Below are 144,179 nucleotides of genomic sequence, written 5' to 3'. Positions count from 1 at the left end.
TATGTCAATCCCACATGCAACCTTGCCTGCAAAGTATTTACCCATGATTGACAGGTGCAGGTGTATGAAAGTCCAGCTCCTTGACTTGAGGGGTGCCTTTGTGGTGAATTAGCTTTGGGAAAAGGGAATCCAGAGGCCAACTTTGTAAAAATCCAGATAGGTAAATGGAAAGAAATCTTTGCCTTGGAAGTCCAATTGAGAAAGATAGTGATTTACTTCGGACTGTGAAAAGAGAGACTAAAATCTTTACTTTCTCATGGGAAAGAAGCCTATGGTGAAAGAGAAACAAAGAAAATGGTGGTAAATAGGGTGGGTCTACTCAGCGGCTTTAAACCATTCTGTCATATTATAAAGCCTGGTGAGGTTTTAACTAACACAAGTGCCTGGACTCTACACATAGAGATTCTGATTTAAATGCTTCCAGGTGGGTGGAAGACACTAGTAGTCTTAAAAAGCTCCCAAGTAATTTTAACATGTGGCTAAAGATGAAAAGGACCATCTATCTACTAGAATGTCAAGTCGCCAGCATAGAAGTGTCCCAAATGTGCAGCTACCTCATAGAAAAGGCTTAACCCCACCCACTGATGGAATTTGCCTTCCTCTCTCCATGGTCTTGGTTGCATAGCATGGAAAAAAAGAGAAGAGAAAAAGAGGCAGATGGATAGATTGAACCAATAATTTGCCTATGTGGAGCAGTTTCTCAAACTTTTCTGACCCCAAGATGCAGTGAGAAATACACAATTCTTTGTGATCAGTTTTTAAAAAATCTTTTATGATGTGTAATCCACCCTTCCTAGTATTTAAATAAAGCCTGTAGTAGTAAGCAGTCCACTATATTGATTTCACAACCCATAAGTTGTTCAGAATTGCAATTAAAAAATTTTTACTTTTGGCCAGGCGTGGTGGCTCGCACCTGTAATCCCAGCACTTTGGGAGGATCACCTGAGGTCAGGAGTTTGAGACCAGCCAGACCAACATGGAGGAACCCTGTCTCTACTAAAAATAAAAAAATTTTTTTTTTTTTAAATTAGCTGGGCGTGGTGGTGCCTGCCTGTAATCACAGCTACTTGGGAGGCTGAGGCAGGAGAATTGCTTGAACCCTGGGGGTGGAGGTTGTGGTGAGCCAAGATTGTACCATTGCACTCCAGCCTGGGCAACAAGAGCAAAACTGTCTCAAAAAAAGAAAGAAAGAAAGAAAAAGACAAAGAAAGAAAGAAAGAAAAAGACAAAGAAAGAAAGAAAATTTTTTTCACTTTTGCTCAGCCTTTTTATCAAGCAAAATCCCAAAAGAACATTTACTGTAAAAGAATATTGACTATAAACATCTTTCTGTGAATCCTTATTTCTGTCCCAGCCACCATGACCCAATAATCTCTAAAGCCTGTTAGTGTTCTCCAGATTGAAGCCTTCCTTCTAACTGCTCCTAAACTCTGTGATGTACTGGAAAAGGTTTGAGGCCTTGATTCTCATCCCAGGTTTTTCACCTACAGATCATATGGCCTTAGACTCTTGACACCATTTTCTCCTTATGGCCAAAGATGGAACTGTACTTGGGTGGTATCTGAGCACCCTGTTGGCTTTGACATTCTAGGGCTCTTCCCCTGGCACCACTCTCTTATTTAAAAGGAATAGGATGTGGACTTAGGAGGGTTATTTCTCTGCACACTATCCTCTCTTTCTTATGACAAGCTATTCTGAATGTGCACATTTGAGGCTAAGCAAATCCCTTCCTGGGAGGTGTGAAAGACCTTTATTTCTCTCCAGAGGAGTATTATGGAGGTGGTAGAGACCTAGCTAACTCATCTGCAGCGGATTTGAGCAAGGCTTTTAGAATCATAAGGTGGCTGGGGTCCTGTGTCCTACACCACTGGTCAGCTAGTTCATTTCAGGAGACTTTCTTTTCAATCTATTATTACTATCTTCTTTTAGACTGTAGTTCACTACCAGAGATTATCCACTTAGCTGCACCCAGTTTGCACCTGGCCTGTATCACCACTTAGCTCTCACTCTAGCCTCAGTTAGGTATCAGCAAGACCTCACCAAAGATTATTGTTTCATTGTATGCGTGTGTGTGTGTTTTTGTTTGTTTCAGGTAACAACTAATGTTGGAACTACGGAAAGTTCTTCTCTACTTTTAACAAAGCTTAGTCACAAACAGTTCCCCAGTTGATGAGAAAAACTAAAACAACAGAACAATTGAAAGTCCAAATCTGAAAGCTCCATCTCTGAGAAGCAAATTTTATAGCCACTCCAGATTTGTATTCCAAATGGATAGTTTGATTGTAGAAATCACATCCCTTCAGTCTGAAAATGTGATAACTGCCCAAGAGACAGTGATGCCTAGATCCGTAAATAATCCCCTTTCCCCCAACCTATATATAACTGGAGTCAACAGCAGCTAGAGGAAAATGGCAAGGACTTGGAATCAAGATTAAGTTAGAATAACACTGCTGTAGACTGTTTATCAGCTCTTCAGCATATGTCCATTTTCCTTGAAGGATGAGCCTTTAGAAACCTCTGACAATAAAGTTTATTTTACACACATTCTCTTGCTTATGATTTTTTTGTACAAATCACAATTATAAAACTTTCTTGCTCCAGCTAAAAGCAGGAAACTCAGTCACACATGTGTTCACTACATGTATACCACAGAATGATAGCAGCCAGTCTGACTGCATCACTTGATTCCAAAATTAAATGTTAGCACTCAGTAGTGAAACTACATGTATCTCCAACTCTGGAAGCCCCAGGCAAGATACTCCTGTTTCCTGCAGGGAAACAGATCTATAAGCAGGGCAGCAGTCTCACACATGTACATTCCTGGGAAACCCAAGGAAACAATGATAGTGATGCAGGGCAGGCGAGCCCCAAAACTGGTTTGTAGCCTGGGAAATTTCTCCCAGACTGTAGTTTCCTTGGCTTTGCCAAGGAAAGAATTCAAGGGCAAGCCGCTGGTGAGAGAAAGCAACTTTTATTGAACTGGTGCTGCTTTTTGCAGAGCAGGGCTAACCCATAGGCAGTGTGCCCAGAGTTGGTGCCTGTGGGCTGCTAGCTAGTTGTATTTAGACCCACTTTTAATTACATGCCAATTAAGAGGTAGGTTATTCAGAACTTTCTGGAAAAGGGGCAGGGAGTTTCCAGAACCATATAAAGTAACTTCCAGGCCATTGCCAAGGTGTGTTGCCATGACATTTGTAAACTGGCCATGGTCCCAGTGGTAGTGTCTTTATGCTCATAAGCAGTGAGAGCAACTAGAGGTCACTTTCATCATCATCTGCTGGTTTCAGCAGGCTTCTTCACTGCACCCTGTTTTGACCAGATCCTGCTCTGTTCAATGGGGTTGTGACTGGAAAATAAGTCCTTCTGGTCTCCTACCTCATTTCCCCATCAGAGATTATATACTCCTCCTTAATCTTAAGGGGCTTGCAGAAGGGTGGAGGTTCATCTTCTGTAACTGCTTCCTGCTGATGTTATGGGCATAGACTCTGCCTAGCATTGGAGAAGTAAAATCTCTGGATACCTGTTCTAAATGACCCAAAGGCAGGATGTCTTTATTTTCTGGGTCAGAAGAGGGGATGGGTTGAAAGCCTTGTGCCAGCATCATCTTTACATGGAATTATTGTAATCTAGAAGACACAAACTTTACAAGGAGGTTAAACAAGCAAGGACCAAAGATTAGTAATAGCAAGATATATGTTAAAGGTCCTAGGAAGGGTAAAAACCAAGTGTCTGCTGGTAGAGATTCCTTTATTGAATTCCATCAGCAGGGCAAAGCGGTAAGGGAGAAAACATTATAATTAGGAGTAAGAGAAAAACTTTCATGCTCATCCACAGCATCATGTTATTAATATTTATCTGTTCATTTGCAAAACAATAGCTTTTTTCTGGGAGTTTGCAAGTATAGGTCATGGCATCTTCCTCTGACATCTGTGAGGACTCTTAAGAATCTTTGAGGCTGGGCACGGTGGCTCATGCCTGTAATCCCAGCACTTTGGGAGGCTGAGGCAGGCATTTCACAAGGTCAGGAGTTCAAGACCAGCCTGGCCAACATGGTGAAACCTCATCTTTACTAAAAATACACACACACACACACACACAAAAATTAGCCAAGTATGGTGGCACGTGCCTGTAATCCCAGCTACTCAGGAGGCTGAGACAGGAGGATTGCTTGAACCCAGAAGGTGGAGGTTGCAGTGAGCCGAGATCGAGCCATTGTACTCCAGCCTGGGCAACAGAGCAAGACTTCATCAAAAAGAAAAAAAAAATTAACTTTGGAGTTTAACAGCAGTGGGAGTGCTTAATAATGCCTGATAGGGGCCCTTTCCATTTTGGTTGTAATTGATTCTTGGGGGATCCTTCTTTCTAAGTTTTTAGTAAGACTAAGTCTCCTGGTTGAATGGGGGAGTTAATCCTTTTCCTTGTGGGAGGTTACGTTTCATTTCCATGTGATTGGAGGGCCTTTTGAACCTGGCCTAAATTGATAATCTATGTGTCTCTTCATCAAACAGAAGGTCTAAAGTTAAAAAGGGCCTTCCGAGCTGCTCAGGCGACCCAGTGCTCTGTTGGCCCGGGCCGCGCTTAACTGTCGGGAGCCCAGGTCATGGGGCAGCCCGGGCCTTCTGCAGTGTGAGGCGCCGGGCTGCGGGCGGGCAGGCGGAAGGCTTAGTGTGGGTCGCGGTCGCGGACCCCGCCGCCGGCCCTGGCGGCGGCATCATGAACATAGACGTGGAGTTCCACATCCGGCACAACTACCCCTGGAAAAAGTTGCCGGCCAACGTGAGGCAGTCATTAAGTGGAGCTAGCTCATCATGGAGGTCTTCATCTTTGTCTTCGCATCAAGTAGGCTGAGGAGGAGGAAATACAGGAAGTATTGGTCTTGCTGTTCAGAGTGGCAGAGGAGAAAGAAAATCCCAGCCGTCTTGGAAATTCACAGAGAGAATATGAAAATCAGGTTGTCCTGTACAGTATCTGCAATCAGTTACGATACAGAAATAACTTAAACATGTCAAGAAAAATGAACGCAGATACTATGAGGAACTGCTAAAGTACAGCCGAGATCATCTCATGCTGTACCCTTACCATCTATCGGATATTATGGTGAAGGGCTTGAGGATAAATCACCATTTTCATATTACACTAGGATTATGGAGAATATTATGAACAGTGGGCACAATTTTACTGCTGCTTACTGTCTAAGGCTTCTTGGCATAGGAAGAAACCAGTATACTGATCTTATGAATCAGTGTAAATCATCAAAAAAATTCTTCAGAAGGAAAACAGCCCGTGATCTTCTACCAATAAAGCCAGTGGAAATTGCCACAGAGGCGTGGTGGGTGGTGCAGGCTGGATGTATCACAGAAGATGACATCAAGATATGCACTTGGCCTGAGAAATGTGCTATTGATAAGATCGTTGATTCAGGCCCTCAACTCTCTGGATCACTAGATTACAATGTAGTACATAGTTTGTATAAAAAAGGATTTATTTATCTGGATGTACCAATGTCTGATGACAGTTGTATAGCAGTTGCACCTCTTGAAGGTTTTGTAGTGAATCGAGTGCTCATTTTGATTATTTTGAAACTCTACTCTATAAGATATTTGTTTCAGTAGATGAGCACACAAATGTGGCAGAGCTTGCAAATGTCCTTGAGATTGACTTATCCCTGGTTAAGAATGCTGTTTCAATGTATTGCTGACTGGGCTTTGCCCATAAGAAGGGACAAGTAATAAATTTGGATCAACTTCATTCATCATGGAAGAGTGTTCCATCCATAAACAGATTAAAGAGTACCTTAGATCCATAGAAGATGCTCTTGTCATGGGGTGGAGGGGAAAGTAGGAGGCCTGTACAAGAAGCTTCATCGGCAACTGACACTGATACAAATAGTCAAGAAGATCCAGCTGACACAGCCAGTGTAAGCAGCCTGAGTCTGTCTGCAGGACACACGAAGCACATCGCATTCCTGTTTGACTCCACTCTTACTGCCTTCTTAATGATGGGAAATCTTTCACCAGTTCAGAGCACTGGTGAAGGAGAAGCACAGAAATATTTTGATCATGCACTTACTCTGAGAAACACAATACTGTTTCTGCGTCATAAGATCTAGTTACGCAAACTGCACAGCCGGACCAACCCAATTATGGTTTTCCTCTGGATCTCTTATGCTGTGAAAGCCTTCTTGGTCTGGACCCTGCAACTTGCAGCAGAGTTCTAAACAAAAATTACACACTGCTTGTTTCCATGGCTCCCCTCACCAATGAAATCCGGCCTGTCAGCAGCTGCACCCCTCAGCATATTGGACCAGCTATCCCAGAAGTCAGCTCTGTCTAGTTTAAACTGTACATTTACATTTATCATATCACTGGACAAGGACCACCATCCCTTTTATTGTCCAAAGGTACGAGACCTCGAAAACTGCCAGATATATTTCAGAGTTATGATCGATTGCTAATAACATCTTGGGGTCATGATCCTGGAGTAGTTCCTACCTCAAATGTGCTCACGATGTTGAATGATGCTTTAACACATTCTGCAGTTTTAATTCAGGGGCATGGTCTGCATGGGATAGGAGAAACTGTCCATGTCCCATTTCCATTTGATGAAACAGAACTACAAGGAGAGTTCACTCATGTCAATATGGGTGTTCATAAAGCATTGCAGATACTAAGGAACAGAGTGGACTTACAACATCTCTGCGGATATGTCACCACGTTGAATGCTTCCAGCCAACTTGCAAATAGAGAACTCAGTGATGCTTCTGATGAGAGAGAAGAACCTGATTTAGCTTCTGGCTCAGATGTAAATGGGAGAACAGAGTCATTTGAAATGGTCATTGAGGAAGCAACTATAGATTCAGCAACAAAGCAAACCTCTGGTGCCGCAACAGAAGCAGATTGGGTTCCTCTCGAGCTGTGCTTTGGAATTCCACTGTTCAGTTCCGAATTAAACCGGAAAGTTTATAGGAAAATTGCTACACATGGCCTTTGCAGAAAAGAGAGCCTTCAAAACCTCTTACATTCCAGTAGAAAACTCTCTCTGCAAGTCCTTAACTTTGTTCACTCATTCCAGGAAGGTGCTTCAACATTGGATATTCACACAGAGCCCAGTTTTTCAAGTTTGCTTTCACAGTCATCGTATGCTGACATGGGTGTTCCACTTCCTGTAAAAAATTTAATATTTAAAGATGGTGTCTTATCAGAACGGAGTGGACGGTCACCTTCCTCACTTATTGCTAATCTCCATTTGCAATAATTTGGTTACACCATTTGCTGCTCACACTTTCTGCCTTTTTTCTTTCTTAACATTAGCTTTATAGTGTCAGCCACTAAAAAGCATCCTGCTGCTGTGGAGCAATTCTTGCTTTACTAATATTAAAAGTTTGGGGAACATATTCATGTTTTCTGAAGTTTTGCTCATTATTGCACATCTTATTGCAACAAAGTGCTTTTTAGCAGCCAGCACTGTATTTTTTACCTTGAGACAATCTGCATTTCTTTTATAAAACTAAGTATATACTTTATAGGCTTTATGATGACTGTTATGTTTAAAAGCAGTCACTATGAAAATTGCAATGATAATTTTATATGTTAGTTTATCAAACATCAATCTTGTTTAACTTTATATTTTGTTACCTATACTTTGGGGGATCAAGGGAAGAGATGGAACTCTTCCTCTGAAAAGGCTTCTTGGTACTTAAAGTAGTAAAACTATAAAACAGTAAACATCCAGTATTGAGAGATGATATGATAGGGCATTATGAATTCCTATGGGTATCTAAATTATGTATGTCAGTTGGACATTGTAGAAGGTATGTAAATCATCATGGTTATGTATAACTTAACCTTGATTTATAAGGTCTTAATTCAGATTATGACTATTCATTGACATTTCATGAGAAGCTTTAGAAAACTTTCTATTTTTAAACACCATTTATATGTGGACTTCTGTTGTCACTGACTTTGGGCTTTATATTTTCACAGAGTCTTTATGGAAAAAATAGAAGTTATTTTCCACTCTTGTAGCTATAGCTGCTGTACATTTTCACCCTGATTTATTTTTTTGTTTCTTACCTTTGATGTTTTCAAACCAAGGATTGTGATTTTAGGTTAGAATTACATATTAGAAGCATTAAGACTATGTCTTTGGATCAGAATGCTTTAGTGATTAACCTACTTTGAAGACATACTCTTAAGCAATCTGGATCTTAAATTTATGTGAATACATTTTTAGAAAATGATAAAGAAAAATGGAATTACTTCAAAGTGTTTCTTGAGTCATTGATTCTTTTAGCATCTCAAATGTTAATTAGAATAATTGGAATCACTTTTTAGACTTTTCAAGTTACCTTCCTTGGGAAGTTTGTGTAGTATTACAGTTCAGTTTAGCTCCTCTTACAGGGTAATGGTTTGCTAGTTTAAAACTGTAACCAAATGAACTGGTCAGACAATTCATATCTAAAACACTTAAAATGTTAGAAAGTTTGGGAATGTTATAACCTAAGTGTTTTTGCTGATAACTTTTTGTTATTTATAGACATTTGTGTATTTAATATACTTACTTCTGGAAATATATGCCTTTCCTAAAACTTAACCACACATCCACTACCATGGCCTATCTATAGAATTGAATATTTTGGACCATGTTATCTGTGGCACAGTCAGTGCTGTGTTTGAGGTAAATGCAGTAACGGTTAGTTTTCTACTTTGCCTTATAAAAGGTAGAAACTATGTGTATGTTATGTTTGTCTATAAAAGAAAAATACTAATATTAAAAAATTTCTTATGACTGTGAGTCACTCACTTATTTTTCCAATAATTGATATTGTACATTCCTAGTGCCATTAGGTATGTATGTATGTAACTTTTACAGTTTTTCAGCTGAAAGTTGTATTTTTTTTTAATCAGGGCTCTTTAATCTCATTTTAATTTCCTTTGTTTGAATGAACTGTAGTTATTTTCTTTATTCCTATATTAACCATCTAAACCAACTGTAATGACACGTACACTAATAAAGAATTGAACATTTGTAGCTGTTGGCAGTGAGCCCAGTTGTTGGTGAATTTAAAGCTTAAAATATGGGAGTGATTTGCTGCTATATTTCTTTTGAGAGATAAAGGAGGAAGAAATGGAACCTAATAGTGATCATGAATTTTAGGGAAAGTACTGAAAAACCATGGGGTCCCCTCTGGTTTCTTGTGTTGAATGAGGCAAGAGTAACCATCTGATTCTGAGCTGAAGACCTCTCGTACTCTCAAGGAGGGAGAGTGCATTTTTAGAGCTTTTAGCAAAATGTGAAAAGTTCATGTTTGCACTTTGCTTTGTGAATTTGGCTTCATTTTACTTATACATTAACTCATATAATGTCTTAAATCTTACAAGTATTGATCCATTTCAACAAAAAGGTAAATTTAAAATGCAGACTTTGTTACTTGCCAAAGAAGATTCATGAAAAATTTATATCCAATTATTTTCCAAATAGTTAATTTAATTTGGCTTTTTACCACATTCCTTCCTTTCTTTCCCGACTTCTTTAATGTAATTTAAACCCTGGAAAACATTCTTTAGAAACCAAGAGTAAAAGAACACATATCAAAAAAGACATATAACTTAAAATGGTACATTTCACATCTAAAATGGGTTTGAAGAAACGCAACTTTATATCATTAAAAAATAAGATCATCTGATTTCCTTTATTTCTTTTTTAAATTATGTAATCAGATGATTTTATATTTTTTGGTGGGGGTGGAATATTGGTTTCTTTTACTTGATGTTTTCAGTTTTCTCTGGCATTCAAGTTTCTTTTTTGTGTTCAGTGTTTCAAATACAATTTGTATTTAAGGATTTTAAAATACCAAACTGTAAATGAGTACAGTGGATCTTTTTCTGTTAGGATGTTAATATTATACAATGAAATCTATAAAGTGTTGTCCATTTGATTATTGACACATATGACACATTTACAAATAAACTGTGGTGTTGATCAAGTTAAAAAAAGCAGGGGGGGCCTTCCATAAGTCATTTCAAATGGACTAAGCTTTAAAGTTCTCTTTGGAGCCATCCTCACATGCAAAAGGGCTATGAGTAGGAGAAAAACTCAGGCCTCTGAGGTCCCCTGAAAGAGTTTTGCTAATGTCACAACTGGCTTTCTATGTTATCTGAAGATTGAGATCTCCATGAAGAGTGAAGATAGGTAATGCTTAAGGCTGAGGCATTACCTCACTGGGTCACCTTAGCTGGGAAGGGAGGTCAGTTATCCCCTTGCAAACCTTTTGGTAATCCAAATCTTGGGATGATTTCTTTAAGTAAGAATTTAGACACTTCCAATACTTTTCTTGTCCTTGTGGGGAAAGCTTCTATCCACCTGGTGAAAGTGTTTATAAATACTAGCAAATATTGTAGTCCCCTGTAAGGTGGCATCTGGGTTAAATCTGTCTGCCAGTCTTCACCATGGTATGTTCCGTGTTGTTGTACAAGCTTAAGCAGGGAGCGGGGTGTGGGGTGGCTTCCTGATTGGTAAATCTTTTTATAGTTTGGAACAGTCCCTTCCCCAAGAATATTTAGGAAACTAATTTGAATGGAAAATCCTGTCCCAAATGTGAGGAATCATGAAAATGTTTAATTATTTCCCATTTGTCAGCCTCAGGAATAGAGTTTTTTATTTTCCAGCAAGCATCTAGAGGGGTCTTACTGGAAGCCTTTTACTCAGTCCCTTTAATTTCCTTGGGTGTATAGTATGGTTCCACTGACATGGATGACCTGGTAGTAGCGCAGCAGCCTGAAATACCAGGGTTTCCTTAGCTGTGGCCTTAGCTGCTCTTTCCAAAAGGGAATTTCCTCTAATAAGAACAGTGTCTCCCTTCTGGTGTCCCCTGCAGTGAATACTTGTTATTTCTTTGGGAATTGGACGGCATCTAAAAGTTCCAAGATCTGAGTAAAGTTGTATGGGGGATCCCTTGGCTCTTGATAGTCCCCTTTCCTTCCCTGTGGTTGCATGAGCCTGAAGCACCCGGAACCCATGCTTAGAGTCAGTAAACATATTGACTCTTGAGGGTTTTTTTTTTCTTTTTTGAAACGGAGTCTTTCTCTGTCACCCAGGCTGGAGTGCAGTGGCATGATCTTGGCTCACTGCAAACTCTGCCTCTCAGTTTCAAGTGATTCTCGTGCCCCACCCTCCCGTGTAGCTAGGATTACAGGTGCCCACCACCACACCCGGATAATTTTTGTATTTTTAGTAGAGACAGGGTTTCGCCATGTTGGCGAGGCTGGTCTCGAACTCCCAACCTCAGGTGATCCACCCACCTCGGCCTGCCAAAGTGCTGGGATTACAGGCGTGAGCCACCACACCCAGCCTTAAGTCTTTTCACAGTTGGAAGGCCCTGATTAGAGCAGCTAATTCTGCTTTTTGAGCAGAAGTCTGAGAAGGTAAACCCTTGGCCTCAATGACTTCTTGTTAGCTAAACTTCCTTTCTTACTCCCTCATGAATAAAGCTATTTCCATCTCTAAACCACTCAACACTGGGGTTAGACAAGGGCTTGTCTCCAAGGTTGGACCTTCTAGAGTAGATCTCTTCCATGGTTTCCACCCAGGAGTCAATGAGTTGGGGATCTGTTTCTTGGGATGTGAGGTCCAGCAACAGAGTAGCAGGGTTTAAAAATCAGCATACTTTAAGAGTAACATCTGGGGTGTCAAGCAGAAGAGCCTGATATTTAAGTAACTGGCCCCCTATTAGCCATTGGTATACTTTTGCCTCTAGGACCCTCTGTACTGTACTTCATGGGGTGGTGGGGGGCGGGGGTGGTATGGCATCTACTTGTTGTCCCAAGGTAAACTTACTGCCTTCTTCTACCAATAGAGTGATGGTAGCCACAGATCTCAAGCTTCCTGGTCACTCAGCTGCCACTTGGTCTAGCTGTTTAGAGAAATAAGCCACTGGTCTGAGGCAATTCCTGACCCTTCGAGTTAGAACATCCAAAGCTGTCCCTTGTTATTCATCCACATAGAGGATGAAAGGTTTTTCTAAGTTCGAGAGTCTTGAAGCAGGGGCTGTCCCTGGCTTTTCTTTTAAGGCTAAGAATGCCTTTTGACAGGCTCCACTGCAATTCAAAGGCTTATGACCACTCACTTTTGGAGGTTCATAGAGTGGTTTTGCCATGAGCCCAAACCTGGGAATCCAAACCCAGCAGAATCCAGCTATTCTCAAAAAGGCTTCTTAATTTGAGGGACCTGGAGTGCTAGGATAGTCTCTTTTCATCCCTGGTTCAAGATCCTGGTCCCAGGAGTGAGCATGTGTCCCAAATACGTGACCCTTTGGACAGAAATTTGGGCCTTTGGGGGGATACCAGATACCCTTGTTTTGTTTCAAAATTAAGGACTTGAAGTTGTATGTTTCTCAGAGTCTTCCCCTAGTAGGGCTGGAAATTAATAGGTGATACACATATGGTAAGAGGGATCCATTAATTAACTGTAGTTCCCTTACCTCTTTTGCCAATGCATTGCCAAACACATGGGGATTGTCCTAAATTGGGGACAGGACATTCCAGGTAAGCTGAGATGCAGCATGAGTGTCTGGATTAGTCCATTCAAATGCAAAAATGTATTGGGTGTCCAGGTGTAAAGGTGTGTAAAAGAAAACATCTTTTAAATTTAATACTATGAACCAATAAGCATCTTCAGGGACTTGAATTATTATTGTATAAAGATTAGGAACTATTGGGTGACTGGAACTACTGCCTCATTAACTGCCCTAAGATCCTGAACAAATCTATATTCCCCGTTTGGCTTATTAACAGGAAGAATGGGGGTGTTACATTGGGACTGATAGGATTGCAATAATCCATACTTCATTATCAGGGGATGGATGCCCCTTGGAGCCAAATGTCTAAAAGGATACTGGATTTTTTTTTCTTTTTTTTTTTTTGAGTCAGAGTCTTGCTCTGTTATCCAGGCTGGAGTGCGGCGGCGCAAGGCTCATTGCTACCTCTGCCTTCCGGGTTCAAGCAATTCTCCTGCCACAGCCTTCTGAGTAGTTGGGATTACAGATGTGTGCCACCATACCTAGCTAATTTTTGTGTTTTTAGTAGAGATGGGGTTTTGCCTTGTTGGCCAGGCTGGTCTCAAACTCCTAGCTTCCAGTGATATGCCCACCTTGGCCTCCAAAAGTGCTGAGATTACAGGCATGAGCCACCACACTTAAAAGGATATTTTTTTCCCCATAGATAATTAACACTGGGTTTCAAAATAACCTGGACTGGGAGAACATTTGCAGTTCTTCCAGGAACTACCATGTCACAAGCAGACGGGTCTACTTGAGAAGTAATACGTGGTGGAAGGAACGTCTTTTCTTTATCTGTGTTAAGACATGAACTTAGAGCTAGGAGAAGTGTCCCTTCCCAGCCTGTGGCCTTCTCTTGAGGTGCTCCAAATTGAACTGCAGCCTGTTATTGGGAAAGTAAGTCTCTTCCCAGTAAAGGAATAAGGCACTCAAGACTAAGCAAAAATCTGTGGGAAAACATATGGTTCCCCACAGTGCAACTAAAGGAATGGGTGAATCTCCTAGCTTTTAGCTGGTCATCAATCCTCATTACAGTACAGGAGTGGGAAGACAGCGGCCCCAAGGACTAGATCAGAACTGAGAAGGCGGCTCGCATATCCAATAACTCAATTTTTTTACCCGCCATGTCAAGAATTACCTGAGGCTCTTCTGTAGAGATGGCAAGGTGTCTGGTGGAAGCTGTAGGGAATCTTGGGCCCTGTCAGTCCTCTGTTCTCTTAGCCATTAGGGGTCCGGGAAGCTCAGACTCCCTTTGGAGACTGAGGCAGTCTTTCCTCCAGTGGCCCTCTTGCTTACAGAAGGCACACTGATTCCAGCCTAGGGGATCATGAGCTGGCTTTTGTCTGGGCATCCCAAAGCCACTCTTGCAACACTTTCTCAGGATGGGCAGCTCAAAAGCAGTAGGAGGCTGAAAGCAGCTGCAAACAATTGCATTTTTTGGCTATTTCTTTTGGTTTTATCCTCTTCCTCTGCCTTGTCCCTATTGTTGTAAACTCCAAAGGCCATGTTTAAGAGTTGGCTCATGGAGTTTGGGGTCCCTCCTAATGTCAAGGGTAGATTGAGTAATAAAATGCATGCCCAGAAGAGCCCGCCCTTCCAGGTTGTCGGGGTCTACATTAGTATATTTCCTGAGTGCCTCAACCAAGCAGCCCTAAAACAGAATGGGATTTTCATCCTTCCGCTGAGTTACTTCTCTGTCCTTGTCATAATTAACTGGCTTAATCACACACCTTTTCATACTTTCTATTAAACAATTTAGCATGTGATTTCTATGTTCAAGTTCTTGGGAACCCTTCTGGTAATCCCACTGAGGGTCTCTATGTGGAACTGCATCTCCCCCTACATAAATGGCGTGGCCTTGGATAAGAGCAGCTACTCTAACTGCATATTCACAGGCCAGTACCCAGAATCCCTCTCTTCTCCTCTATAATACAGCAAGTGGACAATAATATTTGCAAGTTGTGCCAAGTTAAATCAAAGGACACCATCAACCTGACAAACTCCTCTATAAACTTCCCTGGATCCTTCAAAAACCAGCCATATTTCTCCTTGAAGAAAGCCAATTTGGACACAGGAAATGGCACATATACTCTGATTGTTCCCCTATCTCTGCCAGCTAACTCCTGCAATGGACACAGATTCAATTTCAGGGGCTGATAGAGAGCTCCACTCCTGGTGGTACTGTTTGGGCTTACTTCCTTGGGCAGTGGGGGATACAGGCTGGAGCTAGCTAAATAAAAGGGAGGGTTTTCTGATGACATTGGGGTGGAATCCCGCACTGGAGAACTGGCAGGACCCCTCTCAGAATTGGGGGACTGAGAAGACCCTGGGGAGGACATGGGCCCTCCAGGGGGTGCCGCTAGGAAGGGAGCATTGAGGATATCCCACGCAGTTTCTTGGTGCCTGGAAGTAACATGAGCCAGACACATCCTGCAGTTGACTCTTAAGTCAGAATCCTGGTAGGGGGCCATAGAAGCCTGTACGTAAGGAACTTCTCCCCATTCTCCTTCCTCTTTACTAAATAAGTCCAATTGTAAAATAGTATGATAATGTAAAGAACCAGTTTCAGGCCAAATTTCTTGTTCTCCCAAGAAAATTGTTTCTTTTTCTTTGAGCTATCTCATTTGAATTTGCTCCAATTGCCTTAAAGACACCCTAGTGGGGAGTCCTTCGGGATGCTCGCCTTTGTCCCCATGTCTAACAAGGATCTCTACTACACCCAGAAGTTTTTCTAAGTCTAGCAAAAGCTCAGTTACTTTCCCTTTCAAATTCCCACCTCCTGCAGAGAAGATGTAAGTGCAGTTAGCGAAGTGTTATGAAAGTAGATTATGAAATATGAATCCGAAATAAAATGATGGGTCTGAATTCCACAGAGTGAAGAAAGCATTTTAGTTTGGGCAAAGAGGGGTTAAAAGAAACAAGGAGATCATGGAAGGGAGGAAGGGAAAGCATGAACAGCGTTGTCCAGACTGAGGTGCCAGAAAATCTACCCAGCAGCCACAGAGACTGAGGAAAAATATTTGGGCAAAATGTTTGGGTGGCTGCTGCTTGCCTGCCACTATGGGTAGTTGTCACTTGGGCCAGGGGTCCAGGAACCCCTGGTCCCTGTGACCAAGAGTTCAATATGGGCTTGAGCAAAGTCACGTAGGAGGGGGCCCACAACTGGCTGTTATGGAAAATCGTAATCTTTTAATTTAAGGGCAGAGAAGATGACATCAACACTCCTCCGGGGAAGGGGCTCTAATCCACAATCCTATAGGGAATGTCAATGCTGAAAACCCCAGAGCATCCAGGGAGAGTCCAACAGTGACAGTGGAACTCTCACCACAACGAAATGCCAAAAACCCAGAGTACCCAAGTATCAGCCAGTGAGGGTCCCCACACTGAATGCTGAAACTGCAGGGGAAGCAATGGTGAACCCCAAAGGCCAAGTTGGGGGCCACTGAACAATGTGACTTTGGCATCTCGGGGTCAACACAGTAAGGGACTTTTCACGACCAAGTGTCCTGCCTTAAACAGTTCTTGACTCGTCCTGTCCTGTCCTGTGTCACGTCATGTCCTGTCCCATCTTGTCTTGTCTTTTCTTTGTGGTCACCAGATGATGCAAGGAAGGACAACCCCAAAATTGGGGCTTAGCCCAGGAGAGTTCTTGGCTTTGCCCAGGTGAGAATTCAAGGGCAACCCAGCGGTGAAAGAAAGCAACTTTTGTTAAACTGGTACTGCTTCTCGTGGAGGAGGGCTAACCCATGGGCAGTGTGTGGGTTGCTAGCTAGCTGTATTTATACCCACTTTTAATTAGATGCTAATTAGGAAGTGGGTTATTCAGAACTTTCTGGAAAAGGGATGAGGAGTTTCCAGAACCATATAAGGTAACTTCCTGGCCATTGCCATGGCATGTTGACATAGCATTTATAAACTGTCATGGCACTGGTAGGAATGTCTTTATGCTAATGAGCAGTGAGGGCAACTAGAGGTAGCTTTTGTCTCCATCTGCTGGTTTTGGTCAGCTTCTTTACTGCACCCTGTTTGGGCCAGATCCCACTCTGATCAACCAGGCCACAACCGCAAAATAAGTCCTGCCACTTTCCTACCTCAGTAGAATCTCTGCCAAAGAATGATCTTGAAAGTTTGCTGTTTACTCATCGTCTGGAAAAAGCTTCCTGTATAGGCCAAATTCCCACCCTTGAGATTTCTGAATGATCAACAAGTAAAAACAATATACCCCAATGGGACTCTTAGGTTTCAAATAACTTACTCTCCTTTGGATTTCTTTTTCTGAAAATAAATTCTTCACACACACTGACTTGTCTTTTGCAATCCAATGTAAAATGGGACATCTTCTTCAGAAGCTATGAAACATACAAATTGGCCTCAAACTTACCTACCAGACTTCCGGGCTAGAAGCCTGATTCATGCAAGAAGGACTAAGACACTTCACCCATATCCTGGGTAACAGGAGGGGATCCTTTAGATAGGCTTGTACACCAGGCTGGTAATCTACACTTTCTTCTAGCAGTGAGAGGTACTGAGATCCGTCACCCCTTCCTGCAAGGCCGAGACCCAGAGAGAGCCAAATTTTAGCCTAGAACTCAGCCAGCTCTTCACAGTCTCCCATGTTTCACATTTTCCTCCACAATCATTTACTTTGAAAGACTTCAAACCTATAGAAAAATTGAAAAAAAAAGAACTCCTCTACACCATTCACCCAAGTTCAACAGTTAACTTTCCTTTACCTTTTTTCTCTGTCTACACACACCTACACACACATTCATATTTCATAGTAAATGCAGACCAAAAAAACTCCACTTCATCCCTAAATAGTTCAGCATGTATTTCATGAGATTAAGGACATTATCCTATATAATTATAATACAATTCAATTATCAAACCTAAGGATATTAACATTTATTCAATAATATTATCTAATATATAGTCCAGATAAAAATTTTCTGTTTAGAAAATGTCACATCTATACACATATATGTGCATGTATACAGATATTTATGCATACATAGTGTGTGCATGTGTGTATGCATGTGTATATATAACACACATGCACATTACATATGCATAAATGTTTTAATTTAATAATATTTATATGCATCAATATCTTAAAGATATATACATATTGTTAGCTGGAAGCTGCCTCTATCCATATATTAAAGGTTTCTCCATATGTAGTGAACTGTAACCTAACTGGATGTGTAAACAACCTGTAACCTACTCTTGTGCCAATGACTGAGTTTTAGCCAATCAAAGGTGGCCAACTGTTCAAACTGGGTTCAAATAAGACAAACTCAGAGCTGTAGCCAATCCGATTATTTTTGTACCTCACTTCTGTTTTCTGTAAGTCACTTTCCCTTTTCCATCCATAAATCTTCTTCTACCACATGGTAGCACTGGAGCCTCTATGAAACTATTCTGATTCTGGAACTCTCTGATTCAGGAATTCTTCTTTGCTTAACTAAACTCTGTGTGTGTGTGTGTGTGTGTGTGTGTGTGTGTGTGTGTGTGTGTGTGTGTATTATATATTATATACACATGTAATATATATATGTATGTGTATATATAATATTTATTTAAGAGAGAGAGAGAAGTGACTTGTGGTACTGATGTTGCTTCCCCAGGTTCCAAGTAAAGTTCCTCAATTGCACTTTACTTACCTAGAGCTGTCCCTCCATTTCTTTGTCCTTGTTGGTAAGTTTTTGAAGTGGATAGGCTAGTTATCTTGTTCAACATCCTGCATTCTGATCAAACTAAACATTTTTGGAAAGAACAGAATATAGGAATTTGTGCTTCTTACCACTCAACCTGTCAGAAAGCAAGTGATGCAAGAACAAAATATTGTGAATATTTTTACATCGAAAGTATTAAAGAAAACTCAGCATCTACCAGCAAGTTTATGGTGTGCCACGGTGGTATAGTGATTGGCACTTTGTGTTGTGAATGCAGAACCTCGATTCCAATCTAAAATGGCAGTGTGTGGCATCTTTTTGGGGAGAAACTGAGCTGTCTTTTGGTTTGTTTTCAATCCGTGCACTGACTAAGTCCTTTAGCAGGGTTTACCACTGACTCCTGCAATGCAGTGCAGTCAGGCAAAAAGGAGACACCACATTGCACATACCTAGGGCCCAGGACATGCCCTATGTCTCACCATTGAGCAGAAAATATCCCAAAGGGTAAAATGTCACCTTTCAATCCGCCATGTTGGTAGCTTCCACTAATGCAGTGGTGTGGTCATAACTGGTTTTTACTTTTCCTTACAATGGCTGCAACCCTTATTTGTGACTAGAGAACAAGGCTTACCACTGACTTGCCAGCATGATACAGCCAGGGCCATCAAAAACACACCTGCACTAGGTCATTGGGAACTTTGGAGGTGCCTTACATCTGAGCATGCATTGAACCACCACACAAGGTGAAATGCCTCTTCTCAAAGAGACTTGTCTGCAGTTTCCACTAATGAAATTGTGAGTCATAGCTGTTCTTCTGTTTGAGATATTAGGAGGGATTTTGTGGAGGGTGGGGGGGAATGAAAATGAGCTTTTACTGAGTTTAAAATAAAATCCAAACTCCTTGCCATGGTCTACACTGGCTTGTCTCCATCTTCCATCCCCCCCATGTTTATGCTAAAGAGCAGACTATTGAAATGTAATTCACACAGTGTAAAATTCAAATATATTAACTAGGACAGTTTACTAAATATTGACAAATGAAATCATCACCCAGATCAAGTTACAGAAAATTTCCATCATCCCAAAAAGGTCTGTGGATGCCAGGCACGGTAGCTCATGCTTGTAATCCCAGCACTTGGGAGGCTGAGATGGAAAGATTGACTGAGCCCAGCAATTTGAGACCAGCCTGGGCAACATGGCAAGACACCCATCTCTATAAAAATTTTTTTCAAATTCAAAAAATAAAAAATATTTTAAAAGATCCAAGAGTCCCTTTCCAGGCAATCCCACCCTTCTCCCCTTAGTTTATCACTATTCTGATGTTTATCACCATAGATTATGTTGCTCTCTTCTTGAAATTCATATAAATTCACTTTTTCTGTTATGCGTTTTTTTCACATCTTTGAAATGTATCCATATTATTATATGTATCTAGTTTATTTGGGTGTTACTGGTGAGTGTTATTCCAATATGTGAATACACCACTGTTGATGGACAATTTGGTTATTTCTAGTTTGGACTATTATGAAGAAGCCTGCTGTGCATGAGTGTTATTGTACAAATCTATTTATCAACAAATATTCTCTGTTTTCTTAGATTTTGTATTTGTCTCTATTTGGCATCACAGCAGAACAATTATAATAACTATATTTTCTTATTTTCTTTATTTTTTTCTTAAAACAATTTATTGATGTATGCCTGGTATACTAAAAGCTGTACATATGTAATGAACACAACTTGCTGAGTTTGGAAATAAGTATGGACACATTAAATCATCACCACAGGCCGGGTGCGGTGGCTCACGCCTGTAATCCCAGCACTTTTGGAGGCCGAGGTGGGTGGATCACGAGGTCAGGAGATTGAGACCATCCTGGCTAACACAGTGAAACCCTGTCTCTACTAAAAACATACAAAAAAAAGATTAGCCAGGCGTGGTGGTAGGCGCCTGTAGTCCCAGCTACTTGGGAGGCTGAGGCAGGAGAATGGCGTGAACCCGGGAGGCAGAGCTTGCAGTGAGTGGAGATCGCAGCACTGCACTCCAGCTTGGGCAACAGAGCAAGACTCCGTCTCAAAAAAAAAAAAAATCATCACCACAATGTATACAATAAAACTATTCAGCTGGGCACAGTGGCTCACACCAATAATCCCAGCACTTTGGGAGGCCCAGGCTGGTGGATCACTTGAGGTCAGGAGTTTGATACCAGCCTGCCCAACATAGTGAAACTCCATCTCTACCAAAAATACAAAAATTGGTACAAAATAATTATACATGTTTATAGGAGTACATATGATATTTTGATACATGCCTACAATGTGTAATGATCAAATCAGGATGTTTAGGATATCCATCATCTCAAACATTTTATCATTTCTTTGTGTTGGGAACATTTCAAATTCTTTCTTCTTAGCTCCTTTGAAATGTACAATATACTGCTGGTAGCTGTAGTCACCTTACCGTGCTGTTTCTTTTCTGAGATTCCACCTAACCCCTTGATGTTCCAGCTGCTGTGGTTGTCTAAAACTTTGTCCTCTGTTCCTTTTATCTAGGAAGACAGTTTGGTTTTGTATTGTAATTTAGCTAATCCAAGTAAGGGGGAGCAAAGTTTGTTCTATAAACTAAAAATAAAATCCTAAGTCCCCCAACTGACTAAATGGACCCCCCTTTGGCCAACAGGACCCTAGGCAAACCTTATAAACTGAGTCCCAGGCCAAGAAGGAACAGGAGGCCAGACAAGCCTCATTATATTCCCACCCTTTTGCAATTTAGACAAAACTGACCAACATTAATGTTATCACAGAGATCATAAGACTGACGGAACAGACTCTTTATGGCAATAAGACACCAAATTATAAATAGGACTTAGGACCATTCCAGGCAAGGATTAACTCACACACCCCATATATGCAAAGAATAAACTATGTTCTAACTGCCACAAGGATTTTCTCTAGCAGCTAAACAAGCACTGGCCTTGAGAATAGGGAGTGTTGAAGCACTTGCTGCTCACCCCTCACCAGATACTGAACCCCGCTGTTCCACAAGCCATAACTACAGCCTTGACTGACAAGAGACTGATTTCAGTAACTTTCTTCTGATGAGAAGACCAGCGACCATGGACTGGTTCTGTCAGTTTCACAGTATCTGTGCATTTGAGTGCCTTTGTGTCCTGAAAAGACCTTTGTGTATAGGGCCTAATTGTAATGCACTTAAATGCTAAGTATCCATAACAAGGTGAACAAGGTTGTATATTACGTGAATGTTTGTTCAATAAGCATGCATCAGGACCCCTTCATAAATGTTCATGAATCCTCCTATAACTTGTTGAATATGTATTTTAGGCCAACCCATTCAACTTAAATTCCTGTCTTGCCCCTCCCTCCCTCAAAGTGCCTGCTTCTGGGCTTCCTGCGTTTCCCAGCCTGTCAGGATGACCACCTTACATGCTGTAACCCTTTAGAAGAAATAAATTCTCCTCTGTAACCTCACAAATTGTATGGTTTTTCAGTTAACAGCTCTCTGCTGAAAGTTTGCAAAATGGGAAACTCACTACATGCCATTCTTCCACATGTCTGCCTGCTTTTGTTCAGTCTTCCAGCACCTTCAAATTATATATAATATATATATATGAAATAAATTTTTCTAGTTTATAGTCGTTATCTGTGGGAGAGTTACTCTGAAAGCAGCAAGAAGCCATTACCAGATGCAGATCTCATTCTGTCAGTAATGGCAACCCAGCAAATAGGGCAGGAGCCCCACCCAGGTGTGGATCAATGCATGGCTGTATAACCTTGAGCAAGCTGCTTAGTCGACCTCTGAAGTCAGTACTACTGTATGAGAAATGGAGATATGAAAAGAACAGGAGTGCTAGGGTGCCCAAGGGAGAAAAGAGTAGGTAACAAGATTTTCGGTCAGGAGCATGAGAAACAGGCAGAGGGTCGCCATTAACTCCCCTTCTTCACCAGAGTTTTCTGGCACCCAAGACTGCAGAAACTCTCCTGCAGTGGGCTTTGGGGCACATCGCAAGTTCCAGTAACAAGGGCTAAGATCGCCCGCTTTTGGAGACCTTGCAAAACATGCATTCCCTGACCAGGAATCGAAGCCGGGCTGCGGCGGTGAAAGCGCCGAATCCTAGCCAATAGACCACCAGGGAAACACCAGCAAGTACTTTTCATTCCTCTTGCCTTCCAAAGGTTTCTCCAAAAGGTGAACCTGTCTGCAGTGCCCACGAAGCCTGCCAGATGCACAAGTCAAAACTGATCTCGAGGCTCTGAAGTCTGCTGTGCTCCCTGAGAAGTGCAGAGCCACTGGAACCACAACCAGCTTCAGACAGGAGCCAATGAGGCCATCAAAACCCTCATCAGAGGCATCTGTGAGTTCATTGTGGTGGCTGCAGACACCACGCTGCAAGAGAGCATTCTGCACTCCCACTGCTGTGTGAAGACAAGAATGTGCTGGGCCTGCCTGGAATGTTTGCGCACTCCAGGCGGGCCCTGGGGCGGGCCTGTGGGGTCTCCAGTCCTGTCATCACCTGTTCTGTCACCGTCAAAGAAGGCTCACAGCTGATCCAGTCCATTCAGCAGTCCGTTGAAAGGCTCCTAGTCTAAACCTGTGGCGTCTAAACCCGTGGCCTCTGCTGCACAATCTCTGCTGACTCCTCCCCCTGAGGTTATTCTCAGCTACTTTCTATTGCTATAAAATATTATAGTACTAAATCTGGTTTCTGGGGTTTTATATAGTTTTTGTTCTGTTTTACGGGGTTGTTTCCCCCCTTCTCCCTGCCCACCCTTTCTCTGCCATCCTTCATCCTCTTAACCTCTCTATTGAAAAATGAACAAATGTTCACAACAGAGGAAGTAGAGTGGTGGCACCATCAAAGGCAGGAAGGGCCAGGAGAACCTGATGGGAGCGGGGATACAGACCTGGTTCTAGCTTCCAGTCTTCCAGTCACTAACTTTCTGCTGTGTGCAGGGTACAATGGAAGTAAACACTACCCACTATATATCCCCTGTGCCTGGCATACAGAATCATTCATACATGTTGACCGAGGGGTTTCCTTTGCTTCTAGGGGATTATGTATCATTTTGGGAGGAAGCATGTATTCTGTGAGGTTGTTTAGTTTATGTCCAAGTGCCATTTACTAATGTATCCCTGCTGTTTGCTTTTGGTATGTATGTTCTTCCTCCACCTGACAATTGTGCCCCCAATGGCGGCCAGGCAGCAGCATACCAAAGAGATGTGCTGCAAGATTTCAGAGGTGGGTGAGTGAGACATGGGAAAGTAGACTCAGGTCTTGAAAGAGTCAGGAGTGGCCAGGGCAAATAACATGAACTGGTGCTGGAATGAAGGATTCTGGGAAGGTTGTGGAGACCTGGCTGGTAGCTAGAGCAGAGATGATGGAATCCAAGGAAACAACTTCTCTCTGGTGAATCAAGATTTCTTCAGTGGACACTTAGTCCCAGCTCTGATAGCCCTTACCCCTGTTTCCTGCCACAGTGTGGGTCATATGTATTCTTTATCATATGAGGAGAGTGCTAATTAATGTGTCAAGTATTTTGTGAGCATGCTAATAAATATATTCATATTCCAAATTAATGAAAAAAAACTGATCCAGAGATGCCCCTTTTCGAGGTGATAGCATGGCTCTGGAGAGATGGCCACAGGAGCCATGGCAGTGGACCAGGTTGCTGGGAGAAGGCAAAAGGGGAGGCACCCAAGCTGAGAAGGGGCTAAGCACTCAGCCCCTGGGACCACCAACAGCAGGCCTGAGACACATGCAGGAAACCAGACAGCCTGGATGAAATTTCTTTCAAGCAAGGCCCGTGGTCCCTGACAGAACACCAGAGGTTTCCCCCTAAAACCTTTCGCATCTGCACCGTTTCCATCTTAGTTGGAGCTCTTTGTTCTCATCCTTGCAATACACAGAGGGAAAAAATCACAGGTTTTTGATTGTTTGAAGATAGGGTATTGCTCTGTCACTCAGGCTGGAGTGCAGTAGCATGATCACGGCTCACTGCAGCCTCGAACACCCGGGCTCAAGTGATTCTCCCACGTCAACCTCTGGTGTAGCTGGGACCAAAGGTGTGCCACCACAGAGACAGGGTTTTGCCATTTTGCCCAGAATGGTCTCAAACTCCTGAGCTCAAGGGATCAGCCTGCCTAGGCTTCCCAAAGTGCTGGGACTACAGGCATGAGACACCTTGCCCAGCCAACCAGAGTTCTTTTTGATGCCGATATTTTACTCGGACTCCACATCTAGGTAGGAATTCATGTTTTCAAGTAGGGAGGTTCCTCTACACAATCCTCTCCTTTCCTGATCACTAAATTAGAGTAAATCACTGTCCTGAAGAAGGTACCCTTGGGAGAGTGGGTTGGCCTGTCTTTCCACCCTTTCTTGACTCTGCCCTCACCTTCAAGCCTCTTTCTGGCCTGTGTTCAAGGTCCAGAGACATGCTTAAGACCTCTCTGTGTGGCTCCTCTTGAAGAGTCGGGAACCCCATACTTCCTGTTCAGCGGGCAGAGAAGCTTCAAGCTGCACATTTTTAGGTATGCTAGGATCCCACAAGGCACGGATGTGCAGTGGCCCACGAAGTGAGTTTGTGGGTCTCCAGATACTTGCAGCCCTTTCTGCTCCTGTAGGTTAAAGGGCAATTGCCTTTTTTTTTTCCTGTCCAGGAAGGACCCCAGAATGTTCTGAGTCAGAAAGACAGTGAATCCTCTCCTCTGGGTCAGTGGGGAGGGAGAGAGAGAGATTTCAGAGGGAAGAAAGCAGAAAAAGATGTCACAAAATTGCCTAATCAAAAGTTACCATGATGCCTGCCTCATCTGGAACTGGGCTCCCAGTCTCTAGTGAGGTAGACATAGTCCAGTCCAGTCCCAGTCTCCAGTCTGAGCCAAAGCAGAACAAAGCTGGACACTGCAGCCTGGCATCCAGCGAACATTTTGTCACTTTCCCCAGGGTGGGAGCATTTGAACTTTGGATGTGGAGGAAACATGGTAACCACTGCAGTAAGAAAAGCAACAGCTGGAGAAAATGGCACTTTCTTCCCCAAATTTGTTTTTACACTCGTGTCTAAGGAACACCTTAGAAACAACATCAACATCTTTCAGCAAAAGGAAATTCTGCCTGTTGATCTTTTGCTGTGAGACAAACTTGAAAAGTTCACAGACACTGCCTTTCTCTGAAAACTGCCCTTACCTCTTTGTTATAATTCACTTCAAGATCTGTTGAGTAGGAACATTAAAAACGCAAATAAAAAGTTTCAAGTATTATGAAAGAATGCAATAAAACTGCGTTTAAAAAAAACTCAAGATGGAGGTGGAGATCCTGTGATCATGAAATCTGAATAGGCTGCTCTTGTGTCCTTCAGTGGTGATCGCTCTGAAACCCTTGTGTTTTATGAACTTCATGCCCTGGTCTTCAAACTAATTCAATGCAGGCCAAGAAGCACAGTTTGGCCTGGGTTGGATGCTTTATATTTTCAAACAGTGAAATGCCTTGAGACACAGCCTTTGCTATAGTACCTGCTAAAACTTCAACGTGTGGATAAATATAGCTTACATTGAATCGAATAGACTCAGCGAGAGTGGCAGTGAAGGATGCCCTCTGGAAGATTCGAGGTACTGAGGCCAAAGGGCTAGCAAGGAAAGAGCGTGTGGGTCAGGCCCTTCAGCCTGGTGGAAGGGCAGGCAGGGAGGGTCCTATGGTTCCTGGGAGGACCCGAAGCATGATCGCCTGTCAAGAGCCAAGAGCCCTAATGGCCAGCGCCGGGGAAAGGGCCCCCGAGGGGCAGTCAGCAGCCCTGCAGGGGCGGCGTCCACACTCCTGTGTGGCACAGGACACTCATGGCTCCACCAGCTCCTGAAGCTTCTGGGAGCCAGAGAGTCAGCAGGGAGAATCCCACACACGGGCACTCAGTTCCTGGAAACCCTGCATGAGATGTGGGATCCCGAAGCCAGATTGGGGGTCCCTAGGGTCTTGGCTTCGGGGCTAGGCGTGGAACCGTTAAATGAGGGTTCAGCCTGTCTGCCTGAGGGATTGTGTTTCCTGGCGTATTTATCACTCAAATTTTGAAAAGCAGTCGAATTTGTTATATTGGAAACCCTAGTAGTTAAAAACAGCAGATGGTAACATTTCAGGAATATGTCTTGTGCCAGGAACTGTGAGGGGTTTCTGTACTGTAGTGATTACACGTTCGCTTCACATGTGTAAGGTCCCAGTTTTGGGACCTTTCATCATCAACATGGTGAAACCCCGTCTCCAGTAAAAATATAAAAATTTGCCAGGTGTGGTGGTGCATGCCTGTAATCCCAGGTCCTCGGGAGGCTGAGGCAGGAGAATTGCTTAAACCCAAGAGGTAGATGTTGCGGTGAGCTGAGATTGTGCCATTGCACTCCAGCCTAGGCAACAAGAGTGAGACTATGTCTTAAAAAAAAAAAAGAAGAAGAAAAGAAAACAGAGGACTTTAAAACCGCTATTATGACAATATTCTATGGGTCCAAAGAATTAAGCAGAAGTATCAAACATATAAAAATGGTCAGAATCAAACTTTGGAGATTAAAAACTACAACATCTGAGATAATAAATTCACTGGATGCAATTAACAGCAGATGAGACACTGCAGAAAAAAAGATTATGAAACACAAAGCCGCCAGGCGCCGTGGCTCAAGCCTGTAATCCCAGCACTTTGGGAGGCCGAGGCGGGTGGATCACGAGGTCAGGAGATCGAGACCATCTTGGCTAACACAGTGAAACCCCGTCCCTACTAAAAAATAGAAAAAATTAGCCGGGCGTCGTGGCGGGCGCCTGTAGTCCCAGCTACTCCGGAGGCTGAGACAGGACAATGGCATGAACCCGGGAGGCGGAGCTTGCAGTGAGCCCAGATCGTGCCACTGCACTCCAGCCTGGGCGACAGAGCGAGACTCTGTCTCAAAAAAAAAAAAAAAAGAAAAAAAAGAAACACAAAGCCGCGAATGATTGAAATATCTAAAATACAACCCATGGTAACAATTTTTTTTTTTAATGAACAGAGCATCAGTGAATAATAGTGCAAGTTTAAGACACCTAATAGACAAGTAATTGTAGTCCCCAAAAAGACTGGGGAAGAAGAAAAATATATTTAAGAAACAATGACATTTTTCAATCATAGTGAAAATTGTTAACCTACTGAGCCAAGGAACTGAATAAACCCCAAGCACAAGAAACCTGAAGAAAACCATATCTAGTAGGCACTTCATAAATGAATTGCTCAAAGTTATTGAAAAATCTCAAAATCAGAAGAAAAAAATCATCGTACATAAAAAAAACAAAAAGATTATATCATTGGAAGCCATTCAAGTGAGAAGGCAGTGGAGCAACATCTTAAAAGCACTGAGGGGAGGCCAGGCGCGGTGGCTCATGCCTGTAATCCCAGCACTTTGGGAGGCGGAGGCGGGTGGATCACGAGGTCCAGAGATCGAGCCCATCCTGGCTAAAACAGTGAGATCCCCCGTCTTTACAAAAAAAAAAAAAAAAGTATATATATATATATATATATAAATTAGCTGGACATGGTGGCGGGCGCCTGTAGTCCCAGCTAATCGGGAACCTGAGGCAGGAGAATGGCATGAACCCGGGAGGCGGAGCTTGCAGTGAGCCGAGATGGTGCCACTGCACCCCAGCCTGGGCGACAGAGCAAGACTCCCTCTAAAACAAAACAAAACAAAACAAAAAACCGCACTGAGGGGAAAAGTCAATGTGAAATTCTACGAAAGCTGAAAATTCACTACCACCAGCCATTACCACAAAAAAAAAAAAGTTAAAGGAGTCCTCCAGGCAGAACGAAACTGACATCGGATGAAAATCTGGTTGTACAAAAACAAAACAAAACAAAAAAAACAAAAAAAAAACTAGACATGACATCTACATAGACGAATATATAATTTTAACATCTGACTGTTTAGCTAGGCGTGGTGGCTCACGCCTGTAATCCCAGCACTTTGGGAAGCTGAGGCAGGCAGATCACTTGAGGTCAGGTGTTTGAGACCAGCTTGGCCAATATGGTGAACCCCTCTCTCTACTAAAAATACAAAAATTAGTCTGGTGCAGTGGCCCACGCCTGTAATCTCTGCTACTCAGGAGTCTGAGTCAGGAGAATCGCTTGAACCCGGGAAGCAGAGGTTGCAGTGAGCCAAGATTGTGCCACTGCACTCCAGCCTATCTGGAACCTAGTTTGTTCTGGAGGGATCTTATTTTATAGGAGGCTTGGAGGGGTACCTTTTGCTTTGTGTACTCATAGGATGCACAAGACACAAGGGAACAGTCTCTCACTTTTTAAATACAGTGATAGGCCTGAGGAGAAACAACTGCAATTTTTTTTTTTAATGAGATAGGATTCTCACTGGTCTTGAACTGAGCTCAGGCGAGGCTTCCCCTACGTCGGCCTCTCAAAGTGTTGGGATTAATAGGCGTGAGCCACCGCGCCTGACCACAACTACCAACATTTAAAAGCACGTCCCTGGGTAGGCTCGAACCACCAACTTTCCAGTTAACAGCCGAACGCGCTAACCAATTGCTCCACGGAGATAACCTCAGTTGGTCGCTTTCATCTCAACATAGATTAAGCAATCACTAAAACTCTAGGGGTTGCCATTCGCTTTCTGCAGGACAACTGCGCAGACTACAAAGCTTCGGAAAACCGGAGAAGCTGAGTCGACTAATCGTGTTGTTGCACGTTAGAAACGCTTGCATTGCCTGACTCTGAAACCAGAAGGGCGGCCGAATGGCCTTCACCCTCCGTTAACCCTCGCCTGCTTCAGAAGCCGGTGCCTCTGGAAATGCCTGGATCTGCGACCCCAGCCTGAGCCTAGTAGGGCCCAAGGGAAGCTGAACGCCCTGACGGCTCTCACGGTAGCTCTTTCTGTTTTTTTGCGCCGCCTTCAGGCAGTCATCTACTCCGCTTGCTGTCCCCTCACTCAACTCGGCTTCAGTAGATGGGGTTGGTGGGGCGGGAGCGGGAAAGAGGCAGCGGAGTCAAAAGAGAAAACCTGAAAAGAAGGAGGGAGAAGAAGCAGGGGAGACCAGGACGAGACAATGGGACAGCCCAGGATGCCGGTGCAGAGGGCACCGGCTGGATGCAGAGAAGATGGGACACGTATCAGAATGGACTGGAGAAGACGTGAGGGAAAATCACAAGAACCTGTAGCTGCCCAAGAATAAACACGTAAAAGTCGCATAAATGTTTTTACATTAAAAAAAAATCGGGGGACCGGGCGCAGTGGCTCACGCCTGTAATCCCAGCACTTTGGGAGGCCGAGGTGGGTGGATCACTCACTTGAAGTCAGGAGTTCGAGACCAGCCGCGCCAACATGGTGAAAGCCCGTCCCTACTAAAAATACAAAAATTAGCTGGGTGTGGTGGCGCACGCTTGTAGTCCCAGCTACTCGGGAGACTGAGGCAGGAGAATCGCTTGAACCTGAGAGGCAGAGGTGGCAGTGAGCCGAGATCGCCCCACTGCCCTCCAGCCTGGGCGACAAAGCGAAATTCTGTCTCTCAAAAAAAATGCATAAATAAATAAAAGAGGGGTGGGGAAGCAAAACGACGGGCAGTAGGTGTGGGGCGCATTGGGATTCTATAGTGGTTAGTACCCTGCCTTGTGCCTGCAGCAACCTCTGTTCTAATCTGAATCCTGGTACAGTCAGACTCTATCTTGGACTCACTGGGGCGAACCCACGTGTCTTTTGGTTTGCCTTTAATTCCTGCACCAGCTGCGGCCTTTATCTGCAGCCAGAAAGCAGGGTTTACCGCTGGCCCCACAGCGCCATACGGTCTGGGGAAAAGAAGGAAACCCAATAGTACACAAACAAAGGCCCAAAGAGAAACCTTCCAAGTGCTCTATGCCTCACCGTTTAGCAGAAAATATCAAGCGACTCTCAACCTAGCTGGTCTGTAGCTTCCACAAATGAAATACTGTATTCATTGCAGTCTTTCTGGTTGAGATATTTCAAATATTTGGTGGAGCTTTTAATGAGACGGAGAGACACTCTCGAGTGTGGAAGAAAAAAATGAGGGGGTGTGAGGATAAGGCGACTTTAGGACAGAAAAAACAAAGAGACAAGGAAGCCACGTAAACGTTTTCGGGTAGGCGTAAGGCGATGTCAGTTTTGAACCCCGTTATGTTAAGTAGAGAGGGCAGCCCTCTTCTAGCACAAACACCGTTTCCCACATTGAAGAAATCACAGAGATCAGCAACTCTAGAGTGCGATGAAGAAGCTTCACTCTGGGAGAACCCCCTTCGTGACCACGGTCTCTTTCCTGCCAGGTAAGTGGGAATGAGCGCATGCCCTGCAGGGACAGCACAGCGTCCTCGCCCTGGCCGGACGCTCAGGGTCACCACCCTACCCACTGCCCCCCTAGCCATTCTTCCAAACCACTCTCTGCCAAAGATTCCACCGACAGTCACCCCGCACGACAACCCAGGCCGCCTTTCAGCAGCGGCTCCCGCCCCGCAACCACGCGCCCTCTCACCCCCGCGGTTCTGCCCGCCGCCTCTGTCCAGTCTGTGCACTTCACCTCCCTGGCTCCCGCTGTCCCCTGAGCTTACAGTGGACACGGGGTTCTTCCGATCCCCTCTTGGGAATACTGAACGGAAAAGGGGGAGCGTGCGCAAGTGCTTGGTAGAGTGTAGACATTGTGGGATTTGACTGGGGTACCATCGCTTTGACGTCCTATTGCTGATTTTTACACCTGCATTCTGCTTAGGGCACCGGCAACAGTTTTCCGTTTGTGCCTACTCCACCTGCTGTCTTTGTTGGGTCAGCGAACGTCGCCTCCCTCTACCGCTCAATCAGCAAAAGGGGCCGCCCTTGAGGACCTCACCCGCCGCTCACTCCCCTCCCAACTTCGCGGGCATCGCCTCCGGTCGCCTCTTCGGAAGGCCTAACGAGCATGTTAGCTGCGAACGGAGGTGAGGAGGCTCCGCTGACTGACCGGTGCCCATGTCCAGGGCACGCACAAACGCCATGACTTGGCTTGGCCTCTCTCTTAGTTATTCACAGCTCAGCCCGATAGGCACCTCCGGGGCGGCGACGGCAAAGAGGGTGCGCTTATTAAGTGCAGCTCCACGGGGACTGGCCTCTCTGCACGGCTGTGTACACCTGAGCGAGACGCTCAGTCGCTCTCTAAAGCCGCTTCTGCGGATGACAGACACCGAGATAAACGTGAGAGGTGGCCCACCACGACTTGCCCTCCTTTGCCCGGGTTTGCCCCTCGCTGCGGAGGCTGTTCTACATCTGGCCCTTGGAGCAGGCCGGCTGACAGCGTAGTAAAGGAAGATTTCTGCGGGAGGGCGGCCAGTGCAAAACAATTCCCTGATGGGGAATCGAACCCGGGCCGCGGCGCTTTAAGCACCGAATCCTAGTCACTAGACCACCAGGCGGAAGGGTGCTTTCTCTCCCTTCTTCAACCTGAAGTGACACTTTCCTGTGCTCTAGGAGGACTTGGGTATTGTGAGAGTCGCTCTTTGCTCCTGGAGTCGTCTCACGAGGCCGTTCACTCCCTGCTTTCTTCAAAAAAAGAACCTGCAGGCGACACACCAAGGGCTCCGCGAGGGAGTCCTGAGTACTGGAGCGAGTTGCAGCCACCCGGCCGCAGCTCACCACTGGCCTAGAGATGCCCTTTGCGAGGCGGCAGCAACTGACAAGATGGTCGCGGGTCGCCAGGTCCGGAGCCGCGCACCAGGTTGCCAGGAGGCGGCGGGAGCGGGGAGGCGCCCGGGGTGAAACGGAGGCACCCTCTGCATCATAAAGGACCCAGACCCCGGCACCCTCAACATCATAAGGAATCAGACGGATGCGGAAACCGAGACGGGCTGGATGGGAAACTCTTTCCAGGAAGGCTCCAGGGCACTCAACTGGTCTCCAACCTTCCCCTGCAACCTGTGACGCCTGCCATTTTCCCATTTTAGGCGATGGCAACGCAACCCCTCCGTTTGCTCTGGGCAAAACTTCGAGAGTTCCCTCTGAAGCTGGAGTTTTTTCCTCAGATCCAAGATCCAATTGGTCACCAATTCGTGATTTCCGTCGGCCAAGTGCGTGGGCTTTGATCTACACGCGAGTTTCTCCACCTCTGCGGAATGGCTACTTCGGGGTGGGGGAGGGGCCCTCCCGCGGTGGATTGCAAGGTGTTTAGCAGCATCTGTCTCCTCCGCTGACTAGGCACATGCCAGGGGGATAACATTCTCCCTCCCGCTTCCCCCAGCCGCGGCCTAGTGTCCCAGCGGGGTTGGGAGAGGCATGTGAGGGCGAAGTTGCCCCCTGTTGAGAACCATTCCTGCGCGTAGTCCTTCTCTCTGAACTTGTGCAGAGGACTCTCCAGGTGAAGGCTCAAGGGTGGATCCAGCTCGAGACACCCTCGCTCCCCCTCACAGTCGGACCTTAGGATTTAGGCTTTAACATCTCCACATCATGAGATTCGAAACCTTTAGGTCTTTTCTTCCGTTCTGTCCTCCAAATCGGCCTCTTCCGAGCCTGTTGACCAGGGCCAGCCGGGCAGAGGGCTGGGCTCGCTCAACGAGGCTCCTCTCGCACCTCCTGGAGCTTCAGGCTTCTTTCGGTTGCAGAGAAGCTTTATGGGCCAATTCGTTCGGCATCCCCGGGAGCAGGTGCGCGGTGCGCGGGGAAGAAGAGGATTTGACTGCGGTTCTCGACCCCCGGCGCCCAACCTCCACCCCGGTGCACGCGCTCTTCCAGGCTCCTGCTGGTCCCACTTGCCAGGAGTTAGGTCTCAGGTCAGCCTGACTTCCCGAGACGCCCAGACCCGGAAGGACACGTAGGGGAAACCATCTGCTCACTTCTGTACTGTCCGGAAGGGATCCCTTTCTGACGGGAAAGAAAGGCGGTGAGTCCTGTCCTGTTGAGTAGGCGGAAGAGAGATCAAAGGGAAGACAAGAAAAATCCTGTGAGTTTTCAGGATCTAAAGTTACCATGAAGTCGACCTAACCTCCTCTGGAGGTCCTCCCGGTCCTCCTGTGGCTGGCGAAGGTGAATCTAGCTTCCGTCTCCAGTTCGCCAAGGCGGACAAAGCCGACGACAATGGGCCTGTCCACTATCTTCTTTCATATGCACAAAATGTCAGCTCTTCTTGTTTCTAACTTGCAACATCCTACCTGATGACCAGCTCAGCAAATTAGAGACCCTCCATGGGATTCCATCTCTGTCTTAGTTCGGGCTTCCATAACTATGTACCGTAAACTGGGTGGCTAATTCACAACAGAAATTTATTTCTCACAGTTCTGGAGGTTGGAAGTCCGAGATCAAGGTGCCAACATGGTAGGGTTATGATGAGGGACTTTTTTCTGGTTGTAGACTGCCGCCTTCTCATTGTATCCTCAGGGGGCAGAGAGAGCTCCCTGGGGTCCCTTTCATAGGGGCATTAGTCCCACTCAGACTAACGGGACTAAATCCAGACTCTGTGCTGAGTGTTGTGGATTTTTTGCATGTTCATCCTCTCCGCAGACAACTGGAGATGTATTGTCCCCAGAGGGTACAATAGAGAATCTTCGTCACAAGTCAGCAACCAGCATAGTGAGTGAGAGCATGTGTCCCACTCTGAAATGAGAGTGTATTAGTCCGTTTTCACGCTGCTGACAAAAACATACCAGACTCTGGGAAGAAAAAGAGGTTTAATTGGACTTACATTTCCACGTGGCTGGGGAGGCCTCAGAATCATGGCGGGAGGCAAAAGGCACTTCTTACATGGCAGGGGCAAGACAAAATCAGGAAGAAGCAAAAGCAGAAACCCCTGATAAACCCATCAGATAGTGAGACTTATTCACTATCAGGAGAATAGCACGGGAAAGACCCACCCCCATGATTCAATTACCTCCTCCTAGGTCCCTCCCACAACACATGGGAATTCTGGGAGATACAATTCAAGTTGAGATTTGGGTGAGGGCACAGCCAAACCATATCAGAAAGGGATGAAGTGACAGCATATCCTGATGTGTGTGATGGTTTTATGAGTTATTACCTATTTCAAAATTTATTGCAATGTGTGCAAAAGAACAAGGACTTGTACTATCTGACTTCAAGGCTTACTATAAGCTATTATAGACAAGGCATCAGGAGGGACAAATAGATAAACAGACTGAGCTAAGAGACCTGAAACTGATCCACAGCCATACAGTCAATAAATGAGCTTTCAATGAAAGCAGTTCAATAGAAGAAAATAAATCATTTCAATTAATGGACTTTCATATAGAGGTGGGGGAGACCAACAATGTTATTCTCCCTCACACTACATACAAAAGTAATTTGAGGTGCATTATACACCAAAACTTAAAAGTTAAAGATATAAAGCATTTCAAGGATACTCTGTAGGCAAAGATTAGCCTACCAACAAGTAGGACACTGAAAAAATATATATAAAAGAAAGACATGATAAATTAGACTTCATCAACATTAGCCATACCTTCTCATCAAAAGATACCACTAAGAAAGTGAAAAGGCAAGCAAGCCACAGACAGAGAGAAAATAGTCACAAAACGTATCTGACCTCCACATCCTGTAATTAGAATTATTGTGGTCTGGTACACTGCACCCAGTTTCTGCAGGAGTATTTTCTGGGTGTCTCTAATGAGTAAGAGAGGGCCCCATGGGATATTCCTACAGTTCCCAGATGAACAGTGGGAAAGACTCTACATTGACAAACCCCGGGGACCTGAAAACTCAGGTCCTCAAGGAGGGTAGAGGATACCTGGACCCTGACCCAGACCCCTGGATGGGCTGTGCCAAGAGACCCAGCAAGGGAAGGGATTCCCTCCTGCCTCAGGTTCTCTGTTCTTCTGTGGTTAGAAGACCTGAACCCAACTCCCTCCCCAAGCACTGGAGATGGGGCTTTTCCAAGGGCTGGGGATCTTGCTGTCCTAAGGACCGCTGAGCAAGGGGGTCAAGGAGGAGCTTGGGTGGTGGAGGAGAGGAAACCGGGTAAGATGTGTGAAGCAGTCGGCTATACCAGGCACAGAGAGGACCCACTGGGACACAAGAGCCTGCATGTGAAGCCAGGCCTTGGGCCACCTTGTTCCTCAAAGGGGTGCCTACTTCCATGGGATCTTCAAAGGGACTATGGAAAGAGAGGCCTTCAGCCCACACCTCTGAATGCTTTTCCACCACAGCATGCCCTGTGGCCTGTATCCTGCTGGTGTGGAACAGTCAGACCCCTGCAGGGCTGCAGAGCCTCTGTATTGGGCGGCATCCCAGCCTGAGTGCCAGAGCTCAGTGGGCAGGCCCCTGAGCAAGTAGAGAGGAGGGCACCTTTTGGACAGAACCTGTGGGACAAGAGTGACGTCTCATCCATTCAGGTTCCTCACAAAATGAGAGTCAGGAAGATCAGGGTGCAGACCTGATTTCCCACAAAGGGCTGAAAGCAGACAACTGGAGGGAGAGCAGCACCTGGGCCAATGAGGTAGAAGACAGAAGACCACAGTGTACTTCTGCCCTCAACCTCACCCCCTCCCACCTACATCCTCCACACCCCCTGACCACCTTCTTCAGAAACGTAATAGGAATCAAGATCCCCCCTGGCCTGGTTGCTATGGGAGGCACAGTGGCCTGGTGGAGCCTGAGGCAGGTGTGGGAAGATGTGGATTGTCTAACTGGAGGTTGGGAGTCCAGGGTGCAGAAGGAGAAGCTTGGAGTGCAGGATTTGGTGGTATGTGTGTGGCAGTAAGCACTATGTTCTAATTGCCAGTGTTTTTTTCTTCTTCCTTTTTTTCTCTGGCTAAACAAGCACTGGCCTTGAGATAAGCAATGCTGAAGCACTTGCAGCTCACCTATTACCATAAACTGACTGAGCCCTCCCTACACAAGCCATAACTACCGCTTTGATTGGACAAGAGACTGATTTCAGTAATTTTCTCTTGATAAGAGACCGCCGGCCGTGGACTGGTTCTGGACAGTTTACAGAAGCTATGCACTTGATTGCCTTTGTGTCCCTGCTTCACCTTTTGAAGCATAGGGCCTAATTATAATGTATTTAAATGTTGTCTCCACCCCAAAGTGAACATGGGTTGCATGTAACAGGCATGTTTACTCAGCATGCATGCAGCAGGATCCCTTCACAAATATTCAGAGCTCCCCCTATTCCCTGTTGAATATGTATATGTGGCCAACCAGATCAACGTAAATCACTATTCGCCCTCCCCTCCCTGGAAACCTACTTTTCGGGTTTCAGCAGGAAGCTATGCCTCCCAGTCTGTCAGAATGGCCACTTGCAGGCTGTAATCCTTTATAAAAAAATAAAATCTCCTTTCTAAATTTATAAATTGTGTGATTTTTCAGTTGACAGCTTTCAGTTGTCAGTCAAGTCACTGACTGGGAAAAGTCATTTGCAATATATTTGTTTAAAAAATGACTCAATTCCTGAATATATAAGAGAACTTTCATAAATCAGTAATATAGAGCTAAGCCAAATAAAATCAGGCAAAATATTCAAATAGGCCTTTCAAAGGAGAATTTCTTATATGCTGGAAGCCATAAGAAAATATGCTTCATAGTATTGCTCATTAGGCAAGTACAAATAAATTCCACACTGAGATACCACAAACCACTCACCACTGTGTGGCTACTTTTTTTTTTTTTCTGAGACAGGGTCTCTCTCACCCAAGCTGGAGTGCAATGGTGCGATTGGTGCGATCTTGAGTCACTGCAACCTCCCCCTCCTGAGTAGCTGGGACTACAGCTCCATGCCACCATGCCTGGCTAATTTTTGTATTTTTAGTAGAGACGGGGTTTCGCCATGTTGGCCAGTTTGGTCCGAGCGCATAGCTACATTTTAAAAAGTTAGTACACCAAATGCTGACAAGAATTTGGTGCCACTTCAACTGTCATTGCTGGTGAAAAAACATTCTAGAAGACTGGCAATTTATACTAATGTTAAACTTATACTCAGGTCGTGACCCAACAATTGAAGTACTTCCATGAATCTCAAGTGCACAAAAAGACTTGTAGAAGAATATTTATCACAAGAATTCAATAACACCAAAATTGAGAAGTGATCTATGAAACTACATGGATATATCTCATGAGTATAATTAAAATAACTGCAGAAAAAAGGCCAGATACAAAAGATATGTCCATTCACTCATGTGAACTTTAAGAACAGGCAATTGTAACCTATGGGAATAGATATCAGAATAGTGATTAATTAAGAGGACACAGGGCGGGAATTGCCTGGAAAGGGGCTCTAACAGGCCTTTCTCAGACGATGGCAATTTTCTATAACTTGAGCTGGGTGGTGATTACATTTATCAAAAATAAACGAACTTCACGAAAGATTTGTGCACTTTATGTGAACTGTAGTTTATTTACTGTTCTCATTGCTTGAACCCGGGAAACGGGACGTTGCAGTGAGCTGAGATTGAGCCATGGCACTCCAGCCTGGGTGACAGAACAAGACTACATCTCAAAAATAATAGTAATAGTAATAATTTACTGTTCTCATAAAAATTAGCAGATGGGGAATGGAGGCAAGCCGGTGTAGACCATGACAACTAGTTTAGATTTTATTGTAAACTCATTAAAAGCTCGTTCTCGTTTTGTGTTTTTAAAAAATCCCACTGATACAGCCGTTTTCTCTACCAGATGAGACTATAACCGTATTATTTCATCAGTGAAAGCTACAGACAAAGGGCCCTTGAGAGGCGGCATCTTCAGCTATGGGAATTTTTTCTGCTCCATTGTGAGACAAAGAGCATGTCCAAGTTTTCATTTTGGCCAGGCCGCCCCCTAGTTTACGCACTGTGGGCTAAACTCCAGAAGCTGGCGCCCTTCCAGGCCAGTGGTTTATTCTGCTCTCTGGAGGCTGCTAGGATTAAAGGCAAAGCAAACGACAGGTCTTTTAGCTACAATCGCAGGACAGAAAACACTACTGTGACTCAGATTAGAACCCAGGTTGCTGCAACCACAGCTACAAGTATTGACCACTACACGACCAAAAAGCCTGCTGACAACCATTGTACTTCTTATTTTTTTTATGTAAAAACACTCATACTATTTTCTCTGCTTTATTCTTGGATGTCTGCAGATTTTCGTGCTTTTCTCTCTTTCATGCGCTTCTCCGTTACTCTCTCCCCACTCCGCTACATAATTTAAAAAACATCTCATCTCTCAGGACCTGGCCACTGCCTCTACAACAAGCCTCCTGGGAAGTCTCTTTGTCCCATCGACACCTCTCCCTTCTTTCGCTCCTTTTTTTTGTTTTTTTTTTTGTTTTGTTTTTTTGTTTTTTGTTTTTTTGACGGAGTTGCTCTGTCGCCCAGGCTGGAGTGCAGTAGCGCGATCTTGGCTCACTGCAACCTCCGCCTCCCGGGTTCAAGCGATTCTCCTGCCTCAGCCTCTCAAGTAGCTGGAATAGCAGGTGCACGCCACCACATTCGGCAGATTTTTGTATTTTTAGTAGAGACGGGATTTCACCATATTAGCCAGGCTGGTCTTGAACTCTTGACCTCAAGCGATCCATCCGCCTCGGCCTCACAAAGTGCTGGGATTACAGGCGTGAGCCACCGTGCCCGGCCAAATTTCAGGCCAACACCTGTTGACACACATTGCCAGACACACGGAATCCCTCACGGAACACCGATGGGCCCACAAAACACGCGGAGGCCACGGTGGCTGAAGATGTTAGCAAATTCGGTTCGCGGTGTCTGGGATACAGCCCCGAGGGTCCATTGGCTACCTCTGCGCAAGGACCACTCTGCGCAAGGACCAGTCACCGCTGCTCTCCTCATCTCCACTCAGATTCTCCCGCACACACCTCCCCTTTCTTTGGGCCGCTGAGGCCTCTTGAACCTCCGAGGTGATTGCCCCGCCCGCAGCTTCTCTCCTTCCGGGAGCTTCATTTCTTGTTCCTCTCCATAGTGGCTCAGCGGTAAGCCCAAGGTAAGCACACGAATCAGGAAACTGATGGTTCTTGGGTTTGCAGGAATCCAACCAGAGAACAGATGAAAGTAACAGGTACCAATATCAAAACTGCAGTGACTCACCAGAAACACTACGTGCTTGCCACTTTGCTTAGCGGTTTGTTGAGTCCAACAGCTGCCTGGGTCCCGGGTTACTATCCTGAATGTCTTTTGCTGCTATTTTGGTCAGCGTTGTTGTCAGTTTACCTTGTGGTGGCCAAGCCCTTAAATGCACTATTAAGTTATGCAGTGTAATTCTGCAGGGCAGAAGGGTAAAGAACAAAAAACCCCCTTGCATTGGCCGGGAATTGAACCCGGGTCTCCCGCGTGGGAGGCGAGAATTCTACCACTGAACCACCAATGCCTCTCTGTAGCAACGCCGGAAGGATTACTGAAAAGAGTATCCGGAAAGACTTAGAAACTTCCAAGTGGTTTTTTCAAGTGTCGACTCAAAGCTAACAAAGACATCCAAACCAAACGTTTTTATAGGAAACTTTTACTAAACAAAGTTATAAATATCAAAATAGCTCATTTGTCGGATCAAACTCTTAACTCTGAAAAAGGTCTTTCTACCTGCATTACAAACCCCTATAATAAAACGTCACAAATTCATTCATGTTTCTTTTTTCTAATCCTAAATCTTCAATTGTCAACCTCAAAATGCTGCCTTAGTGGTTCTGAGAAGGTAACCTAACTGGTAGTTTAGGTAAGTAAAGTTCTAATCCAGGGAAGTAATAAGAAGCAGAAGCAGAATTAGAATTAGAGGAAAGAGGAAATAAAAGGACAGAATCAAGGTAGAGATAATGAAGAAACAAAGGTTGGTCCACTGAGTTAGTCTTTTGTCGCTGGTTTTTTTGGCAAAAGAGTAATGATCGGTCTTGTAACCATAATACTGTTATTTGTCTGCTTGAAGATGTATAAAGCATTTAAAGGAAATGTGATATAAAAAGATTAATAATGCCTGCAGTCAATATTTCATTGTTAGAGAGAATCCAATTTCCTAAGTTAATATGCTTTGATGTATTAGCTATGTAAGGAGCAGACTAGTTTAAGGAAATATTGATGGTCAAAATATTAACATATTAGTCTTTTGATGAAGTTCAAAATAGTAGAGAGATTTCTTTCCTCAATTTTCCCTGGAGAGATTAAACTGAAGAGAAAAATTCAGAGAGTTTGCCCCACATGTTGGGTATGGGAGTCATTATGACTTTTTCAAAGACAGGAGCTGTGACATGGAATCATGCTTCTTCTCTAGCTGAGAAGCCAAGCTAGGTCCAGGCTGGGTCATAAACTTGAGCCCAACAAGGAAATCACCCTTCACATTGACCTCACAGAGCTTTGACTGTTCTCTGTTCTTTGCCCAACACCCAAGACACACACCAGCTCTGGCCAACAAACCTTAACATATTATCTATATAAACCAGAGCTACATTTATTCCCAAATCTCCTTCTAAAATACAAACCTGTACTTTCTACTCTCAACTTCTAAATTTACAAAGGCCTCATATGCATCTCAGAGTCACAGATGCTAAAACTCAACACACCGGTGAATTCCCTGTCAGCAATATGTACCACCCTCTACCTCAAAACCCAATGATCAGACTCAAGCACAGCATCTCCCAAAGAGTAGTGCACTGCCCTGGGTGTTTCAACGATCACTAAAACCTGTTTCTAGCCCTGCCTAGCACACTTATCCTCACCACCATCTATCCTATTTGCCAAGCCAGATCTTTCTTTGGATAAACTCTCTCATTTTCATAACACAACAATTTCAGTTCAATTCAAAAAAATAGCGTTTAAGTTTATTGGATACTCCACAAGCTTACTGCCACTTTATTACCACACTTTTCCATCTATCAGCTCTTGCATCCATTAACATAAGCAGACAAAAAACTGGACTCCTGGCCAGGTGCGGTGGCTCAAGCCTGTAACCCCAGCACTTTGGGAGGCCAAGGCAGGCGGATCACGAAGTCAGAAGATTGAGACCATCCTGACTAACATGGTGAAACCCCGTCTCTACTAAAACTACAAAAAAAAAAAATTAGCCAGGCGTGGTGGCACCCATCTGCAGTCCCAGCTACTCGGGAGGCTGAAGCAGGAGAATCGCCTGAACCCAGGAGGCAGAGGTTGCAATGAGCCAAGACCACACAACTGCACTCCAGCCTGGGCGAAAAAGCAAGACTCCGCCTCAAAAAAAAAACAAAAAAAACAAACAACAACAAAAAAAACTGGACTCCCTACAGCCAGTGTAGTATGCACCACTCACTTGCCACACTGTATGCTGAGTGACCCTTCCACAGCTTAAATCTGCACATAACTTCAGCCTAGAACCATATAACGTCCCTTTATTTCTTCAGTACAATGATTAATACCATATTCTCTGTACCCTTCTTCCCTCTATGCTCATCATTCTAACAGCTCTTGCCAATACTCAAATCCAGGAGCAGCAAACTACTTCACATGTCACAAACTTTTCACGGCTTCACACCAGTGGATTCCCCAGTGAACCAGCTGTCTTAACTCGGGCTTCCATAACAAAATACCACAGACTGGGTAGCTTAAACACGAGGAATTTCTTTCTCACAGTTTGAGAGGCTAAGTCCAAGTTCAAACTGCCAGCTGATTCAGCTCCTTGGTGAGGGCTCTCTCCCTGGCTTGCAGACTGCTACATTCTCCTTCTGTCCTCGCATGGTGGAGAGAAAGAGAGCACTTTGGTCTTTCTTCTGTTTCTTGTAATGACACTGATCTCATCATGAAGATCCCATGGTCATGACCTCATCTAAACCTGATTACCTCCCAAAGGCCCTACCTCCAAAATACCTTCACACTGGGGGTTAAGGCTTCAATATATAATATGAAGGGAACACAAACATCCATTCCATTACACTAGCACCTGCATTTGCAATCCAGCCTCTGGGCCAGGCTTAGCAGTGTAGAGCCCAAGGCTTCAATTGACAGGATTTTTATGCTCTCATGCTCTGGCTCCTTGGCTCCAGAAGCTTCTAGAACCAGTAAGGTGATACATCCTTTAGCAGCTATACTGTAAAACACATGGTGGGTAAAAGAGTGCCCTATTAAGTATTTTGGTTATGCCCCCATTAGTGTGCTTGGCTCAATGTATTAATAGTAAGTAGTGGTTCGCATCCACCTCAGTACCATCCTCTGCAGTCATCCTGTCATAGTTTCCATTCCATTCTCCTATCCCTGGCTTGCTGGTTCAATACTCTTAAGTGATTTACTGCTGGTGCTCTTCTTTTTCCCTCAGAGATACATTGTGATTTCTTTGGTTCTCTCCACCTCTACAGGTTAATAAGTCTAATATTTTAAAACTCTGTAGAGGGATGTTGGGAAGCTGTGGGGAGAGCCCTTGGGCTTTTCGCCTGGGTAAAGTGCAGATTCCTGAGAATTCTGGGCCTTGGCCTCCAGCTGCACTAGTGCCGGCCACTCAGCTGTTCTCAGCACCGTCACCTGGCGCAATGGTGCTGAAGCGCACTGCCGAGAGGCCAGAAGGCAAAGCGAGAGTCGGTGGCTATGGCCTGGAACCCATTTAGGCAAAACAGAGGGCGCGCGGGGACAAAGCAATAGAGAAGTGTGGGCAATACAGGATCTGTACACCATACATTAGGAATTGTATTTATTAAATTGTTGATTACCTAAGCCTCCGGAGAATAGTTTGGACGCTTACCGGTTTTCTGAGGATTATTTGGGGAAGGGGTATGCATGCAAATGTATGTACATAATTCGTGTGATTTCGGAATATTGACTCCATGAGTTCCAGATGCAGATGTGGAAAGTTTTTAAAAAACATTTTGTTTTTGTTGTCTCGCAAATCAGCCAGATCTGCAACTGTATCAGAGTAAAGCGAAGCCAAGCTGGACCCTTAGGAAATGCGCTAACATGTCATCCACTTTCGGTGTCTGCCTGTGAAAATTCAGGCGATAAAGAGAATGAAGAGAACCTTAAGGAATTGCTGGAACCAAAGTTAATATTAAGCAGGCCTGCTGTGACGTCCTCTTCCTGGCAGACCAGTGGAAATTGTAGCCTGGTCGACAATCTGTATAGATTGATGAGGTCTAAAATGTAGTCACAGGTTCAACTACTTTTCTGTTTTCCAACCTCGAGTAAACTCACTAAATTTAAGGGCTAACAAAAAAAAAAAGACCTATGTTTCCGCCCGGTTTCGAACCGGGGACCTTTCGCGTGTGAGGCGAACGTGATAACCACTACACTACGGAAACCACACGCGAGACCTGCGAGGCAAAATATAATCATGAAAATCTTAGATCAGCCGTTTCTATTATAGTTTCCAAATCTGAGATTGCACCACTGCACTCCAGCCTAGACGACAGAGCGAGAGTCTCAAAAAAAAGTTGGGAGAAGAAGGTGCCATTTTCCCTAGTTGCTTTTCTTACTGCGGTGGTGACCGCATTGCCTTCACACCTGAAGTCCAAGTGCTTCCACCCTGGGGAATATGCAGACCGCTGGGTCACTGGACGGCAGGCCGCAGCGCCGGCCTCGTTCTGCTTTTGGCTCTAAATGCAGTCGGGGGACGCGACTGGACCTCACCGGAGACTGGTGGGCTGTTACCCTTACCAGCGACTGGAGGGCCAAGCTCCCAAAGAGGCCTACTTCATGATCGCCTTAAATCAGGAAATTTCATGAAATCCCACCCCTCTACCGCCCCATTCCCATATTGTATCTCCTCCCCTGCCCACTCTGAGAGGATTCGCCCCCTTTCTGTCTCGTCTGGACCCTTTGGAGTCCCACATAGACAAGACAAAAGGGGCACTGCCTTTTCCTACAGGAGCGGGAAGAGCCGTCACAGCGGAGCCGTCACAAAGAGCCCCGACATGATCTCTTTCCCACCATCCTGTCAGGGCAGGTTTTTCCACTGGACATCAGCCTACCTACCAGCCCTGACTCTTGAGCACCATCTACTGGACTGCATTCTAAACTGGACCACTGAATAAAAAAACCCTGCTACCAAAGGGCTTAGTGCTAGTCCATGAGATAAGCTTCCTGAGAATTCCGTACCCTCAGCCCCCAACAAGGGTTCGTGTGTTAGCTTTTACTTCCAAACTCACAGCGCGCATCCCCACATACTTGCGCCCTGCCGAGTTCCAGCAAACCCAACAAAGCACTCTGAAGCTTCTCTGGAAAAGGAAGGAGTGTGAGGTTTCTGATACGGCAAGAGGAGCCAAAGAGAGGGGGCCCAGTCCTTCCCCTAGCTCGAGAGAACAAACCCAGAAGAAGGGCAGATCCAAAGGAAAAGCGCAAAGGCGGCCCAACCCCACGACCTGAGCGAGCCAAGGGTCGCGCGTTAAATTGCGTTTATCAGAACAGTTGTTTGCTCACTATCCCAAACCCTCCTAGGGACAAAGAAAACACTGGCATGGCACCAATCGCAGAAGGGGGCAGCATTGACACCCAGGAACGGGCGTGGAAAAGCAGGAAAAGCAGGGATCATCTCTCCCCTACACCGTATATGGCTGCAGACATAGCAGTGGTTCTTTTCTCCAGGACCCAGTGAGTGTGCACCAGGAGAGAACATTATGCACGTTATTCATGGTGGCACCACCCAGGCTGAAAGTGAGCCTGTGCTGCTTGGGCTTTCAGGAAGGACGGGCCCAACTCTCCCTCCCTATACAGAGCTGCAGTGCCCTGGCAATGGAGGACAGACCATGGAGTTGCCTGCCCTGGACTCGGGGAAGAGGCTCTGCCCTAAACCCCATTTTAGTGGTAGCTGTCAGAGTGGCATATCCACAGACTTCAGCTGCACCACAGCCAGGAACCAAAGGACAAAGTCTTTATAAAATGAAGGTTGTGAGCTCTGTGACAGGGCATGATAGGAAAGCGGATCACATTCTTGCCTACTCAGGAGGAGGAGCTAGTGCACCTCTGCCCCTTCCCCTGAGACCTCAGCACACCCCGACATGATCTCTTTCCCACCATCCTGTCAGGGCAGGTTTTTCCACTGGACACCAGCCTACCTACCAGCCCTGACTCTTGAGCACCATCTACTGGACTGCATCCTAAACTGGACCACTGAATAAAAAAACCCTGCTACCAAAGGGCTTAGTGCTAGTCCATGAGATAAGCTTCCTGAGAATTCCGTACCCTCAGCCCCCAACAAGGGTTCGTGTGTTAGCTTTTACTTCCAATACATCACCACAACAAGCAGCATCTGAGAAAGCTACTGCTCAGAAGCTATCCACAACCAAGAAACACATACAAAGCTAGGGCTCCCTGAAAGCACCCAGAAATGAAGCCAAACAATCATACACAACATACACCACAGTCATACCATCAAGGGAAAAAAAGAATAAAAAAATTAAAAATCCTCATTCAAATAATACCAAATTCAAAACTAAGAAGCAACAGCTTCCTCGGATGAGAAAGAATCAGTGCAATAACTCCAGTGTACCCAGAGTATTTACACACTTCCAAAGGATCACACTAGTTTCTAGCAATGGATCCTAGCCAGACTGAAATGTCGGAAATGACAGATAAGAATTCCAAATACGGATTGCAAGGGAACTCAATGAGATCCAAGAAAAAGTTGAAGTCCAATGCAAAGAAACCAGAAAAACAATACAGAATATGAAAGACAAGAAAACTATATTAAGAAAAATACAAATAGAACTTCTAAAATTGAAAAATTCACTAAAGGAATTTCAAAATACATTGAAAGCTTTAATAATAGACTAGACAAGCAGAAGAATGAATTTCAGAGCTTGAAGGTTGGTCTTTCAAATTCACCTAGTCAGACAAAAGTAAAGAAAAATTAATTTTTAAAAATGAACAAAGCTTTTGAGAATTATGGGGTTATGTAAAGCGAACAAACCTATGACTTATTGGCATTCCTGAGAGAGAAGAAGAAAAAGTAAGCAACCTGGAAAACATATTTGAAGGAATAATTCAGGAAAGAATTTTCCTAACCTTTCAAGAGAGATTGATATTCAGATACAAGAAATTCGGACAACTTCTGCAAGATACTATACAAGATAACCATTGCAAAGCATACAGTCATCAGACTTCCCAAGAAACTGTGAAAGAAAAAATCTTAAAGGCAGCTGAAGAAAAGGGCCAGATTATCTATAAAGGAAATCCCATCAGACTAACAGCAAACTTTTCAACGGAAATCTTACAAGTCAGAAGAAACTGGGGCCTATTTTTAGCCACCTAAAAGAAAAAAAAAAAAACTGCCTGTCAAAGTTTCATACTTTGCCAATTTAAGCTTCATAAATGAAGGAGAAATAGTTTTTCCCAGACAGAGAAATGCTAAGGGAATTCATTAACACCAGATAGGCTCTATAATAAATGTTCAAAGGAGTTCTAAATATGGATGGTACTTGCTACCATAAAAGCACATGTAATTACAAAGCTCGTACACCTTATAAAGCAATATATAATTGGGTCTACAAAGCAACTAGCTTAACACTATGACAGAAATAACACCTCACACATGAATATTAACCTTGAATGTAAATGGCCTGAAAGTTCCACTTAACGGGCATAGAGTAGTCCAGGTGTGGTGGCTCACACTTGTAATCCCTGCAGTTTGGGAGGCCAAGGTGGGTAGATCACTTGAGGTCAGGAGTTTGAAACCAGCCTGGCCAACAGGGTGAAACTTCATCTCCACTAAAATACAAAAATTAGCTGGGCGTGGTGGTGGGCGCCTGTAATGCCAGCTACTCGGGAAGCTGAGGCAGGAGAATCACTTGAACCCAGGAAGCAGAGGCTGCAGTGAGCCAAGATCGCACCACTGAACTCAGCCTGGGACTCCATCAAAAAAAAAAAAAAAAAAAAAAAGGCATAGGGTGGCAAATTGGGAAAAAAAAAAAATCAAACTTTCCATGGCCTTTAAGAGAGACCTATCTTACATGTTATAGTCCCCAGAGGCTCAAAGTAAAGTGATAGAGATCTGTTATGCAAATGGAAAACAAGAAAGGTCAGGAGTTGCTATTCTTGTATCAAGTAAAACAGACTAAACCAACAAGAGTTAAAAAAAGAAAAAAGACAAAGAAGGGCATTACATAATCAGAAAGCATTCAATTCAACAAGAAGATTTAACTATCCTAAATATATATGCACCTAACATTGAAGCACCCAAATTTATAAAACAAATACAACTACACCTAAGCAAAGAAATAGACAGCCATGCTATACTAGTGGAGGACTTCAACATCCCACTGACAGCACTAGACAGATCACTGAGGCAGAAACCTAACAAGGAAACTTTGGACTTAAATTGGACTCTTGACCAAATGAACCTAATAGATGTCTATAGAATACTCTATCCAACAACCACAGAATATACATTCTTCTCATCTGTGCACAGAACATTCTCTAAGATTGACCACATACTCAGTCATAAAGCAAGTCTCAATAAATTTTTTAAAAAATGAAATTATATCAAGTATCTTCTCAGACAAGAGTAGAATAAAAGCAGAAATCAATGCCAAGAGGAACTCTCAAAACCACACAAATACATGGAAACTAAACAACAGAATCATTTTTGGGTAAACAATAAAATTAAGGCAGAAATAAAAAAAATTGAAACAAATGAAAGCAGAGACACAATGTGCCAAAAACTCTGGAATACAGAAAAGCAGTGTTAAGAGGAAAGTTTATAGTACTCAATACGTACCTTGAAAAGATAGAAAGATCTCAAATTAACAACATAATACCACACCTAAAGAACTAGGAAAAGAAGAAGAAACAAAACCCAAAGCTAGGAGAAGGAAAGAAATAACTAAGATCAGAGCAGAACTAAATGAAACAGAGATTAAAAAAAAAAATACAAAGGATCAATGAAATGAAAAGTTGGTTATTTGAATGATTGATAGACCACTAGCTAGATTAACCAGGAAAAAAAGATCCAAATAAGCACAATCAGAAATTACAAAGGTGACATTACAACTCATACCACAGAAATACAAAAGATCCTCAGAGACTACTATGAGCATCTCTACATGCACAAACTAGAAAAACCTAGAAGAAATAGTTAAATTCCTGGAAGCACACAGCTTCTTAAGATTGAACCAGGAAGAAATTGAAATCCTGAACAGACCAATAATGAGTTATGTAATTGAATCAGTAATAAAAATTCTACTAATCTGAAAGAGCCCTGGACCAGACAGAATTTTACAGCTGAATTCCACCAGACGTGCAAAGAAGAGCTGGTACCAATCTTACTAAAACTATTTCAGAAAATTGGGGATGAGGGATTCCTAACTCATTCTATGAAACCAGTATCATCCTGATACCAAAATCTGGCAGGGACACAATAAAAAAAGAAAACTACAGGCCAATATCCCTGATGAACATAGATGCAAAAATTCTCAACAAAATACTAGCAAACTGAATCCAGCAGCACATCAAAAAGATAATTCATCATGATCAAGTGGGCTTTATTCCTAGGATGCAAGGATGGTTCAACAGATGCAAAAAAAATGCTATTCACTGCATAAACAGAATTAAAAACAAAAACCATACTATTATCCCAATAGATGCAGAAAAAGCATTCAATAAAATGTTACATCCGTTGCATGATACACACCTTCAACAAACCAGACATCAAAGGAACGTATCTCAAAATAATAAGAGCCATCTATGACAAACCCATAGCCAATATCATACTGAATAGGCAAAAGTTGGAAGCATTCCCCCTAATAACTGGAACAAGACAAGGATGTCCACTCTCACCACTCCTATTCAACACAGTACTGGAAATCCTGGCCAGAGTAATCAGTCAGGAGAAATAAAAGCAATCCAAATAGGCAAAAGGGAAGTCAAATTATCTCTGTTCACCAAAGACATGATCCTCTATCTAGAAACCTCTAAAGATTCCTCCAAAATACTCCTAGACTCGAAAAACAAGTTCAGTAAAGTTTCAGGTTACAACATGAGCATACGAAAATCAGTAGCATTTCTATACACTAAAAATGCTCAAGCTGACAACCAAGTCAAGAACTTAATCCCATTTAAAATAGCCACATACACACACACACACAAATAAACAAAGCACCTAGGAATATATTTAACCAAGGAGGTGAAAGATCTCTACTGGGAGAACTACAAAACACTGATGAAAGAAATAATAGACAACACAAACAAATGGGAAAACATTCCATGCTTGTGGACTGGAAGAATCAATATTGTTAAAATGACCATTCTATCCAAAGCAATCTAAAGATTCAACACAATTCCTATCAAGTTACCAATGTCATTTTTTACAGAATTTAAAAAAAAGTTACAAAATTCTTATGGGGCTGGACATTCTGGCTCACACCTGTAATCCCAGCACTTTGGGAGGCTGAGGCAGGAGGATCACTTGAGGTCAGGAGTTCAAGGGCAGCCTGGCCAATACGGTGAAACCCCATCTCTACCAAAACACACAAAAGTTAGCAGGCATGGTGGCACACACCTATAGTCCCAGCTAATTCAAGAGGCTGAGGTGGGAGAATCACTTGAACCCAGAGGCAGAGGTTGAAGTGAGCCGAGATCATGCCACTACACTCTAGCCTGGGTGACAGAGTGAGACCCTGTCTCAAAAAAAAAAAAAAAAATCCCCATGGAACCAAAAAACGGCCCAAATAGTCAAGCAATCCAAAGCAAAAAGAACAAATCCAGAGGCATCACATTACCTAACTTCAAACTATACTACGAGGCTATAGCAACAAAAATAGCAAGGTACTGACACAAAAATAGACACATGAATCAATGGATAAGAATAGAGAACCCAGAAATAAAGTCACACACCTACAACCAACTGATCTTTAACAAAGTTGACAAAAATAAACAATGAGGAAAATGATACCCTATTTAATAAATGGTGCTGGGAAAACTGGCTAGCCAAATGCAGAAGAATGAAACTGGACCCCTACCTCCCACCATATACAAAAATTAATTCAGATGGTTTACAGACTTAAATATATGATGTCAAACTATAAAAATGCTAGAAGAAAACCTAGGAAAACCTCTTCTTGACATTGGCCTATGACTAAGACCTCAAAAGCAAATGCAACAAAAACGAAAATTGACAAATGAGACTTAAACTTAGAAAGCTTCTGCACAGCAAAAGAAATAATCAACAGAGTAAACAGACAACCTACAGAATGGGAGAAAATATTTGAAAACTATGCACCTGACAAAGGACTAATATCCAGACTCTATAAGGAACTTAAATCAACAAGACAAAACCAAATAACCCTGTTTAAAAAATGGGCAAAGGACATGGCTAGACACTTATCAAAAGAACACATACAAGCGGCCAACAAACATATGAAAAAATGCACATCACTAATCATCAGAGAAATGCAAATTAAAACTACAGTGAGATATCATCTCACAGTAGTCAGAATGGCTATATTCCAGGCTCGAGGCAAGCATGCTCTTCACGAGTTCTGTCATTCTCTTGAGTGAAGCTCACCTGGTATGGTAAGTTGTCCTCATTTTAAAACATTCAGATTTTATTCTGCAATCCTTTCACATGTGACAGTTTTTCTGTTCTTCCTAAGCATGTAATGGAAGTCAAGGAATTCTACATCCTCACTATCTATTAATATTTCTTACCTTCCCACAGCAGTGAAATTCCCATTCTAGTCTTCTGAAACAGAGATAGCTAATAAAGAAAACTCATTTCTCCTTTAACCTTTTCCACAAATTTCAGACCATTCTGGTTTTATTCTTTTCTACACAAATTTTACTCTTTATAGGTGTTCAATAAATAAATATAAACACTAATTTTAAAAATAATTTATTAATTTGATCTCTTCATTTAAAGATAATATCCAATGCCTCCAAGTTCCCACCCAAGAATTCTGTTGGATAGGGCTGGAAAAGTTCTGGAGAACATTCTTCCAGACTCTCTAGGCATCATGTCACAGGATGTCCTCACCACAGCCAGAAGAGTGACTCTGAGTATATGAATGAGGGGCTACAGTGGACTGTGCAGTACCTAGGGAGGGAGAGACAGGGCTGCAATGAAGTCTGGAGGGATTTAGGAAATTCATTGATTGTACCAAACAAAAACTTACATTTCTTCTCTCCTATTCCATACCCAGGTGAAAGTGGGAAAGACAGGAAGAGAGACACCAAGCTTTCTAGTTGACAGCTAGTGACTCTCTGATTATCTGCAAAGATTGGGAAAGGAACTTAAACATGACATGTAGATTTTCCAGAGCTATTTACTCCTGGAGCCAGGAGTCTGCGAACATGTAGGTGTTTTAAGAAGCAGCCTTATCTAGATTGGGAATAAGCTATTATAGTTTTAGGCTGTGTGGATCTGGTCAACTTTTGTGCTGCCTACTTCTCTTTGCTTCTACAACTGGGCATTACTGCAGAAAGGAAGAAATATGGAAGTGACTTCAGCTTTGATTTTTTCCTTCTGGAAGCCTGAAAACTCCAGTTTGCTTCCCTGAGCCCTTTTCCTGTTGCAGAACTAGGGTGTGGACTACAGGTCCTACCCATGGAAGATGGAGGTAGACACTTCACAGGGAATAAAAACAACCCAGACAAGTCATACCTTTAGGTAACAGATACTTTCAAAGATGTACTTTCCTGCACCCATTAAAGTTTTAGTCTCAGCTAATCTGAAAACCTGGTGTCCTCATGCACTGGGATAGCAGTGCAATATGGCTCAGGCTCAGGTTTTGCTGGGCACACCAGAGTAGGCCACACACTCTCATGTGCAGTGGCTTCAGGTATGGATCAGGGTCTTTCCCACTAATTGGCTTCAGTTATGATGTTGTAGGTCATCATTCTTCTGGCTTTAATATGAGAGAAGAAGGGATGTGGAAGAACTGGTCTCCAAGTGAGAGCATCCAGGGTGAAGAGTGTGGAAATAAGGGTCATTAGCACAAGAGAAGAGCCAGGTGATATCAAAGGTATGTAGTAATGGCATAAAGGTGGAACGTTGCTCTCATTCTGCTGAAGTGGGCACCATGGAAACCTTGGTGCTACCACTTGCCAGTCAGGCCACAAGCCCAAGAACAGCACCAGGCAGTATAAGGACATATAAGAATGACATCACTTCAGATAGTCCTGAGAATTAGACCTATCCCTGCTTGGGGCAAACCACTCAGTGGGAGCAATAGTACCCTTCTGCTTCCCTATCTGGGTTAATTGTAAGGAACAAGTGAAATCATGCACAGCAATGTGCTTTAAACCGGTAAAACTCTGCCCCAAGAAGCTATGTGCCCTTTTGAGACTCCCTAGACGTGGACAGAAACATAAAATTTCTGCCTTTCTACCTTTTCCTTGGTCACCATTGCTGAGCACATGCTCCAGCCTCTCCCTCAGGCGGTCATTGAGACTGATGGACTCCTCCAGGCGCTGGCGCAGGTTCTGTATCTCAGCAAGATTCTTTTCCAGCAGGTCAGCCCCTACTGCAAACCACCAAGACATAGGAGAGGTAGGAGGTAGGGAAGCCTGATCATCCCTGGGCAGCTGTGGGGCCTGCCTGGCATCTCTCTGCAAGATCCCTACCTATCTCTATCCTTCTGTCAGCTTCTTCCTCTCTCCTGGGCATTCAGGAAGCACCAAGCAACTTTACTTAAAACTCCTGGGCTTTCAATCACAGGGTGGTCCCCTGTAAGGAAACACCACAGGCCTCCTCCCAGACAGAGACCACCAAGTACATCTAAGGGAGATGGACACAGGGTGAGAAACTGCTAAAGGCCTCTAGGCAGAACTGGCCTAGTAATGGGAAAGGCTGTCTACCTCCTTGGTATGGAAAACAATCCAGAGAATCTCCCTCTCTACCTCATCCCTCTCCCCGATGATGATCCTGACTCAACAGCCTTTGAGATTTCACTCACTCACAGAGAGAAAGACCAAGGTAAGTGCATATGAAATTAAACCAGGCTGTGAATAATGAGTGATAGTGAATGTTCTCCTTTAACCAGTTTTGGCAAAGAGGAACATGGAAGAGCTTGGGAAGGTATCAGGATCTGAAGGGGGGGGAACAGGAGAGAAGGGAACAATCTCCAAGGAAGGAAAGAGATGCACAGAGAGAGAAGGCTGAGAATAGGCTTCACCCACTGGGAGATTTTGCGTAGGGTCAGGTTTTTCTCTGAGAATTTAAAATGTCTTATTGTTACACTACCTGGGACACAGAAATGGAGCTGCTTCAAGCCATTCCTCTAAATAGCTGCACTCCTAGCTGCCGGGTGCCAGGATGTTTGGCTCCAAATCCAAAAGCAATGTTTATGGGGGCAGGATTGGCACGTGGTTGTATGCACAGTGTGTGTGAAAGATGTGTGTGAAAGAGTGGAAAGAGTGTGTAGGGGTGGGTGACTCTGTAGAAATAGTTTCCCATCCGACAGTAGCTCCTGACCTAAGGAAGACCTTCCCCATGGAAATCTGAGCTTAGCATTCCAGGACAGTCTTAATCTAGGCCTAAGAAGGTTGTAGCACAGAGAGAAGGCAGCATTTAAGTGTGAGGTAACTTATCCTCCTTGTAGAGCACCTCAGAATGTCCCTGACTTCTCCTACTCTCCTGCCCAGAGTGAGTTCCTAGGTAGGGTGGCTAGGAGAAGGCACTTACAAAGAACAAGCACTGAGCTGGTTCTCACTGTCTGGCTGATCTACATATTGTCCTATCATTTTTTATGAACCAGGTTCTAACAGAGGAACCAAAAAATCCTCTGGCCAGGAAAGGAATGTGTCATTCCTATCAATGGGCTCGATTTCACTAAGTGCTCCTTTGTGTTTTACCAGAGGTTTCGGAGTTGGGCTGGTACAAAGAGGAGAAGGAGGCTAGGTCTCCAGATGCATTCATTTTTTGAGGCCTCATCTCTTCCCATGGGCCACTGCTACCGTGTTCTAGTGTCCTGCTCTGCTGGGCCAGTGCCGCTCGAAGGATGGAAGGGCTGAGCAGACCTGGCTCCTTGGTTGCTGGGCAAAGCAGCTGAATCAGCAGAAATGGCAAGGCTGGCATCTGTCCAGAAAGGAATGTGAGTGAGAAACCAACAGGGAAGTCATAAATGAGTGTTTTAAAGGTAATTATAGTGAGTTGAATAGTGTCCTCCAAAAATTCATTCAGTTCACTTGGAACTTCAGAATGTGATCTTATTTGTAAACAGGGTTTTTGTAGATATAATAAGTTAAGATGAGATGATACTGAATTGGGGGTATGTCTTAAATCCAACATGACTGATGTCCTTATGAGAGGAGAGGAGACACAGAGATAAAGAGACACACAGAGATAAAGAGACACACAGAGAAGGAGACCATGTAACAAGAGAGGCAGAGATTAGGGTGATGTGTCTACAACCCAGAAACCACCAGAAGCTAGGAAGAGGCAAGGAAGGATCCTTCCCTGGAGTCTTCAGAGGGAGCATGGCCCTGCTGACTCCCTGATTTTAGACGTCTTCATCTCCAGAACTGTGAGAGAATACATTTCTGTTTTAAAACGCCCAGTTTGTGTTTCTTTGTTTTGGAAGCCCTCGAAAGCTAATAAAGCAATCCATGGAATGAAGACTAAGGCAGATGTCATCAGACTCATTTCCCAAGGACTCCCCATTTCACCCTAAAGTAACTGGCATTTCTCAGCCTATGACATAAGCAGTAGTGTTAGTTGTAATATCTGAGCATCACAGCGCACACACAGGAAAAATATAGGGCCCCTCTCCTAGCACCCTTTATGATTCCCAATGCTGGAATGATCCTGGGGAGGTACTTCAGAAATGTTTCTCCTAATAGCAGGACTCACAGCCAATCCTAGGAGTTCAGACAGTGAGAGGTGAAGCATTTTGTTGGTCTGTAAACAGGTGACTATTTATTCAACATTCTATGCCCTTGCCAGAAACATACCAGCTACTCCTTCCTGGGATTGTTCTACACTGAGGCTGTTGGAGGAGGAGAAAATGGCCTTCACTTCTGGACAATGTGCAGAGAACCTAGACAGTGTTGCTTCCACTCCTGGTGGTTCTCGCTCTGGCCTCGGCTGACTCTGGACCTGCAGTGAAGCTGAGGGGGTGTCTGTCTAAGGCAAGTGGTGATTTGGATTCCACCTAGAATGGCTTTTGACACTGCAAAAATAATTCTTATGTACAGCTCACATTGTCTGGCTCCTGTCCATAGAATAGCTAGTGTACTCTTGCATAGAGGATTGTAGAATCACAAAATACATGGCATCTTACAGCTCAATGATGCCATGAGAACATGGCCAGATCCTCTGGGCCCTTCATTACTGTCTCCCTTTGAGAGAAAAACCCAGCTGGGGTGGCAGGGCCATAATTCAGAGAAAAGTTTTAGAGTCTTTCCCCTTTCAAGGATTATTATCAAGGGCTAAAGAATAGACAAGTTTCTCCTCTGAGCAGGTGGGAGTGAGGTTTCTGTTTGCCCTCAACAACATCACGTTCTTTTAGGAACTGTATATTTAAATCAGTATCCAGTAGGTCTCTCCTTCTCCAATTTATAAAATATCAGATACTAATTAGAATCACTGTGAGATAAAGAGTAACGACAACTATGTTAAGTCTTTAATAAATGCCTGACTTAAAGTAGGAACTCAATCAAAATGTGATTACCATCCCCTTTCAAACCTCCTTTATCTCAGAAAATCAGTTTACTCTCAACCATGGCCATAGGAAGTTCTAAGTTTTATCAGTAACAGTGATCAGTGTTTTAACGTTCCCTGGCCATACCACACGGGGAACATGCCCTACACTGCAGATGGAAAGCAACAGAGACTAGATTTTGTGAAGGAAATTTGGCCTCACAATGTAGCTGTCATGCCAGTGCACTACAGGTTGACTGTTCTAGAAATTTTGGTTCAAAAACCAAAGAGGAAGTGGTGATAAACAGTTGCCCCTGTGAAAGGACAGTGACTTCACGTGGGAAAGAGAAGGGCTTCGATCTCCCTCAGGAAAGATAGTTGTGGCAAAAAGTAAGGCTGGTGCTCTCCAGAAGCATCATTCCAGAGGCCACACCTCACTGCAGGCAGTGGCAGGGATTGCAGGTAAGGGAAGCATGGGCTTGCCCTTCTGCCATCTCTTGGGGCAGTGCTGAGGTTGAAACAAGTGCCTCTGGGCAACTGAATCAAGGATGCACATAAAAGTCCCATTGGCCCCTTGGAATAGGTGATGTACGTATCAAGGGCAGCTCATCTATTTACAAATTCTTAGATAGAAGTGTAATATATGTAAGGTCTTGTCCCATCTTCAGAGGCCAGAACTCTGCTGGGTGCACAGAGCAGAAAAAGTGGAATGAGAAAAACCCTGGCTCCAGAAGCGTAGCAAAAGAGGTACTGAGAAGGAGTGAGCACCCTTTGTATGCAGCCCCTGACTTCTCAGGCTGCAGAGTGAAATGCTCAGAACCTGAGCTTTGAGTCAGGTAGACTCAAAGTGTATGTTACCCCAAGCTGCTTTGTCTTCCATAAGTTCCTTAACTTTGCTGAGCCTCAGTGTCCTCCACTATAAAAGCAGAACACCACTACCTATTTGAGGGGATGACTGTGTCAATTAAATGAGGAAATATATGTATAGTGGTCAATATTGTGAGCATAATAGGTGCTCAATCAATGAGAAGTTCCTGTCTTTCCTTGGCTGCTATAATCTTAGAGGAAACATTTTGCCGCTTTGCTCCTCATTGTGAAATGAGAAACAGGAATAGTACCAGATCAAAACCCATTATGGGCCGGGCATGGTGGCTCATGCCTGTAAGCCCAGCACTTTGGGAGGCTGAGGCAGTTGGATCACCTGAGATCAGGAGTTCGAGACCAGCCTGGCCAACACGGTCAAACCCCATCTCTACTAAAAATATAAAAATTAGCCTGGCGTGGTGGCAAGCACCTGTAATTCCAGCTACTTGGGAGGCTGAGGTAGGAGAATCACTTGAACCCGGGAGGCAGAGGTTGCAGTAAGCTGAGATTGTGCCACTGCACTCTAGTCTGGGCGACAACAGCAAAACTCCATCTCAAAAACAACAACAACAACTAAAAACCATTATGGCTCACTCATTACTTAAAATTGCCAATTTAGAAAAAAACACCAGATACAGCCAGGGACTAAAAATAATTTCTTGGTATTGTCCACATTAGGATATGATTCATACCGGCCTAAAACTTCAAACACTTTTCTCAAGAGGAAAATTAAAGAGAAAACTGAGCAGGAGAAAAATGAAAGTCTGGTTTAAAACTTAATCTCCTCTTGCCGTCTCTACCAAGGCTATCCCAAGGACCCTCTCAGGGAAATTCTCAGGAGGGACATGCTGGTTGGTGATAGACTCAGCTTGAACCTCACAGCATGGCCCCATTCACTGATGGTTTAGAGGGTGTTACAGCAAACTTATTAGGATGATGGATGGGATCTGTAAATGCATAAATGATAAAGATGATTTAATGATGAACAAAAAATAGGAACTGTGGCTGTTTACCCCAGGGATTCCAGGATTAGGTGCACAATGTTAGCAACACTCATGTCCCTAGTTTGAAAGATGACATAATTGTGTGCAGTGAAGAGGAACTATCTGACCCCTTTCTCCCCTTCCCAACTCATGCCCCCCAAGACCAACACCATGTATGTGCCAGAGGGGATCTAGTGACTGATGACATGTGAGACTGGGAATGGAGAAAAGCTACCTGAAACCCTTGGGGCTTATGCTCAGCACTGAGTCCTGGAGCTGTGCCCGACCAGTTACATCACGGTGGATCTACAGGGCCCGGCTGCAAAGATGCCACCTCTTGGCCTAGACAATGCATGAGCCCCCAAAAACTGGAGCCATGTGGGTACTCACTGACTACAGTCACTGAAGGATGTACTTCCTCCTTGTCAAGCTGTGGAGACGTGGTGCTGCTCAGGGAGTGATGTGGGGTAGACCGGGTGTGGTTGCTGCACCAGATCTGGGGCTGAGTCTGGGACCAGGCATCCCACTTGGTCTCTAGGACTTCTGTCACTTTACTCATATTATGCATCTTCCTCAAGATACTAGTGGGGTAAGAAAGAAGAAAAAATAAAGGTCACCTAATGCCACAGCTGTACTAATCTGGAGGCTCACAGGAGAAGTAAAGGGGAGGTCAAGAGGATCATTCCTTCAGAGGAGAAGCCAAACAAATCATTTCTGTTTCAGGATAGAGTATGGAGGGAAGGCGGGGACAGAGAGAGCAACAGTTGTCCGGTGCATTGGGAAAAACGAAGCCGTAATGGGCCCCTTAAATAACTCTCATGATTCCTTCACAAAACACCCAGAGACCCATAAGAGTTCAACTCCAGGTATGGGCATGGTGGTGCATGCCTGTAATCCCAGCAATTTGGGAGGCCAAGGCAGGAGAATTGCTTGAGTCCAGGAATTCAAGACCAAACTGAGAAACATAGTGAGACCCTCTCTATACAAAAAATAAAAATAAAAAATGAGCTGGGTGTGGTGGTGTGCACCTGTAGTCCCAACTATTTAGGAGGCTGAGGAGGATCACTTGAGCCCAGGAGGTCAAGGATGCAGTGAGCAGTGATCGTGCCACTGCATTCCAGCCTGGGCAACGAGCAAGACCTCATCTCGAAAATAAAATTTTAAAAATGTAAAAAAAAAAAGAATTCAACTCATTCTGTGAACATAATTTTTTAAATAGTATTTGCCATAGGCCATTTAAAACAGATTTCCCAGGCAATGTAGCCTCACTGGTGTCTTGTAGTTTCTAGATCTCCTTCCCTAAGTATAGAGACACAGTATAAACTTTTGTTTGCAAGGAAAATTTGTAGCTGTTTTACATCTTCCAGCACTCCTTGGGTCACCCTTGAAGAAATCAGATATAATCTTACTCTGGTCTTTAAATAAGGGAAACCAGAGGTGATCCCTGGAGGTTCAGAAGACTCCTAAGACCCAGATAGGTTAGAGCATCTCTGTGTTACTAAACTGGTGAATTAATTGGTGAAAATAAAAGAATAATACATTTTTTAAAAAATTTTAAAAATGAGACTGCCTTATCACTAAGGATACATAATGGTTTAATGGATAAATAAGCTATTTGTTTTTTACTGGCCATGTACGCTCCTGTTTCTTTGAGCTTCTGGCTCTTGCTTCTGGATCCTTCACCAGATTACATCTTCGACAGCCCCTGAAAATTTGGAGTTACCTGAGAGTCGAAGACACCTGTCCTACTTGATTCTTCTTACTTGTACAGTCATCTGAGAACAAAATTCAAAAAGGACCAGTCATGCTTTAAGCAGGTCTCATTTCCCAGACTGCAAACAAACATGGAGGTCTATCTGGGACCAGAGACTTGACTACCTGATGCTTGCCTTGATTCCAGGATACTCTGAATTTTCCCAGATCTTGGGTTGAGTCTTTAGAGAGCTTGCCTGGCAGGCTTTCCTGAGCCCACCATGAAGGTCATCATCTCCACTTGCTTTGCCCTGAGTCACAGCAAAAAGCTAAAAATGTCTTTATTCCCACATATCATGGAACACATATCCACTCCAGCCAAAGCCTCCAAGTCCTGGCACAAGGCCAGCACCCAAACCCATGGCCGTGTGTTCCACCATAGCTTTCATGCAGAACTTCCTGCCTTCTCCAAGGAGATGATAGACATCCGTGTCCCACCTACCATCAGGAGACAGCACAGTGAACTCAAGCCTCCTGCTACTATGGGCCCTTGGGTTCTCAAGGGGGAATTTCATGTAAAATGCTCCTGAAACAGCTAATTATCTCACCACCGTGTACTAGTACACACAGTGCCTAAACCATGCCAAAGTCAGCTTGATTCTTTATCATTTTTTTGAAGTGCGCCGATTAATGTTACTTATTTAATCCCTAGAAAAATCATGCAACATTCAAGGGCTGGAATTATTTGACTTAATTTTTTAGGTAGAGAAACAGAAATCAAAATAAATATTAACCTGCCCAGAGCTGGTAAGGAACACATATAAGCTAGAGGTAGGGTTTTTGGATTCCCAGTTCAGGGCCCTTCACAAAAACCAGCTGCCCCTGTTCCTTCTGTCTTTATGCCAATTAGTTTCAGATGAATACCATCATCCCTGGGGATGCCTCCTGCCCTAACAGTCATATTCCATGAGGGATGGAGGTGCTGGTGATCATCATGGCATCCTCAACTCTTCTTCTTGGAGCTCCTCTCCAGCCAGTCCTGACTCTGTCATGGTCTTAAGGTGGTGATTACAAAGCAGGACACCAGGTTGAAAAGTGACGTGTGAATGGGGGTGGGATCCTGTGAACTTGGGACCTTGGGAGAGACTGAAAATCTTCCTAAGCTCTGCGGCCAACTTACCTGTGCTGAATTTTCTGGCAAGGCTCTCTGCCAGCTGGCTTCCTTTGGCCAGCTGCTCGCAGAAGTGCTGCTACATATAGTGGTCAATGTTATTGCTCTGGAGTAGCTCCTCAAAGGTCTTTAGTGTGTTCTTGACATGCTGGATGAGAAGACCAGAGGCCACTCTCCCAAGCTTCATCTTCTGCCGTAGATGGGTTAACTCTCGAGCCCGATCCTGAGTCAAGGAATGATACTTCCTAAAGTAGAAAAAAAGAAGTAAAGGTAGATAGGAATAACTGATAGGTTATAGCAATTTAGGAGAAGGAACTTGAGAGTATCATCAAAGGAGGCCACACACTGAATTCTAGCATATATTTAGTGTCCTGAATATGGTAAAAGGAATGAAGGAAATGAAAACAATCTTTATGTGAAAGATCCCTTCTAAGATTGTCATTTTCCCTGCCACTTGCTAAAGAAGAAAAATCACTTGATCATATTAATAGATGAAGAAAAAGCATTTGACAAAATTCAACACTCATTCATCATAAAAACTCTCAACAAAGTGGGAATAGAGGAGACCTTCCTCAACTTGATAAAGAACATCTATAAAAACTCTACACTAATGTCATACTAGAAACTAGAAGCTTTCTCACTAACATCAACAATAAGGCAAGAATTTCCCCGCTTACCACTCCTTTTCACCATCATACTGGAAATCCTAGCTAATGCAGTAAGATAAGCAAAGGAAATAAATGGTATACAGATTAGAAAAGATGAACTAAAACTGTCTTTGTTCACACATGATGCAGTTATCTAGTATTATAGAAAATCTCCAACATGGTGAAACCCTGTCTTTACAAAAAATACAAAAATTAGCCGGGCGTGGTGGCATGCGCTTGTAATCCAGCTACTTGGGAGGCTGAGGCAGGAGAATTGCTTGAATCCGGGAAGCAAAGGTTGCAGTGAGATGACATCGTGCCACTCTGCACTCCACCCTGAGTGACAAAGTGAGACACTGACTCAAAAAAAAAAAAAAAAAAAAAAAAAGGCCGGGCACGGTGGCTCATGCCCGTAATTCCAGCACTTAGGGAGGTCGAGGTGGGCGGATCACGAGGTCAGGAGATCGAGACCTTCCTGGCTAACACGGCGAAACCCCGTCTCTACTGAAAAAACAAAATAGTAGCCAGGCTACTCAGGAGGCTGAGGCAGGAGAATGGCTTGAACCCAGGAGGTGGAGCTTGCAGTGAGCCGAGATCGAGCCACTACACTCCAACCTGGGCGACACAGTGAGACTCCATCTCAAAAACAAAAAGAAAAGAAAAGAAAATCTGAAAGAATTGACAACAAAAATCTTCTGGAACTAGTAAGTGATTATGTCAAGGTAAAATCTAACAAAACATGTACAAGATCTGTATGAGGAAAACTGCAAAACTCTGTTGAGAGAGATCAAAGAAGCACTAAATACACAGAGAGATATTCTGTGTTCATGGACAGGAAGACTAAATATTGTCAAGATGTCAGTTCTTCCCAACTTGATCTAAAGATTCAATGCAATACCAATCAAAATCTCAGCAAATAAATTTTGTGAATATCAACTAATAGATGCTAAGGTGTACATAGAAAGGCAAAAGACCCAGAATGGCCAACACAATATTGAAAAGGAACAGAGGGCTGATATGACCTGACTTCAAGACTTACTGTAGAGCTACAGTAATCAGGACAGTATAAGATTTGTGAAAGAATAGACAAATAAGTCAGTGGAACAGAATAGAGATTCCAGAAGACTCCAAAATATAGCAGATTGATCTTTGACAAAGGGACAAGGGTAATACAATGGAGAAAAGATAGTATTTTCAAAAAATGGTGCTGGAACAGCAGGACATCCACATGAAAAAAAAGTGAATCTAGACACAGACTTCACATTCTTCATGAAAACTTACTCAAAATGGATCATAGGCCTAAATGTAAAACATAAAATGATTTAAAAAAAAAACCCTAAAAGATAACAACAGCTGAAAATCTAGATGACCTTGGGTTTGGTGATGACTTTTTATTTATTTTATTTATTGATCTAAAGATTCAATGCAATACCAACTTTAATTTAGAGACAGAGTCTCTAAATAAATTAATTATTTTATTTATTTGTTGGAGGGCATGATCATGGCTCACTGAAGCATTCCTTGGGCGTGATCATGGTGTGATTATGGCTCACTGCAGCCAAACTCTTGGGCTCAAATGATCCTCTTGCCTCAGCCTTCCAAAGTGCTGGGATTACAGGTGTGAGCCACCGAGCCCAGCTATATGATTACTTTTCAGATATAACACAAAAGGCATGATCCATAAAAGAAATAATTGATAATCTGGACTTCATTAAAATTAAAAACTTCTGCTCTGCAAAAGGCACATCAAGAGAATGAGAAGACAACACACTGGGAGAAAATATTTGCAAAAGACATATCTGGTAAAGGACTATTAAGCCAAATACACAAAGAACTCTTAAACTCAACAACAAGAAAATGAACCACACAATAAAAAATGGGCAAAAAACCCTGAACAGACACGTCACCAAAGATGATGGCAAATAAGAATATGAAAAGATGCTCAACATCATATGTCATTAGGGAATTGCAAATTAAAACAACAAGATAACACTCTACACCTATTAGAATGGCAAAATCCAGAACACTGATAACACTAAATGCTGGTAAGGATGCGGAACAACAGACATTCTCATTCCTTGCCGGTGGGAATGCAAAATAGTACAGCCACTTTGGAAGACAGTTTGGCATTTTCTTGTGAAACTAAACATACTCTTACCAAATGACCTAACAATCTGCACCTCAGTATTTTCCAAAGTGAGCTGAAAACTTAAGTTCACACAAAAACCTGCACATGATGTTTATAGCAGCTTTATTCATAACTGCAAAAACTTAGAAGCAACCAAGATGTCCTTCAGTAGGTGAATGGATAAATTTTGGTACATGTAGTCAATGGAATATTATTTGGTACTAAAAAGAAATGAGTTATGAAGCCATGAAAAGACATGAAAGAACCTTAAGTGTGTAAGTGAAAGAAGCCAACCTAAAAAAGCTACATACTGTATGACTCTGACTATATGACACTATGGAGTAGGTAAAACAGTGGAGACAGTAAAAAGATCAGTGGTTGCCAGGTGTTAGGAGGGAAAGGAGAATGAATAGGCAGAGCACAGAGGATTTTTAGGGCAGGGAATAGTCATTCTTTATTACAATGGTGGATACATGCCATTATACATTTATACTTGTGTCAAAACCTATAGAATATACACCACCAAGAATGAGCCCCACTGTAAACTGTGGACTTTGGGTGATGATGAGTCAATGTAGGTTCATCAGTTGTACCAAATGTTATCACTCGGGGGCAAGATGTTGATAGTGAGGGAGGCTGTGTCTGTGCAGGGGTAGGGGGCATATGGGAACTCTCTGTTACTTTCCACTCAATTTTGCTGTGAACTTAAAGCTTCTCTTTAAAAGTCCATTAAAAAAAGAATGATCACAGAAGTGTAATTTTTAAAAATATATTTGATGAAGTGGGTGTAGTGTACCTTTGTGAATCGAGAGCACAGGATTCTAATGTTATCTCTGCCAGAGGCTATTATGCAACTTTGATCAAATGACTATCTCTTAGGGCCTAAGTGTTCTCAGTTCTAAAATGAGGTAATGAGACTAACTGACTCTAGAGTTTTTTGGGTGTTTTGTTTTGTTTTGTTTTGTCTGAGATGGAATCTTGCTCTGTCATCCAGGCTGGAGTGCAGTGGCGCTATCTTGGCTCACTGCAATCTCCACCTCCCGGGTTCAAGCAATTCTCCTGCCTCAGCCTCCCAAGTAGCTGGGATTACAGGTGCCCACCACCATGCCCAGCTAATTTTTGTATTTTTAGTAGAGACGGGGTTTCACCATGTTGGCCAGGCTGTCTCCAATTCCTGACCTCAAGTGATCTGCCCACCTCAGCCTCCCAAAGTGCTGAGATTACAGGCATGAGCCACTGCACCTGGCCTAGCGTTATTTTAGCCCTAACTATTATTCTCTGGGTCAGTGAAATTTAAGTGGAATATATTGGGCAGTGACCTAATGGAGCATGAAGCAGGATTTGAATCACTTCCAAAGCTGTGCACCAACCACTTAGGCAAATTAGTGATTTCAGTAACTTAGTATTTCAGTAATTGGCACTCACAGGCAAATGCGTAATGGATTAACCCCATATTATTTAAATGCTTCCAAAAAGCTATAGGAAAATGGCCATTAAAAACAAACTGACAAATTTAGCCAACAGGCCACTATTTGACAATTCTGCAAGCTTATTTTTAAAATTCAGCTTATCAAAACTGCCATTCCAGAAGCCAGGGACCTGAGTTTCCATAGAGGATGGAGTAGAATGGAGGGGCCTCTGTATAAATCTACCTCCTCGGGAACTGGGACAGTTCAGCATTCACCAGAGTAACATATGAAGAAACAGGAGATTCCTACATGCTCCTGGGGATCCAGAAGAGAGACCACTCACATGACTGGAAGATTTCCAGCTCAGGTAACCACAAAGGCCATATATTTGGTGAATACATGCAATGTTAGTTAAAATAAAACCAAATATCTCTGAATAATATAAAGTCATTACTAATAAAACTTTTATAGATTTTTCTCTAAAGAAATTTCCAGGAAAGTGTTAAGAGAAAGCCCTACAATTAAGGTATGGAGGCTGGCTGCAGGCCCTGAAAGCTACTCTGACGAGCAATGACTTAATGCTGATAGTGGGAAGTCTCTTGCCCACTGCAGGATACAGAGAATTCTTCCTCAAGCCAAGGCTTCTGCTCATTCACTCCCTTCTCAGCAGGTCCCTTCTTCTCTGAGGGCTGATGCATCCCAGCCTTCTGCTGGGACATTTTTTCATGAAGAGCTCTCTTACAGCCGTCTTTGAAAGGAAGGACAGAGAAGAAAGATGTCTATGTCTTCACAATGGCCAGGCTTTTCTCCAAAAATACCTAAAGCAATTGAAACAAAATTATGGCTTACAGAGGTTAGATTATTAGTGGAGATCCTGTAGGATGACAGAATCTCAAGAGCAGAGCCTACCAGGAAGTAGAGTGAAGCCTACAACTTCCTCAGCCATGAGGACCCAACAATCCACTGGGTAAAAGAAAGATGCAGCAAGTGCTGGGGTGGGGTCGGGGTGGGTGCTGTTATGAGAAGGAAGGGGAGGTCCCACAGATGTTTAGAAGAAAAAACAGGCAATAAATGAATGAAAACAAATGGGGTTTAAACTAAGCTAAGGGATGAGTATTTTTGTTTCTTATAGCTGAGATAAGGTTCTTATGAAGTTCCCAGGGAATGTCCCTTCAGAGGTCAGGAAGCATTTTGCTTCCACAAGTTTTGAGAGTCATGAAGGCAGGAACACATTTTGAGATGCCAGAGCTCAAATCCCATGTCACTGGGACATCAACAATAGTGCTATGGGGAAGACTCAGGGTGCCAGCTCTTGAGTCACAATCACAGAATTAGAATGTGGAAGTAGCTACAGAACCCAAGGAATCCCTGCCTTCTGATAGCCACACTCAATGCAAGGCTGCGTATTTCACCCTGGAGGTCTCTATAACAGGGGAGGCCACTCCCTCAATAGCCAGCTTTTTTACCCTTTTGCTTATGTTGTCAACCAATTTCTAACCACAGCAAAATAACCTAAGTATACCTCTCCTTGAAAACATCAAAACATTTTCTCAGCAGCTTTTATTTTCTTGAAGACAATTTCAGTAAAAACAATTCTTGTGGCTTTTCCTAAATGAATCTTTTTTTTAACTTCTAGTGATTCTTACTCTTCGTTTTTAGGAACTCTCCAGGTTTTCACTTCCTACATTCTTTCAAGAGTATAGTGACTAAAACTGGAGAATAATCATTTAAGTCTGACTAATAAATTTAGCCTCATGTTGTATTACCTTTTAATACATAATAAATAATATATCCCAATGCGATACTTGCTTCCTTTCCCTTGCAGTAGCAACGTGTAGGGGTTTCATTTAATATGAGGTCGATTTTAACCTTCCAAACTCCCATTCCACCCACCTTTGCTTGCACTCATGGGAAGGCTCAGTCCATATCTGGTTTGCCCACATTCCTAGGCTATAGACCTCTAGGACTCCCAATTTGAGAGGCACGATTTTTTTGGAGGGTAGTGAATTTAGATTTCTGTCTCCTTTGCATCCTTCCCAATGAAAACTGCTTTCAGCCACTCTCTGCTAGCCTCTCACCAGCACAGAGCTGAATTCACAAATGCCTTGAGGGGAAAACCTTTACCAAGTGTTCAGTTCACATCTCAATTCATTCTAGAATCTTGGCTTTTCAAGTCAAAATACCTGGACAGCTCCATGTGTCTACCCACTCCCCACCCCTATGAGGTTACTTAAAGTGCTGCTGTTTTCTCTGGTTTTTAACCACTGCCCTCTCCCCAGCTTCTCAGCCTCTTGTCCCTTGCCAAGAACTAGCAAATACCCCGAGGGGGAAAAATTGTTTCATTCCAATGATCTTCTTTCTCTCTCTCTCTCTCCACCCCCTTTCTGTAGCTGGCCCTGTGGGTCCTAGCTTTTCAAAGACTTCAAACAGAATTCCTTTAAACCAGATTTTATCTACTTCTTTTCGAAGGGAGTGCTGGTTTGCCACAAAACTCCATCGTAACTGAAAGAGGAAATCTTCTACAAATTCCAGGTAAATCAAATTTTCCTACCTTGATTTCTGAAGAAAACAAAAAAAAGAGAAGAGGCCATTGGTAGGTACATACTTGCATTTTTCTTGTAATACTTGGGTAAGTCTGAATGAGTATTAAAGGCTCTTGCTAGAATCATGTGCCAAAGATTGTCTACCATGACCTAAACGATCAGGCCTGTCCAAGGTCCAAGAATCTGATCAGGTTGGATCCAGTCCTCTGGTGCACTAACAGAGATCCTGTTGGAGGATAGAATCCTGCTGTAGGATTCTACGTCTGTACTTTGAGTAGACACTTCAAGTAACCAGTTTTTCAGACACCTGGCCACTAATATGGGGAGAAGAGGTCAAAAAAACCATTGAATATTTCTAATTTATTTTAGGGAATGTTAAAAGTTCTCACTGGTACAGTTAGAAATGAAAACAAAGACATAATAATAATAGTAATAATAATAATAACTGTTTCAAGAGCATTATTATGTGACTGGCATGGTTTCTAAGTGCTTTACTGTGTAGTAACTTATTTAGTCCACATAATGACCCTACAAGATAGTGTTGATTTTTTTGTTTGGTTGTTGTTGTTGTTGTTGTTGTTGTTTGAGATGGAGTCTCTCTCTGTCATCCAGGCTGGAGTGCAGTGGTGTGATCTCAGCTCACTGCAACCTCTGCCTCCCGGGTTCAAGCGATTCTCCTGCCTCAGCCTCCTGAACAGCTGGATCACAGGCCCCACAACCATGCCCAGCTAATTATTGCATTTTTAGTAGAGGCAGGGTGGTTTCACCATGTCAGTCAGGCTGGTCTCAAACTCCCGATCTCAGGTGATCCACCTACCTTGGCCTCCCAAAGTGCTGGAATTCCAGGCTGAGCCACCCCGCGCAGCCGATAGTGTTAATTATTACAACCCCTTGTTGCAGATGAGAACATTGCACTGAAAGGCTGAGCTTACCTTTCCAAGGTCCCATCATCTCTATGAGAGTGAGAGCCAGGACTCAACCAGACCCTTGCTCTGAGCCACTAGGCTTGGTGGTAACTAAGAAGATCTCACTAAGATGCGCATTCCCTCCTTCTTGCTCAATCTCCAAGATTTCGAGGACAAAATGGAAATTAAAAGTAAGGCCTACAAGATGGCTATTATTTTAAAAAGAAGGAAAGAAAATTATCAGTGTTGGTGATGATGTGGAAAAATTGAAACCCCTGTGCACTGTTGTTTGGAATGTATTAGGTTGGTGCAAAAGTAACTGCGGTTTTTGTCATTACTTTTAATGGCAAAAATCGCAATTACTTTTACACCAACCTAATAAAATGGTACAGCCAATGTGGAAACCCATATGGTGGTTCCTCAAAATATTAAAAATAATTATCACATGATCCAACAAATTTACTTCTGGATATATACTCAAAAGAACTGAAAGCAAGGATTCAAAGAGATATTTGTGCACCTACATCAATAGCAGAATTACAATAGCTAAAGAAGGGAAACAACCCAAGTGTCCAACAACAGGTAAATGAATAAACAAAATGTGGCAAATACATGCAATGGAATATTATTCAGCCTTAAAAAAGAAAAGAAATTCTGACACATGCTACAATGCAGATGAACATGAGGACATTATGCAAAGTGAAATAAACCAGTCACAAAAGGAAAAATACTATATAATTCTGCTTATATGAAGTACCTAGAGTAGTCAAATTCATAGAGACAGGAAATAATGGTGGTTGTGCCAGGGGCTAGGGAGGGAAGAATGGGAAATTAACGGGTATAGGGTTTAGGAACTTTAGTCTAAGAAAGTAGAATATTGGATGCCAGAAATTCAGTTTTCTTTCTGTTCCAAGATCCCTTTAGCTAGAGCGACATATTGAAGTCAGAGTTCCTAAGGGAAAATCATTGTGTATGGAGATCATCCTTGTGGATCAAATGTGAATCAATAGTAGATCAAAAGATACTCCACTTTTGCAGATATTGACATTTGTTGGACCCGTAAGATTTTATCTAGTATTAGATAGATAAGATGTGAACCACTTCTCAACGCTGCAGACTCAAATACTAGGAAATACTAAGAACCTCAGGACAAACAAATAGCCAGTCCAAAAAGACTCACAGACTAGATAAGCTGTCATCTACCACCTAACAGATAATGTATCCTTGTTAACCACTATCCCCAGATGTTCATTTCATAAAATCAAAAACAGAATTCCATGTGGATCATGGAAAAATATAGTTGACAATGTACAAATGAGAGAGAGAAAAAATACTTGTCTAAGAATTACATTTAGTGTCTAAAAGCCAAATAGCTCAATTTCTGTTCATGAGATTCAACAGATGAACTGAGGGAATATATGCCAATAGCTCTGAGATTACAGGTCCGCATGGGATGCCCATAAGGTGCAGGATTCTATTAGCTAAGATTATATGTCTCAGGTGGGCAAATCTTTGTGGACATAGCAAGAAAAAAGAAAAACTGTCAAGGAATAATATAGAGACAGTGTGATGGTTAATTTTATGTGTTAACTTGGCTAGACCACAGTGCCCAGGTATGTGGTCAAATATAATTCTGGAGGTTTCTGAGAAAGGGTATTTTGGATGAGAGTAACATTTGCATTAGTAGACTTTGAGTAGAGCAGGTTGCCCCATGTCATGTGGGTGGACCTCATCCAATCAGTTGAAGGCCTGAATGGAATGAGATTGACCTTCCTGGAAGAAGAGGAAATTCTACCAACAAAATATCTTAGGACTCAAATAACAACTCTTCCCTGGGTCTCCAGCCTGCCTGCCTTGAACTTTCACAATCATGTGAGCTAATTCCTTAAAATAAATCAATAAAAATAGATGATAGATGGAAGATTCTGTTTCTCTGGAGAACCTTGACTAATACAGATAGCATACTAATTCACCCTTGCCATTTATAGAGGAAAGAGTGGAGTAATAAATATCAGAAACCAATAACATTTTTCCTCCTTTGTGTAAGCTGCTTGGCACAAAGCTATTAAAGAGGTGACTCTAGCCTGGTCTTCTCCAGACCTGGTCACCACAGAAACAAATTATAGCTATATAAAATATCTTGGAAGTTTAGCTGAAGAGATGAGGAGATACTCTACTGCTCAATGTGCGCCATGTCATCTGTTGTACCTCCCCTTAGTTAAGTCAGGAGGGCAACACTCCCTTTATTTTTTATTTTATTTTGTATGTATGTGTGTGTGAGATGGAGTCTCGCTCTGTGGCCCAGGCTGGAGTACAGTGGCGTGATCTTGGCTCACTGCAACCCTGCTTCCCAGGTCCAAGTGATTCTTGTGCTTCAGCCTCCCGAGTAGCTAAGATTACAGGCACAGGCCACCACCTGTGGTAATTTTTGTGTTTTTAGTAGATATGGGGCTTCGCTATTTTGGCCAGGCTGGTCTCGAACTCCTGACCTCAGGGGATCCGCCCACCTCGGCCTTCCAAAGTGCTGGGATTACAGGTGTGAGCCACAGCTCTCGGCCCCTCTATTTATCAGACAGATGTATAGAAAGTTTATTGTGCTAGCAAGAGTATGAAGAAAAGGATTCTCTGAGTTGAAAAAACAAATTGGAATATAAATTGGTACCACTTCTATGGAAGGCGAATTTACAGGGCTTATTAATTAAAATAAAAAATGTGTACTGTAACCACTGTGATACAGCAGTTGCGCTTCCAGAACTCTACCCTATAGAAATCTGTGTACAAATAGCAAAAGATATTTGTACAAGAATGATGACTGCAGCATTATTTGTAATCGTAAAATCATGGAACAAACTTAATTTAAAAAACAACATGTAAAGGGTTAGATGATGGAATAAACAAAAGAAGAAATGCCTTCATCAAAAATAATGCAGAGGATAATAATAATCTTGAGTCTACTGATAACATTATTGATCGAGCAATTATTAAATCTAGGCACATCCTGCAAATGCGGTATTATTACCATCCTCATATTACAGTTGAAAAAATATTGAGGTACAAATAGCTTGTCAATAGCCCAAAGCCACAAAGAGAAGCAAGATTTCACCCAGAACCCGTGAACAGATCACACAAAGTTTCTCTTGTTCCCTGGTCCAAGGAACTTCTGTACCTTCCAACTACATTTCTTTCCAGCAGAGACCTTCTTGGAGGATGAGAAGCAGCCACTAGTTGACAGGAAGGGAAGTGAGGCATGTAGTCTTCAAGGGAGCAGACCACCGTGGGAGTTATAAAAGATCAGCGACGCCTCTGGGTGGGTTCGAACCACCAACCTTTTGGTTAACAACCAAACGCGCTAGCCGATTGCGCCACAGAGACATGACTGAGATCCTAATTTCGTTCTAAAAGAGAGTAAGCTGTCACTAAACGCTAGCTAGCACCATCCGCCTTTTGCAAAATGACTGGGTAATCTCCAAAGCCTCGGAAAGCCGGAGCAGTCAGAGCGACGAATCTACTTGTTTGTCAAGTTTGAAACCTGTGCATTGAGTGATTCCGAAACGCCCCGCACCCCGCCTTGCCCCGTCACCTGCCACAGAAGCCGGCGCTTCCGGAGATGCCGGGATCGCGACTCCTGTTAGAGCGACTTGGGCCCCAGGGAAGCTGAAACGCCCAGGGCGCTCAATTAGGACTTGTTGAATTAATAATACATTTGAGAGACAGAATATACAATCGAACAATGGCCGGACTATACGTAAAAATATAACTCTGATCCACAACCTGGGGCCACCTGCTCAAGAAATCAACTTCCTTATCTACGAATAAACAACCGGGGAAGCCAGCCTGCTATTATATAAGTCAGACTCACAGGGAGCCAGGCAGTTATCTGTAGTAACAAACAATAACATCCATAACAATCGGCTCCAAATGGCAAGAGCTTGGTTAGTAACTGACACTTTCCCTAATTTATGTTCCCACTTGCAACTTAGGACCAACCAGGGAAAGCCAAATATGCACCCCTAAGCAAGCACACTGGATGTCCCCCTTCTAGTTAGCCCACAGGCAGCTTCCCCACAGCAGCAGTCTCCAATCAGGGCACACCTGAAGCCTTCCCTTTCCTCAGCTATAAAGCTGTCCCACTCCTCTACCTGCCTTCTAAGCTCTGTCAAAATGCAAGTGCCGGTGGCTGATGCCGGTGGCTGACTCCCTTGCGTCAGAATAAATAACCATTGCTTTTTTCATTTGATGGGCCTTCGTTTTCACACTTTGTCATCTTTAAGCTTTTAGCCCTTTGAAGGATTCTGAGACTGGAAAATAAATGAAAGGATTTTTCAAAGGGGGAAGTTCTTTTTTTAAAGGCTTTATTCCGGTCTTACGTCTTTTGGGGTCAGTGGGCAAGATCAGGAAAGGGCAGGGACCAAAGGAGACATGAAGAGGGAAACAGCAGGGACAATGACACCTCCCAGGAGACTTGTGCAGAGGCAAAGGCTGGATCCTGAGAGATGAGAATTGTTTTTGTCATGTATTTGAATGGGAAGAAATAGAAAAAGGACATGAAAGAGAAAAAACGCAAGAACTTGTAGCTATCCAAGAACAAAACAGGAAAATATCGTGGATATTTTTGCATCAAAAATATTAAAAGCAGCCCACTGGCAACCCCAGGTTTATGGTGCACCACGATGATATAATAGTTAGTACTCTTCATTGTGACCGAAGCAACCTTGGCTGGAATTGGAGCCACAGTAGCATCTGGCTTCCTTCTTGGCAAGATTTGGTATGTGTTACAGTTTCACTTTTTAAATCCCCTTACCAACTGCACCCAGTAGCTGTGGTCAGAGAGCAGAGTTTACTGTGTCTCCCTGTGACGCAGTCAGGACAAGAGAAGGAAACCCCCACAGTGCACTAACCTACGGCAGAATCTTTGGGGAAGGTTAGAAGGGACCATGTGTCTGAGCATGTGCAGGAACCATCTCAAAAGGTAAAGCCCTGACTCTTCAGGAGCCTTGTCTGTAGCTTCAACTGACGTAATGGTGTGGTAATAACCATTTTTCTGGCTGAGATATTTCAAAGGTCAGTAAGGCCTTTTTAGATGCAATGACAATGAGCTTTCTATGAGTTCTCATTCAACAGGGTATTTTACAATAAAATCTGATCATATAAAACCCAATAAATGTAATAGAACCTAAACTTGATGCCATCCTCCACCTCCCCCACCTAATTATTTGGCGGGGGAATGGGAGCGCTAATAGTACATTATTGAAGTATAATTCACATAGAGTAACATGCACAAATCTTAAGGGCATAGAAACGTAACCATCGCCTAGATCAAGTTATAGAAAATTTCCATCAGCCCAGAAAGGTCAATAACCTCCTTTAGATTCCCATCCACCTTCCTTTCACTTAGACAAACCATTCTGATTTCTATCTTCACAGACGAATGTTGACTGTTTCTGAAATTCACATAAATGAATATACTTTTTTGTGTCTGACTCCTAATTTCCTGCAGCATAATGTTTTTGAGATGCATCCATGTTTTTAGTATATTATTTTGGTGTTATTGATGACTGTTATTTCTGTGTGGATGACTGGGTTATTTCCAATTCTGGCTCTCATGAACAAAGCTGCTATATTCTAGTACAATTCTTTTTGTAGACATATGCACCCAATTTTCTTCAGTTTATACCTGGAAGTGGAGTTGCTAGGTCATGGAGTAGGTCTAAATTTAACTTTATTATAAACTGCCAAACAGTTGTCCAAAATGGTTGTGCTATTTTACCTCCTCACCAGCAACGAGAGTATAGTTACTCCACATTCTTGTCAGTACTTCTTGTCTTTCAAATTTCTTCTATTCAAGCTGTTAAAATACCTTAAACTGAGTAGCTTACAAACAACAGAAATTTATTTCTCACAGTTCTAGAGGCTGGGAAATCCAGGTTCAAGGTGCCAGCAGACTCTGTGTCTGATGAGGGCTCACTCTCTGGTTCATAGGCTGTGCCTTCTCCATGTGTCCTCACATGGTGGAAGGGCAAACAAGCTCCCTCCAGCCTCTTTTATAAAGATACTAATCCTATGCATGAAGGCAGAGTCCTCATGATCTGATCAGCTTCCAAGGGCCTAAACCTCCTATTACCACCAACTTGGGGATTAGGAGTTCAACAAATAAATTTAGTGGGGGGAGGCAGACACACAAACATTCAGACCATAGCAGTGCATAAAGGTAGCTCATCACTGAAGTTTTAATTTGTGTTTCCCTAACGAGTAATGATTTTGAACATTTTTTCTTATGTCTTTTGGCCATTTAGAAATTTTGTGTGTGTGAAGAAAGCCTATTCATGTATTTTGCTCATTTTTAAATGGCTTGGCTTTTATTATTAATGTCTAAAAGTTCTCTCTAAATATTCAATATTTGAGTTATTTTTCAAATAAGCATACTGCAAATATCTTCTCCCAGTCTTAACAAGGCTTGCCTTCTTTCTTGTGATAATTTTTTGATAAGCAGTTTTTAATTTTGATGAAATCCAATTTTCTTATTTTTTGTGACCTCTAAGACATCTTTCCTACCCTATGATTGTGAATATATTTTCCTACATTTTCTTCCAGAAACGTGTTTTTATTTTTATTTTTAAATCTATAACTCTTCTTAATTTCATCTCCTGATCTCAGCACAATGCTTAACCACTATAAAATCCACAACTTGCAGACCAACAGTTCAATCTCCCAGAAACTTGTATAACTCTTGATGTAACAACATTTACAGTAGTTTCCTGCTGTGCTCTTTGACAACTATAGATCCCTGCGCTTCCACCCCACCGCCCCCTTGCCTTCTCCCTTCTCTCTCCTCTTTTCACCCCTACAAGGTGAGAAAACCATAAAGACCTAAAACTGAGGAGAAGAAAGACCTGGTCTAATCTGTGCTCAAGATATTAGAGCACAAGAAGAAGAAAGACTGGGTCTGATCTGTGCTCAAACCACACCTGTATTCTGGTTTGTAAGTCTAGTTCTGCCCCTGTGTGGCATTGGATAAATAACTTAAACTTTATGTGCCTCAATCTTTCTTCTGTAAAATGGGGCTAATAAGAGTAGTCTTAGGCCAGGCGTGGTGGCTCATGCCTATAATCCCAGCACTTTGGGAGGCCGAAGCAGGCAGATCACTTGAAGTCAGGAGTTCAAGATGAGCCTGACCAACATGGTGAAACCCCATCTCTACTAAAAATACCAAAATTAGCTGGGCGTGGTGGCAGGCACCTGTAATCTCAACTACTCAGGAAGCTGAGGCAGGAGAATTGCTTGAACCTGGGAGGCGGAGGTTGCAGTGAGCTGAGATCACACCACTGCACTCCAGCCTGGGCAACAGAGCAAGACTCCATCTCAAAAAAAAAAGAAAAAAAAAAAAGAAAAGAAAAAGTAGTCTATTTCATTTTGCCATTGTTAGCTGTGTCTAGATATGGTTGACGATTAATTAGTAATCAATCAGAATGATCTTCCTCATTGTCATTTTCCTCTGCATTATTTTTGAAAGCAACTATGCTGATGTTTTGCATCTTAAATTAGTTTTTCTTCTAAGAATTCCAGTAGATGGACTCATGGAGTATGCCCACTGTTATGTCCAGTTCTTTCTTTCTGCATAAAGTCTCTGAGTTTTATTCACATTGTTGAGTATATCAGATGTTCATTCCTTTTTATTGCTGAGTAGTATTCCATTGAATGAATATACCACAGTTTATTTACCAGTGTCCTGATAATAGACACTTAGATTGTTTGTAGTTTTGGGTATGTGAATAAAGCTGCTATGAACGTTCTTGTTATAATTTGTGTGTGTGTGTGTGTGTGTGTGTGTGTGTGTGTACATATGTTTTAAAGTCTCTTGGAAGAATATCTAGGTGAAGAATTGCTAGGAAAAAAATGTTTATGTTTAAATGTATAGAAGACTGTCAAACCAAAGTGATTATAACATTTTACATTCCCTCTAAAAATGTATGAGTTCTGGATGTTCCACATCTTCACCAAGATTTGGTGTTTTCTGACTTTATAATTTTGCCATGCTAAAATGGCGGAGTGGTATCTCAATCTTGTTTAAGTCTATTTCTCTCACAACTAATGATATTGAGCACTCTTTTATGAACTGACTGGCCACTAGTATATTTTCCTCTCTGAAATGTCTGTTTAAGCTTTTGCCCATTTTTAAAAACGGGTGTTTCCATTTCTAATACTGAATTGTAGGAGCTAATTATATACTCTGGATACAGGTTCTTGGTCAAATATGTGTTGTGAATATTTTCTCCTCGTCCGTGGCTTGCCTTTTCAGTTACTTAATGGTGTCTTTGGATGAAAAGACATATTTCATATCAACAAAGCCTAATTTATCATTTTTCTGTTTTACTTATTTCTCTGTGTAATATTTAGAAAATATTTGCTTTCTGCCAAGTCTTAAAGACATTTTCATGCATTTTCTTCTAAAACTTCATAGTTTGTATGGTTTGTTCTGTGATCCAACTCAAATTAGCTTTTGTGTATGTTGTGAGGTAGGGATTGAGATTTTTTTCCTCACTAGTAGATATCTAGTTGGTCCAGCACTACTCTTTGAAATGACACTTCTTCCCCATTGTATTGCTTTAGTGCCTTTTTTGAAAAAAAAAATCAATTGGCCATATAACAAGGATCTGTTTTAGGTGTCTCACTTCAGTTTCATTTATCAATATGTGTATCCTTTTGCCACATTCACACTGTTTTGTTTATAGTAATAAACAGCTTAATAGTAAGTCCTCTAGGTTTGACAGCTCAATAAACCTGAAATGTGTACATCCTATGGTGCCACCATGAAAATCAAGACATGCTGTCACTTAATCTCTCTCATTTCACTAGAGGACACATGCTCTCATAAATAATGGTTGACCCCTTAGCCAAAGATCCTCTATTGTACCCTCTGGAGAAAATAAATCTCTAGTTACCTTAAGAGCTGATCTGGAGGTAAAATGTCTGCAACATTCAGCAATGAATTTAGATTTTCTTTGAAAAAAAGTTCATTTTCAAGGTGGTTTTTTTTTTTTTTTTTTTTTTTTTTGGCCAAAGAATTTCTTTTTTTTCTGTTACTTAGTAGCATGAAGTACAATGTTTGGTTTGCAATTTCTGTTCTTTGTAAGAAGAAAAACTTTAGTGGAAACAACCAGTACTTAAAGACCATTTTATGAGGCTGTCATTTACATATTATCTCTTTTGCTGTTTTTGTTAAAATGATATAAGGTGGGCTTTATATGCTCTCTGTATATCCTTTGGAATGTGTATTTAAATTAAAAACTTAAAATTAAAATATTCATCCTAGACTCAGGTTAAGTTCCACCAACAGTACACTTAAAATAGGATGAGCCCAACCTAAGCGTACAACCTACCTGCTTCAAGTGTGTAGTTGGTGTGTGTGATACATTCTCAACAGTATTTGTGTTCCCTGGTGTAGTGATTTTCGTGTTCCTCCCACCCTTGAAAGTCCTCGACTTAAAACCCATCTAGAACATTTCCTTTGCTAAGACTTTAAAGTATTCTTTCTTCAAGTTAAGGGCAGTTTTTAAATAGTTATCAGTTGCATTCTTGGAATTCACAGAAAGCTTGGGGAGAAACAATCCAACGGCACAAGTTCAAGTGCCCAACGGGGTGGAGAAGGGACTGCATACTCACTGGTTGCCAGGCCGAGGTTGTCCGCCTTGCCTGCTTTGGCTGAGACTGGAGACGGAAACTCCATTCAACAGCGACTGGAGGACTGAAACAGGGCGCAAGAGGGCGGCTGCCCTTCACCTACCGGTCCCTGCCTGCCTTGGCGCCTTCGGAGTTCGGACTGACCCGGGATGTTGCTGGAGCCGGCAAGAACTGCAAACTCACCGCGCGCGTCCCTGCACACCCGCACCTGCGCCTCGAGAACTCCTGGCCAGTTGAATACCCGGTCCCCCGCCGAGCTTCGCTGCAGGTCACAGGAAAGGGGTGCAGGGTTGCGTACCCGGCGGGAGAAGCCGCGCGGAGAGGACCAGGTGCTGCTACTGGCCTCCGAGAAGACAGGCCTAGAGTAGCTGATTTTGACCTGCAGGGCCGAAGTCTAACGGCGGCCTAAAACCCTAACGTCTGGGCGAGCCGCGGGTAGCGATCTCTATGCCTTGCTTGTCGTTTGCCAAAATTCAGACCAAGAAAGAGAATAGTTATGTGGATCAAAGTCTGCAATTAACCAAAAAAGAAACATGATCCTGTGTTAGCTTACTTAGGAAAAAAGGAAGAAGGAAGGAAGGGAGGAAAGGATGGAGGGAGGGAAGAAAGATGAAAAAATCAACCAAAAAAAGAACATGATTTCCTAACTAATCGGATGTGGGTCATGAGAGAAAGACCTGCGTCGAGTTTTTGGCCTGAACGTGTGGAGGGTGGAATTGCCATTAACTAACGTGGGAAAAGGCAGGTGTAGTACGTTGCAGAGAAAATATCCGGAATTCCGTTCAGGGCCCTGGGGTCTTCCTTGAAAGAGTTTTCCATCCAGGCCGTCTCGGTTTCCGCATCCGTCTGAGTCGTTTATGATGTCGGGAATGCAGGAATCTGAGTCCTTTATGATGTTGAGGGTGCCACGGTCTCACCCCGGGCGCCTCCCCGCTCCAGCCTCCTCCCGGAAACCTGGTGCGCTCTGGCCCCGCCGACCAGCGACAGTCTCTCCACGCGCTGCCGCCCAGCAAAGGCGCATCTTGAGGTCGGTGGTGAGGTGCGGCCGGGACGCTGCAACTCGCTCCGGGACTTGTAAACCTGGCAGGTGTTCCAGGAACGCCACTGGCTGGAAGGAAAGGAGAGCTCTGCACGTCGCGTGTGGGCTCGCAACTTGGAGAAAACAGGGAGAGGACAGCCTTTTGGGACTATTCCTTGGATGGGCTGGTGGCACCAGGAAGGGTAGATGGAGCTTTCTAGAGGTCAATGTCAGCGTAATTTCTGCTGAAACAATTGAAGGAGGAAAAAAAAAAGTATGTGCTTTGTGGTTCCCTGGTAGTCTAGTGGCTAAGGTTTGGCGCTTTCACCGCCGGGACTGGTTGATTCCAGATCAGGGGACTGGGTCTCGGCCTCACTGTGAGGTATTGTTCTTTCCTGTGTTTGCCATCTACCACCGCTGTGGCTCAATTATTCCAAGACTGCTGGAGAAATGGAATTAATGTCGATCCTAAAATTTAAGCTATTTATCTAGGATAAATTCCAAATAGTGGAACTGCTAGGTGAAATTTATTGTGAATTTAAGATTCCGATGTATACAGCCCTACAAAGTATAAGCACCAATTACATTCCCCAAAGTGTGTGAGACTGCGTCTTTTCCCCAGAATTTAAAACCAACGCTAGAAATTATCAGTCTTTTAGAGATAATTTTAAGCTTATTTATCATCAAAGGATTTCTTCGTAGTCAATTTCCCCTTAGACTATAAATCCGCAAGAGATGGCAAAGCTGGAAGAACTGCCTAGAATTTCAGCAAACTTGAATTCAATAGTCTCTCTGTTCTTTCCTGTTTTGGCATCTACCCTTTTCTTCCAGTTAAGATTGGACACAATAGAAAAATAATTAATAAATGTAATAAAAATGTAAGCCTGGACGTTTTGCTCACAGTGTTCTCACTGGGTCTAAATTTTGTGAATGTGGTTCCTTGGATAGTCTCATGGGTATGCTTGAGACTTTAGGCCCTTGGGACACCTGGTGCACAGAAGGGTCCCAAAACCCATCTTTGGAAGTGTTGGCAGAGTAAATAGGCACCAGTAATAAAGGCAACGGCGCCTGAAGACCTAAGGCTGGTTTAAACCAAAGCAGATTTTTCAAAACCAGAGAGGGCTTGTGTTCATAATTTAATAATTTAATTTTTATTTTGATGAAATTTAAATTTGATTTAAATTTTCATAATTTAATTTTCATTTTGATGGCCACTTTATTTTGACAAAGACACTAGTGGAGGAAAGTCTCTTTATTGGATCATCAATTTCCCTATAAATCTTTGTCTCAGAAAAATTTAATAATAATTTCATAATAAATTATAATAAATAATGTTTCACATCTTACATTATTCACTTTTGATTTAGTTGGCTTGTGCTGTCAATATGTTGCCCACTGTATAACACTACCTGATGAATTACATTCAACTATGTATTACTATGTATTACTACATATACACACTCACGTATACATGTGTATATACATATACACGTATACGTGTGTGTATATATATATATAACCATATGTAATTTCAAAAGGTAAATTAAATATAATGGGACAGTGTTGGTAACCTCTTAGATAGTGTAGGGCTAAGATAGCTGAATTTATGGCATGGTGTTGTATACTTCAGATATCTATGCTGTAATATTAAAATGGCATTTCCTTGGCCCACTAAATTGTCCATTTCCTGGCCCAATATGATACACGAAAGGAGTGAAAATGGGAAGAAAATAGCCTTTTGAAGGACTTGCCTAATAAACTTCTCCCTTAGCATTGCTTGGAGTGACATCAGAAAATTGGAATGAAGTAATTGTGTAAAAAAGACAAATTCTCTGCTGTCTTTCTCCCCCAATCCTTAATAAACAAAGGAGGAAACCTAGACTCAGGTTAGGTTTTCTCTTCTTATTCTTTACATACCAGAACAAGTACTGAGCTTGTTTGTTACTATATGGGGACTTAGTATATTGTACAAACGGGTGTGGCTATTACTGTCCCTTTTCTACCAGAGCATCAAAACTGGTAACTTGACTGGTGTTAAGGGGAGCTTCTAACCTTGAATTCCCACTCCATGTGACTTCTTTCTGGTTCTCTCTTCTCAGAGAATTTGCAGCCATCAGATTCATTTGGAGAAGTTTGATAAAGGTTACTTTACGCTTAGACAGAAGAAAAAACCCTAAGGTCTTGAACTGAGCCTTATCCTCTGATACAGTTTACTGGAATTCCCTCCACTGTGGCACAAGCCCTGCCGTAAATTGTGATTATCTATACCTTGTCAGTTTTATCTATGTATATATCTTTTACAGTAATCCCCACATCCACCAGAGAACCTAGGTTATTGGCAGAATGAGGTTTGGGAATTCTGGTCCTCTGCCCAGACACTATCAGTTAGTACTCTGATTCCACCATTTTTGAAATTATATACAACAAATTTTAAGTATTGTTTATTTTGGAGAGTTCAGGTTAAAGGAAATGAAGACTATTATTCAGTATTATTTCTGTAATTTTGTAATTTTAACCATAACATAGGTTTCTTATCAAAACGTATGGAAGCCAGAAAGCAGTGAAGCAACAATATTTTCTCCAAAACAAACAGGCCAAACTTTGGCAGGAGTGACAAATCTGGCATGCAATGGTGGCTTCTATATCAGAAATCAAGTCTTTTACTTTGTGAGAGGCAGGAGTTTTTAGTTTTTTGTCTTCTTTTTGGCTGCCAGAGGAATTGAACATTGTGAATTCATTGGCATAGTCCCAAGAAACTTTACTTGGCAAGCAAGCTATTGATTTTGGCGGGGGTGGGATGGTGTTTATCAGTCACCCCTACTAGCAGAGATGTGATAACACTGCAGTCAGAGTAGTTGAGTTTTAAAATTTTGACTTGCCAACCAACAGAACATTATTTATATGGTAAAACTTAGACATCAGAGGCTACAGGCACTCAGGCTAAATTCTGACCCATTCATTGGTGACAAATGTTGAGGGATTTTTGCCCCATTAGCCCTTTTTTTACTCATGATGGTACTCTGAACAGAAGAATCTCCTCTAACAATTTTAAGACCATTCATTGTATAAGCATGTAAATCATCAATCTCAATGACACATTTTCACAACTATACACTGAATTGGCTCAGAGGCTTCACTCATAACTTTAACTTTTTTTTCCCCTTTCACTACAAGTTTTACCCAAACTCTGTCAGTTGAATTCACACTCTACAGGAACACATATCAAGAAGTTTAACACATGCACTTTAGTTACAGCAGCACCTGCCAGGAGAATATCTTACCTCCTTGACTGAGAGTTCAAGGAGTGCAGGGAGATGTGACCAGCCATCAGGAAGCAGTAGAGAGACTTCTTTCCTTAAAGTACCTGAGTCAGGTTGAGGGGAAGAGAAGAATTAGGAGCACAAAGAGAGCAGGCACACAACAGGAAGCACAACTCTGCAATTGCTTTTGGTTTTAAGAGGCTGTCCATTCAGTTTTTTGGGTTTGTTTTTTTTTTCCTTTTTTTGAAACGGAGTTGCCCAGGCTGGAGTGCAGTGGCATGATCTCAGCTCACTAGAACCTCCACCTCCTGGGTTCAAGCAATTCTCCTGCCTCAGCCTCCCGAGTAGCTAAGATTACAGGCCCCTGCCATGATGCCTGGCTAATTTTTCTATTTTTAGTAGAGATGAGGTTTAACCATGTTGGCCAAGCTGGTCTCGAACCCCTGACCTCAGGTTATGCACCTGCCTCGGCCTCCCAAAGTGCTAGGATTACAGGCATGAGCCACCATGCCCAGCCTGTCCATTCAGTTTCAATGAACTTTAAACAACAAATGCCATTTGGGTGGCTGGTTTCAGTCTTCCCTGTCAATGCTCAGCCTCCAAATATTCACTAACACATAGAACAATAGGAGGACTGTTACTCTCCTCTCACACCTACTACGTGGGAGAGAACATCTATTACCAGATCCTGGAGGCCCTTCTCAAGCCGCCTAACCTGGCCCCATGTGGTTCTTTCTGTTTTTTCTCCTAGAAGGCATTGTGACCTTACTGGTCCCATGTTGGGCATCAAATCTGTGAATGGCTCACACTTGGACTTACGCACACAGCATAAGTAATAGGGGATATCTATGCATAAGAAAGATTAGTATGTTGTCAGCTCCCCACATCCATAATTCCACAGCATGACACCAAACTGGAGTTACTAGATGACAACCCAAGTGGTGGGTTGCTCTGTCAAGAAGGGGCCAATTTTATATTGCAGCTAGGCAGTTACAGTCTGTAGCTGTACCACTGAGGGGATCGGGGCAAGATGGAAATTTCCATGGCTTACCAGAAACAGGTGAGAAACTGCCTGCTGGTAGCCTGCTGCAAGACAAGGAGGCCCCCAAAAGAGATGAGTAAGAAATAGTCTTATGATAATGCCTCACAAGACTACTTCCCTTACCATGGTCCAGGAGGGCATTTGGTCAAGGTCTGAGTCATTGTATGGTTGAGCCTTGCCTATGTAAAGTTTAAGCAAAGCCATTCCCTTGTACCTTGTACCTTGAAGAGAGTTTCATTGGATATAATATCCTTAATTTGCACTTTCTTCTTTTTAATGAGTAAATTGCATTTTATTTTATTTTATTTTATTTTATTTTATTTTATTTTATTTTATTTTTTGAGATGGAGTCTCACTCTGTCACCCAGGCTGGAGTGCAGTGGCACTATCTCGGCTCACTGCAAGCTCCACCTCCCAGGTTCATGCCCTTCTCCTGCCTCAGCCTCCGGAGTAGCTGGGACTACAGGCACCCGCCACCATGCCTGGCTAATTTTTTGTATTTTTAGTAGAGACGGGGTTTCACCATGTTAGCCAGGATGGTCTCAAACTCCTGACCTCATAATCCACCCAAGGAGTCTCTCTCCCTCCTTGTGTTCTGGTCTGTGAATGGCTCACACTTGAACTTAGTGTAGGCTCCTAGTGGGAGGAGCAGGGGTGGCGAAAATCCTCATCATATGGATAAACATAACCCAAACCTCTAGAGGTTTCATAATTTTCCTCTTGCTTCTAAAAACATAGTCATGTCTTATGGGGTGTTATGTACTTTATATCTTAACATTTTCCACTTGCTGCTTCTTGGTTTGAGGGGAGAAATGCCAGCATGTGGCAAATGGAGAATAAGACTGATGGAAGCCTCAGGGCAAGGCCTTCACTTCCCAGTGACACTGTTCCCAATTCCCTCTAGCATGAGCTGAGCCTCCTCAGGCTGTGGTTGTGCAGCAGACAGGGTGTGAGGAAACCCTGCTCAGCCCTGGTTACCCAGGATGGCACTGAGTTCTAAAACGCAAAGTTTATGTGGTGAGGGGCCTGGCTGAAGACCTGGTGTGGTACTTTTGTGAGCAGTGGCACCATTTGAGGCTGGGTAGGAGAGAGGTGCAGGGCCTAGCTCCCCAAAAGACCAACAGATAAACTGGGGCAGAGAGAGAGATTCCAGTGTAACCGGGAAGGCTGCAGATCATAACAACTATGGCTGCTGATTTGGCATCAAAGATGTGGCATTGTCAAAGCCACAATTGTTGAGAATGGCACCAACATGCTGCAGCTGGAGAGAGTGGGTGACCAACATTTTGAAGTGGCATAGTTGTCTGGGGTAAATACCCAAGGTTTGTTGCCTCACACCAAGGGAACTGAGGATGTGGACACACAAGAAGTGGGTTTAGGAGTGGAGATTTACTAGGCAAAAGAAAGAGAAAGGAAAATAGCTCTCTCTCCTGAGAGAGAGAGGGTTGCCAGAGTGGAACTTCTGGTTTTGTGGTGAAGTGCACAGGGTTTTATAGGCTGGCTTGAGGAGGCAGTGTCTGATTCACATAGGGCCCAAAGATTGGTTGGACCAGGTGTGACATTTACATAGCGCTGGAAGAAGCTGGCCACCCAACCCTAATCTTCTTCTTATGCAAATGGGTTTTCTACTTTACTCACGCCATGTTGTCTGCTCCTTACTGTACACGTGGTTAGAAAAGAAAAGGGAAGATGGAGCCACCATGTTGAACATGCCTACCCCCCAGGTAGCCTTGTCCTATTGGCACAGCCGCCAGCATTCACCTGTGCAAGCTTCCAGCTTGCTTATCTATGTCTGCAGCTCCATTTTACAGGCTGCTCTTTGTTAGAAAAGAAATTATTTGGGGGCTGCTTTTCATTAAAAGGGAACCTTACCAAGGACTTCCTTACCCTAAAGCCTAAATAATTTCTTTTTAACTCCTATATCAATTTGTTTGAAGAACAGATGACACTTTGAATGGCCCAGCCCACAGCCCAGAATCTCAAGGGAAGACCTTGAATTCAAGGCAGACAATGTCTCCCGTAAAATCACCTAGGCACTTACATAGCATATTTTTCTGTCCACTGTCTTGCTAGTCTGTTGTAGTTCTCTCTGTCGGCCTTGTAGGTGTGGGGTATCTCTAGCACCAGAGGATCATTGAGGTTGGGGATGCAGGGCAGTGAGCAGATGGACAAGAGAACTTTTGACAGTCAGTGCTGGAGACCACTGAGACCATAGGATGTCGAAGCAGATGCTGCCATTGCTATTGATATTGGGGTGATAAATTTTGGTTGTGAAAGCAACCTTTGGGGGCTTGAACAGGCAATCCGTAGGAAAGTGGATGGTCAGGAAGAAAACACCTCCTTGGCAAGGACTGTCATTAATTATCACCCAGAGGCCCCGTGGAGCACTGGGCAGGAGGATTCATCTGCAAGTTGGTTAATTCCTTCTGGATCCACTTTAGTGCCATCCTACCCCACTGCTGGGGGCTGGGGTGGCCCAGCCACACTGCACTTTCTATATATAAGTTTTTTGAAAATGCTGCTTCACTGTTACCTTGCCTTGTATGTTAGTGCCCATCTAATTCAGTTGCTTTTGTAACTTGTTCCACAGTGATGCCTGGAGACCGGAGTATGTTTTATCTTTAAAATCTAATAATTTTACTAGGATATTGTCTTGAAGTTGATCATCCTGGTTTAATTTTTGCTGCCACTTTATGGGCTCTTTCAATGTGCCTCATCACATAAGTAATCTGTCATTTTCATTTTTGTAAATCAAGTCTCCTAGATTGTCCACCTGAAAGCCTGATTCTCCTTTAGAGAAAAAAATGCTAAAAAACAAAACAAAACAACAACAAAAAAACAAAACATTATATATCGCATTACAATTTTATTCAACAAATACAGAGATTCCCAGAATAGTTAAAACAAAGTAGAAAACAACTCTGGTGTTATAAGAGCAGTAGGTTCATATGCCCACTGTGCAGTAATAGACCAATACACTAAGACAGCAGTTTGCAACAAAGAATTTAATGATCACAGGGCAGCCAACGGGAGAGATATGAGTAGACCCTCAAATCCATCTCCTCAAAAACTTCTGCGTTAGGGTTTTTAAGGGGATTGTGGAGGGTGAGGGGTTGGAAAATTAAGGTTGTTGATTGGGCAGGGGAAGGGGGATGAAATCATTAGGATTTGGAAACTGCATACTGAGTCAGTTCCTCAGTGGCGTCCTTCAGACCAGCTGACATCAGTAGTTTCACTGGTACACAGGATCTGAAAGAATATCTCTAACGGGAAACTTAACATTTCATAATGTTCAGGTTGTTATCTATAGAACAGTTCAGGAGAACTATAATCTAGGGCCTGCCTGATTCTAGCACAAAGAGCACCAAACAACTGTGAGGAAGCAGGTCCAAGAGCAGACTGCTCTCAAGAGTAATGCAAAATTGCTGCAAGCTTGTTTATTTTTGTTTCTCCCCTTCCCTTCTTCCCTGATTAATTTTATAAAGTTTATAGGGACAGTTTCAATGGCTTCAACACAGTATTGCCAGGTAAGGACTTGAACCCAAGAGGCGGAAGTTGCAGTGAGTCAAGACCAAGCCACTGCTGCACTGCCCAGTCTCAAAAAATAAAAATAAAAAAAAAATCAGGCCAACACCTGTTGACACACATTGCTAGGAATCCCTTTGGGAAAGCAAATGGGCTCACAGAACACATGGAGGCCATGGTGGGTGACAATGTTAACTAATTCTGTTCATGGTGTCCAGGGTACAGGCCTGAAGGTCCACTCGCCACCTCTGCCCAAAGCAACGTCTCCACTGCTCCCCTCATCTCCACACGGATTCCTCCCCACATGCCTCCCCTTTTCTTGGACTGCCGACACCTGACACCACCAAGGTGACTGCTCCTCCCCACAGCTTCTCTCCTTCAGGGAACTTCACTTCTTGTTCCTTGCTCCATAGTGAGGCATGACCCAGCGGTCAGCCCAAGGTCTAGCATGCGAATCAGGGACGTGATGGTTCTTTGGGATTCTAGGGATCTACCTGGAGAATAGATGAAAGTAACAGAAGTTTTACGTACCAATATTCAAAACTGCGTCAAACTACCAGAAACACTTGCCACTTTCAAAGATAGACCATGCTAAGTAGCTCCAGGTGTGTGCCACCATGCCTGGCAAATTTTTGTATTTTTAGTAGAGACTGGGTTTCACCATGTTGGCCAGGCTGGTCTCAAACTCCTGACCTCAGGTGATCCACCTGCCTTGACCTGCCAAAGTGCTGGGATTACAGGAATGGCTCTTGACTCTAACTGCAAGGTCCCTAGATCATTAGATCATTTCCTGAATATCTTATGCTTCAGGCATTGGCCATCACTTGGGTTACCATTGTCATAAGTCAAAAGCCTCCACAACCAAGGCCCTTAAACATGGGATAGCCTGTGCAGGTCAGAAGTATAAAGAATATAGAGAAGTGAAGCACAAAACTTGTTGCATTGGCCAGGAATTAAACCAGGGTCTCCTATGCAGGCGGTGAGAATTCTACCACTGGACCACCAATCCGGCTCTTATGTGTGGTCCTGGAGAAACAATTGAAATACAATACTGAAAAAGACAGAAATTGTTCCAAAAGAAGTTTTTTGCAGTATTGACTAAAAGCTAACAGTAGACATCCAAAACCAAGGTTTTTATAGAATACTTTTACTAGACAAAACTATAAATATTAAAATAGCTTATTTGATCAAACTTTAATTCCAAAAAAGGCTCCTTCCAACTGCGTAACAGACTCCTATAGAAAAACATCAGAAATTCATCCAGGTTCCTTGTTTCTGATCCTAAATCTTCAATTTAGGACCTCAACCTCAAACTGTTGCTTTAGTGGCTCTGGGAAGGAAGCACTAACTGGCAGCATAGGTAAGTAAAGTTTTAATCTAGGGAAGAAATAAGAAGCAGAATCAGAATTAGAATTAGAAGAAAGAGGAAATATGCTATACCAGAATATCATAGGCAAAAAAAGAAGATGAAGAAAGAGGAAATGAAAGGACAGAAGGTAATGCTAATGGAGTTAGTTATTTGTGGCTGTTTTTTGTAAAAGAGTAATGATCAGTCTTGTAATCATTATAATACTATTATTTGCTTTCTAAAATGTCTAAAATATTTGAAGGAATATATGATATAAAAAGATGAATAATGCTTGCAGTCAGTGTTTCATTGTTTGGGAGAACCCAGTTTCCTCAGTTAATACACTTTCATGTAATAGCTGTTTAAGGAGTAACATGGTTTAAAGACATATTAATGGCTGAAATATTAACATATTGGTCTTTTGATGAAGTTCAAATAGAGAGATTTCTTTCCCCAATTTTCCCTGGAAAGATTAAACTGAAGAGAAAAATCTGGAAAGTTTGCCCCACATGTTGGGTCTGGGAGTCATTATGACTTTTTCAAAGACAGGAGTTGTGTATGACATGGAATCATTCTTCTTCTCTAGTTGAGAAGCCAAGCTAGGTCCAGGCTGAGTCATAAACTTGAACCCAACAAGGAAATCACCCTTCACATTGACCTTGCAGAGCTTTGGCTCTATCTGTTCCCTGCCCAACACCCAAGACACATACTAGTTCTGGCCAACAAACCTTCACATATTGTCTGTGTCAACCAGAGCTACATTTATTCCCAAATCTCTTTCTAAAATACAAACCTGTACTTTCTACTCTCAACCCCAAAATTTACAAGAGGCCTCATATGCATCTCAGAGTCACAGATGCTAAAACTCAACACACCAGTGAGTTCCCTGTCAGCATCACGTACTACCCTCTACCTCAATGATCAGCCTCAAGCCAGCATCTCCCAAAGAGTAGTGTGTTGTCGTGGGTGTTTCAACAGATCACTAAAACCTGCTTCTACCCCTGCCTAGACACCTATCCTCACTGCTATGCATCCTGTTCCTCAAATCAGATCTTGATATCTTCTTTAAACATTCCCAATCTCCCAACATGACAATTCATTTCCAAAGAATTATAGTATTTAAATTTATTGGAGACTCTATACAGACTCATTCCCACTTTGTTACTACGCTGGTCCATCCATCACCTCCATGAACATAAGTAGATCAAAAACTGGCCTCTCTACAGCCAGTCTTGTCTATTCCAACCCATTTGCCACACTGTATCCTGAGTGACCTTTCCACAGTGTAAATCTGGACATACCTGTAGCCTTAAATCATATCTACCAACATAGTAGCCAAGCAACAGCAATCTCTTTTCCTTTGGTCATTAGAGTCCTAGAGACCAAGAGGATGTTGGGAAAAGAATTACCATGGATCAGCTCTCAGAGGCAGTGGGTTCTGGCAGAGGCGTGCTGGCTTTGATACGTGTACATTGGAAAAGCTCAAGTACCTGGCAATACTTGGAGATTAGGAAGAAAGGATGAAAGTAAACCACTGCACTAAATAACATGACAATAATCACTTATACAAAAATTTTAAAGATAAGGAATATTTAAAGATTTATTAGTTTATTATAGCTTTATAGTTGGAGAGTGAAGAAGAAAATACCAAAGCTTTTTGTCTTAACAAAATGGTGCAGACAAATTAACATATATTGTCACCTATGATAACCAGTCAGCATAAAAAGTATTTAGAAAGGAATGGTTATATTCTCTAAGAGGTATATTCTGATGTCATGTTTTTTGCTTTAGAGTCTATTAATATAGCCACCTTTTTGTTAATGTTTTCAGTCAAGCTCCTTTTCTCGCCTTTCATTTCCAACCTTTCTCTCACTTTCTGGTTTAGATACAACTCCTAAATATATCATATAGTTAATTTAAAAATCCAGTGTAGCAGTATTTCGGGGGTTTGTTTTACTGGATAATTTGGTCCACTTACATTTAATGTAATTGTTGATATATATTAATTTTAAATCTACCATCTTTATTTTTTTCTGTTTGTTCTGCTTGTTCTGTTTCTATGTCTTTTTTGTCTGTTTTGGATTGGTTATTTTTAACTATTATAACATTTTTTTTTTTACTTTTTTATATGCTTTGCTTCACTTTCTTTCTTATTGTATTTCCTTTAATTGTATTTCCTTTAATTGTATTTAAGTTGCTTCTATTCTTTTGTGGTTACTTTAAAAATTACAATCTTAATCCTTAATTTTTTTTTTTTTTTTTTTTTTTTTTTTTTTGAGACAGAGTCTCACTCTTTCTCCAGGCTGGAGTACTGTGCCGCGATCTTGGCTCACAGCAACCTCTGCCTCTCGGGTTCAAGTGATTCTCCTGCCTCAGCCTCCCGAGTAGCTGGGACTACAGGTGCAGCTAATTTTTGTATTTTTTTTAGTAGAGACAGGGCTTCACTGTGTTGGCCAGGATGGTCTCCATCTCTTGACCTCATGATCCGCCCACCTTGGCCTCTCAAAGTGTTGGGATTACAGGCGTGAGCCACCGTGCCCAGCTAATCCTTAATTTATTAAACATAGTAGTAATTGATACCGTTATCCTCTTCCTGGACAATATATGGATGTTGGAATACTTTTATTCCATTTAGTCTCATTCTATATATATGCTGTTATCATTTATTAGGTCTAAGTATTAATAGTTTTAAACCCCAGAAGACTAGACATATATTTTATGTAGTTAATGTTAATTTAGATTTATCAACATATGTGCTGCTATCTTGCTCTTTATTTCTGCTATGTCTCTGAATTTCCATATGTAATCATGGTCCTTCTGCCTGAGAAACATCATTTAGAATTTCCTTTTGTGTTGGTCTGCTTGTGAAAAACTGTTTCAGCTATTTTTCTCTGAAAGTGTCTTTATTTTGCTTTAATTATTGGAGATTATTTTTACTAAGTATGTAATTCTGGAGGCAGTTATTTTCTTTCAGCATATTGAAGATATTTGCATTTGATTGTTTCTTTTCAGAAGGCAGCCAATTGTCTCGCTGCTGCTTATTTGAATGTAATGTTCCTTTTTTTCCTGTTTTTTGTCTTTACTATTTTTGTCTTTTTTTTTTTTTTATTGTCTGCAGTTTTACTGTTCTGTCTTTAGGTATGGAGTTCCCTTTATTTATCTTCTTTGATTGGTAGGCCTTCTAGAATCTGTTGACTTTTGAGTTTCATTTTGTCTGGAAAACTCTCAAGTATTATCTCTTCAGTTATTGCCTCTATTTTCTCTCTCTTCTACTTTTGAGCCTCTAACTAAAAATAAAATAGACTTTCTCACCCTATTTGTTATATTTTTGTGTTTGTGTATTAAATATTATTTTTTCTCCTTGTTATATATTCTGAATTTTTTTCTTCTTCCTCATCTCCCACTTTACTAGTTCTCTTTTCAGCTGTGACCGCTCTCCTGTTAAACTCTTCCATTGAGCTCTTAATTTTGTTTTGTTTTTTTTTCCGAATTTCTATTTGCCTCTCTCTAAATCTATTCTGTCATTTTTTTGTTGTTTCCAATTGGTGTGTAAATTGTTAACAAAACCCTTTTCTCCTTCTGCATGATCATTTGACCTTAATTAACTTTCTAGCTCTGTCCACCTAGAGCCTTCTAATGACAAAATGTCAACTATGTTACTAAGCAAACATTTCATATCATAAAAAAGACTCCTAACTGATGGACTACACTTGGACTGGGGAAACTAAGTATCTGGAAGAAGCCAGACTTTGAGCTTCTCTGAATGCAGTGACTCCTATAACTTGCATACACCTGGCATGGGCATTGGAAACTACTCTATTATGTTCTTAACAAGAGATAATGGCTCCAGGATGGTGCCACATGCACCTCAGCTGTCCCCAAGTAGACAATGAGGGATGGAGAGTCAAGAGACTATCTCCTAGGTACTATGTGGACTGCTGCTGCAGGGACTGCTGCTATAGAAATAGCATGCCTGATGCTGCCCTGATAGCAAGCTATAATTCTTGTCCTACGTCTCTCGGATTAATCTGGTGCCAAGTATGGCCTCTGAGATTCTTGTGAGCCTGAATGTTAAGTTGAAGCTAAGAAAACATCCAAGTGGGCAAAATTCTTCCAAATTTTTGTTTCATGAATAATGTAGACATCATTGTTTTGCAGTCTTTCTAATATATCTAATATTTGGGGGCTTGATTTCAACTGCCTGACATGTCTGCTGGTTTTCACACCTGGTTTAGTTTCTTTGGGTTCATTATTATTTTTGAGTATGTGCCATATCTTGTATCTGGAAAAATATTTTTGGAATAATCTGAGATCTACAATGAAAGCTTTCTTGCCCAGCACCTGGGGGTACTTCCAGCCCAGAACCACCTTTAATCAAGTAAAAGGTGTGAAAGATGCTCTGAACTTAAACTGTGTAACATAAGGGATGTTTCTTTTATAGTTCATTTTTATCCCAAGATTATAGAAATTTAAGGTCCTACCTTATTGTAGGATTATTCTCCTGATAAACTCCCCAACTTGGGCAGACTCTGGTCTTCTATTTCTGTCCCATTAGTCACAGAAGGCTGTCAAACCCTAATATGCAGGTCAGGAAATGTCCTTAGCCAAAAAATGGTTTCTCTGCTTGCTTACGGCTCTGGGTTCCAGTTTTTCCTTTACTTCAGGCCTCGTAATTCTTCAGTGTTAATCATCATCCTGATGCTTTTAAAAATATTTGTTTTCTATATATTACCTAAATAGCTTAGTCAGTGTTACCAGAAATGTATCATCAACTTTTAAAATATACTAAATGCTTAAAAAAATAAAGTCATATTTTACTGCTATGGCTCTGACTTGAAACTAAGTTGATGAGGCCATGAGCTGGAGCACAAATCAGTCCCCCCACTGTGAAACTGTCAGGTCACCACAAATACAGATTTTATTAGCAGTGCAGAATTTTTCTTTTCCCTCTTAAGTCATCCAGTGACCAATCGGTTCTAGGCCACAAGATCAAAAACTCCGGTCTCAAAATCTAACAACCCCCAGCTGGTAATCTCACACATGCTCAGATTTTACTTTGTAAAAGAGAATCAAGCCACATCATATAAAATTAAACATTTATTATTTTTCTTAATAGTCTAATAGAGATATACATTTGTGTATATTGGCCGGAAATTGGGCTAAAATTTTCACAAATGGAAATCAAGAATGTTACCGTAGAACTATCAATGCCAACTTTAACTACCTGAATCAGATGGCATAGCCTAGTTTCCTCTACAACTGACAGCACACTCTTTGGTATTTTGGTATTTGTCAGTGTCCTTGAAATTTTTAACTACCCACTAAAGAACAGGTCACATGGAATTAATAAACAAAGGGCTTCAGTTTCCATCAAGCACCTTCAAGTGACAGGAACAGGGATTTAAATAAAAGGATCTAAGTCAGCACAGGAAAGTGACTGTGCTGCCAAAGTGACTCAAACTCAAAAGGACAGGATGAGACTTACTCAGAACTTCGAGGAAGTGTAGAGAAATTATCCACCACTTTTTATCCTAGAGGTGCCTTTGTGGTTGTGACCATACCGTAGAATGATTTGGGGATCCCTTCCAACTGGAAGGACATCTTAGACTGAGGGAACCAAAGAAACCTGACTTCTGTCACCCCTGACCATCATAAATCCCATGCAACAGGTCCATGCATTATCTAATGTTGACTCTGGGAATGGTCATTGTCATTGTTTCCTATTTGAATGGTTGTCACATTTCCTGCTTCAAATGATATCCAGAAATGATGGCTTGGGACCATATTCTAAATTTTTAGGTGGCAAATAGACTCCAGAGACATCACACATAATAAAATACTTGGACTTTGAAAGGAAACAGTCAAGTCTATGACTTACAAGCTTATAAAGATCCCTCAGATGAGTTATGTACATGGATTGAGAATCAGAAAAGAAAGGATGCTCTCTCAGGAGATAGAAAAACCAGATAAAAGGAGCAACTGAAATTATCTGACCCATCCCTTCATCACCTATGTAGAAGGGAAATGCTTACTTTATCTAACCAGTGGATAACAGACAGCCTCTTTCATTTTGGAGCTACCAAAAAGAAAAATAAGCTGTGGTTTGGTTCAGTTCCCTTTTGACCAGTATGTTCTTGAAATTTTGAAAACATTTTACTCTTTTTCCTTTTAGTGTTTCAGTGTGGATAATTTCATTTGATCTATTTTCAAGTTCATTTTTTAGGCCAAAATTTGTCAAATATTGGCAATTTCATATGATTCAACTTAATATATTAACCTAATGTGCAAAATTCAAATTTGTTTCTATACTACTAAATAATATCCCCCTGAAACGCTTTGCCAATTTACTCCTACTGACAGTGTATGAAAATATCCATTTTATTTCATCCTTTACAAGGTGCTATTATCAATAATTTATACTTTTACCAATCTGGGAAGTGAAAAAGACATTTAATTGTCTTGACTTGCATCTCCCTTATTACTGGTTAGTTTAAATTTCTATTCTCCGTTCATTTTTCTGTTTATTTTCTTTTGTAGTACCTACTACTTCTTGATATCTTTATTTAAGCTTTATATATTTACTTTTTACCTGTTAATTGTTGTAATCACCCACTAAAGAGTAAATTCTGGCTGGGCACAGTAGCTCACGCCTATAATCCCAGCACTTTGGAAAGCCCAGGTGAATGAATCACTTGAGGCCAGGAGTTTGAGACCAGCCTGGCCAACATGGTGAAACCCCATCTCTAGTACAAATAAAAAAATTAGCCGGGCATGGTGATGCACACCTGTGATCCCAGCTACGCAGGAGACTGAGACACAATAATCGCTTGAACCAGGGAGGCAGAGGTTGCAATAAGCCAAGATCACACCACTGCACTCCAACCTGGGCGAGGAAAAAGAAAAAGAATCAGTTCCATCAGAGCATGGATTAAGTCTCATTCACCACTCTAGTGCCTAGAACATTTTATGTACTCAACATATAATAGTTAAATGAATGAATGAAAGTTAGACTGTAGGGGTGTCCATGAAAGTAGATATTAGCTAAGTTCCCAGAGATTGACTCCTCTTTTCCTGGTTCTCACACTTCAAGCTCTGTTAAGCCTGGAGGAGAGTGTTTTGTCTTTAAAAAGATACAGCTCCAGGTTACCCCTTTGGACCAGTTCCTGTTCTTAGGTCTCAGACTTCCTCTATTCATGAATGGTGGATATATATGATTTCCTGTGATGTTTCTTTACATTATGACCATAATGAGCGTTGATTTTTAGTTCCTGATCCCCTCATGTAATGACTGTTCAATTAATGACTTTTTGCCATAATGGCTATTATAAAGCTATGTCACTTTTTGGACAACTCCTTTTTTATTATAATGATTTGTCACCCCAAAATAAATAAACATGCTATAAGAAATTATATTTTGACATCATGGTTTCAAGCAGACACTATATAGAAGGATGTGTATGAATGAGCATGTAGGGAAGTGGCCAAAGAGGGGCCCACCCTCTGTAATCTGCTTTTTGATGCTAAGGTGAGGACTCTGCAAACCACATCTTTTTTTTGCTTGCTGGCTTTATTAGTTTCTGTCAGTAAGGGGTGTTAAAAAGAGACTGAAAGGCTGGAGGAGGGATATAGGTCTGGCTGCTTCCTATTTTGTTTCTTGTTTCAATTAGCATCATCCCAGCCATAATTTTTTACTCTGAGAGTGGTCATTGTTTCCAGTTTCATTTCTTTTCTTTTCTTACAATCCCGGAGCCAGCCTCATGGCCCCCTCTCAAAGGCGTGAGCATCAGCCAGTGGACACCTCTTCTTCAGAGGTCTGAGTCCTTGCTACACTAGGTACTTCCTCTGAGTTCCAAGGCCACCAGCAACCTCCTTCTCAGAAGCCATCCTCCCAGTTATGTGTGGCCCTTCATCCAAGTTACCAAGTTCTAACAACCCAACCATTTTACCTTTGTTTCTACAACCTTAGGGTTGATCACTGCTTCGCTTTCTACACTTACTATCTCTGTGTTACATCAGTTCCCCTTTTGCCTTCTTAGACTTCCAATACCTGTTTAATTCCTTGTGTTAAATTCCCTCTGGTATACTGTTCATTTTCTTTTTTTTTTTTTTTTTTTTTTTTGAGACAGGGTCTTGCTCTGTTACCCAGACTCAAGTGCTGTGGTGCAATCATAGCTCACTGAAGCCTTAAACTCCTGGGCTCAATTGAGTGTGCCACCATGCCCAGCTAATTTTTATTTTTTTTAGACACAGTGTCTCACTCTTTTTCCCAGGCTAATCTTAAACTACTAGATTCAAGTGATCCTCCCATTTTGACATCTCAAAGTGTTGAGATTACAGGTGTGAGCCACCATGCCCAGCCCATTTTCCTTTTAGACCCTGAATGACACACAGTACTATTCACCAATTTACCTGACATGACCATTTGTAGTCAGAGAATATTGTGTGAAACAACTTTGAATTGCATGACTGTATTAGTCTGTTCTCACACTGCTAATAAAGATATACCTGAGACTAGGTAATTTAAAAAGAAAAGAGACTTGATTAACTCACAGTTCAGCACGGCTGGGGAGCCCTCAGGAAACTTACAATCATGACAGAAGGAGATGCAAACACATCCCTCTTCACATGGCAGCAGCAAGGAGAAATGCAGAGCAAAAGCTGGGAAAGGTCCCTTATAAAACCATCAGATCTCGTGAGAACTCACTATCATGAGGACAGCATGGGGGAAACCACCCCCACAATTCAATTACCTCCCACTGGGTCCCTCTCATTATGTGGGGATTATGGGAACTACAATTCAAAATGTGATTTGGGTGGGGACACAGCAAAACCATATCATTCTGCCCTGGCCCCTCCCAAATCTCATGTCCTCACATTTTAAAATACAATCATACCTTCCCAACAGTCCCCCAAAATTTTAACTCATCCCGTAATTAGCTCAAAAGTCCAAGTCCAAAATCTCATCCAAAGGCAAGTCCCTTCTGTCTATGAGCCTGTAAAATCAAAAGCAAGTTAGTTACTTCCTTGATACAATGAGAGTACAGGCATTGGATAAATACAGCCACTGCAAATGGGAGAAATTGGCCAAAACAAAGGAGCTACAGGCCCCAGGCAAGTCCAAAATTCAATAGGGCAGCAATTAAATCCTTAAGCTCCAAAATAATATCCTTTGACTCCATGTCTCAAATCCAGATCACACTGATGCAAGAGGTGGGCTCCCATGATGTTGGGCAGCTCTGACCCTGTGACTTTGCAGGGTACAGCCCTCTTCCTGGCAGTTTTCACAGCTGGCATTGAGTGTCTGAGTCTTTTCCAGGTGCATGGTGCAAGCTGTCAGTGGTTTTACTATCCTGGGGTCTAGAGGATGGTGGCCCTCTTCTCACAGCTTTACTAGGAAGTGTCCCAGTGGGGACTCTGTGTCGGGGCTCCAACCCCACATATCCCTTCTGCACTGCCCTAGCAGAGGTTCTCCATGAGGGCTCTGCCCTTGCAGCACACCTCTGCCTGGACATCCAGGCATTTCCACACATCCCCTGAAATCTAGGTTCCCAAACCTCAGTTCTTGTCCTCTGCACACCTGCAGGACCAACACCATGTGAAAGCTGCCAAGGCTTGGGGCTTGCACCCGCTGAAGTCATGACTCAAGGTGTACCTTGGCCCCTTGTAGCCATGGTTGGAGTGGCTGGGACACAGTGCACCAAGTTCCTAGGCTGTACACAGCAGGGAGGTCTCTGACATGCCCTGAAGACCTTTTCCCCACTGTCTTGGCGATTAACATTTGGTTCCTCATTACTTATGCAAATTTCTGCAGCCAGCTTGAATTTCTCCCTAGAAAACAGGTTTTTCTTTTCTACCACATAGGCTGCAAATTTTCAAAATTTTTATGCTCTGTCACCTCTTGAATGCTTTGCTGCTTAGAAATTTCGTCTACCAGATACTCTAAATCATCTCTCTTAAGTTCAGAATTCCACAGATCTCTAGAGCAGGGGGTAAAATGCTGCCAGTCTCTTTGCTAAAGCATAACAAGAGACCTTTCCTCTAGTTCCCAACTAGTTACCATTTCCATCTGAGACCACCTCAGCCTGGACTTTATTGTCCATATCACTGTCAGCATTTTGGTCAAAGCCATTCAACAAGTCTCTAGGAAGTTCCAAACGTTCCCACATCTTCCTGTCTTCTTCTGAGCCCTCCAAACTGTTTCAACCTCTGCCTATTACCCAGTTCCAAAGTTGCTTGTACATTTTCAAGTATCTTTACAGCAGTGCCCCACTACCCAGTACCAATTTACTGTATTAGTCCATTCTCACACTGCTAATAAAGACATACCTGAGACCGGGTAATTTATAAAGGAAAGAGGTTTAATTGACTCACAGTTCTGCATGGCCAGGGATACCCCAGGAAACTTACAATCGCGGTGGAATGGGAAGCAAACGTGTCCTTCTTCACATGGCAGCAGCAAGAAGTACAGAGCGAAGTGGGGGAAAAGCCCCTTATAAAACCATCAGATCTCGTGAGAATCATTCACTATCATGAGAACAGCATGAAGGTAACTGGCCCCATGATTCACCTACCTCCAACTGGGTCCCTCCCATGACATGTGGGGATTATGGGAGCTACAGTTGAAGATGAGATTTGGGTGAGGACACAGCCAAACCAAATCAATGACATATTTAGATGAACCCAAAATACTGTTTTTCATACACATGCCAAGCAAAGTGAATGAGAGGGTTGCATCTTCTATGACTCTTCAATCTGCTGTACATGTTCACCATTTCAATATTCTATAAAGCCTTTCTGTGTTTAGCTTTTATTTGGTCAAAGCCTTAAGGTAAAGGAAATTATTAATCACATTAAATTTGATATTGAATGCTAGTCTGGCACTGAATCTTCACTGACTTTGAAAGAATAATCCCCTCCCAGTCCTCCCCTATTGACCATCACCTATAACCAAGTCTCCTCTTCCTCCTTTGATGAATACAATAAAAATTCATATGTGAAAACTGTATTTATTTTATTTTTACCTATTATTTACATAAATTTAGTTTGTTTAATCTATATGTTTTCTATCTTTTGGGTATCTTGGGTTAATTTTTCTGTTTAGAATAACAAAAACTTTTTATTCACTTCACATATTTTCACTTAGTTGTAAGATTTTCAAACATAAAGTCATTAAGCAAATGTTTGTGTACAAGACACACAGATACAGAAACTGCCAGGAGAGACTCTGATAACTTCCATACTTCTAATTTTGCATATAAGCTGTCTTCAGGACACACAAAGACTGAGGGAAGAGAAGATGCTAAATGTAAATAATATACATGTATTTATGTATTCATTATCAAGCATATGTTATCTGAATGTCTTTGTAAAGCAATATACAAATAGAATAGGAACGTGATATATTTACTTCCCCAATTGTGGTGTAAGCATTTTTAGAGGATGCTTACACCACAACTGGGGAAGTAAATATATCACATATATAACAAATAGACTATAAAAAAGAACACATGGGGCAGGTACGAGGGCTCATACCTGTAATCCAGAACTTTGGGAGGCCAAGGCAGATGGATCACTTGAGATCAGGAGTTTGAGACTAGCCTGGCCAATGTGGTGAAACCCCATCTCTATTAAAAATATAAAAATTAGCCAAGCGTGGTGGCACAGGCCTGTAATCCCAGCTACTTGGGAGGCTGAGGTGGAGGTTCCCCTGAACCTGGGAGGTGCAGGTTGCTGTGAACTGAGATCACACCACTGCCCTCCAGTCTGGGTGACAGAGTGAGACTCCATCTCAAAAAAAAAAGAAATGAAAAAGCAGGAACACATGATAGGGTAGTCTGAGCTCTGTACAAATAGGAACAGTAACATAGACAAGGAGTAATTAGAGTAGGCTGAAAAAAAATCGAAAGATCTTCTTGAAAAAGATCCTGAAGAAATTTATGAAACTGAGTTGACTAAGGGAATAAGGAAGCACATGAGTAAATACAGCAACATTACCTAAATTCCCTTTCCATCATCTCTCTGTCATCTTCTCCCACCTCTCCTAACCAACCCACAGGGATTTAAAAACATCATTGAATTTTTATCTAAATCTGATGGAGGATGGACAGGAAGAGAATTACTGATTACTCTCAGTCAGGATTCATCCTAGCAGCAATTATTTGTAATTTAACTGAAATAAGTCCATTTGACTGAAGAGACAGCTTGGAAATCACTAAAATGAGAAAGGAGATGTTTTATAGAGTATGACTTCTATAAGTGAATGAAAGAGAAATCACCCTTAAACTCACTGGTTTGGGGAAGTGAAGTTCCCACAAATGTGACACACAAGAAATTGCCTTTCCACATGTGAGTTTTCTGAACTGAACCAACTGCCATCGATTTGCACTAGTAAGACAGTATTCCTAACCAAAGCAGGGAAAACAATGATATGATCCCAAGAAGTCCTTGCACTCCCAGACTTCTAGTCTCATCTGTTTAATTTGACATTGTAGGGACCAAGAAAAAGCTTCCCCTTCTATCCTCTGAAAGTTTGCTGAAAATGGACTATAGACAAATTAATAGGAGAAAAAGCCATACAAAATGTATTTAACATGTATAGCTCAGGGGAATTAAAGGAGGATGGTTACCCAACAACCCAGTAAGGTCCAAATGGTTATACACCCTTCCTCATAGAGAAAGGGGAGATGAAGGGTGTAGCAGTAAATGGTTTTCAGGCGGAATGAATGAACCCAAAGAACAGTGATCTGGGACAAAGTTCCTCTGAGCTCTGGGGTCAGTGGCCAGAAGGTGAAGGACAGAACTTTACTGTGAACAAAGGTTGTTTTATTATGCAGATAAAGCCTCTCAGGTACTCTCTCTGAGCTACCCTTGGAGGAATACGTGAAAAGTCTGTCAGGGCAAGGTGAGGACTCCTAGTTTCTTCTCTTGTAGTTAATCTTTCCTGGTTATTTCATGAGATTCCTAGGGAGGGAGTTTTAAGACAATTGCATTTCTATTTTATTTTATTTTATTTTATTTTATTTTATTATTTTATGTTATTTTATTTTATTTTATTTTATTTTATTTTATTTTATTTTATTTTATTTTTTGAGATGGAGTCTTGCTCTGTCACCCAGGCTGGAGTGCAGTGGCACAATCTCAGCTCACTGCAACCTCTGCCTCCCGTGTTTAAGCAATTCTCCTGCCTCAGCCTCCTGAGTAGCTGGGACTACAGGTGCATGCCACCACACTCAGCTAATTTTTTGTATTTCTAATAGAGATGAGGTTTCGTCATGTTGGCCAGGCTGGTCTTGAACTCCTGGCCTCAAGTGATCCTCCTGCCTCAGCCTCCCAAAGTGCTAGGATTACAGGCATTAGCCACCGTGCCCAGCAATTCTTTTGGAAAGAATCTTTCTTAGTCAGCTGAGGAAATTCCATAGAGAGTCCCTGCTAGTGCTTCAGGAAAGTAAGAGGATGGGGGTGAGGTGTAGGTAAGGGTGAGGAGAGGTCAGAGAGAGATACCTTGAGGCTGCTTCTTTAGTTCAGCATGTCAAAGTGCCATATTTTGGGGTATTGTTTTCTGAGCCCCAGCAGCATCAAAGGTCATAGTTCCTGAAACTGCAGAGACAGCACTGAAGACTGCCATGTAGGAAACAGGATGTCTCTAAAGTGAAAAGAGCCAGGACTTGGATCTAGAAGTGAGTAGTAGAATGGGAAAGAATCTAGTAAAATAAAATTTATATTAATGTGTACGGAAAAAAAAAAAAAAGAATCTAGTCGTAACTTAGAAACCACCTCAGTCCTTCCTGGCTTAGCATTTGTCATCGTTTACTTAGGCTGCTGCTGAAGGGATTTGATTCAAGCCTCTGTGACTCAGCAGTGGGCACAAGCATTGCTATCCCCCTTTTTTCTAGGAAAATGTTCAAAAGAAAACCTTGACACAAACTACGCATTAACCCTATATTACAACATCTTCATAGAGTCAGGTGAGAAGAAGGGAGGCCAGAGGATCCAGTCTTGAATGCTAACGGTATCTTAAACAGGGTCTTTATTGAGTTCTACCTTAGTATGGTAAATTATAGTTGTAAGGAGAATGGTCTCCCCTTTGTCCCTTTTGACTACAAGAAGCCGGTGCTCACCCTCTGAAAAGTCAGAAGATGTACAACATCTGCTACTCCTACCAAATGCTAAGCCACTATGAGGATATAATGCTTTATTTTTATTTATTTATTTATCTAGAGACAGAGTCTCACTCTGTCACCCAGGCTGGAATGCAGTGGTGCAATCATGGCTCACTGCAGCCTCAAACTCCTGGGCACAAGTGATCCTCCTGCCTCAGCCTCCCAAGTAGCTGGGATTATAGGCATGAGCCACCAGGCTCAGCAATGCTTATGTTTTTTTGTGCGTGTGTGAGACAGAGTCACCCAGGCTGAAGTGTAGTGGCACAATCTCAGCTCACTGCAACCTCTGCCTCCCGGGTTCAAGCAATTCTCCTGCCTCAGCCTCCCAAGTAGCTGGGACTACAGGCACACAACACCACGCCCGGCTAATTTTTGTATTTTTTTAGTAGAGACAGGATTTCACCATATTGGCTGGTCTTGAACTTCTGACCTCGTGATCCACCCGCCTTGGCCCCCCAAAGTGCTGGGATTACAGGCGTAAGCCACCGTGCCAGCCAACAATGCTTTATTTCTTGACTCTCTTTCTACACCCCTACTGCAAAAGACTAATTTTCCCCAAAGAGGACCTGATTTTGACTGAATTTTAGCCTCTTCCTCTTCCACATGATAAAGCTGCTAATTGCCTGAGAGAAGACTGCTGAGTTACAGTGTAGAGGGAAGCATACTCAGGGACAATTAGCAACAATTCTGTTTCTGTTAAACCTTATAATTCTTATATCACTACTGCACAGAACTAGACATGGAGCTAGTTTGTGTCTCACTGTACCATTTACTAATTTTTTGACGCTGATGAAGTAACTTAACCTCTTGTAGCTTTATCTCATGTACAAAATTGAGACAACAGTAAGATGTTCTCACCTAAGTAAAATGTTGAAATGTTGGAGTGTTCCAGGCTTGTTTAGATAGATGGAAAACACACACACACTCATTTGCTCTCTCTCTCTCTCTGTTACTCTGTCTTTCCAATAAGTCTTGTTTTCACTTCTTAAGAATCAGCCTAGAGGTGACTGGAGGAAGAGAAACTAAGTTGTGGTGACAAAGAACAAGACTATGAGTAAGGATCACTATTACCCTTACAGACTGGATAAAACCCTAAGAAACAAAATCATTGTGTAAAACCTTTCAGGCCAGGCGCAGCTGCTCATACTTGTAATCCCAGCACTTTGGGAGGCCAAGGTGGGAGGAGCACTTGAGCCCAAGAATTCAATGCCAGCCTGGGCAACATAAGAAGACCTTGACTCTACAAAAAATATAAAAATTACCCAAGCCTGGTAGTGCATGCCTGTAGTCCCAGCCACTCAGGAGGTGGGACGATCGCTTCAGCACGGGAGGTCAAGCCTGCAGCGAGCCATGATCATGCCACTGCACTCCAGCCTGAGAGACAAAGCAAGACCTTGTCTCAAAAAAAATTTTTTTCAAGGAATAGAACCACTGCACATGCTCCTCCTGATCCCCCAAAGTGTAAGATTTTCATGCAAATAGCTATCTCCCAGGACTTACATTAGTAAGGTATCTGGATATAAAAATCAGTGCTCCCTAAATCAGCTGTGTTTCCATTATATCAAAAATAAACTTTTAGAAATTACCATTTGAATTAACAAAGATACACACACACACACACACACACACACATGCACACACCTAGAAAGAAATCCCGTAAGATTTGTGCAGGGCATTTATGAAGAAAACTGTGCAATTTGTGGGAAGTTATTAAGAAAGACCACATAATTTAATAGATACATTAAGTTTATGGTTTAGAAGACTCAATGTCATTAAGTACAAATTTTCTTCAAATTTGTTTACATATTCAGTGTAAATCATCTAAATCCCAACAAATACTAAGAAAGCTGACAACTTGATTCAATGTGTACATTAATGAGCAAAAATCCAAGAATAACTATGAAAATCCTGAGATGATTAAGGAGATGTGCATTACCATATATAAGGATGTATTATAAAGCTTTAATATTAAGACAATGTGGTATTGACACAAAGATAAGCAAATTGCTGGTCAAATAGCCTAAGCTCTAAAAACACATATATATGAAACTTTGTGATAGAATTGTCAGTTCATATCAAAAACAGGATGATTAGGTCTTTTAAATGGTACTGACACAACTGCTTATACATAAGGGAAAAAAAAGAAATTAGATACCTGCTTCACATCACCTACAGACATGGATTTAAGACTTAATTGTAAAAGGCAAAACTTTAATACTTTCAGAAGAAAATACTTTGGAATCAGCAAAGATTTCATAAGCAAGACAAAAATACTAATCGTAAAATAAAATACTGACAAACCTCATCAAAATTAAGAACTTTTGTACATGAAAAGACAACATAAAGAAAGTCAGGAGATGAGTTGCCAATCAGAAAATAATAATTTCAACAGAAGTAAGCCATGAGGGTTTGTATCAGACTAAATTTTTAAACCTTTATAAACCAATAAGAAATAGACAAAAATGCACACTATGAACAAAATAAAAGCCACAAACAGATATTTCATGGAAGAAACTGCATAAATGGTAAATTAACATACGAAAAAGGACTCAACCTCATTAGTAATCAGGGAAATCTAAATTAAGACTACCATAGAGTACTATTTTATAACTACAAAAATGGAAATGGGGACTAAGAAGTCTTCTTACATTATATAAACCAAAAATAAAATTGTAAGACCCCGCAAGCATCTTAATGGACCCCTCCTCTTGGCCAAGGGCATTCCAAAGTTAACCTGAAAAACTAGTTCAGGCCATGATGGGAAGGGGGAGCTGAACATGCCTCATCATACCCTCCTCCCTTTTGGAATTACTGATAGAACAGACTCTAAGTCTGATAAAAAAAAAAAAAAATTTACAATCTATTCTCTCTGAAGTCTGCTGCCTGGATACCTGGAGGCTTCATCTGAATGACAAAACCTTGGTTTCCACAACCCCTTATCACAAGCCAGATATTCCTTTCTATTGATAATAATGAATTGCCGATCAGAAAATCTTTGAATCTGCCTATGACTTGGAAGCCACCCCACCCCTGCCTGCTGCTTCCAGTTGTCCTGCCTTTCCAAACTGAACCAATGTACATTTTACATGTATTGATTGATGTCTTATGTCTCTGTAAAATGCATAAAACCAAGCTGCATCCTGACCACCTTGAGTACATGTTCTCAGGATCTCCTGAGGGCTGTGTCACAGGCCATTGGTTACTCATATTTGGCTCAGGATAAATCTCTTCAAATATTTCACAGAGTTTGACTTTTTTGTTGACAAATACTAAGTGTTGACAAGGGATTTAGTGACATGGAAATCCTTATATCCTATTAATGACAGGGCAAAGTAGTATAGCCATGTAGAAATTAACTTGGCATCATCTTATAAAATTAAAAATTTACACATCTATAACACCTTATTTTTCTTTCAGTACCTTTTAAAGATGTTGTTGCTACATTGTCTTCTCACTTGCATTATTTCCAACAAGAAATCTGATGTTTTCTTTGTGCCTCTGTGTGTAGCATGTCTTTTTATCTCCGATCACTTTTGAGATTTTCTCTTCATTAACTTTCAGTAATTTGATTATTACATCCTTATGCTGTTTTCTTCATGGTTTTTGTTGTTTGGGGGGTGTTTTTATTTGTTTTTGTGCTTGGGGTTCATTGAGAATCTTGGATTTATAAATTTATAGTGTAGGGGAGAAAAAATAATTTTTCTTCTACCCTTCTGAGTTCTCAGCTGGGACTTTTATAACAAGACAGATTAACAAGAGAAAAACAGATAATCAGGGAAAAATGAGTAACTCTCAAAGAGGTGGCCTAGAATTTTGGCTTATGTAGCATCTTCAACTAAAAGAAAGAAAGAAGGGTGTTGGGAAAGCAAGCTATGGGAAAGTGTTCAGGAAAATCAAACAAGAGTAAGGTTTATCATGCAGATTTAAATTGGTGCCTTCTCCATTGATAAGAACCTTTTGTGATTTAGTCCTCCTTCTTTTCCCAGCCCAGAGAGGGAGATAGCCTTAGAAATGGAGATTTCTTTTAAAAATGTAAATTTCCCTTACAGACGGGTAACTTCTACTGTGTTTTTAGAATTCTCCTGTGTCTACTGTTTCTCAAAATAATCAGCTCAAAATAATCCTTATGCCAAAAAGTCATATTTTAGGGTGGCACATTCCTGTCTCCTACAAGTTTTCATCAAGTTTGAAAAATTTTTGGTCATTCTTTGTTCAAATATTTTTTCTATCTGTTACCAGGAAGGGGTCCCAATCCAGACTCCAAGAGAGGGTTCTTGGATCTCATGCAAGGAAGAAGTTGGAGTGAGTCCATACAGTAAAGTGAAAGCAAGTTTATTTAAGAAAGTAAAGAAATAAAGAATGACTACTCCATAGGCAGACCAGCCCCAACGGTTACTGGTTGGCTATTTTTGTGGTTGTTTCTTGATTATATGCTAAACAAGGGGTGGATTATTATTCCTTTCCAGGAAAGGGGGGGCAATTCCAGGAACTGACAGTTCCTCCTCTTTTTAGACCATATAGTATAATTTCCTGACGTTGCCATGGCACTTGTAAACTGTCATGGTGCTGGTGGGAGTGTCTTTTAACATGCTAATGGATTATAATTAGCATATAATGAGCAGTGAGGACGATCAAAGGTCACTTTCATCACCATCTTGGTCTTAGTGGGTTTTGGCCAGCTTCTTTACCATATCCTTTTATCAGCAAGGTCTTTGTGACCTGTTCCTTGTGCTGACCTCCTATCTCATCCTGTGACTAAGAATGCCTTAACTTCCTGGGAATGCAGCCCAGTAGGTCTCAGCCTTATTTCACCCAGCCCCTATTCAAGATGGAGTTGCTCTGGTTCAAACGCCTCTGACATATCCACCTTCCTCTTTATTCAAGGACTCCAATTGTAACGCTAAAGATTTTTGCCTTAGCCAGACCAAAGAATTGGTGTGGCGGCTGCCCGTGGCGATGGAAACACGGACCAAGAGAAAAAAAGCTGTAGGCTTTATTGAGCAGAGTGACAAGTACAAAGCTTTTCAGCGTGGTAGGGGTTTCGAGCGGGTAGTCAGAGGTCGATGATGCAGTTGCTTTTGAAACTCTTTAAGGCGGGAAATACGTGTAGAGGGAAGATGTTACCAGAGCGAGAAACAAAGGCAGTAAATTATTTTGTGACATGTCTTAGATTTTGAGGAAAACCAGAATTGTAACTTAGGTTTTATTTATTTTATGACCTTGCAGCAGCATGGCAAAGGAAACAATCTTACAGGACTTTATAAAGTATGTTTACAAGGAATTGGAATTGGGAGCATAGATAAAGTTCGCTGGTCATAGAAAAACAGGCATTTAATATTCCTTTTAGTTTTAGGGGAGGGGGAAGGGAGAGAGGGAGAGAGGACACAGGGAAGCTTACAGCAAAATTTTTGCTGTTTATAGCTTTTTTGGGAAGAAAACACACGAACAAATCCTGGTGTTAGGAATATTTTAAGGATATATCTTTAATATTATTCATTCAGGACCGACGTAAGTTCTGATGCAGAAAATGAGTGAGTTTTACAGCTTTCTGAGCCCCTATTTGACTCAGGAAGCCCAGCTGGCCCCCTCCTTTCAAAATTACACATATATTAGGCCACTTGAAGTTGTCCCACACCTCACTGATGCTCTTTTCATTTTTTTTTTTTTAACCCTCTGTTTCATTTTGGATTGTTTCTATTGCTCTGTCTTTGCATTCATTAATCTTTTTCTGTGGTCTAATGTGCTCTCAATCCCATCCAGCATACTGGTTTTCATCTTTAGAAGTTGGATTTTAGTGTTTTTCTATTTTCCATGTCTTAATTGAGGTAAGACCCTTCTGGGTTCTCTATCACATGCCTTGTGAATTGTGCTCTCCTTTTTTGGGAACTGGCACTATTTCCAGCCCTGTGTGAGTGTTGGGTACTGTTCTAGCTAATGCTTTCAAGTGGTTCTTTCCTGGGGTAGTTTTTTCACACACATGCACCTGTGAAATTAAACAAAAAAGAAGAAGAAACTTTTTATCTGAGGAATGTGAGCCCCTTTAAATTATCAGGCTCGGAGAGGCATTGGAATGAAACTGCAGTCACATCACTCCCCCTTGAGTGATTATCTTGTAAAGCCACTTGCTATACGGGCTCCAGACTAACTGATGCCAAGCAGCCGTAAAATACCATATGCTGGACACCACGACTCATATCCTATAGTTCAACAGTGTATAACCAATAACTAATCAATGTCATCTCTGTAAGCCAATGAAAATTTCTATCAAAGAACTTTGTATCCATCCACTTCTTCTTACCTTTGCCTTTAAAAACCTGCTTGTAACAAAAGCTGATTGAGCACTCCCTGAGTTAACTTGGAAGTGTGTCCTGGGCAGCTGTGCTCACTTTGGCTCAAGTAAACTCTTTAAATTATATCTTGTGCTTCGGCCCCTTCCTTCTAGATCAGCACACTGATTACTACTCTGCTGAATACTTGGTGGGGACCCTCAGCAGATCTCTGGAATTCTCTCTGTGTGCAGCTTTTTCATTTCCATTTCTTGGATCCATGAGCTCTAGCCACCTTGGTCTCTCCAGACTCAGCTCTGTCTCCTCAATTCTGGGACTCCACTGGGACCTGCCGTAGTTCCCCTGTACCACAGCCTGGAGACCCTCTCAATGCAGTAGGTGAGGCAATTGCAGGGCTCATCTTTTTTCTTCCCTATCTCTCAGGGGTGACTGTCTTTTGTTGCCTGATGTCCACAGTTTCAAAAAAACATTGTTTCATGTATTTTGTTCTTTTGTTTAGTTTAATTTTGTTTAGTTTAATTTTGTTTCAGGTGAGAGGATAAATCCAGTCTCTGCTACTCCATCTTGGCTGGAAATCTGGTATATCATTAATAATATTCTAGTTGTTAATTTGGGTTGTGGGTTTATAAATGTTCATTTTCTTATTTTGCATCATTAACCATATACACATATATATTACACATTTTTTCATTTGTGTAAAATATTAGTCAAATTTTTAAGTTCTAAAAGAAAGTGAGGAGCCCTGGGGCGGAACAAGGGCAAAGAACTAGGAAGAGTCTGTGGCCAACCTCTTAACTCACGTACCTTTCTGACCCCTCTACCTCTTCTACCTAGAGCCCTCCATCTCAGCCAGCTCCCCCTGTCCTTGTCACCATGACTCTGAAGGTGCCTTTCTGACACACCAAGATGGTCAAGGAAAAATGGTGCTGGGTTAGGTGACAGGGAAGATCATGAGCTTTCATACTTTATGATCTGACAAGCCACTGTAGCCTCTCACATTTATATACTAAGTGAGGGTCTTTCAGAATAGCGCTTCAGTGTCTGCACCTGACTCACACTATCAGGCAGTTAAAAGCTGGGGAATGAGCTCATGTGAAGAGTTTTTCCATTTCAGATGATAGCTATTTTTAGGAACACAAGCTACATAAATGTTTTAACCCTTTTCCCATCCTTCTCCTCTTGCTGCTGTGATACAGGAAGAAAATCAAAATGGAGTGACCTTGCTATCTGGGGAAAGATGAAAACTGCATATGCAAAAGCAAACAGACTGAGATTTATAACGAGTTGATCCCTTAAAAGCTTAGGAAAGAATCTCAAGGGCACATAGGAAAATAGGCAAAGGGCTTGATAGACATATTCATGACAACACAAGAAGGTGAAGTTGGGAAGAGGAAATGGACAAGGTCATCCCAAATTGAAACAACTTATAAAAGATAAATTATACTATCTCCAGAAATTAACTGTAAACATTCCTATAAAATCATAGATGATAATTTTTTAAAATAAAAGATTGAGTAGTAAGAATAACTAAGAATAAAAAATTAATGAGTTCCTAGTGGAAACTTAAAATTGAACCACTAGGGGACTTTCTATAATGAATGGCAGTTGAAGAAAAAAATCGGGTAAACTTTATATGAATATTTGAGAAACACCTCAAGCATTAGCAACTACATAAAAGTTATACATTTCACCTGTCCAAGAGCTGTTACAACAGTATACAAAACATATTAAGCAAAATTGTACTATAGACAATTACTTATATGCAATTCTTAAAATTTAGCAGATACATTTGAATAGTTTCTAAAACACATGATCATCAAAGAAGGAATTGAGTAGGAAATAAAGCATTACTGTTTTTTACTCATAAAGAGATGAAAATAAAATAAATTATTGGTCAATTCTTTATGAGATTTAAATTATCTTAGCATTTATTTGTTTGTTTTTGAGACAGGGTCTTGCTCTGTCACTCAGGCTACAGTGCAGTGACACAATCACAGCGCACTGCAGCCTTAACCTCCCAGACTCAAGCAATCCTCCTGCCTCAGCCTCCCAAGTAGCTGGGACCACAGGCATGAACTACCATGCCCAGCTAATTCTTTTTATTTTTAGTAGAGACAGGATCTCACTATATTACCCAGGTCAGTTTCAAATTCCTGGGCTCAAGCATTCCACACACCTTGGCCTCCCAAAGTGTTGGGATTACAGGCATGAGCCACTGCACCCAGCCTATCTTATCTTTCAAAAAAACATATCAAATAATTGTTCATAAATCATTTTCTGTAGTAGAGAGCAATTTTTCTTAAAATTGGCAAATAAGATTTTGCATCTACCTTTGAGAAAATTGTATTTGTAAAGTGATTTTAAAAGAATGAAGCCTATGAGTATGATGGCATTATAAAAGTATCAGTGGCCAGGCGCAGTGGCTCATGCCTGTGATCCCAGCACTTTGGGAGGCTGAGGCAGGCGGATCACAAAGTCAAGAGATTGAGACCATCTTGGCCAACATGGTAAAGCCCCGTCTCTACTAGAGATACAAAAATTAACTGGGCATGGTGGTGTGTACCTGTGATCCCAGCTACTGGGCAGGCTGAGGCAGGAGAATTGCTTGAACCTGGGAGGTGGAGGTTGCAGTGAGCCAAGATCGTGCCACTGCACTCCAGCCTGGGTGACAGAGCGAGACTCCATCTCAAAAAAAAAAAAAAAAGTATTAATATATGGAAATACAAATGTCATATATAGATGTAAATTCTCCTAATTGTTCTTCTGAGCATCATGATTTTTTTCCATGAATTTTTATTTTAAGTTCCAGGGTACATGTGCGGGATGTACAGTTTGATTACATAGGTAAATGTGTGCCATAGTGATTTGCTGCACAGATCAACCCATCACCTAGGTATTAAGAAAGTATTTATTAGCTCTTCTACCTGACACTCTCCCTCCCCCAACCCCACCCGACTGGCCGCAGTATGTGTTGTTCCCCCACCATGTGTCCGTGTCTTCTCATCATTCAGCTCCCACTTATAAGTGAGAACAGAGCATCATGATTTTCATTGTCCATCAAATGCTAGAAGACTACTCTGCTTTTGTTACTATGTTTGCCCCATTTTTCTAGCTCTTCTTACATGAATTTAAACCTACATCAATGGCTATTTCCTCAACATTTGGAAACAACAATACTTATTAGAAAGAAAGTATTTTATCCTTCCAGGCTATAGATCTTACATTTCTCTTACACAACAATCCTAATTCCCTCATGTTATCCTGATCAATGAAATGATTTCACTTATTTTTCAAAGAAGTAGCTATTTTACTACAAAGCAAGAATCGCAAGGCATGGGGTGGGCACTGTTATACTCCATCAGTAAGTATGTAAAGGAAATCAAACTCTCTGATTTTAAATCCTGCTTCTATTTTTTACAACCTTGGACAAATTACTGATTTCCTCTTTCACTAGGTTTATCATTTGTAAAATGGAGATACTAGTGTCTACTCATGGATTATTGTGAGGCTTAAATAAGAAAACATGTATCAAGCATATTTGTCTGGCATGTAATAAGCACTCTAAAATTTATGCAATGATGAGGATAATGATCATAGACAATCTGATAGCATCTTATCCAAAGGAAAAAATGCACATTTCCTTTGAGTAAGCATTACTGATTCTAGGAATATGTCCTAAGGAAAAAATAAGTCAAATGTTTAAAGGTAGTCACAAGACTATTTATGGTAGTAAGCAGTCTTTTTTACTGGTCACACAGTAAAAAATTAGAAATAACCTACACGTTCATGAAGAGAAGTTGGTGAAATAAATTATGGTACATGCATACAGTAGAAAACTTTGGAGACAAAATAGTAAAATAGTTACAGATATAGGCTTTGAATATAAATTTTAACAAACTGAGGCTTCTCTCATCTCTTCAGAACACCCTGAGTTCTTCCCGGCCTTTCTTCCTTGCTTTTCATTTGTGTCAGTCAGCTCTTGCTCGTATAGAAATCTTAAAATCTCAGTAGCATATAAAGGTAAGCACTTAGTTCTCACTTACAAGTTTGCAGGGCAGGTGAGGCAGCTCTGCCTCAAGCCACAATGTCTAGGACAGCTCTGTTTCGCACTGTGGCTGACTAGCTAAAAAATGTTCTTGTCTCAGCAATCACAGGAGAACAAGAGGGTGAGAGATAATGTGTGAAGCTTCCTAAGTGCTAAGTTTGAAATTAGCACCATGTCATTTCCATTCACATTTCGCTGGCCAATGAAAGTCTCATGATGAGCCACAGTCAAGAGTCAGAGACGTACCCTCATGAGGCTGTGGAGAGAGTGTAGATTCAGGGAGCGGTGACAAACTGGGGCCAGTATACCAATCTACAGCATGATTTGTCATCATTTTTCATTCTCTGCTAGTAAGATTGCCAAAGTCTCTCTGCACTCATTGAATTCATCCTAGTTTCCATTTAGCTCTCTTTCTCTCTTACCACAATACCTAAAAATCTTTTTATGGGGTTACAACTCTGTCTCAGGAGCCACCTCAGTTTGGTGGCACAGAGCTCCCCACTTGTACTCTGAAACTCTTTTCTTGAAGATATTGCTATCCATGTGCATGAGTTATTTTTCTTCTCCATAGCATCCACATTAAGCAATTAATTACCTTGGATTTAGCCAAAATAAACACTCCAAATTCATGATGTCTTTCAGGAAGAGAGTTTGTTTTCTTTTTCAACCAAAATGGGAGATTGATCCTGTCTGTGTCCCCTAGAGGAGCAGAGGCTGGTTTGTATTAGGGCAGCTCTTGTAGATGAGTAACTTTTCCCATGGCCTCATAGAGGCTGATATAGAAACTTCTGGATTCAAATGATTGTTTGGAGGCATTAGCCAGGCATTGAACCAATTATAAAGAGTGAGGTTTTGCCATATTCTAACCCTAAGAAACAGAAACGGTAGAGGGTAAAAATAGAATAGAATGTCAATACAACTTTAGCCTTTTCCCTGGATTCTGAGAGTTCATAACCTGAAAATCAGAGATTCAAACTGGGAGAGATGGGCTAACAGGTATGAGCATGGGGAAAGCATGTTTCAAGAATTTGAGATGTATTTCCCAGAAAAGGAACATGATGAAAATGGTCAGAAAAGACAATTTCCTTCCTCTTTTCTAATTTGGCTCTGGAGCCGCCAGCAGAACCTCTTCAATATCGTGCATGTTACAGATTTCACTGCTCCCACCAGCTTGGAGACAACATGTGGTTCTTGACAACTCTGCTCCTTTGGGGTAAGTTGGACTCAGAGGGGACAGTTAGAAGGGTACAGGTTGTGGCTGTGGTGAGTCAAGAGTTTTGTCTTCCTGTGGTAACTCTGGGTAGAACTCATGAGTATGAAGCAACTTGTATCTGTGCTTCCATGGTTTATTAGAGTTTATTTTATGAAAAGGATGGGAAGGGCAACCCTGAGGTAGCATTAAGCCTGGACGCACCGCAGTGAAGTTTCCTTGATAACCACCTGTAGCTTGTTCAGTTCTGTTAGTACTGGATTTTGAGAAAGAGAAATAGAAACTCAAGAGATCTGAGTTGATCCCTCAGAGTCTACATTAATTCTGTCTCCCCAATTCTCTCTTCCTCATTATTTTCCCTGGACCAACTGATATCTTTATTCTCTGATCTCTTGCAGTTCCAGTTGATGGGCAAGTGGGTGAGTGATCTCTAACTCAGTTTCTCCTTCTATGCCACTTTCCTGCTTCCAAAGGATGGGTCCTATTAACCTGAAGAAGAGCATATAGGGAAAGCAGAGAAAGAAGAAAGATTTATAAATTATGTAAAATCTCCCATATTCAGAGCATGATTTTCATAAAAACTATGATTTGTAAGCTTTCTTTCTAAAGTTTTCTGAATGAGCTCTTTCCTCTGAACGAAATGCCTGAATGTATATATAACAGCAGGAAAGGGCCAGAATTGCACAAACACTAAAGTAGTCTGCTGACACTGAAGTAGTCTGCTGGGTTTCCCAACATCCCCTAACCCAGTCCCCTTTACAAGAAAGCAGAGTGGGTTTTTTCTCCTCAGAAAGAGCCAGGCAAATACTGAAGGCTTCAAAGAGAGGAGTTTGAACCTCCGTTTCCAATGTACAAGCTGCTGAAGCCCTGCAATGTACTCTCAGAGACAGTATAGCTCAGAGGATAAGGAAAACAGCTCCGCTTGGCTTGCCCAAGTCTAAAACCCTGCTTCATTGCTCCCAACAGAAAAACCTACATCAGTAATTTAATCCTCAGGAGCCCCAGATTCCCAACACCCAGATGAGGATTTAATAACATGAACAGAGGTCTCTGCAGCAGGACCACACTCTTAAAGGCTGGCTTTTGTAGGTTTCCACTTGCCTATTTTTCAAATAAATCTAAATATGTATTTTTCCCTTGTGCTATCCACAAAAGCCTTACCAGTTGCTCAGAGCCCTCCCCTTTACTCCACTTGATCTTTTTCTTTTTCTTCTTGTAATCTCCAAGTAGACACCACAAAGGCAGTGATCACTTTGCAGCCTCCATGGGTCAGCGTGTTCCAAGAGGAAACCGTAACCTTGCACTGTGAGGTGCTCCATCTGCCTGGGAGCAGCTCCACACAGTGGTTTCTCAATGGCACAGCCACTCAGACCTCGACCCCCAGCTACAGAATCACCTCTGCCAGTGTCAATGACAGTGGTGAATACAGGTGCCAGAGAGGTCTCTCAGGGCGAAGTGACCCCATACAGCTGGAAATCCACAGAGGTAATTATGACTTGGACCAGGAGGGCCGGAAACTACAAGGTCTTCCTCTGCGTTCTCTCCTTTCTGGATGCCAGATGTGTGTGTGTCGATTTATCTGGGTGCAGGTCTCAGCACTATGTACCTACCAGGTGAAACTAAATCAGTATACTCAAAACATCACAGCAGGGTCCTTAAACTGTGTACCAACAGTACCTCAGCTGGGCCAGCTGCAAGTAGGATGTCTAGAGTAAGACTTAGGCCCTAACATTGTATCATTATTCCAAATGTATGCCTGCACATAGTAAATAATAATAATTCAAACAAATGAGCAATAATGAACAATGAAATATCTTCCTCCCACCCAAAACCCTAGATCTGTAGTCACCTTCCACAGAAACAAAACTGCTAATATATATATACATATTATGCATATATATGTATATATTAGCATTATTATATATAAACTATATATATATACACACATATATATGGTTTTAAAGCTGTGGGTGGTAGAACACTTTCTAAGTATTGTCCTATATCTTACTTTTATCACTTAAAATACCTTGAAGTTCTGTTTATATTAATAGAAATCTACTTTAAAATGTCTGCTGCACAGCTGTACCAGAATTAATTTAACCATTCTGCCTATTAGCAAATTTATAAGATGTTTCCACTCTTTTGATTTTACAAGCATTGCTGCAATAATTATCTTTATACATACATTCCGGGGGCACATTTCATAGGGTATCTGTAAGATAATATTCTGGACATGGAATTATTGTCATATTTTAATAAATGGAAGCAGAAAAGCCCACCACCCACTTAAACCTGTAAGGAGTTTCTATTCATCAAGAGATGGAGACTGCAATATTCTTCAGGGAAAAATGCTTCATTCAATATGCAAGACAAAATAACCAAATGTATTATTTAGTTATTCAGAAGTGATGAGTTTAAACTTCTTTAAAAATGATAATGCAAAAGTTAATCCACACTGGAGGCAAAATTACCTTTATGCAGACATGGTTGCTGTTAGAGGAAATGTGTTTTAGCCAAGGAAATGTTGAGAATGTCTGAGGGAAGGCTTGATGTTCCTCGTGTGTCCCTTAGGTCTCTGTAAATAAGTTCTTAGGATGGAGAGGTTAGGGAAGCTGACAGAGCTGTTTCCTTTTTTTTTTTTTGAGACAGAGTCTCACTCCGTTGCCCAGGCTGGAATGCAGTGGTGCGATCTTGGCTCACTGCAACCTCTGACAGAGCTGTTTCAACAAGACACTTTGGGTAATTCAAGCAGAAGTGTTTCATGGTTCAAGTGACAACAAAAGGACTAGGGCTGGGAAGAGTCCATTTTCTTTACCTCTACACAGACTCTAGGACACTCAGCATCAGTGACTTACTGAGAATCATATATTTTTTACATTACATTTTAATGTGAATTTTCATTGAAATATAACTTATGTACAAGCCATAAATGTATGCCACAGTAAATTTTTTCAAAGTAAACAGCATCCAGATCTATTTTAGACATTTCCAGCACCTCAGAAGCTCCTTCTTGCCCATTTCTAGTCCACCCCTGACACTGACTTCCAGCACCATAGGTTTTTTGCCTATTTTTGAACTTCATATAAAGGGCTACAGTATGGGACAGGATGTACTCTTTTGTGTCTGGTTTATTTTTCTCAACATTATGATTGTGAACTGTATACATGTTGTAAATTGAAGTTCATTTGTTCTTATTACTGTATATTTCATATTTTCCCATTCTGCTGAGGGGCTCGGGTTGCTTCTGGTTTTGACCACTTACAAATAGTAATGCTGTGGATATTTTTGTTTACATGTTTCAAATATTTTCTACCATTACTAATGTTTGACAGCATCTGATGGAGGTATGTTACAATTTCCCACTCTTTTGGATATACAAATGCAAATTAAGCATTTCCCTAATGACTATGATATTGACCATTTTTCACGTTTATTACCTATTTGGGTATCCTTTTTTGTAAGGTCTTTTTGACAATTTTTCTATTGTCTGTCTTTTTCTTACTGACTTATAGGAGTTATTTATATATTCTGGATATAAGTCCTTTTTCAAGTGTCTTAAATATCTTCTCCCACTCTGTGGCTTTTCTTTTCACTATAATATTAAAGTTTTGTTTGTTTTCAATGAACAAGACTTGTTAATTTTACTACAGTACAATACACCAACATTTTTGGTTGGTGCTGTCTATGCCCTATTTTAAAATGTTTTGCCACAGTCAGCCATGGGGAATTCAATTGCAGCTCACTGACTCTTAGTCATTTCAATTTAATCAGTATGTGCTAAGACCAAGAAAATGCAGCTGGTTGGTGGACCCGAGCCCTAATCATATGGCTGACACCAAAGTCATGAAGGTAGGGGAATGATTGTTGAGTAGGAAATTAGTAATGTCTGCTAAAAGCTGCATCTCGTGAGTTTTGATATATAATACTACCATTACCATTTAAGTTTAAAAATTCATAAATTTCCATTATACATTATTTTATTCATGAATTACTTAGATGTTTTTTGGAGGGTAGTTTTTTGTTATTGATTTCTAATGTTATAGCACTTTGGTTAGAATTTGTGTTAAACATGGTATCAGTTCATTAGTATTTGTTGAAAATTGCTTTGTGGCCTAGTTCACACTTAATTTTTCTAACATTGCATGTGTGTTTGAAAAGCATATGAATTTTCTTTCTAAAGTAGAGCATCCACAAAATCAAGCCTATTAATTGTGTCATTCAAATATTTTCTACCATTACTAGTGTTTGACAGTTTCTGATGGAGATGTGACAGCATTTCCCATCCTTTTGGATATATAAAGCAAAGATGGCAGTGTTTGGGCAGTGCAGTCTTTCAGCATCTGCTGGCTGTGGGTGGGAATAAGGGAGGGAAGAGAATTAATTCTATTTGGAAGCATTATATCAGTATCCATGACTGTAAAATTCATGCTATGTATAGCATAGAAACACGTGCCTTCCATTCTTAGATAAGTTCTGGAGGGGGAAAAGGTAGTATTGTCTCTTTTCCGCCTTAGTCTCCTAAGAACCACATTTTTACTTAGCCAAACCAACTGCCTCTGGAGAAAAGAAAAGTAGTTGAAGCATTTTTGGTTATGTGTAGAGGTGTATGTCAAAAGGAAAAACCCATTGACTTGGAGCTTGTTTTGCTAGTGATATCATTGATCTTACATATGTGAGTATTCATATCAATGTAGTAGGATGTTTATATCTGGATGTTTGCCCTTCTGTGTGTTTGTCTTAGGATGCGTAGTCCTATTAACAAATTTGTCAAGAGTTGGAGTGTATTTGTTTTCTATTGCTGTGTAACAAATTTAGCAACAACATACATTTAAGATCTTCCAGTTTCCATGGGTCAGGACTCCCATCACAGCTTAGCTGAGTGCTCTGCTGAGAGTCTTCCAAGGCTGCAGTTAGGGTGTTGACTTTGCTGTGTTTCTTTTTGCAGCTCTTCCAGGCTCACAAAGTCACGGGCAGAATTCAGTTCTTTGTGGTTGTAGGACTGAGGTTCCTGCTTTCTTGCTGCCCATCAGTGGGGGACCACTCTCAGCTCCTAGAGGCCCTTGCCTTGTGGCACTCTTGTAGGCCCTCTCCTGGCATGGCAGCTTACCTCTTCAAGTTCAGGAGGAGACTTTCCATCCAGACTGCTAAGATAGAGTCTTACATAATGTAGCAATCCCAAGAGTGACATTTCATCACCCTTGTCATATTCTGTTGGCTAGAAGCAAGTCATAGGTTCCACCCACACTCGAGGGGATTATGCAAGGGAGTGAGTCATTGGGATCATTTTAGAATTCTGCCTACCATGCTGTATGAACTGTTTTTGTTTCAACCAACTTCTGAGATCTGGAAAGGGAAGATAAGAAAGGGCTGTGTACGCAGTTGCCAGTAAAGATTGCTTTTCTTTCCACCAAAGCTGGAACTGGATATTTGAGGAACTGGATATAGGCCTGAGATTTAGCAGAGCTCTGAGGCTGGATGTTGCAAGGAGAAAAAATAGGAAGCCCACAGGGCCAAGCTTGGGCCTCCTTGTACCTCCTCCACTGTATACATACATTTTGGGTTCATATTTTTCAGGCTGGCTACTACTGCAGGTCTCCAGCAGAGTCTTCACGGAAGGAGAACCTCTGGCCTTGAGGTGTCATGCGTGGAAGGATAAGCTGGTGTACAATGTGCTTTACTATCAAAATGGCAAAGCCTTTAAGTTTTTCCACTGGAATTCTAACCTCACCATTCTGAAAACCAACATAAGTCACAATGGCACCTACCATTGCTCAGGCATGGGAAAGCATCGCTACACATCAGCAGGAATATCTGTCACTGTGAAAGGTATTGTATTGGAATAGTCATAGAACTGATAGTCCCTCCCCCTGAGGGACCATCATAAATATTCTAAACTCCTCACTTTAATTTACAAGTGAAGAAACTGGGCTCCAGAGAAGTAAACTGCATTACTAAAGGCCACACCATGACCAGTAGCCGGAACCAGAACTGAGGTCTCTGGGTCCTAGTCCAGTACTCTTTCCAGTGTACCGCAACCCCCATCAATAATCACAGGAGCTAATGTCAATGTCAGGGCATAATGGTGATCCATTTCATCCATCATTATTTTAGTTGTAAAGAATACAGACTCACTCTAGGTAGATAGGAGAGTTAGAAAATAATACCATGGGATCTCATGGAAGCTCCATAGAAAGAGAAACCTGGAAAACATGAGGAACGGGTTATACTGTCCATCTACCTCTCAGGGACAAAGCAGCCTCTGTGGTGCCACTTCTTCCTGAGCATCTGCAGGCTAAGCAGTTTGCATATGGCCTTGTTCTGACCCTTTCACGGCCTTTCCTCTTAATACAATCACTAGCAACCTTTCTCTGTCTGAGAAAAAAAAGAAGTTCACTCCTGTGGGAAAGAAATTATTGCCCCAGATTATCTTTTAAAGTCAGGAACAAAAATAATGAGTCACTGAAATGTGGCGGGCACCTGTAGTCCCAGCTACTCAGGAAGCTGAGGCAGGAGAATAGCATGAACCCAGGAGGCGGAGCTTGCAGTGAGCCGAGATAGCGCCACTACACTCCAGCCTGGGCAACAGAGCGAGACTACGTCTCAAATAATAATAATAATAGTGATAATAAAGTCACTGAAATGGCAAGTGTGTGAGTCAGGGTTCACTCCTAGTTGACCACTGCCAAAAGGGCATGGTTATTGACCAGATGACATGGTCATTCAGGGAAGGATGGACCATGTAGAGCAGGGGTTCCCAACCCTTACTGGTCCGTGGCCTGTTAGGAACTGGGCTGCACAGCAGGAGGTGAGCTTCTTCACGAGCCAGCATTACGGCCTGAGCTCCTCCTCCTGTCCAATCAGTGGCGACATTAGATTCTCATAGAAACATGAACCCTATTGTGAATTGTGCGTGCCTGATGATCTGAGGTGGAACAGTTACCTTCCAAAACCGTCCCCACTTCACCCCCCGGCTGTGGAAAAGTTGCCTTCCACAAAATCCATCCCTAGTGCCAAAAAGGTTGGGGACCACTGGTATAGAGGTATCCTCAGTAGGACTCAGCAAGCTGACAACCCTAATTATGTCTATTAGGACACCCCAAGAAAGGCTCTCTGCTGGAAGTAAAAAGGGTTAATGCCTTATGGATGCATTTTCTAGGGCCAGGTTTCCCAAGGGGGTAAAGGGCATGTCTTTTGTGAAAAGGACCTGGATGCTAAACAGGCAACCCTGTCCCCCATCAACTTTCTCCTTAGAGCTATTTCCAGCTCCAGTGCTGAATGCATCTGTGACATCCCCACTCCTGGAGGGGAATCTGGTCACCCTGAGCTGTGAAACAAAGTTGCTCTTGCAGAGGCCTGGTTTGCAGCTTTACTTCTCCTTCTACATGGGCAGCAAGACCCTGCGAGGCAGGAATACATCCTCTGAATACCAAATACTAACTGCTAGAAGAGAAGACTCTGGGTTATACTGGTGCGAGGCTGCCACAGAGGATGGAAATGTCCTTAAGCGCAGCCCTGAGTTGGAGCTTCAAGTGCTTGGTGAGTGAGAATGACGGGAAGCCACTGGCACAGAAGAAGGGACTCCCTTATCTCCCATGGGACTGAGGTTTGTTCAAGGGTTTTTAGCCCAGACAGGAGGGGAAAGTCTCTTCAGGAAAAGCCCACAAGCAGGCCTTTCCATCCTTGATTCACAACATCACTCTTCTCCTTGCAAACTGTTAAATTTCCTTTCCTTTCTTTTTCTTTTTCCTTTGCCTTTTCTTCCTCCATTTCTTTCCTTCATTTTCTCCTCTGTCCTTCTTTTCTTCTCCTTCATTGTATTTTCCCCTCCCTCCCACTCTTCCCTCCACTCCATGACCCCCCCTTCTCTCTCTCTCTCTCCCTGCTTCCCTGCCTCCCTCCTCCTCACCAACAATTTATCAAGTTCTTCCTATCTGTTGTCATACGTCTGGGGATATAAAGACATTTGAGTATAGTTCTTGCTTCAAGGAGCTCACAAGGTGGATTTATCAGACAGTGATTTTGTAAACTGCAAATCACCACCTCCCCAAGTATCTCTATTTAACTGAGGCAGAGGGATTGTGAGCTCTAGAACAAAGTCTCCTTGGGGGGAAAAAAGTTCATCTTCAACCCAAATTCATTTCAAGTATTAAATGGCACAGAGATACCAGCTGTCTCTGGAACTAGGGAGTAAGTCCACTGACAGGGCCCAGCAATTAAGCTCTTCCAAGGAGCCTGTCCCTGTCTATACACCATATAGCCGGTTAGAGCTACCGCCAGTTCCTTCCTGCTCCCTGAAATGACCAGTGCCTCCTTGAGGACAGGCACATCAGGTCTCAGCCAACCTTCCCTTCCAAACATAACTCAGCCAGACCCCTCTGGTCTCTAAATAGTATCTCTTCTCTTTGTCTTTTTCTGTTTCAGGCCTCCAGTTACCAACTCCTGTCTGGTTTCATGTCCTTTTCTATCTGGCAGTGGGAATAATGTTTTTAGTGAACACTGTTCTCTGGGTGACAATACGTAAAGAACTGAAAAGAAAGAAAAAGTGGAATTTAGAAATCTCTTTGGATTCTGGTCATGAGAAGAAGGTAATTTCCAGCCTTCAAGAAGACAGACATTTAGAAGAAGAGCTGAAATGTCAGGAACAAAAAGAAGAACAGCTGCAGGAAGGGGTGCACCGGAAGGAGCCCCAGGGGGCCAAGTAGCAGCGGCTCAGTGGGTGGCCATCAATCTGGACCGTCCCCTGCCCACTTGCTCCCCGTGAGCACTGCGTACAAACATCCAAAAGTTCAACAACACCAGAACTGTGTGTCTCATGGTATATAACTCTTAAAGCAAATAAATGAACTGACTTCAACTGGGATACATTTGGAAATTTGGTCATCAAAGATGACTTGAAATGAGGCCTACTCTAAAGAAATCTTGAAAAACTTACAAGTCAAGCCTAGCCTGATAATCCTATTACATAGTTTGAAAAATAGTATTTTATTTCCCAGAACAAGGTAAAAAGGTGAGTGGGTGCATATGTACAGAAGATTAAGATAGAGAAACAGACAGAAAGAGACATACACACAGCCAGGAGTGGGTAGATTTCAGGGAGACAAGAAGGAATAGTATAGACAATAAGGAAGGAAATAGAACTTACAAATGACTCCTAAGGGACTGTGAGACTGAGAGGGCTCACGCGTCTGTGTTCAGGATACTTAGTTCATGGCTTTTCTCTTTGATTTTACTAAAAGAGAATGTCTCCATACGCGTTCTAGGCGTATACCCCTTGTATAAGGGGGTAACTCATGATGAGAAATGGATGTGTTATTCTTGCCCTCTCTTTTGAGGCTCTCTCATAACCCCTCTATTTCTAGAGACAACAGAAATGCTGCCAGTCCTAGGCCCCTGCCCTGTAGGAAGGCAGAATGTAACTGTTCTTTTTGTTTAACGATTAAGTCCAAATCTCCAAGTGCGGCACTGCAAAGAGACGCTTCAAGTGGGGAGAAGCGGCGATATCATAGAGTCCAGATCTTGCCTCCAGAGATTTGCTTTACCTTCCTGATTTTCTGGTTACTAATTAGCTTCAGGATACGCTGCTCTCATACTTGGGCTGTAGTTTGGAGACAAAATATTTTCCTGCCACTGTGTAACATAGCTGAGGTAAAAACTGAACTATGTAAATGACTCTACTAAAAGTTTAGGGAAAAAAACAGGAGGAGTATGACACACACAGCAACTTGATTCTAGATTATTTGGTTTGATCCGTAAATGATGGGATGGGGCGACGCGCTCCGAGAGTGTCCAGCGGCGGGCCCCTGGCGCCACACTGTGGCCGCATGTACATATTGCAGCCTCCGCCCGTATGTGGGGGCCGCAGCCGCCAGCGCCCTGGGACCCAGCTGCGGCGAAAGCTGTCGGGCGCGCGCTTCTCCGCAGCTCCGCGCCCCCGCCAAAACCCAGTGAGAAATTATTTGCATTCCTGGAGCCTGCAGGAGCGAGAAATGAGCTGTAGGAGTCGGTGGGCAGCAACGGCGGCAGGCGGATGGAAGAGAGCAAGGGGTCGCCGTTCGTGTCCCATTCGCCCGAGTCAAGGGGCGGCCCCCCAAAATCCCAACGTCATTGTTTCCTCGGGGCCGGCAGGTGTGAAAACCCGGCGGCAGAATGGAAGTTCGGTAGTCTGCGAGGACCCGCGGCCTCCCCAGGCGCGTAGCTGAGTCCCTCCAACCCCGCCCCGGGCCCGCCTGCTCTCGGGCCCCGGCGCGGCGCCACCTGGCGGCCGTCTGTGGAGGTTGCAGCTGCCGCCAAGCCCCGGGGTTGCTGCCGGCCTCAGGTGCGCCCGGCCGAGCCTCGGCGGAGAGGACTGGTAGATCACAGGAAACGGGAGGACGGCGCTGGGCTCCCAGCAGGCGCCCCAGCTTCTTGGCTTGTCGCAAGAGCAGCCGGAGGCGGCGGCGGCAGGGAGGGAGCGGGTGGGGAGTGGGAGAGGCCGCCCGCCTCCCCGTCCAGCTCGGAGGACCTCCCAGCTGGTTCCCTCACCGTCAAAAGCAGGAAGGGAGCTGGCTCGGCGGGATCAGCAAGCCAGCGGGCAAGAAGGCTCCAGGCTCCGCAGGGGCCACCCCACATGGACTCGGGAACCGCCGAGCTTCACCCACAGGTGTCCACGGCCCATCCTATCACGGATGAAAAGATTACAGGACTGACAATGAGGCCCTGGAGGGATCTGATGCAGCTGGCGGGGAGAAAGGTGGGTCGGACTTAGAGGGGTGGTGGGGTGGAGGAATATCTTTCTTCTCGCTGGGACCTACCGAGGCTTCACCTGTGAGGGTCTTGGGCCCATCCTTCAATCCGAGAGCTTCCAAGCCAAAGCACAGCTCCCCAGAATGGACAAGTGGAGCAGAACCGGCATTAGGTTGGGAGGGTGGGTCGTTAGGGGTCGTTCTTCACCTTCCAGGCTGGGTATGGAGACCTCTAAATTCATCCTAGGGCCAGAAGAGCTTCTGTAAGAGTTCAGCCCGTTTCAGAACACTCAGAGGTTCCTAGCCTGAGAAGTAATCCCCAAAGCAGACCAACCGGTTTGGGGTAAAACAGGAATAGTTGGGTCCATTCTGGATCTTTCCTAGCTAAATGCCTTCAGGATTTAGGAATATTTTCCTAGGAGGGCCAAGGATTAGCTAGACCTGCCCAGCGATTCCAGCCCTGAGAACCAGACAGAATGGAGGTATAGCTGACAGCTGGCTGGGAGGGGGCTGACGGTCCTCACTGCCACCAGGCTTAGTTGGAGACAGATTCCCCGAGCTGTAGAGAGACAACAGTAGAAGCAAAGAGACCAGTTAGGAGTCTAGGTGAGAGGCAGCGGCAGCCTGGACTAACATGGTAACAGTGGAGCTATTGAGAGTGGTCACATTTGGAAGATGTTTTGTAGGAAGTGTCAACAAAGTTTCTTACTGATTAGATGTAGGGAATGTGAGAAAGAAGGGGGGGGGAACACGTAGATTTTGGGTCAAAGCAATAAATATTCCATTGACAGAATTGAGACAGCAAGTTGGTGGAGGAGGGGAACGGGGTAGCAAGAAGCAAATGTTTCATATTGGACATTTTAAGATTCCTATTTGACATTTAAGTGTAGCTCTTGAAAAAGCAATGGATATATGAAGAATCCTAGACTAGAGATACAAATTTGCCAATCATCATATAGATGTGGTATTTAGAGTCAGGGGACTAGAAAGAACAATGTAAGGGGGAAGTACAGATAGAAAACAGTCTAAGCCTGAGCCATGAAATATGCCACATTTTAGAGGTTGCGTAGAAGAGGTGGTAGCAAAGGATATTGATAAGGAGTACCAGTGAGGTAGGAGGGAAAACAGAGAATAAAACGTCTCAAGAAAGAGAGATCAACTATGTCAAATTCTCCTGAGAAAACTATTGGATTTGGAGTGGGACTGCACTAAATCTGTCGATCTTTTTGGGGCAGGGGCGGGAGGGAGAGGGTTAGGGAGGATTGATATCATTCCAACACTGACTTTCCAATCCATAAACAAGGTATAACTCTCATTTATTTATGTCACTGTTAATGTCTCACAACAATATTATAATATTCTCTCTAGATGTGTTAGATGTATTCTTAGGTCCTTCATTTTTGTGTTATTGTAAATGGTATTGTTAGAATCTTCAGAAGTAATTATTGGCCAGGTGCGGTGGTTCATGTCTGTAATCCTAGCACTTTGGGAGGCCAAGGTAGGCAGACACTTGAGCCAGGTGTTGGAGACCAGCCTGGGCAACATGGCAAACCCCATCTTTACAAAAAATACAAAAATTAGCCAGTGGCACACGCCTGTAGTCCCAGCTACTCAGGAGGCTGAAGTAGGAGGATCAATTGAGCCCAGGAGGCAGAGGTTGCAGTAAGCCAAGATCGCACCACTGCACTTCAGCCTGGGTGGCAGAGGGAAACCCTGTCTCAAAAATAAATAAATAAATAAATAAATAAATAAATAATGATTATTACCAGTCTCACAGCTGAGGCAGAAATTTAAAACAAATAAATAATAAGTACTGCATTTATTCACTCCAAGAAAAGTAAAAGCTAAGGCCCAGAATGTGGCAAGGCAAGGGTTAAAAAGAAGAGAACAAGTTTTCCTCTGCCTAGCAAGCTTACTTCAAGGACAGTTATAAGATAACGCTGTCCAAATAGCCAAGGTCAAAGGAATAGGCTCCAGACACCCCTCCCTTCCAGAGCAAGGTTGAAGGAAAAAAAAGAGAAAAATTCTTTTACTGTTAACTTTCCCCAGGCCTCTTAAGCATTATTTACAAATGTCTGTATTTAGCCAGTTTTTGTTTTTCTTTCGATGCAACTACAAGGTCACCAGCTATGCAAGGTCACAAGTTATGTTTTGCTATAGATTATGTGACCTGTCACTGTATGATTAACTGCTTTTGTTTTGTGTCTGTAAGGCCGCTTATAAAAACCCCACTCTGTCTTTGTTCAGTGCTCAGCTTTTTAGATGCAAACCTGCTGAGCCGTGCGTACCTAAAATAAACAACAATCCTCCTGTTTTTCCCTATTGGCCTCTCCTTTCATCAGTTTACCACAACATAGCCATAATAGTATAAAAACTGAAAGACCCTAAGACACATATACATTAAGCTTGGCAACAGAAAGCAGGATGTCACACACACACAAAGCTAGTAATGTGAAAATCTGGTCTTGCATAAGGTCTTTTAGGTACAGACTTCTTTGTTAATGCACATTGGCAGGATAATGGGAACGAATAAAATTGCTTGCTGTCCTTCTCCCTTTATTCTCCACTTCTTGTTTTTTCTAAATGTGGGGTCAAAACTTCCATGAGGGTAAGAAGTTCAGTTTTCTGCCTTTCCCTTTCATCTCCCTATCACACATGTATACTACTCCTTAACACTTAGAGAAGATAAAAAAAGAATAAATTGTGGAGAGGGAGCATATGTGAAAGTAAAAGATTCCCAGACATAATATGGGAGTTAATGGAGAAAGAAAATCTCTAAGGTAAAGACTAGAAATAATTGGGTTAGGGATTCTCGAGAAGTAAATTAAATTCCCCAAATGTGGTATTCTCTGAGAAGATAATTTTGAAGAAGCAATGGCATGATATCCAGTGAAACAGCAGTCCTCTGGAGCCTGGCTGTGACTTCAAGGCCCAGTTCTTCTGGAAGGGCAGAAAAATACTTCGAAGAGGAGAAATGAGCATTTATATAGGTTTATAAGTACCATTTTTATTTTAGAAAATAATCATTTTCTACCTTGAATTCTAGTTTATTGTGACCAAAGATGGTAAAATTTCAGGATATGGCTGAATTAAAATCTTGGTCCTGCACTTAAATAGCTCCTTGAATTGCAATTTCTTATCCCAATTATTTTATCCTTTCATTCCACTGTGAAATCTATATCATGGCATTTAATAGTCAACTTTATTATTTTAATTTAACAAATGTTTATTTACCTTTCATGGGTTATTTCATTTAGCCTTCATAATATCTGTTGTCATTGCCTCACACTCAGTCGGTGGCTTTTAATACTATTCTATTATTTTGATCAATTTGTATAATATATTCTCTCCTCAGTGTTTGGTAAAGCTGTCTGGGCTTGCTTTTGTTTGTTTTTTGAGGCAGAGTTTCGTTGTGTCACCCAGGCTGGAGTGCAGTGGCATGATCTCAGCTAACTGCAACCTCCACCTCCCAGGTTCAAGTGATTCTCCTGCCTCAGCCTCCCAAGTAGCTGGAATTATAGGCACACGCCACCACACCCGGCTAATTTTTGTATTTTTAGTAGAGACGAGGTTTCACCATCTTGGCTAGGCTGGTCTCAAACTCTTGACTTCAAATAATTCACCCACCTCGCCCTCCCAAAGTGCTGGGATTACAGGCATGAGCTGCCGCACCCGGCCTTGGTGCTATTTTTAAGGATATGTATATCTGATTTTTTTTCTGTTTCTCTTATAGTTAATTCTTTATTCAGGTATTTTACTTTTCTTAGCTCAACTTTGGTAATTTGTATGGAAAAGTCAACATTTTGTCTTCATTTGCAAATATATATCAAAAATACACATCATTTTAATATCTTCTATATCTAGTATTACTTATGTGCTTTTTCAATAGTAAGTTTACGGAAGGATTAACTCTTAATTTTCTTTTCAGGGAACACAGTGTTTGGTTTTATAAATTCCATTTTGGTGGAATAGGAAGGTATGATCTGTTTCATTGACTATGCTTTCATCTTACTTTATGCCTTCTACTTTCCACAGGTTTTTGTTGTGTTCCTTTGTTAGCATTGGAGTTAAAAACTTAATTCTCTCTCTGTTGCTCAGGCTGGAGTGCAGTGGCATGATCTCAACTCACTGTAACCCTCCGCCTCCCAGGCTCAACGATCCTCCTGCCTCGGCCTCCCTAGCAGCTGGAACTATAGGCGTGCACCACGACATCCAGCTAATTTTTGTATCTGTTGGAGACACAGGGTCCTGCCATGTTGTCCAGGCTGGTCTCCAATTCCAGAGGCAATAACTGGGAGGCCAAGGCGATCTGCCTACCAATTATTTCCTCTTAAATGCATTTTAAAGCTACAAATTTTCTCCGGACCGCTTCATGTAGGTTTTAATATTATTTGCCATGAAATATATTTCACAGTGGAATGACAGATAATTGGGATAAGAAATGGCAATTCAAGGAGTTATTTAAATATAGGGCTAAGATTTGAATTCTAGCTTACTGGGACCAAAGCTTGTGAAGTCTCAGGGTATGGCTGAATTATAGTGCTCTTGTTATTTCTAAAGAGTGTATAATTTTTATTCTGATATCCCCTTTAACCCATGTGCTTTTTCCTAAGAGTACAACTTAAGGAGGGCATGTTTGATTATTTTATTGTTTTATAATCAGTTAACTATGCCCTGGTCCTATATGGTTTCAGCTTTTCAGCACTTGTTGAGACTTAATTTGCCATCTCACTTATGGCCAATTTTTGTCAATATTCTATGTGAATTTGAAAATAATGTAACTTTTCTATTTTGAATATAAGATGGTATAGGCATAATTATAGTTATGATTAATCTTATTAACCGTGTTCTTCAAATTCTCCATATCCTCAATAAGTTTCAGTCAACTAGATCTGTCAATTCCTAAGAAAGGTATATTAAACTTATCGCTGTGATTGTTGACTTATATGCACATATGTGTATGTATCCTTGTTAAATGCAAACAATTCATGGTCATTCCTTAATGGAGCACTACCTTTATGAATATGATATACCCTTCTAGTGCCATATATAAATGTATTTTTAAACCGACTTTAAAAAAAAAAAAAAGAGGAACTTGCTCTGTCACCAGGCCAGAGTGCAAAGGTGCAATCATAGCTCACTGCAGCCTCCACCTCCTAGGCTCAAGCAATCCTCCTGCTTCAGCCTCCTAAGTAGCTGGGACTACAGGTGCATGTAACCATGCCTGGCTAATATTTTTACTTTTTGTAGAGACAGGGGTCTTGCTTTGTTGCCCAGGCTGATCTCGAACTCTTGGCTTCAAGTGATCCTCCTGCCTCAGCTTCCCAAAGTGCCAGGATTACATGTGTGACCCACCATGTAAGCCCACATTTTTCTAACTTCTACAGTAATAATATCTATATCCTATTTATTTATAACATAAATCTTACTTAGCTTGTTTTACTTCTCTTCACTCTTGCTTTCCCTACCACCCATCTACATCACCTGGAATTTGAATTCCAGGTTTTCTTTTTAATTTTCTAGAATCTAAATTCACTTTGTTTAGCAATATCTTTTACCAAATACATGACCACCTTTGCTTCCATTATCTCACATCTTCCCTTATGATCTTTTTAAAATTATTGCTGGAATAGAATTCTGAAAAGTCACCCACACTTAAATGATAGTTTAATTGAATTCAAAATTATTTTCCCTAGATTTTAAAAAATAATGCTTCCTGTCTTCTTATATCCAGTGGAGCCCAAATGAGTTGGATGTAAATTTGACTTCCATTTCTTCATAAGCATTTTCCCTGAATATGTTTAGAAATTTCTCTTTGTTCCCAAATTTTGTCACTGTGAATCTAGGTGAGGGTCCTTCTCATCCTGTATGCTCAGAATTTAATAGGACCTTGCAATCTAAGGATGTATGTATGCATTTAGATCCTGTGAGATATCCTCCTTTTATTCCTTTATTTTCTCATGACTATGGTTGCATACTACACAATAGTAGGTTGTACACTACACATTGGCAAATCTTACTATTCAAATGACAGCCCCTGAAATTGTGCAGTGCACAATCAGCAAATCTTATTTGGTAGATCTGTATTTTATTTCTTACATGTTCTCAATTCTCCCCTCCTCTCTAACTCCTCATCCTGTTACATGAGTTTGGAACATCTGGACTATTTTTCATATCATTTAACTTTTCTTTCATCTCTGCATGCATCTTTTTATATGGCTTTGTGGAGGAATTTCTGGCTTATCTTGATCATCATGAGGAGGGAGAAACTCAAACTATGTGTTTCCTGTGCTTTCACACTACAACAATCAACACAGAAGACTGACGGCAGAGGGGGGTTCTCCACACAGCAAGCAAGCAATCAGTTCTGCAGTGGACACCAGCTGAGTGTACTCCAATTCAATTTTTACACTATTTATCAGGAGATCCCACAGGTTGAGGACTGAGTCTACCAGACTGCCCCCACTTCAAATGCCAGTTCCAAGTCTGGGCCTCCAGAACTTCTGACCAACCATTTCCAAGCTGGGGTTCCCATGGCTTCCTCCTTTGCATTGTATTAATTTGCTAGAGCAGTTCATGAAACTCAGAGAAACACTTGGGTTTACTGGTTTATAACAAAAAATACAGATGAAAAGATGCATAAGGCAAAGTATGGGGGAAGGAGCATGGAGCTTCCATGCACCTCCACTGGGTGCGCCGCCCTTCAGGAACCTCTACATGTTCAGCTATCCAGAAGCTCTCCAAGCCCTGTCCTTTTGGGTCTTTATGGAGGCTCCATTGCATAGGAATCACTGATTAAACCATTGGCCATTGGTGATCGGCTTAACCTTCAGCCCCTCTCCCCTCCCCGGAAGTTGGAGGTGGGTTGAAAGTCCCAACTCTCTAATCCTCCCCTTGTTCTTTCTGGTCACCAGCCCTCATCCTGAAGCTACCTAGGGGCTGCCAGACATCAGTCAACTCATTAATAAACAAAACGACACCACACTTTGGTGTTTCTAAGGATTTTAGGAGTTGTATGTCAGGAAATGGGGTTGAAGACCAAATATATATTTCATAACAGCACAATCTTTCAGCTTATTTATTTTCTCTTGGCTTTATCTATCCTGTTCTGGATTTATCCCTTGTTGAATTTTTATGTCAATAATCAAATTTTAAATTTCCAAGATATGGGAGCGCCCAGTTACTTGGCACATTTTCCTGCCTCCTTGAACCAAATGACCGCACTCACTGCTGGGGTCAAAGATGTCAGTCACCAGCCAGACATGGTGGTTCACACCTGTAAACCCAGCACTTTGGGAGGCCAAGGTCGGTGGATCCCTTGAGCCCAGGAGTTTGAGACCAGCCTGGGCAAAATGGTGAAACCCCATCTCTACAAAAAATACAAAAATTAGCTGGTTGTGGTGGTACATGCCTGTGGTCCCAACTACTGGGGAGGCTGAGGTGGGAGGAGAGCTTGAGCCCAGGAGGTTGGGGCTGCAGTGAGTTGAGATCGTGCCACTGCACTCCAGCATGGGTAATAGAGCGAGACCCGGTCTCTAGAAAATAAATAAAAAGACTTCAGTCACCAAGGTAAGGAGATGGGTGGATATTCCTACTGTGGTACCTGAACTGTCATCCTGTCAGTTGCCCCAAGACCAACTTTTGTCTCCTGGTTCCAAAACATGTGGATCATTTTTTGGTCCACTCCTGTCTTCTGCAGAAGTCCTCCTTGGCACTCTTCACTGTTACCCCATCTGCCATCTTTGTCAATTTTTTATCATTTCTAGGAATTTGGGGTGGAATATGAGAAGAAAGCAACATATCTTCAGGACACAATCTTGAATCAGTAGCTATTTTTCACCTGTGCATTAGAGATGGGAAACTTGCAGAGCACTTAACAGGACTTCCCTATGATCACCAACTAGTATTTATTGAATTGTTTATTAGTAGGAAACATTAAGCAATTATCCTTCATAAAAACATTATGAAGTAAGCATTACTATATTCCCAGTTTTAAGATGAGAAAACACAGATTAAAAACATCCTAAAGAGCAGAGCCAAGTTACACTCCAGGTGGTCCGTCTCGGAAGCCTGAACTCTTTACTAACACACTATACGATGGCATATCCGGGTGATTTTGGGAACACATTATACTTCTACCCTGCCAGGAGGGCCAAATATATTTACTTTGTCATCTCTGTGCTGTAAGGGGCCACACTTCTACCCATCAACTCAATCTACATTACTCAAGCATGCTTGTAATTCATATGTTATTTCCTCATGCCAGGAAGAACAGTCACAGTTCTGTTTCACTATGCTTTTATCTTTGAGACTCAAATTCCCCCCTCCCCACTATAAATTATTTGCACATACTAGTCTAGAAAAATTTAATATGCCACTTTCCCCCACAAACACATCTCCACAATCATAAACACCATGAAATAAACTTCTCTTAGACAAATGAAAAAGTTTCTTACCTTTTTCTCCAGGCTAAGGATCAAAATTCAAGTTTTACTTGATTAACTCTCCTGCTAATCTGAAAACTGTCTTCTTCTCTATAGATGCTTGCTGTTTCAGGGGGGCAGGCAGGAGTTATTTAAGAATAATTTCCATTACCTAATACCTTGATACTAATGTGAAAAAAATTATGAAAATCAGAGGTCAAACACTTAAAAAGATCCACGAAAAATCTCCTACAAAGACACTTAAATAAGTAAAATCATCAAATTTTCATAATGTGACAGGGAGAAGATTGAAGAAACCAAAAAAAGCAAGTATGTTCCTTTGCTGGAACTAATCCTATGGCTAATATATATACAAGCTAATCAGCATATCTTTCTCCTGCTCATTATTCTACATATAATATGGGTCTTAAGTAAGTAAACATTCCAAACTAGATGAAATACAGTTCCAGAGAGAAATTATAAGTAGTTTAAGACTTAACCCTTTGTATTAGTCAGAGTTCTCCAGAGGGACAAAACTAATAGGGGAGACATATATCTATAGATATAGATAGATGATAATAGATTAGATATAGATATATTAAAAGGAGTTTATTAAGGAGAATTGGCTCACATGATTACAAGGCAAAGTCCTACAGTGGGCCGTCTGCAAGCTGAGGAAGAAAGAAGCTAGTAGTGGTTCAGTCTGAGTCCAAAAGCCTCAAGAGTAGGGAAGCCCACAGTGCAGCCTTCAGTCTGTGGCCTAAGGCCCAAAAGCCCCAGGCAAGCCACTGGTGTTAAGTCCGAGAGTCCAAAGGCCAAAGAACCTGGAGTCTGATGTCCAAAGGCAGGAGGAATGGATGGAGGCATCCAGCACAGGAGAGGGATGAAAGCCAGAACTCTGCAAGCCAGCTTAGCCCACCTTCTCTCTCCTGCTTTGTTGTAGCTACCCTGGCAGCCGACTGGATGGTGCCAACCCACATTGAGGGTGAGTCTTCCTCTCCTAGTCCACTGACTCAAATGTTAATCTCCTCTGGCAACACCCTCACAGACACACCCAGAAACAATACTTAGCTATCTAGGCATCCTTTAATCCTATCAAGTTGACACCTAATATTAACCATCACACCTTAGGATTTAGAATTTTCTTAAGAACACTGAATGACCCTTGCCCAGGATCGTATCTGTGCTGTGTCTGAAGTCTTAGACTCCCTCCTGGCCTAAAGAATTTTCCTTCAATGCAATGAAAAATGATAATCCCACAAACTAGAAACCAAGACTTGTGCAAAATCAAAACATTGCAAAGGTGGGTGTGGGGAAATCAAGCTATTATCTTTAGGTATATTCTATTCCTAGGTGTTTAAAACACTAATATTAAAAAGTGATATGGAGCTTCACCTACCCTCTGGTAATTTGCAGTTATTGTCCTTTGATCATGTAAAGCAACTGAGATCATTTGCTCCTGACTTCACTTCACTAATCTATATCCTTCATTTTTTGCTTCAAGTGTTCCTTCTTCTGAGTGCCTAGTGCTGCTCCAGTACCTAGATATCTCTCTCTCCCCCTCTCTTTCTGTCTCAATATCCAATCAATCCCAAGCTGTATTACCTCTTTACCAACTTTGGGAAAGTGGACCAGTATCCAGGCTTGGATAAGCCAAGGAAAAATACTAAGGAACTGCTTAAAATAGTTCTTCTACTTTGCTGTTTCTGGCTTTGGCCATCTAAAGCAAAGTTCCTTGGATTGGTTGACAGTGAGATAGTCTCTAGATTCTTGTGTCTCTTTTTAGTAGGACCACCTAAGATGTATCATCCATTGTGTAATGAGTTCTTGACCAAAGAAAAGAAATCTTAAGGTCTTCGGACTCTGTCATCTTTCTTGTTTGCCACTCTTTGGACTGTAATTTGAAGAGAAAAAACCTTGTTTTCTTGTGAAAATTTTGGATGCTGAGTAGTTGACAACAACAGTAACTTCAGCTAGAAAATGCTGGAAACAATTTAATAAGCAGAAATGATTAACTCCAAAATCATCAACATGACTCCACCAACCCCATTTTTAAATTTCTATTTAAACATTTCCCAAATTATTTGCACATTCTTCTTTTGGCTGTAAGTCTTGTTTTTCTCTATGCTAGCTAATAGTTTTCTAGATAATTTCTATTCCCTTGACTTGTTGTTATGTTAAATCCTCAAAATTAAGAGCTTTCAACTCAAAAATCAGAAATAGGAAAGAAGTGTTTAATGAAATGATTTCACTTTTTTCTGAAAGTATTGACATGAAGTATTAAAAGCATCATCTGATAGAAAAAGAAGGTACTTGCCAAATGTTATATCGGCCTTTATAGAGCACTAGTAACAGACACTATAAAGTCTTTTGTTTCCTAATTTATTATTTTCCTAATGGGCCACATAGCAGACACTGAAGGTTCTACATAACAAAGGTCCTACAAGTAAATTGTGAAAATCCCTTATTGGATGGTGTTTTTACAATACAGAAGGTCTTATTTCCTTAATGCAAGATGCTTAGGGAAGTCACTCTCAAGTCACTAGAAATCTATTAAAGCACCACTTGCTGGAAAATGGAATGTGCTCTGGAAGTACAATGGTGCTCTTGCTAGCACCTTCCTAACCATAACAATAATAAGAACACTGATCAAATATTTACCATGTTCCAGCCACTGTACTAAGTGCTTTGGGTACATTACCTCATTTAATCTTCATATCAAGCCTAGAAGGTAGTTTCCATTATTTTTTCCACTTTACAGGGGAATAACTTGAGGATCAATTTGCTGTAAGGAAGTTTATTTATCACAGCAAGTAAAGAAAGTTTTCCAAGGTCATACAGTCCTTACGTGGGGAAGCTATACTCAAAGCTGATGTTCATCGCCACTACAGGCTAGTGCCTTCTCAGCAAGAACTACTCTTACAGTGCTAAGAGGAGAAATGGGCAAGGTGGTAAGAGCCAGAATATCTGTTGTTGATATTACAGATACAGCTCTGAACTTAAGACCCTAAAAATGATCTCCAACCTCAGTTGCCTCTGAGATGCCTTCAGCATGGTATGTGATCATGTGAGAGCCATGTTATGTGTATTCTTTTTACCACCTCTTCTGTATCCATCTGGAGATAGTTCTCTTTTCTGTTTTTTCTAGAGGAAAAAAACAGGGAGATCTTAGCAGAACCAAGGCAGATTAGATATTAGCCTTGAAAATGGTGACAGCAATCAGTGATATTGAACCTGAAATAATTTAAATAATTATCGGGGACTTACCAGAGCTAAGTTCGTGGACCACTGGGATTTCTCTTATTTGGGTCTCATAGTCTTCCATAAAGTGATGGGATTATAATTGTCCATCTTCAAGTATCCTTCTATGACTCATGTATAATCCCTTGACTCTTGTAGGAGATTCCTGGCAGTTAATGTCAATACTGCCCTTCATAATGCTTCTGAGTTAGCTTAGGTAAGGTCCTTAAATACCCAATGACTTATACTCTGAGGCTTCTAAACTGGTATGTGGACCTCGGTGGTTGCAACTTCACCCAAATCCTCATTCTGTGTTGTGCTGTCTCTAATTTAGAGGGCAAAAGATTTCAAACTCAATCATTTCTTGTTAAATTCAACTCTTGGAGCTCCACCTGTCATAAACACAATCCCATTTCCCATGTACTCAATTACTTCTGTTTCTCGAATCCATCATTCATCCCATAGATATTGAGTGCCTAATGTATTCCAGATATAGTTCTACATGATAGGGATAGAGCGGTGTATGAAACAAAGCACCTACCTTCATAGGACTTATTCTGAGGAGGTAGGAGGGGAGACAAATGATATAATAACTTAGACTATATCTGAGTAATACAACAAATAAGTCTTTAAAAACAGTGGCTTGAATAAGATACAAGTTTATTTATCTTTCATGTAACACTCCAGGGCTAACAGAGCAGTTCTGCCATCCTCATCACAGGGCTTGTGCCTCTGGGTCCAAAGTAGTTGCCCCAATTCCTGCCATCACATCTGCACCCCAGCCAGTGGAGAGGGTAAGAGGGCAAGGGCAACACATACATATTCTTTTTTAGGGCACAAACTAGAAATAATACATGCAACTTCCATTCACATCTCATTGGCCCCAAACTTTGGACAAACCCAGATGCAAGAGAAGCTGGTAAATTAGCCTTTAATTGAGAAGCCAAGCGCCCAGAAAGCAGGGAGTTAGAGTATACAAGGAAAGATCATTTTTATGGATATCAGTCTCATTCAGAAATAAACAAATAAATAAATACATTAGTATTCAGATGGTATATGGAGAAAAATTAAGAAAGTTATGAGAGGCCAGGCGCACTGGCTCACACCTATAATCCCAGCACTTTGGGAGGCCGAGGCGGGCGGATCACAAGGTCAGGAGATCGAGACCATCCTAACACAGTGAAACTCCGTCTCTACTAAAAATACAAAAAATTAACTGGGTGTGGTGGCACTTGCCTGTAGTCCCAGCTACTCGGGAGGCTGAGGCAGGAGAATCGCTTGAACCCAGGAGATGGAGGTTGCAGTGAGCCGAGATTGCACCACTGCACTCCAGCCTGGACAACAGAGTGAGACGCAAGACTCCGTCTCAAAAAAAAAAAAAAAAAGTTATGAGATAAGGAATACCAAGAAGTGAGGAAAGAAAAGGAGGGGAGCTTGTTATCTTACCTAAGATGTTCAGGGAAGACCTCAGTGACAGTTGGTAAAGTAACTTCTGAGCAAAAGCTTACAAGAAATTAGGAAGCCAGTCATGCAAGTATCTAGGGATGAGCCTTTGAGAAAAGGAAATAGCAAGTGCAAACATCCTGAGATAGAAGGGCCTTGATGTATTCAAGGAAGTACAAGGAGAAAATTATGATGAAATGGAGCAAAACAGGTAAGAGAGAGGGTCAGAGAAGTGAATGTGGGCCTTGATGCTGAAGCCATTGGAGGGTTTTCTGTTGAGGAGGAGTATGGGAATGATATGATCTGACTTATGTTTCAAAAAGTGTACTCTAGCTGCTTTGTGGGAAATACAGGAGGGAGAGAGCAGAATCAAGGAGGCCATTTAAAACGCCATTGCAAATATCCAAGAGAGGTGGAAGCTTGGAGAAGGGAAACAGTGGTGGAAGTGGTGAGATGTGGTTGGATGCTGGACATATTTTGAGCCAAGAGGATTTTCTGATAAATTGCATTTGGAAAATAAGAAAAAGCTTATTCACTCACCACTCTAATAGTCACACCAGTCTATAATCCCAGCACTTTGGGAAGCCAAGGCAGGTAGATCACTTGAATCCAGGAGTTCAAGACCAACATGAGCAACATAGTGAGACCCCATCTCTACAAAAAAAAAACTCTAAAAATTAGCCAAGCATGTGGCATGCACCTGTAGTCCCAGCTACTCAGGAAGCTGAGGTGGGATGATCACTTGAGCCTGGGAGGTCAAGGCTGCAATGAACTGTAATCATGCCACTGCACTCCAGACTGGGTGACAGAGCAAGACCCTGTCTGGGAAAAGAAAAAGGCATGGCGGGGGGCGGGGGGGCGGGCGTGGTGGTTCACACCTGTAATCCCAGCACTTTGGGAGGCCGAGGCAGGCAGATCACCTGAGGTTGGGAGTTCGAGACCAGCCTGGCCAACATGGTGAAACTCCATTTCTACAAAAATACAAAATTAGCTGGGCATGATGGCTGGCATCTGTAATCCCAGCTACTCGGGGGGCTGAGGCAGGAGAATCACTTGAACCCGAGAGGCAAAGGATGCAGTGAGCCAAGATTGTGCCACTGCACTCCAGCCTAGGTGACAGAGCAAGACTCCATCTCGAAAGAAAGAAAAAGAAAGAAAGAGAGAGAGAAAGAGAGAAAAGAAAGAATAATCACACCCCAAGAAAATCAAGCTAGGACCATGGTGAACAATGCTCCAAGAGTGTTCTGATGCTGTAAACTGAGTGTGATGTTCATAAATTGTTTTGCACTCTGCAGGTAGGCGGGTGGGATAGCCAAAGCTGTTCAATATAATAATATTAAAAAATAAAATCTCAATTGAAGTAAAATACAAATTTTCTTAAGCAATATTTTAAAGTAAATGGAAATGTTACAACCTGGATGAGGGGTGAGGAATTAATAACCTCTAATCACAGAATAAAAATGGAATGAGAATTCCATCTACCCAAATCAGACAATTAAAAAGTTGAAAGAGGTTACAGTAAAAATTGGGTAAAACTAAAACTTAAAAAATAATTTCAGAGGATACATGATATACCCGTCACACAGAAAACTCCAGTTGAACCTTATGGACTTGAGGAATGGATACCTTTGTGCCTCCATCACTTAGCACAGTAGCTGGCACCATGTAAGTTCTCACAGAATTTTCCTGAACTCTCCAACCAGAGGCAACCTTTCACTCTCCATTCACATAACATTTCCTTCTTTCTCTTCTTTTGGGAACAACATACCTTGCTTGAATTATATTTATCTTTATGCCAGTTTAATTCTCTCTTTTAGATTCATTTACATCTTTGTATCCTCTAGCTCATTATTTTTTCAAAATAAAATGGATTAACATAAAAAATTATTAAAGAGATAAACTAAAGGAAAATATTACAACCTGGCTGAGGGGCAAAAATTATATGTTCAACGTATATTTGATAATACATACTGAGAAAACACGGTCTACTTTTACTTTTCAAAAGTTTGTTCATGTTGACATTGTGGGGCCTAGAAGATTTTTATCAAGTTTTCTACTTTTGCCAAGTCATATGATCTGCTATAGTTCAGCTATAGTTAACCAAATGTAGAAAAGAAAAAAATTTTCCATAATATCTAGTAATTCTCCAAAACAAGCTTGTTCCTTGTTAAACACTGACATTCTTTGATAACTCTCACTTTATCCCACAGAGGTCATGTACTTATTTCCCATCTGTTGTCCTATGCTTACATTCCAAATTCAGTTGCATTGACTTTTAGAACAGCTTTAGGAACTGCATCCAGTTTTAAAATACATTATTTGTCTAAAAATTATGACAGGAGATTAAACTGTCATCTTTGTAGGTTTCTACACATACTCCAACTCATTCACCAATCCTTGAAAAGATTATGTAACCAATCTCAATGCCCTGACCCAGGCCAAGCCCATTTCTACATGTGCAGTGTTCTCTGGATCTGATATTTAAAGCCCCTTATCCTGATACTACACACCTTTTGTCTTCTGGAATGCACCTCTCTTCTCATCCTTTTTCAAGGCACTAGAAAAGCAGACCATTTCTGCAGCACCTCAAACCAGGGTGAGAAAGCTCCACTCTAATCTCATCATTTTAGCTACATAGATACATCGGCTCAAGGGAAGATGCCAAGTGTAGTACTTTACCACTCTGAGGATTTTTGAATCTATAACAGTTGTTTCAACTGGGCCAATAATTATGAAGGGCAATAATTAAAAGAGTATCCATAGTAAAGGAGTAAGAAAAAAAGTAGAGAAAAATATTTACTAGAGTATTTACTAGAACCCACCACTCTCAGATCAATTTTCTAGTGTTCTGTTGACTGGCAACGAGTCAACAAACTTTCATTGAGAAGCTATTTTATAGTAGGCATTGGGATAGCCTTTGTGGAATAAATACCAAGAAGCATATGTCTCTAGCAGAAGACAGACAAGAAAATGTAAAAACAAGAAAAAGAAATTGAGGAATAAGCCTACAGTTTACAAAGCTACACAATTATTCGTTATGCAAGGAATGAGGCCGTAAGAGAAAGACTTCCCTGTGAACTACAATGAGATGAAAAAGCTTCTCAGAGTGAGATTTGAGCAGGAGTTTAAAAGAACTGACAGACTGATAAAAAGCTTCAAGTAGTCCAGAGGACTGAGTACTAAAACTCAGAACAATGTAACAAAAGCACAGAAGACAAAGTTAAGATGCTTTACATGACAGTAGAACATTTAGGCTAAGCTGGAGGACTGGGGAGAACAAGTGAAGAAGGTAAGTTTTGGCTAGATAATAGGTGGCCTTTAGTGTCAGGATGAGGATTTGGAAGTTAATCTTTTGGTCAGTGGGTAATAAATGATGGCATTTGTGTAGTTGAGCCAGTTGACAATGTTTTAACAACTTCAAAAGGCCCTGAAAAACATGGTCCCTAATCCTTAAGAAAAAAGGAACTCCTGACTTCACGACCCTAAGCTAGGAGGAGATTGGATAAATTCTCTTATGGCCCAACTGTATAGAAAATAGACCACCTCGGCCGTCTCACTTACTGAGTAACCTTTCCTACCAGAGAATGTGCTATATATGATTTCTTTACTTTCAACGGAAATTTTGGATTCTCAGTTATCTTTCCCTGACCTCTTGTCTGGTGATCAGAAAAAGATGACTAAACTGGGAATCTTTATTTTCTAGTGGAAAAAAAATCATGTATACCGCATTTTATATCTTTTAATTGGGTGTAAATTTGAACTTCAATATCATAAAAATTAGTAAAATTCATTTTAAGCACAAAGTTGTTAATTCCCCCAAGATTTATCAAGAATGGCTTAATTTCAAAGGCTGTCAAGTTAATTATAAGCTAAGATTTTCCAGTTGCACCAAGGGTATATTTTATTTGGCAAAAGAAACATCCACTGGCTTTTGTCAGGATGAGTCTTGAGTTATTCAAGTTTTGAACTGAGAGGTCTTCAGAAATTCACCCCACATATTAACTGTGGCCTTCTCTACACCACAAATTCCCCTCCACTCATCCTCAAATTGTTTCCTTTCTCAGAGCATCTGTGACACAAAGACTGTGACACACCCACAGGTCGATTAACATGAGGACCCAACACCTATTAAAACATCCACACTCCTGAGAACACTAAAAACCAACCACCTCGTCAGGTCCCACCTCCAGTCTAGCTGAATCAGGAAACCTCAGGAGAAGCACCTGGAAGCAGGTTTAACAAGCGCAAAGGTGACTCTTATAATTGGGAAAGTTTGGAACCAAGACAGGGTTCTTGTCCTGGAGGAAGTATTTTCCTGTGGAGAAGGACCTGTAAACAGCCTATGAAGTGCTCAGCTTTCACCAAGAAAAGAAAAACATGGGCTGATAGGGTTAAGGAAACGTTTGACTGAAGAGGATTAAATCCTGAAGGTTAGGGATGTCTTTGGGCGCTGGGGTCTCTCAATCACCAAAGATCGACATTACAGGCCAGGTAGCTCTTTGTCCCCCGAGAGGACTGTCCTGTGCCTTATGCTTAGCACTCCTGGCCTCTGCCCATTGGATACTTCTAGCACCCCCCCCCCCCCAACACACACACACCTGACAACCCAAAACATCTACAGATATTGCCAAATACTCCACAGGGGGTGGGGTGGTGGCAATATATCTCCCTGTTTGAAGTCACTGGAATGGAAGTTAAGGGAGGATGGCTAAGTCAGGACTTGCAAAAAGGCTAAGGGACGAAAGCACATGGCTATATTAGACAAAGTTTGTGACAGACGCCTGTAGGTATATGGTAAGGAAAACAGATTAAAACACTAAGAAATAGTAAGAGGTTGGACCGAGGGTTTCTCATCTGTATGGGAAATCTCATCTCGTTCATTACTTTCAGAAACAAAAAGGAAAACGACTTTAAAGATACAGGTTAAAGGCTGAAGGGGTGTAGAACCACCCCCCGCCTCCTTCCCTCCATCCCTCCCAAATATCCCAGAATGAGTCAAACCTTTCTAATCTCGTAGCACAGATAACAAGCAACTCAGTAAGACTGGACGGGAATGACTGAGGGCCAACTCATTACAGGACTACAGGAAACTCCTTAGTCCTAAACCCGAATGTATCCGTGACCATGGTAACACTCCCTACCTGACCAAAAGCTATCAAACGCTCTGACAAGTGTTTACAGCTGCTTTCTCGATTACTGAAGTGGCTCTGAAAAGAGCCTTTGGGGTTAGGTGGTTGATCTATTGCGTCCCTTGCACACCCTTACTTCGAGCTGGTGTACTTGGTGACCGCCTTGGTGCCCTCGGACACGGCGTGCTTGGCCAACTCGCCGGGCAGCAGCAGGCGCACAGCCGTCTGGATCTCGCGGGATGTGATGGTGGAGCGCTTGTTGTAGTGCGCCAGGCGGGAAGCCTCTCCCGCGATGCGCTCGAAGATGTCGTTGACGAAGGAGTTCATGATGCCCATGGCCTTGGACGAGATGCCGGTGTCGGGGTGGACCTGCTTCAGCACCTTGTACACGTAAACGGAGTAGCTCTCCTTGCGGCTGCGCTTGCGCTTCTTGCCGTCCTTCTTCTGCACTTTCGTAACAGCCTTTTTGGAGCCCTTCTTGGGAGCAGGAGCGGATTTCGCTGGATCCGGCATTTTTGCGCGAAAAGAGAGAACAGAGACTTAAAGAAGTAATCCGAACTACCGCAAAACGGGCTGGTTATGCGCTACTTATAGAGCCTGTATGCAAATGAAGACTCGCAAAGTGCTGCGCTTTAATTGGTTAACTTACAACGGTGTCGTCAGAGGGGGTGGAGTCTATGTAAATAATAGATTCTAGTCTTGCTTCCTTAATGGTCACTGTAACAAAAGTCTTGTTATCCAATCAGAATGGTCCATTTCACACTAACCAGTTTTAAGCTAGGTGAAGCGATAGTTTCAACGGCTTGGGGTTTTTTTCTTGGTTTTCACTTTCCATTAGACTTGCATACGGAAGAAATCTTAACGCCAGCTAGACAAGTTAACTCTCTTGCCTCGTATTTGCATTTTTATTCTATACTTTGTGGAAATTTTTTTCTCTTCCTTGAAATACTACCTCAGCCCACACATTTTTAAAAATCGCCAGGTATTTACTCCCACCCGCTTAAATTACTATTCTAGCTTGGGCACCGCCTGTAGTATGCAATGAGGAAGATGCTGAGCTTTAATTAACCTTATACAGTTCCTAAATAAACCAGGAAACGGGTTTATAATTTTTAAGGGACTCGCCCCACCCTTACACTCAGGATCTTCCACATCTAGAAACTCCCCATAGTCTCTTACCTCCATGCAAAACTTTACCCACAGAATTGGGAGCCGAACCTCTAGCCTTAAACCAGCGTAAAAAGGCTCGGCCGGAACCACAAGGACCGTGCCTCTACGGCTTTCTCTACTGCCGGCCAACTCACGGCTGGGCTTTGGGTTCTGTAACGTCACCCACCACGAGTGCCCCTGGCCCCTGACCGCTGCGCAAGGCAGACGCACATCAGATGGAGAGCCGGTACAGCTGCTCTTGATGAAAACGGCAGTGGCTCTGAAAAGAGCCTTTAGATCGACCACTTAAAAATATGCCTTAGGCCCGCTCCCCGCGGATGCGGCGGGCCAACTGGATGTCCTTGGGCATGATGGTCACGCGCTTGGCATGGATGGCGCACAGGTTCGTGTCTTCGAACAGCCCCACCAGGTAGGCCTCGCTGGCCTCCTGCAGCGCCATCACGGCCGAGCTCTGGAAGCGCAGGTCCGTCTTAAAG

The 144,179-nt window shown here is 42.2% G+C and overlaps 3 protein-coding genes, 1 long non-coding RNA gene, 3 other non-coding genes and 4 pseudogenes across 13 annotated transcripts in view; 5 read left to right on the top strand and 6 right to left on the bottom strand.

The window, feature by feature from the left end:
* LOC101148230 (neuroblastoma breakpoint family member 6-like protein) overlaps window positions 1-2,544 on the top strand; it is a 19,124-nt pseudogene extending 16,580 nt beyond the window's left edge. Inside the window, exon 8 of the transcript XR_010129786.1 lies at window positions 2,093-2,544. The product of XR_010129786.1 is annotated as a neuroblastoma breakpoint family member 6-like protein (transcript). The remainder of the gene's footprint in view (window positions 1-2,092) is intronic.
* Window positions 2,545-4,713: 2,169 nt separating this feature from the next.
* LOC101148947 (protein FAM91A1-like) lies at window positions 4,714-7,807 on the top strand (annotated as a pseudogene).
* Window positions 7,808-30,391: 22,584 nt separating this feature from the next.
* LOC134756697 (uncharacterized) lies at window positions 30,392-33,098 on the top strand. Its single transcript, XR_010129783.1, has 2 exons — window positions 30,392-30,522; window positions 30,963-33,098. It is a non-coding gene; the product is annotated as an uncharacterized lncRNA (long non-coding RNA).
* On the bottom strand, window positions 31,768-33,186 carry LOC115936219 (uncharacterized; annotated as a pseudogene).
* A 2,117-nt stretch (window positions 33,187-35,303) lies between these two features.
* LOC101147160 (protein FAM231D-like) lies at window positions 35,304-42,707 on the top strand. Its single transcript, XM_063706772.1, is given in 2 exon segments — window positions 35,304-35,909; window positions 42,462-42,707. Coding segments are annotated over 2 exon segments (852 nt in total).
* On the bottom strand, window positions 39,450-39,520 carry TRNAG-CCC (transfer RNA glycine (anticodon CCC)). Its single transcript has one exon. It is a non-coding gene; the product is annotated as a tRNA-Gly (tRNA).
* Window positions 42,708-43,321: 614 nt separating the features above from the next.
* On the bottom strand, window positions 43,322-43,394 carry TRNAV-CAC (transfer RNA valine (anticodon CAC)). The gene has a single exon. It is a non-coding gene; the product is annotated as a tRNA-Val (tRNA).
* Window positions 43,395-71,303: 27,909 nt separating this feature from the next.
* TRNAN-GUU (transfer RNA asparagine (anticodon GUU)) lies at window positions 71,304-71,377 on the bottom strand. Its single transcript has one exon. It is a non-coding gene; the product is annotated as a tRNA-Asn (tRNA).
* A 13,663-nt stretch (window positions 71,378-85,040) lies between these two features.
* On the bottom strand, window positions 85,041-85,450 carry LOC109029502 (ubiquitin-conjugating enzyme E2 D4-like; annotated as a pseudogene).
* A 404-nt stretch (window positions 85,451-85,854) lies between these two features.
* H2BC18 (H2B clustered histone 18) lies at window positions 85,855-143,150 on the bottom strand. Of its 3 annotated transcripts, none has more exons than XM_031009565.3 (2): window positions 142,670-143,150; window positions 85,855-87,022 (listed from the first exon to the last, which is right to left on the bottom strand). In XM_031009565.3, the coding sequence occupies exons 1-2, from the start codon at window positions 143,044-143,046 to the stop codon at window positions 87,019-87,021; spliced, it is 381 nt and encodes a 126-aa protein (XP_030865425.1). In that variant the 5' UTR covers window positions 143,047-143,150; the 3' UTR covers window positions 85,855-87,018. The 3 variants fall into 3 exon arrangements, with proteins under 3 accessions (XP_030865425.1, XP_063551449.1, XP_030865429.2); XM_063695379.1 differs by lacking the exon at window positions 85,855-87,022 and adding an exon at window positions 112,052-114,066; XM_031009569.3 differs by lacking the exon at window positions 85,855-87,022 and adding an exon at window positions 124,734-124,857.
* On the top strand, window positions 113,440-122,437 carry FCGR1A (Fc gamma receptor Ia). 4 transcript variants are annotated; one of them, XM_031009543.3, is made up of 6 exons: window positions 113,440-113,580; window positions 113,976-113,996; window positions 114,805-115,062; window positions 119,152-119,403; window positions 120,829-121,113; window positions 121,999-122,437. In XM_031009543.3, the coding sequence occupies exons 1-6, from the start codon at window positions 113,550-113,552 to the stop codon at window positions 122,277-122,279; spliced, it is 1,128 nt and encodes a 375-aa protein (XP_030865403.1). In that variant the 5' UTR covers window positions 113,440-113,549; the 3' UTR covers window positions 122,280-122,437. The 4 variants fall into 4 exon arrangements, with proteins under 4 accessions (XP_030865403.1, XP_055213584.1, XP_004026584.2 ...); XM_004026535.5 differs by having other exon boundaries at window positions 113,494-113,580; window positions 114,808-115,062; XM_055357609.2 differs by lacking the exon at window positions 114,805-115,062.
* Window positions 143,151-144,179: the final 1,029 nt, after the last annotated feature.

The sequence above is a fragment of the Gorilla gorilla genome, chromosome 1, assembly GCF_029281585.2.
Source record: "Gorilla gorilla gorilla isolate KB3781 chromosome 1, NHGRI_mGorGor1-v2.1_pri, whole genome shotgun sequence".
Lineage (NCBI taxonomy): Eukaryota > Metazoa > Chordata > Mammalia > Primates > Hominidae > Gorilla > Gorilla gorilla.
This window is presented reverse-complemented; position numbering and strand designations above follow the sequence as displayed.

Coding starts and splice junctions, on each gene's coding strand:
- FCGR1A (XM_031009543.3), top strand. CDS start 113,550: ATGTGGTTCTTGACAACTCTGCTCCTTTGGG. Junction 113,997..114,804: donor TCCAGTTGATGGGCAAGTGG/GTGAGTGATCTC, acceptor GTAATCTCCAAG/TAGACACCACAAAGGCAGTG. Junction 121,114..121,998: donor GTTGGAGCTTCAAGTGCTTG/GTGAGTGAGAAT, acceptor TTTCTGTTTCAG/GCCTCCAGTTACCAACTCCT.
- H2BC18 (XM_031009569.3), bottom strand. CDS start 143,046: ATGCCGGATCCAGCGAAATCCGCTCCTGCTCCCAAGAAGGGCTCCAAA. Junction 124,858..142,669: donor ACCAAGTACACCAGCTCGAA/GTAAGGGTGTGC, acceptor GTCTCTCTACAG/CTCGGGGAATCTGTCTCCAA.